The 144,179-nt window shown below is 42.8% G+C and overlaps 1 protein-coding gene and 1 long non-coding RNA gene across 4 annotated transcripts; one reads left to right on the forward strand and one right to left on the reverse strand.

The window, feature by feature from the left end:
- The first annotated feature begins 7,564 nt into the window (after positions 1–7,564).
- On the forward strand, positions 7,565–78,213 carry SNX10 (sorting nexin 10). 3 transcript variants are annotated; one of them, XM_080818423.1, is made up of 10 exons: positions 7,586–7,793; positions 15,098–15,262; positions 15,761–15,866; positions 27,190–27,253; positions 48,064–48,110; positions 64,143–64,229; positions 68,111–68,211; positions 68,636–68,734; positions 75,753–75,965; positions 76,421–78,213. In XM_080818423.1, exons 5-10 carry the CDS (start codon positions 48,087–48,089, stop codon positions 76,500–76,502), a joined length of 606 nt encoding a protein of 201 aa, XP_080674549.1. In that variant the 5' UTR covers positions 7,586–7,793; positions 15,098–15,262; positions 15,761–15,866; positions 27,190–27,253; positions 48,064–48,086; the 3' UTR covers positions 76,503–78,213. The 3 variants fall into 3 exon arrangements, with proteins under 3 accessions (XP_080674548.1, XP_080674550.1, XP_080674549.1); XM_080818422.1 differs by lacking the exons at positions 15,098–15,262; positions 15,761–15,866 and having other exon boundaries at positions 7,565–7,793; XM_080818424.1 differs by lacking the exons at positions 15,098–15,262; positions 15,761–15,866; positions 27,190–27,253 and having other exon boundaries at positions 7,567–7,793.
- Positions 78,214–89,872: 11,659 nt separating this feature from the next.
- Positions 89,873–102,157, reverse strand: LOC308352191. Its single transcript, XR_013967637.1, has 4 exons — positions 101,797–102,157; positions 99,903–99,965; positions 98,400–98,451; positions 89,873–91,350 (listed from the first exon to the last, which is right to left on the reverse strand). It is a non-coding gene; the product is annotated as an uncharacterized lncRNA (long non-coding RNA).
- Positions 102,158–144,179: the final 42,022 nt, after the last annotated feature.

The following is a 144,179-nucleotide window of genomic DNA, read 5'->3' on the forward strand; positions in this document are numbered from 1 at the left end:
GAGAGAGAGAGAGAGAATGTGTATGTGTGTGAGCACAAGCAAGGGGTACATCAGAGGAAAAGGGAGAAGCCAACTCCCTTCTGAGCAGGTAGCCCAACATGGGGGCTCGATCCCAGGACCCCAAGATCACGACCTAAGCTGAAGGCAGACACTTAACTGACTGGGCCACCCAGGTGTCCCGGAAACAGTAAGTCTCTGATAATGGCCATGACATAACCCACAGACCCCACCACATTGTCACTTAGCCACCTTCACACACTGAAATGTGTTACTTGCTAAATTTTAATGTATTGAACACTATCTGGTGTTCTTGATGTGGCCAAGGTTAATTGTTAACTTATGTTGTATAGAACTCAGAATAAAACTTGATTTCCTCTCACTGCAAAAAAAGTTCAGTTGTTACACATAAAGGGCATGTCCTCTAGGGCCTCAGAACAGGATTATACGGGTTGTGCCCTTGAACAACACTAGGGGGAGCTCTTCACGGGTTAGTAAATTTTCACATATTTTAAAGGATAGTGTTGCAGCAGGTGGCCGTAAAGTGTCCTGGTGAAAGAGAGCTTTTTAACAAATTCTAGCAAAGGGCTTGCAGCAGTGTTGGGGTTTTCTTTTCTCCAGAGGAAATCTCTATAAATGTTTAGTTCTTCTAGACAATCTATTCACACACACACACACACACACACACAACACAAACACACACAAACAGAACAGGTTTTACAAGCTTCAAACTTCTTTTATATAAATAGTAACATACTATATTATTTTCCACATTTCTTTTTTCACTTACTATGTTTGGAAAACCTTTCAATGTCAATGCATACAGACATTGCTATACGCATGTACCATCAATTATTTAAACATTCCCTTTTGGGAGACCTTGAACTTGCTTCCAGTTTTTTGCTGTCACCAACAATGCTGCAATGCCTATCCTCACAGGTACTCACTCAATCACATGAGTAAACCCTTACATGAGTAAGGTTTTCTGTAGCAGGGAGGCTGAGAAGTGGTCTACGGGGTATCCGCTACTTGATAGGACACGACCAAATTGCTCTTGGGAATTGTTTTTCCAATTTACACTCCATGCGTAGACTATCAAAGTATCTATGGTCAACGTGTAATACTCTCAATCACATTTTTTTTAAAAGATTTTATTTTTTTTGAGAGAGGGTGAGTGAGGGAGAGAGCCCGAGTGGGGTGAGGGGCAGAGGGAGAAGCAGACTCCCCGCTGAGTAGAGAGGCCACCTCAGGGCTCCATCCCGGGGGCTCCGGGACCATGACCTGAGCTGAAGGCAGCCGCTCAACCGGCTGAGCCACCCAGGCGCCCTTAATTACAAATTTTAAACTAAGCTAACTGTTGAAAATGGATTCTCCTTTTATGGTTTATTAGCTATTGGAACTTCTTTTATGGAGTTGTCTGTTCATGGCTTTAAGGCTTGCCTCTTTGTTTACCTATTTTTTAATGTGCTCTTTGATATTTGAAAGGTTCAGAAGGATATAGAGGGAAAAGTAATCTTCCTCCCACCTTTTGCTCCAGCTCCCTATTTCTCCTCACCAAAGTGTACCCTTTCAGAGATATTTCACACAGACACACAGACTGGTTATCTTTAAAAATGTAGGCGTGTGTATGTCCATTCACAAAAAACTGTATACATGAGTGTGAGCATATCCTCTTCTGTAGGAGTTATCACAATGAGCTTTAGATATTAGGCAACCATTTATTTAGGAAGGTTGAGGTGTGCATTCGAGGCAATATCTAAGGGGTGACTGGGTGGTTCAGTCCTTAAGCATCTACCTTTGGCTCAGCTCATGATCCTGGGGTCCTGAGACTGAGTCCCGCATCTAGCTCCCTGCTCGGCAGGAAACCTGCTTCTCCCTCTCCCACTCCCCCTGCTTGTGTTCCCTCTCTCACTATCTCTGTCTGCCAAATAAATAAATAAAATCTTAAAAACAAAAAAGAAGCAATATCTAAGTAATGCTTATGAAGCTCCTTTTTACTCTGTTGCAGTATCAGGTTAAGTTATTTATATGTATTATCTCTTAATTTCAACCCTTGGGTAGATACTAGTTTATAGATAAGAAAATTGAGACTTGGAGTGATTTGCCAGGTCACATGGCTACTAAGTAAAAGCTTTGGGATTAGAGCAGAGTTTTTGGCTCTGGAGCCGTAACCACTGCGATCTACTACCTCCATATGGCTATTGGCTGTAATGCACCCATAATCTAGAACTAGCACTGTGTGTACAAAATAGACGCTATAGCATTTGCAGAGCAGGAACCTCTCCGAGCTCCTCCATTCCGGAGGGTGGCTTCTCTGTTGTTCTTCCGCTCTTTGGTTGACTGTTGGTGCTAATTATACACACTGCTATTTGTATCAAAGTTCTGGATGTTAGGTGTCTCAGGACTGGATTTATGTTCAAGATATGCTCAGTAATGCTAAGTTTTGTTCCTTGTTTTTGGTCAGTTCTAACCAACCAATTTATTATTTTTAGTTTGTAAAAATCTGCTAGTAAAACCAATCCTTTTAAAAACGGAGTTCTTGGGGTGCATGCGTGGTGCAGTTGGCTAAGCCTTTGGCTCAAGTCATGATCCCAGGGTCCTAGGATCGAGCCCCACATCAGGCTTGCTGCTCAGCAGGGAGTCTGCTTCTCCCCCTCCCTCTGCCCCTCCCTGCTGCTTGTGCTCTTTTGCTTGCTTTCTCTCTCAAGTAAATAAATAAAATCTTTAAAAAATAAATAAAAAATAAAATAAAGTTCTTAATAATGCAACATTTCTTTGGTTCTTTCTTTTCTTTTTAGGGAATGAATCTGTTAGCTATTTTCATTGATCAGAATGACAGTACACCTCTGCAGCATACATCCATGGGTGGGTCTTGTGGAATACTAGACAAGGTACCCAACATCCAATTGGGTCCTATGCCAGGACCAAACCTGGTGTGCCTCTGTTGGTTGTTGTGAAATAATACTATATATATTAATAATACTATATATAGTATAAATCATATATCTGTATATCTATATGTCTATATATATGTATATATGTCCTAGGTTCCTGGCATAGGGCTCCCAAGATCCTTATAATTCCTAAGTGATAAGAGCTTTGGGAGATCTTTTGTTCTAATATTTGGTTTTGACTTTGGTTCATGACAGAGAGCTCCTAAATCCCTTGGAATTTCCAAGATCCTTGGGAGTGCCTTTTGTTCTAATGAAGTAACTCTGGGTGGGCTCCTGGATAGCTTCAAGATGGAGGCTGGTCACAAGAAAGACCAAACCCTGGTTAGCAGCTTGGAACTTTCCACTCCACTTCCTATCCTTTGGGAAGGGGAGAGGGACTGGTGTCACAAGAGATCTTACCACATATCACTAGCCCAGGAGAAGATCAAAAATAAAAATCTGATGTATAGTTTCTGTTGAAGCTATATCATTTTGCACCATCGTTAAGTCAAAAAATCTTAAATCAAACCATTGTAAGTCAGGAACCATCCGTACAGTGACAACTTGGAACTTGAACTGGCATCTTAAGTCTTAACGGGACTAAGGCAATCTCATGGGACAGAATGCTAGCTCTGGGGAGACAGCGTCAGAACTGAATTGAATCGTAGGACACCCATCTGGCGTTGCAGAATTGCTTGGAAAACTCGCACATCTGGAGTAAAGGAGAAAAGAGGGTTTTTTCTTATACAGTTCTGTAAAGACAAGTGACCCCATAGCCTGTGGTGTGGTGATAATTCCCATTATATATATGTTAGCACCCACTGTAAATACTGGTCTTCTGACCTGCATTTTCTTTTCTTTTTTTCCTTAAAGTTTATTTATTTATTTATTTTTAGTAATCTCTAAACCCAGTGTGGGGCTTGAACATACAACCCAGTGATCAAGAGTAGCATACTCTTCTGACCGAGCCAGCCAGGCGCCCCCTGACCTCCATTTTCTATTTGCAATAAGACACAAGAATGTGTTATACTTAGTGAGTCATCTTTGAGACAAAAATTTCAATTATCCCTCATTTAAATTTCTGAATAGTTTAGAATGAAGACGATCTTAAATTGTTCATAAACTGTGACTATTTACAAACATCTAAGTCAATTGCGATTTTTTGGATACGGAGCAATCAAATACAGAAATAAATTGGATGTTGATCCTGATAGGAGATTCCAATAATTGTTCACAAATCCTTGACTTCAAATGTTGGTGTTCAACAAAGCAGCTTCCAGTGGTCCTGGATTTCTTTACGATATACAAATGTTACAAAATCAAAGTTTTCAAATACATGCATAGCAATGCAATTCTGTTTTTCTCAGTTTTAAAAAGGGTGTTCTTTTTAAGAAAAAGGATCCCTTGCTAAAAACATTTGAAAATCAATAACTTGGACCACAGTAAAGAGGCTGTTGTAGGATTCTGCGAGAGTGAAGAACTGGATAGGAGAATGGAAAGCAGAAGGTGAAAAACACCAAGATCTGACCACAGTGAAATGCATGGGGCTTGGATCTGTGAGGACCGGGGAAGGGAGCAGCTCAAAGTTGGTAGGATTGTGGCCTTTAGCTGAGAGAAATATAGTCCACTAATAAAAATTAGGAAAGATGGAGTGGTGGGTAGATAGATGAGAAGTCTAAACCACTTTATCTTACAAATAGGTAATCAGGCTCAAAAGTTTTCTTTAGTCATTATTTGGCAGGGGTGCCTAAGAGAGGTATTTTGAAAAAAACATGTTAGATTAATGGTCAAGAGTATTATTTTTATTCGTGTTAATCTGTCCTCATACTATTCAAAAAAGATTATGATTGTAAGAAATCAAAATCCAAATTATTCGTGGTTTGTTTAATTTTTTTACTCATGTCCCTTATTGTTTGATGAATGATAAAAGCCATCTTCTGTACATTGTATCTACCATGACAATGTTTCTCAAGAAGGCAGGACCATTCACGTACATTTAAAAATAAAGAGTTTTTAATATAATGTTCTGTTCTTTATAGTATCAGCTAATTACAATTTCTGAGCACTGGGTCCAGGCAACTTCCATTTTTACTGTCTGTAGATTTTGCAATTTTCCCGGGGATGGAGGAAAAACTCAGTATCTATTTACTGACTTTTGAGCTAGAGGCAGTATACTGGAAGTGGCTTTCCTTAATATGGCTACTAAGGATAGCTTGGAGATGGAAGAGATTAGAGAAGAGCATCAAATTATAATAACAGTTATGATAAAATTATAATGATGTCACCACAATAAATATAACTATTGAGCACTTATTATGTACCTAGCACGGTTCCAAGAACTTTACCTGATTATTAAAAAAATTTTTTTGAAGTATTTTACCTTTTTTCTAAAGTAATCTCTATACCCAACAAGGGACTCAAACTCATGACCCCAAGTTCAAGAGTACATGCTCTACTGCCTGAGCCAGCCAGATGCCCCATACCTAGATTATTTCACCTAATCCCTACAACAACCCTATGTGGCTGGTACCATTTTTACCAGCCATCTTTTTTATATGGGAAAATGAGGCCCAGAAAGTTTAAGTTCTTTTCCTAAGCTCATAAAATGAAAGGTGGTAAAGCTAGCGTTTAAACTCAGTTAACAGGATCGTAGCAGCCACGGTTGAGGAAGGATTTGTCAGTTAAAACAATTTCTTCTTAAAAGCAATTTTATGATGATTTTCTCAGCTGGCTAGGATTTCTTAAGCACCAGAAAGTCCTGGTTTTTCACTTGCCCACCGATGGTATAACAAAGTCAGAACCTAAAAAGGTGGGGGTCACTTAGCTCCAGCCTCTGGATTCAGGCTGCACATTACAATTCTTAAACCCGTAACACCATCCACGGAGTGGATTAAAATATTCCATTATTGCTTCATTCTATTCTGAATTCTTTTTATACTCTCCCTCTCTTTTAGGATCATAATTCTAACGGATATTTAAATAACCTTCTATAGACTCTCCAAAGGTTTTTTTTGCCTCACTGTCTACAGTTGTAAGGTTGTGCTTTGACAATAATACATTCAGAAAGATTTTGATTTTCCAGAATCTCTTGGGATCTTAGACATATGCTGCATTTTGTTTTCCAGTCAATGCTTTTCTTTGTGGAGCAAAGGAACGAGACTTTGAAAATCACACTTTAATTTGATTTTCAAAAGCTATCAAGTTTACATTCACTTGTGTATTATGACTTGGGTGCAATTTTAAGAAATTAAATAGCAATGTTAAAAACAAGACAACAGGGCGCCTGGGTGGCTCAGTGGGTTAAAGCCTCCGCCTTCAGCTCAGGCCATGTTCCCAGGGTCCTGGGATTGAGCCCCACATCGGGCTCTCTGCTTAGCAGGAAGCCTGCTTCCTCCTCTCTCCCTCTCTGCCTGACTCTCTACTTGTGATCTCTGTCAAATACATAAATAAAATCTTAAAAACAAAAACAAAAACAAGACAACAGGCCCCAAATAGAGTCGGTTATGCAAATTCCCACATCGCCAGAGACTTCCTTACAGTTTTAGTGTCTCCCAGAAATGGAATCTTAAACCAGTCAGTCAGCAATAACCTGGTCAGCACTGGCTAGGGAACCTGCCTGATAGGTCCCAGCTGAACCCCAAAGAAAAATAACCTAGCTGCAACCAACCTGCTTTTTGTTCCTATAACTTGTCCTGTTCCCTTCTGCCTAAAAAATCTTCCCGGTTGTCTGCTCCTCAGAGCTCATCTCTGTCTGCAAGTTGGGATGCCGCCAGATTCGTGGTCAGTGAGTAAAGCCAGTAAGATCTTCAAATTTACTCTGTTAAATTTTGTTTGTTTGTTTTTCTCTTTTTTTTTTAACACCAGTGCTTCAAGCTTCCGAGCTGCAAGTTCCGGATCCAAGTTAAGCCACCACTTGGTAGATACAGAACTTTTGTTAGCAAAGTCCGTCTAGGTGTGGAGGTTAGACAGGCACATTTTCTGGTGGGCCTGGAATGGCTCTGAACGATAATCTGCAGCCGGCTGTCTAATGGGAAAATTCGTGCTTGAAAAATGAAGTATAAGGCTATTTTATTATTCTGGCCTTTAGGCATCCAGGAGCTGTTTAAGTGATTCTTGTGGTTTTCCATGCAAACAGGTGGGTCACACTCAGGGCAGGGTGCCGTTCAGGAAAAGGTTTCCCGATTCTGGCCCCTTGGCAGATCTCATTTCTTTCCCCTAGAGGTTTTATTATGAAAAAATTCCAATATACAGCAAAGTTTAAAGAACTTTACAGTAAACACCCCAAAAGTCCACCACCGAGACTACCGTTAACATTCAGTCTTTCTTTCTGATCGCACTTTCTATCCATCTCTCCCCCATTCAGGAATCCTCCTCCTCACTAAGGGGGCGGGGTTAACAAACTCCAGGTGGCTTTTAAGCGGTGATTCCAGAGGATGCCCCTTGCATACCTTCAGTTCTAGCGTCCCGGCAAGCGCCCGTATTCCCTCCCGGATTAGGCGGACGCGCAAAGCAGAATCAGGGCTCTGGGGCGCCCCCCGGCGGCTGCACCGCTCGCTGCAGCTCGGCGGGCCGAGGGTGCGCCTCATCTTCCTCGGGCGGGAGGGCGGGGCTCGCCGGCGGAGGGGGCCGCACCTGGGACTGGGCGGTGCGGTGGCGGCCCGGGCGGCGGAAGCGGGAGGCCCGGCTGCCCCACGAGGTCTGCGGGCGCTGAGCGCGGGCGCGGGGCCGCTACGTGCGCGGGGCGCGCGGGGCTGCGCTCGGGTGCGCTCCTGGGCGCTCGCCGCCGCCGCCGCCGTGCCTTTGAGTCAGCAAACTCCGCCGCCTGCGAGCCCGCCGGCTTGGCCCTGCCGGGAGGAGCCGTCCGTAAGTGACAGGAGCCCTACGGGGGAGGCCTCCCCGCGCCGCCCGGGTGGGGACCGCGGCCGAGGGCGAGCCTGCCGCCCTTTTCTCTCCAGAGGGCCCGCTGCCCCCAGGTGCCGCTGCCTGCGGCTGGGAAGAGCTTGGGTGCCCGGGATCGGAGCGGGGAGCTGCTGCCTTCGCAGCCGGGATGTGCAGGGGAGGGAGAAATGATCGGCCCGTTTGCCAGGGGAGGGCATGCGGGGTATTGCGTACCGGTCCAGGGGTTCGGGGCTAAAGACACCCCCCGGGGAGAGGGTGGGGCGGAGGGGGAATCCTGGATGCCAGAAAAAGTGCTGTGGCACCCTACACCAGGCCGGGTTTGGGTGGGTATTTTGTTATTGTTATTATTATTGAACCCATGAAATGGGTAGCTTTGAGTTTAGAAATTGGGAAGGGTAGGCATGGGTTTTCGTAGAATTGCGGGATTGAGGGAAGAGGCCCGAGAGAAAAATCCACGTTGAGATGATGATAAGCAGGTTTGGTGCCTCGGGAAAGCAACAGCCTGTTTTCCAGTTCTGATGCATCATACTTGTGTGAGGTCGCACGGGTTATTGAGGGGGATGGTCACGCGGACGTAGGGCAACCTGTCCTGCTGGAGAGGAAGGGCGTCTATTTCTGCAAGACCCGTTTACTTGTAAGAATGATGGAATTAGAAATTTAGAGCAGGAACGAGGCTTTCACGTGATCGCCTTCAAACCTTTCGTTTTAAGAACGGGGAAACTAAGGCCCGGGGAGGGGAGCCCTTTCAGCCAGATGGAAGCAGAAACAGGCCTAGATTCCAGTGGGCTTCTGACTCCCACCCTCGGGGCGGGAAGAGGGCTCGGGGGCGGGGGTCGGGGGTCGGGGGCGGGGTACGGGGGCGGGCTTGGAATGCCGGACTCACCGTCCTCCCCCAGGCTGAGCGCGGCCGCGGGGTAAGGTGGACGCCGGAGAGACCAGTGAGGACCGACCTCAGTCCGAAAAAGGAGGTACTAGGTAGGTGAGGTGAGGGCTCCTGCCCCTTTGGCAGTCGCTTCCAGGGGTGGCTATGCCCCAGGCCTCTTTTGTACTAAGCAATGGTAGATTTAAGATCGACTACTGGGGATGTCTGGGATAAAGGTACACAAATAAAATATATTTAGAAGTCAGTATATGAAGATGGGAAGCAACGTGATTAGCATCGACTTGTGTTTAACTGATCATCCTGTCTCTCCTGGCAGCCCGTTTCAGAAATTCTCAGTGCCGGCTGTACCTACCGTTTCAGTGGTGACGAAATTGGTGTCCAAAGAGTGGGGACCTGCCCAGGTGTCCCTGCTCCTCTCCAAGGGGTCTCTTGATTGGCACTCCACTTCTCTCCCCACCACTCTGGCTTGTGGTGGGAACTTCCTCTTATTTTACTTAGGGGAAGGCCTCCTGGAGTTTGATATCCAAAAAATAGATATAAACTGTCATTCCTTTCTAAATAAAAACCTGTTAATTAAAGACTGACGTTTGTGTTCTAACTGCAATTTTTTAGGCGGCTTCAGAGCCCTCTTGATAGCTTTTTTCAGCTTTAGGATCTCTACTTTCATTTTAAAGGGTTCACTTTGTTAGCAAAGCTGTTATGGGAAATGGCTTCTTTTTTCCTCTTTCGGTGTCATTGCTGTGGTTTAACAACCACTTGCAAAAGGCTTAGAAGTGGTTGAGACAGGGGTCCAGCCACTGTAGTCTTTCATTTCTAAGAGTGGCAAAGAGGGGCTTTTTGCCATTTAGACTGCTATCACCCACCTCTTTCTTTCTCTTGGTAACGTAGTAGGTATGAATCAGCATTTATGCTCTCTTAGCCCTGTTCAGATAAGAGATAGTACAGGGTAGTGGTTAAAAATTCTGGTTTCAGACTCCTCAGATTGAAGTCTTGAACACAGTCATTCGCTATCTGAGGTATGATCAGCAGGGCACACTAACTTATCTTTTATTCGGAAATTTTAAAAAAAGGTAGTGATAATCCTTCCCTCCCTGAATTGTTCATAGCAACAGCTGACGTTTATTGAGCACTTACTAGGTGCTAGGCATTGTGAGAGAGTTTTTATGTGACAGTCGCATTAATCCCCCCCTCAAACTGATGGAGCAGATCCTATTTACATCTGGAGAAACTAAAGCATCAAGGTATTTAAGACTTCCCTAAACTTCACAGCTCACAATTTTAACCACTCAGCAAATGTGTTCCACCTTTCTGTAATAGCTGATAATTATTTAGGGCTTACTGTAGGCCAGGCCCTGTTTCAAATACTGTATGTGTATTATTAACAGTCCTTGACATTGGTGCTATTTCTACCCCCTTACCCTCCTGTTTCTGTTATAGATGAAGAAACTGGTACAGAGCCCAGGGTAGACAACCAGTAAATAATGGAGCCAGAATTTGAACTGGGCAGCCTGGCTCTGGAAGGGAAGGTCTCACCTAGTCCCTTGTGAATGTAGGTAAAGGGGTAAGCCAGGCATCAATCAAGGGCAAGTCTCATTGGCACTTTCATTTATTTTTCCCCAAATAACTACTCCCCCCTCCTAGTATCTGCAGGGGAGATGCTCTTAGTTCTGCAAATAATTCAAATTGCTTAAGTTTTTGTGATTCTGTGTACATTTGTGTATTCTGTTATTTTTAATAGCTTGCGGTAGGTCTCAATGATCTTTTTTTTTTTTTTTAAGATTTTATTCATTTATTTGACAGACAGAGCTCACAAGTAGGCAGAGAGGCAGGCAGAGAGAGAGAGGAGGAAGCAGGCTCCCTGCTGAGCAGAGAGCCCGATGCGGGGCTCGATCCCAGGACCCCAAGATCATGACCCAAGCCGAAGGCAGTGGCTTAACCCACTGAGCCACCCAGGCGTCCCGGTCTCAATGATCTTGATCCTAGGAATACAGATAGGCTTTAGGGGATCTGTGAACCCTCTGAAAATGTCTGATTTTATACTTATGGACAAAGGTGCATTATTCTGGGAGAGAGAATCTGCAGCTTACTTCTGATTCTTAAAGGGTCACCTGTGGTGGAGAGCCAGGTTAGAAATGCCCATTCTCTTCCAATAATCTCGTTTTACAAATGAGGCAGCGGAGGCCCAGTGGAGAGGCAGAATAACTTAATCTGAACTACCCAGCTCATTCAAAGTAGAAAGGGAGCCATAACTCAGGTCCCCTGGTCTCATCTTTCCATCACACTCCCATATCTCCCTTTGGAATAAGTGGTGCCAGGTGAATAAATTATGAGATGCCAAAGACTCCCTGCTCTCCCTCGAGGCTGCCCCAGCGTAGTGAGGCCAGCAAAGCTTCCAGGAAGTGCGTCTTAAAATATAGCATCCTTTGGCATGTCACGTTATTAATCGAACCACTTTACTATGATTCACAGTGGGCATCGGCAACTCTGAAAGGTATAAACTGGGAGCCTAAAAATGGGGGAGAAGATGGGGAAAGATTCAGAACCTGCATTGGTTGAGTCACAAAGAGGCCATGTGGGCCTCTTGGCAGAAATGTAATGTTAGAATATTTTTGCTGAGAGGTTTGTAAATTCAAAATTCCATGAAGTCTGAGATTTCTGTGTAGTGTGTGAGTCACTAGGAAGTAGAGCCACCTCCTGGCCAAAGGCTGATGCTCCAATGACTAAGCAAGACTAAAAGGTCATGAGATTTTTTTTTTTTTAAGATTTTATTTATTTATTTGACAGTGAGCGGAAGAGAGAGAGAGGGATAAATCGAGAAAGGGAACATAAGCAGGGGGAGTGGGAGAGGGAGAAGCAGGCTTCCTGCTGAGCAGGGAGCTGGACACGGGGCTCAATCCCAGGACCCTGAGATGACCCAAGCTCAAGGCAGACGCTTAACGACTGAGCCACCCAGGTGCCCCAAGGTCATGAGATCTTTATGAGTTTAAGCCAGCTTCGTGACTTCATTTTAATTTTTACAAACTGATAAAGTTTACCTGGAAAAGTAGCTTTGTACTGATAAGCAGTACATTTTGAAATGTACTGTTCAGCCAGATTTCAAAATATATCCTGTAGGATGAGGAGTGGGGAGTCCAGAAATAGTTCTGTTGTGAAGACAGGAATTGAAAGTATGACAGAATCGACTTCGATAAAGTCTGTTCAGACGGTTGCCTCACACCATTCATAAAAACACATTCCATTTAGAGTAAAGATTAAATGTCAAAACCAAATTATAGGCATTAAAATATATACATAGATGAGATGGTTTTTAAAAATAACTTTGGAGTTATTTATTTATCAGAGTTTGACAACTTTAATAAAACTCAGAAACCATAAAGGAAATTATTGATTTAACTTTATGAAACATTACATTTCTGTAAGAAAAAAAGATGTCAGAAACAAAGTTAAAAGGCAGATGACAAATCAGTAAAGCAAATAGTTACAAAATATATAACAGACATGGAGTCTTAGAAATCAGTAGAAAAGGGACGCCTGGGTGGCTCAGTTGGTTGGGCAGCTGCCTTCGGCTCAGGTTATGGTCCCGGGGTCCTGGGATCGAGTCCCACATCGGGCTCCTTGCTCGGTGGGGAGCCTGCTTCTCCCTCTGCCTCTGCCTGCCTCTCTGTCTGTCTGTGCTCACTCTCTCTGACAAATTAAAAAAAAAAAAAAAAGAAATCAGTAGAAAAAAGAATAATCCAATAGAAATATGGGACATGGCTTTAATAGGTAATTCATATAAGTATATAAAAATGTTTGGGGCACCTGGGTGGCTCAGTGGGTTAAAGCCTCTGCCTTCAGCAGGGTCCTGGGATCGAGCCCCGCATCCGGCTCTCTGCTCAGCGGGGAGCCTGCTTCCCCCTCTCTCTCTGCCTGCCTCTCTGCCTACTTGTGATCTCTGTCTGTCAAATAAATAAATAAAATCTTAAAAAAAAAAAGTTTAACTTTATTAATGACCAGATAAGTGATCTGTTGCCTTGCATGTTCTTCCACGGCCCCGCTGAGCCCTCCAGGTGGCAGCTCCTCGGCCCATCCTGGGTCTTCTTCTTTCTCCACACTTTCTCCTGAGATCTGCGGTTTTCAGATGTTTTTGTGCATAAGAATTATCTGGGAAAACTTGTTAAAGCATATTTCTGGGCCTTACTTCCAAAGAGTCTAATTCAGTAGGTCTGAAATGGGACCTGGGAATCTGTATCTTGATTCCCACGTGATCCAGAGGCAATGAAAACACTGGACCACCTGGTTTTATTCATTTCCATGACTTTAAACCACTAATTCCTGGATGCTCAGGTCTGGCTCTCTTGTGAGGTCCAGATTACATGGTTCACATTGAATCTGAGTCCTTTGATGTGTCACAGACCTTTTCATTAACCTGCCCAACACTGCTGATCATCCCCTTCCCGGTTTTGTAGGGCCGAACACTTGGGCAGTTTAGGGGCCCTCTTTAAGAAAAAGAACAAGCCTTGTGAATGCAAAATATGGTACAGGGCCACGGAGGTGTCTGTGTAGATTGTGGCCTCAGAAACTGGAGTTTCTTTAACTTCTTGGTCCTTCCTCCTCTGCTCCCCACGCTCAACCAAGCCGTCTTCCTCCCTTGCCCACCTGAAGAAATTATTACTGCCCTCCGCCTGTTTGTCCAGGCTGGCACCTAGAGCCATTTCTCCATCCCACCCCCGCCTGAGCCCTCTCAAGGTCTTGGCTGATTTTCCCATCTGTCTGTGCTCCGCTTTCTGCCCCAGCACCCCCTTAATCAGCTTCTGATCCTGTCTCTCCTTGTCCACGACTGCTTGTTTGATTCTGTCCCAGTTTGCCACCTCTCACGGAGAGAACCTGGGTGCCACGTGAGACCCGTCGAGCACAAGTGAAATAGGGGTGGATGTCCCTTCATGCTCTGCTTTGGGATGTGTTCCTGTGGTGTTTCCATGTTAAGTAGGAAAATCAGACTGTTCAGTTAGTTTTGGGGAAGGAAGGCACGTTCTCTTTTAAGCTAGGTGGCATCTGGGGGCCTCCTGTTCCTTAGAGAACTAATAAACCTTGGTGAGAACCCACAAGCCCATGGCCTGGGGAATTCCAAAGTCCTCCCAGATTTTCTGCTAATTCCCTAGGGTGCGAGTGGGAGAGGACTCCCCTGTGCTCTCTGATTTACACTGCTGTGGGCCCTGACATGCTGGTGATGATCCACACCACCGTGTGCCTTGCTCATTCAGGAGACTTCACTAGGTTAGGGAGAAGGCAGCCCTTGGAGCTCCTCACCTGCCCTCCCTCTGTGTCTGAGCCCTGCCCCTCCCACCCTCCTCACTTTTGTCTGACCTCCAGGCTTTCCCCTCTATGACTGTGGCTACTCCCCAGTTCCTTCCTCAAACTTACAGATCCAAACAGCTCAAAGCGCAGGGCACAACAGGGCACTCTGTGTATTGGGGACGTGTGTTCCTTAGGACTTAGAAATACACGCAAGGAAGAGTTTTCGATTACTTGAAAGTTTTCTTCCCTTTTCTTATGACACAGCAGCTGTCCTTATTGTCAGGTGGCATTTGGAAGAGCTGGGGAGAAGGGAAGAAAGGGGGAAGGCAGGTGTCCTAGCAGCAACCCCAGGTTCCTGCTGGCTGGGGGGTGAAGGGGGGTAGAGATGGGGTGGGGGTGGGGAGGCGTGGGGTGTGGTGTTATCAGGGCTCTGGGTCCTGTATCTCAGAGCAGGAGACAGAGCCTTTTTATCAGCCACCTGTGGAGATCAGATCCTGAGAATCTGACCTCCTTCTGCTCGAACACACATGAAAGTTCCAGTGCCAGGAAAGCAATGCAATGATTTACAAGGAGGTGCAGACCGGATGCTGGTTTTTTCTGGTCAGTTCATTTCCCTGACAGTTGAGAAACCTTGACAACTGTGACCTCTGTTTTGAGAACTTTGCTAAACCAAGCCTGTAAACAAACCTGTGTCAAACGTCCCTTGGATTAATTACAGGCAGCCCTTTGGCAAATAATTTAAGGAGTAATAACTTTGCTATTTTACTCACCTTGTGTATTTATTTATTTATTAATCCATTCATTCCTTCCCGACTCGTTTATGTTTATTATTTTTAAATCATAAGAGATATTTTCACTTATTAGTGGTATTTCACCCACTTTAAAAAGGACTTTCTATCTGGCTTATCTTCACCTTCTTGGATCAAGGTCAGCCATTGGACATCCCCGGGGGCATGATTTGCGGCAGGCAATGGCCAGGGTATGTGTTGCCCCCATGTGGGGCTGAGTTTCAGAGCTGAGATATCTAAAATTTTCTGCTTCTGTAAATATTACTGTTGCATCTGACAAAACAGATACTTCAAGAGAACCGGTTTTTTTTTTTTTAAAGGAGCGGGTGCTCTGTGATCCCGAGGAAGAGACCTCAGCACTTTTTCTCCGAGGTCTTGGAAGAGTCTAGGATGGACGTCAGTGAATGGTGACGGTGGCGGACACAGCGAGCCCGAGGCACACACCTCCACATTTGCTCATTCGATCTTTGCCGCAGATCCACAAAGTAGGCAGGTGTCCCCCTTTTTACAGTTGAGGAAACCGAGGCACAGAAAGGTTAAATGCTTGCCGTTGGCCAAGGGCAGAGTGGGAACTCGGGGCCGGGCTGCTGGGTGCTGGCTTCTCTGCTTTCCCGTTCACCGGGCCTTCCTACTCTCTTAGCAGGAGACAGAGGTGAAAGCTCCCCTCTCGCTTGAACCTCACCTTACTGGCCAGTCCTTCCTATCGGGACTGACGTCACTTGGGGCGATTTGAACTTGACCAGTAGATCACAGTTCCCGATGTTGCTCTTCTCACACGTGACCAAACTTCTTACAAGTAACCAAACCCAAGCGGCACTTCTCTGTGACAGAGGCGGCCGGCTCGTTGGAACGCTTGTTATTTCCAGCAGGTTGCAATGCTTTCCCTTTCTGAAAGGGACTTTGTCATTCCATTTGAAAGAGGAACGTGTAATGCTCACTTTTGTCTCCGGTTTGCCTACCTGTACCCTGTTCTTTTTTCTCAGTCCCAGCTGTTCGTCAGACGCCTGAAGGTGGTTTTGTGTGGATGTCCTCCATCGTCTCAGCGCGTCCACACCTGGCCTCCTCTTTCCTGCTCAGCTCTGAAAACAGGTGCCCTCTTTCTGACTTCTTCTTTCTGCTGGTAACTGGCCTTTTTCCAGTCACCTGGCTGCTGAGTCATCCTTGACTCCCTTCTCCCCATCATGCTCTTGTCCAGGTTTTTCTCATTATGTACATATTTTTAAATAGATTTAAATTTTTAAAAAAATAATTACTATTTTTTAGAGCAGTTTTAGGTTCACAGCAGACGTGGGTAGAGCACAGAGAGAGCCTGTATACTGCCAGCCTTCTCTCCCCCATTATCACCCAAGGTCCACACTTTACATCAAGGTTCACTTGTGGTGCCGTTCACTCTATGAGTTTTGACAAAGGTCTGACGTGTGTCCACCATTCTAGTGTCCTGCAGAATAGTTTCACTGCCCCCAACACCCTCTGTGTTCTGCTTCTTGTTACTTTAAAGTGCTTTTCCACCCCCCGCCCCCCCACCCACCTTGGGTCCACGATCTCTCCTGCTGGCTGGAGCATCCAAGCAACTGCCTGTTGAAGCTCCCAGCCTATAAATTCTCTCCCTGTCAATCCCTCCTCCACCCCATCCCCAGATGAGTCATTGCCATCATGGCAGGGCAACTCACTCGTCTCTGCCTTCCAGCAGGATCAAAGTTCAAATTCCTCTTATCCTGCAGGGACTTTCCCATCCTAGATGCTCATGGGAACCCTTCTAGACTTACTTCCTTGCAATCTTCTACCAACACAGCTCCTCCATTCCTGGGGGCCTGGATTCTGGCCCTGTTTTCCTGTTTTCTGTGCTTGTTCTAATGCAAGCACTGAGACCTCATCAAGCCCCACCTTCTCCAGGGAGCCTCTCCATTCTTCCTGGTAGCCTTGTTACCAGTGCTATCTTTTTTTTTGCACCCCATGCAGTGAGTTTTGCATTACAAGTGAACTGTTCCATAGCTGTGTCTGGGGATCTTTAGGTCATAGAACTCAGAGAGTGTAATGTGACCATTAAAAAAATTTTTTTTTGACCTTAGCGGAAAAGCTTTCAGTTTTTCTCCATTGAGAATGATATTTGCAGTGGGTTTTTCATAGATGGCTTTGATAATATTGAGGTATGTGCCCTCTCTCCCTACACTTTGAAGAGTTTTAATCAGGAAGGGATGCTGCACTTTGTCAAATGCTTTTTCAGCATCTATTGAGAGTATCATATGGTTCTTATTCTTTCTTTTATTAATGTATTGTATCACATTGATTGATTTGCAGATGTTGAACCAACCTTGCAGCCTGGGGGGAGGCGGGACGGGAGAGGGTGGTGGGGATATGGACACTGGGGAGGGTATGTGCTATGATGAGTGCTGTGAAATGTGTAAACCTGGCGATTCACAGACCTGTACCCCTGGGGATAAAAATACATTATATGTTTATTAAAATAAATAAATTAATTAATTAAAAAAAATTTTTTTAAGACCAAGACCAGACCTAGAATATCACACAGTAGGTGCTCAGTGATTACTTATTGAACAGAGTTGTCATTGTCTTCTATGATTCTTAGAGGGTCCTTTATAGCCCTTGACACTAAAGAGGTCTCTCATGGGAATGTCCTACCCTTCTCTCAGTTTTATTCCTTTCTGAGGATGGGAAAGTCATGTCTAGATATTTGGCTGCTGGCTCTCTCAGGTACATATACAGACAGAACTGTGCCCCCGCTTCACCCACCTAAAGCATTAATAACTCAATTTATTGGTTGCTGTCTTTTAAACATTTATTTCTAAGGACGCAGCACGGATGCCATGATGGGCGTAGGGGGTCCTGTGCGGTGAGTGAGGCAGGGCTGGTTATCTGTGTTCGGATCCTGGCTCCTTCACTTACCAGCCACATGACCTTGGGCACCATCTCCTTACTTGTAAAACTGAAGTAATGATATTTGGCTATCTTGAGGGTTAGATGAGATAATTCATGTTACAAGCCCCTCACACTGTCTGGCACATAGTTAGCAATCTGCTGTTTTTACTTGGATTGCTATTTCTGATTATTAGTGATTATTATATATTCCTGATTATTCTGATTATTAGATAATGTTACTCCTCATTCTCATCCTTTACTGTCCAGTGGAGTTAGGTCAGGAGGAAAGATAGAAAACAGTAGAGGAAGATGTGTGGTCTTGAAGACATTCCCTGCTGGGCTGTTGCTGGCTAAAAGCTTTCTTTTCCCGAAAGGTGAATGATGAACCCCAGGTGTGAGGAGGAGGGCTGGCAGGGGAGGCAGGGCCCTTGTTCTCATGCCCCACCTCCCCACCCACATGGTTGGGCTGCTTCGAAACTTGATGGTGATGCAGATATGAAGAAAATTAGTTGGGACTATTTCAGTCAAATTTAATTGACTCGATATTTATTGGGCACTGACTATACGCCAGGCACTCTGCTAAGTGTTTGGGTTATAAAGCATGAATGATTTGGACAAGGTCTCTGTCCTCATGGGACCTTTGAGAGGACAGATAATAAACAATAAAATAGATTAATAGAAAGAATAATACAGACTGTGATAAATTCTCAGGAGAAAATAAAAAGGTAGAGAATTACTAGGGGGGGTTGCTCTCGTGCGTTGTCAGGGGAGGCTCCTCCAAGGAGATGGCATTTATTTATTTATTATTACTTTTTAAAAGATTTTATTTATTTATTTGGGAGAGAGAAAGAGAGAGAGTGTGAGAGCATGAGCAGGGGGAGGAGCAGAGGGAGAGGGAGAAGCAGACTGTCTCCCTGCTGCAGGGAGCCCGATGCAGGGCTCGATCCCAGGACTCCAGAATCAAGATCTGAGCTGAAGGCCGACACTTAGCCGACTGAGCCACCCAGGTGCCCGTCTTGGGAACTTTCACATCTCTTCTTTTTCTATTAAATTTGTGAGGTTATATAGGCTCACTCTAGAACATGGAATTCTGTCCTTGGTGAGAACATTGGCATGGGCATTTGAAGATGAGTCACTGTTTAATTGGATCACTGTGTGACCCACTTAAATAAATACTGTTTTTTAAATGGAAAAGTTATTATTCGCTTTCTTTTGAAATTATTTAGAAATGACTTTGGAGACGTCCTTTAAGATTTTAACGCATGTGGATGTGGTCCTTTTGTTAAGAGAGGCGATATAGGGAAGAGGCGAGCACAGTTTCTGGCATTTGGGAGCCCTCGGTTTGAGTCTGGACCACATGGCATGGCTTGTGGTGGTCATTTATCCTCTCTGGGTATTGGTATCCTCCTCTGTAAAATGAGACAGATAAGTTGCCTGCCTCACCAACTGTCACAGGACGGTGCTTTCTAAACTGCAGAACGTTAGAAAATAAAAGTTACTCTTAAAAACTTAAATTCCATGTGTGTGCGTTATGGCGAATAGCACTTACGGCTACGATGTAATTCATGACCATAGGAGATAACTTGTCCCTGCTTATGGATGTTTGGCTTCTGGAATAATCCAGAGGAGAATATTTTTATAACTTTGCAGTAGGAATGGACTTTCTAAGTATGGGGCAAAACTTAGAAGCCGTAAGGAAACAATCGATAAAATTCGTGACCTAAAAATAGTTGGCATAACAGAACCCCTGTGAGTAAAGTAAAAAACAGTTTACAAGTCAGAAAAATATATTTGCATTTCATGTTATGTATTAAGGATAATTTTCCTAATACACAAAATTCCTACAAGTCAGTAAGGAAAAGAACACACTTACTATAGGAAAATGGTCAAAGGATATGAACAAACAATCCATAGGAAATAATTTAGTGGCTCCTAACGCATTAAAAATGCTGACATCACATGTAGTTTTTAAAAATCAGATTAAATTGCACTGAAATATTACCACATTTCACCTATATGGGATTGATAAAGATAAAAACATTTTGAAAACCATCCATGTTAGGGATTCTATGGGAAAACAGAACTCATACATACACACTTGGTGACTGTGTCTCAGTTTCCTACAAGGGCCACCTTGTCAGAGTTAATAATTCACATGGTCTGGCTTGATTCAAAAATTCACTTTAAGAAATTTGCCCTTCAGAGAAATTCACAGTATTCACTGTGTTTATAACAGCAAGAGTGTCTATCACTGTGAGCTGGCGAACATGAGTTATAGTCCATTTGCACAAGGGAGTAGTACACAGCCACGGAAAGAGAACAGGGATGCTCTGTGGACAGCTGGGGAGCAGTCTACATTGTTAAGTAAAGAGTGAGGCATAGAAAGGGCATATGTGAGTCTTCCATTTACAGGAAAGGAAAGGAAGGGGGGAAATAAATATATGTATGTGCTTGCATATGCACAGAACAGCTCTGGAAGGATTCTAAGAAATGACTAAGAGGTAGGAGGAAGAGGGAGAGTTTTTGTTATTCTATACCTTTTTGTATTTTTTTTGTTGTGAAGTGTTATATTTTAAGAATTAATGTTCAACATGAAACCAAAAATGGACAATAAAACAGTATTCGAGATAGGGATCGAGCCTACCTATAGATTCATTAATGCTGTGTTTGATACCCAGATTATTAAACAACTTAAGGTATCCACTGCTATCACAGTTTGGGGCTATGAAAAGGGGAGATGTTCTTTCAAAGAGCTCTTGGCCATTTGGGGCACACTACAATCAGAGACCAGTGGAAGGACCATATAATCAAGCATTCAGAGCTGGTGTAGCTGAAGTCTGATGGGGATTCAGTTCCATATTGGTCAGGGGAACACTATGTTCAAGACATACCTACAAAGATTGTGGTAGAGTAATGGCCTCAAAGATGTCCATGTTCAAATCCCCAGAACCCGTGAATATTTCCTTGCATTCAAGGATGGATGTGATTAAGTTAAGGGTCTTGAGATGTGATTAGCCTGGGTTTTCTAGGGGGGCCCAGTCTAATCTCATGGGTCCTTAAAAGCAGAGAACCATTCCTGGCTGTGGTCAGAGGGAGATATGCCCACAAAAGAAGGGTCAGAGATATGATATGTGGCTGGCTTGGAAGATGAAGAAAGGGGCTGGGAGCCAGGAATGCCAGCAGCCTCTAGAAGCTGGAAAAGGCAAGGGAGCAGTCTCTCCTTTAGAGCCCCCAGCCTTGCAGATGCCTTGATTTTAGCCAAGAGAGGTTGGTGTTGGATTTCTGACCTACAGAGCCGTACGGTAATAAATCTGTGTTGTTTTAAGCCACAAAACTGATGACAATTTGTTACAACAGCTATAGGAAATGATCAGAGAGACAATGGAGAAAGAACCCTGAAGCCTTGCTCTCGTGCGCTTTCTAATTTAGGAGGGAAGTGATGACAAGAATCTAATCAATAGTCATGCCAAGCCAATGTGGAAAGTGGCAGAAGATTGCAAGGAGCTGTCCACAAAGGGGTCAGGAAAGGCTCGGGGAGGAGACGCTGGCTGGGTTTGTGCCCTGAGAGGCAGTGCAGCTTGCTGGTTGGGAAGAAGGACTCTGGTACTGACTGTGGGCTTGAATCTTGTCTCTCCCTCTTCCTAGCATGGGGCCTGGAGAAAGCCAATCTCTCTGTGCCTCAGTTTTCTAATCCGTAAAGTGGGGATACTAATAATGGCTCTTCAAAGGGCTGTTGTGCAGAGTCAGTAAATTAATGTGTGTCAAGTGCTTGGGGTAGTTCCTGGCCATCCCAAGGGCGTGGAAGTGTTGGCTGTTGATATTTTGCCCTAATGGATGGGCAAGGCAGAGGCAGACAGAATGGTGGAGCATATGAGGACAGCAAGCCCACGGCTCTCAGTTGAATGGTGGGAGCACTGATGGGGAGAAGGAGAAGAAAATAAGGCTGTTTAGGAGTACAGAGCCAGATGATGGTGACCTGGGGATCTGGACTGAAGAGCCTCCACCTAGTGCCCCAGAGGATTCAGCAGGTAGGGTGACTTGAGTAGGGTAAGGGTGCTGATCACATTTCTTTAAGTGGGGAGGCGGGTTTGGTTTCTGAGCCCTAACTCCAGAGTCGTCTTCCCACTTGCCTGTCTTTTCTGTCCCCGCACAATGAGCAGCATGACCTCTCACCAAGATGAGCATCTTCATCCCCCTCAGCGCTCCCTCCACCGCCCTGCAGGATTTGGGTGCGGTGCGGGGTCCCCCACCCAGGATCTCATCAGGGTTCAGGATCTCTAGAGAACACTCTGATATCGATCGTTGGTTTTCCTGTATGGATCCTCATAGTCACCTACTTTTTCAAAGCCAGCTCTCAGCCTCTTCTGTGTCCCCGTAGGTCGAGGAGGAGAAACCTGACCTCTGTGACTTCAATGGGTCCCTACAGGCTAATGGCTGAGCCTGAGCCTACCCCTGCTGTCTTTCAGAAGTCCAGTTCCTTTTGGCCTTTTGGGGTCTGTGTCCTCTCAACATGTTAGAGCTGGTTCTTGAGCAGATGAGCCACCAGAACTTTCGGAGTTCTTGGAGAAAATGATCTTGAGGAGGAGCGTCATAAGTAGAAATGGGAATCTGAATTTTCCAGACCAGCTGCCTGGTCCCTGCTTTTTTGGAAATCCTTTTCATCAGCTCAGATTCCTCTTGCTGACTCTGGGATACCCAGGGCCTCTCAGGGAGCTGTCCCTGAAATAGGGGATCCCCAGCGTGTCCTTCCTTCCCCTCCCCTGAGAATTCTGTGCTCTTAACTCATCTCCTCCTTCTGCCCCTTCTCTCACTTTTGTTTTGTTTACCCCCTAAAAATTTCGATGCTAGAGTGTCCGTCTTTCAAGGCCTCTTCTCTGCTACCTTATCTGGTAAGTGGACTTTTGCACAGGGACAGGTAGGTGCTAACAGGTGGATTTTTTATGATCATGTGAGGAAATGCCCAGGCCTGCTCGTCCTTGGACAAGTCATCACCTCCAGTAGGTGTCTCTTCTTCTCTGAGAAACAGGGACCATAGCACTTTCCCCGTCTCAGAGGATTGTGTGACTAGGATATTGCTCATTCATTTATTCGTTCACCGTTTTAGTCTGATCATTTGAGTCCCTATGCAGTGGTTGGTATAAAGTAGTGATAAAACAGGCACGATGCCCGCCCTGCTCTTGTGGAGACCGGTCACAAATAAGAGACGGTAGCATATGTGCTGACAGCTTACGGGTACAGGGCAATGTCCGAGACAGGAGCAAGTCATCATTGTACACGGTGGCCTTCGGGTTAGCCGGACAGAGGCCTTCTGGTAAAGCAGCGGTCTGGGCTCCAGGTCTCCTGGGTTTCTGGGTGGGGGTGGGGACACATCTGGGAGCGCTTTGTTCCTCCTTTCCCTCTGTCCCACAGTGGAGGCTCTCTTTTCCTCTGCCAGGGCTTTCAGCTCATGTCTGGCTGGTGTTTGGACGGGCACCTGGCGTTTCCCGTCACTGCCTTCTCAGAACCAGGCCAGGAGGAACGGTGAGCTCGCAGGTGGGCCCCCTCCTTCCCAGTCCTGTGTGCAGGAAAGGAGGGAGGAACTGGGCTTTTGCGGCAAATGATGGAAGCTTTGGCCCCTGTTGACTTTATTATAGTTGCCAGGAGGCACAGCTAGAGATTTAGGACCATCATGATAAAGCAGTTTCAGCCACTTACAGTGATCTTCTGAGGAGACTCAGGATGCTAGTGGTCGCACGTAGAGCTGGCTCTGGGCTGCTTCATTCAAAGTGGAGGCTACACGTAGGCTCGTGCAGGGCCTTGAAGCTTGGAGCAACTCTTTCCGCAGGTGGTAGCCGACTTGGGAAACAGAACCTTTTTTTTCTTTTTTACACGGTCCTGCCTCTTAGGGAAGGGCCAAGTGTTTATGTGAAGATGATCCATGAAGCCTGCATAGGAATCAAGATGTAGAAGTTAACTGGCAAAAGGGGGAAGACGCTAGTTGTGTGTGGGTGTGCATGTGCATGCGTGTGTGTGCGCGTTCACAGAAGAGGCATGAAGGGACATCCTTGTGTGCAACAGTTTGGGAATCCTGCAGTTTTTCTTTCTCAGTCCTTCCTGTGTGGCTAACTAGGAAACCACTTAGCAGGAATCTGATCATTAAAAAAAATTTTTTTTGTTGTTGTAGTAAGAATACTTAATATGAGATCTACCCTCTTAACAATTCCCCCCCCCCTTTTTTTTTAAGTAGGCTCCACAGCCAGCACGGAGCCCAACACGGGACTTGAACTCATAACCCTGAGCTCAAGACCTGAGCTGAGATCAAGAGTCGACACTTAACCGACTGAGCCACCTGGGCGCCCCTTATCAAGTTTTTAAGTATGCAGTGGGGGATTGTTACTGATGAGTACCGTATTGGACAGCAGCTCTCTAGATTGGTTCTTCTAGAAGATACGTGATTGCGTTAGAACCTGTAAACTGATGTCTCCTCCGCAAGGCTGTTGTTTAACTTACCTGCGGTACTTTTCTTGGCTAAGAGGTTGCATGGCTGGGTTCTCCAGGATTGTTCTGCCAGACCAGGGATACCTGCTATATCCATGATGCTCTGAAAAGAATATTCGGAAGGAATTCTATACCTATAAAGACTGCATGTTTTTAAAAAAGGGTTAGATTGTGTAGCACTTTCATGAATTTGGGGCTTTGCCAAGGCTGTGTGGCTAAGTCCCTCCTCCCTGCCCCATCTTTCCTGAGCATTTGTGTAACAAAACCGCCTGTGTGGAGTGTCTCCAGCTCCCCTCTCCTCTCAGAGCTCAGTGTTCACCTGCAGTATAAAAATAAAAAACACTGCAAAGTTGGAGCTGTCATTAGACTGATAATCAGACCCCAAGCCCTTTAAAAACCTAATTTTTTGACAGATAGCAAATGTAGTTTTCTTTTTAAAAGTTACTCCTTTTTTGTCTTGTTGGACTAAAATTGCTTACTGTGGATGTGTTTTCAAAAATATAGTCCTTTCTGAAATACTATCATTTTTTTTTTAAAGAAGGCTGCAAGTTTTGTTTTTTTTTAAAGGATTTTATTTATTTATTTGACAGACGGAGATCACAAGCAGGCAGAGAAGCAGGCAGAGAGAGAGGAGGAAGCAGGCAGAGAGAGAGAAGGAAGCAGGCAGAGAGAGAGAGGAGGAAGCAGACTCCCTGCTGAGCAGAGAACCTGTTGCAGGGCTCGATATTGGGACACTGGGATCATGACCTGAGCCGAAGATAGAGGCTTTAACCCACTGAGCCACCCAAGCGCCCCCCCCGCCTTTTTTTTTAAAAGAAGTCTCCATACCTAATGTGGGGCTTGAACTTATGACCTTGGGATCAAGAGTTGGATGAAGCTCTACTGACTGAGCCAGCCAGGCACCCCTAATATAGTCCATTCTCGTGAAGGACTCAGTCTACTGTTTCACATTTTGATATTATGAGTGATTATAACATGGGATGGTGCTAGGGCTTGCTTAAAAGATTTTGCTTAAGTAGCAAACCTACTGGCTCAGTAGATCAAGCATGTCTCTTGATGTTGGGGTTGTGAGTTCTAACCCCACATTGGGGGTAGAGATTACGTAAAATCTTAAAAAAATTTCCGGGGTGCTTGGCTTGCCCAGTTGGTGGAACATGTGACTCTTGACCTCGGGGTTGTGAGTTTGGGCCCCACATTGGGCGTCGCGCCTACTTAAAAAAAGACAAAAAGATTTTGCTCTGAAACCCTTGGGATTTTCCTTGTGACAGTGACTTGTGAAGAAATGCTGAGATTTAATAACTATTTTTTGTTGTGAATATAGTTTCCTTTATTTCCAGTTGCTTTCAGTTTCGTAGCTGAGTGTTAAGAAAATAACCTGTGAACACCATGTGATTCTGCTTCAAGTGTTTTGAGAAAACAGATATTCAGGGAAGGGACTTAGAAAGCAGATTAAAATAGCAGAAAAAAGAATCAAAACAGCAAGGCAGGGCGGGTGGGGGGCGCGCCTCTCTGGCTCAGACGGTGGAGCATGAGACTCTTGATCTCAGGGCTGTGAGTTCAAGCTACACACTGGGTGTAGAGATTACTTATAAACAAAATATTTAGAAAAAATTGTTTAATTAAAAAAAAAAGGAACCAAAACAGAAATAAGCCATATGTAGTGGAAAGAATGAATCAGAAACATGATTTATTATTCATGATGTATTGATTGTGTCGATGAAGAGTCCAGCTCTTGTACTACTCTCTTCCAAATGGGAAGATGGTACTGTGTCTCACCACTGGGAAGTTTTGTGTTTGCAGTCCTTTTCCAGCTCTGCCAAGATTGTTATCTTGCCCCTGAGAATGGGCAGGTAGCACTGTGGTGCCTACACATGGATGTCCACTGGGCTGCCTGTCCTTGGTGCAGTGCCCAAGTGGCTGGCTGATTTCTGAGTCCTGTTTTTCTCCATTATTCCTGCAATTGGTGCACATGTGTATGGAGAACCCATTGTGTGCCTGGTACTGTGGTAAGAGGTCAGATCCAAAGTAAACGAGCACAGTGAGGAGCTGTGCTGTCCCTGAGCTTCCAGTTTTGTGGGGAGACAGACATGGATTCACTATTGACACAAGTAAGGGTTAAAATATCAATGGGATCAGAACTGTAAAGGAAGGTGATAGTGCAAGGAAAGTGTGACTAGGGGATCTGTCTTTGCTGGAGGGAGTTAGGGAAGCTCCTCTGGGTTAGTGAGATGGGGACCAAGATTGGACCAGTGAGGAGAGGTTAACTAAACAGGTCTGAATTCCAGCATTGCCCTTGGACCAATTGGTGACCTTGTGATGACCTTGAGCAAGCTACTTCACCTCTCTAAGCCTTCAGTGTCTTCATCTATAAAATGGGTGGTTGTGGGAATTCAGCGAGGCAGTGTGCATACCATACTCCGCACGATGCCAGCACATAGCTGACACTCAGAAACAGGAGCTCTTCTGATTACTGCCGGTGTTTTCTGTTCATTTGGAAACTTTGAAAAGATACTTGTTTAAACCTTTTTTTTTTTTTTTCTTTTTTTCTGGTTAGCAAGAGCTACTATATACATGAGGATATCTAACTTGGAAAATGAAAGCCTAAAGGGAGATTTATCGATGGTCTTCAAGGAGGCCAAGTGTCCTTGGCATCTAAGACATGGGAAAGGCTCAGCCGACACCGGACTTGTGTGAAGTCACATTCAGAATGAGGCTGCTTTGGAAGCAGTTGTCGTGTACTAGGATTCTAAGACACAGTATTTTTAGATCACATCTCCTACATTTCTGTTTCTCATGGCAGTCATGAGTAGCTAGGCTAATGTGTACTTTCTGTACCAATACTGTATTCTATTTGCCCAGTGATTTTTGCTCCTGCGTTTTCAGTTTTGCATGGATATTTCTTACAGCTAAAGGGCTGGTGGTCCCTGTGCATCCTTGGAGAATGGCAAGTTTTGCTTTTCTTTCTGTGCTCTGGGACATATACATGCCCATGTATAGGTGTACAATCCAGCTTTTTACTGAAAGAATAATAATTTTTTGTATCTCTCATTGTTCTTAGATTTTGAAGAAAAAGGAACCAAGGATTCAGCCAGTGGTCACACTTAAGTTTTATTGCACACTTGGTAAGTGCTTTGAGTGCATTACTTGACTGATTTAATCCTCACCCTATGAAACAGGCACAATTAAGAATCCTATATTCCCCCCTGCAAGAAAATGGAGGACCAGAGAAGTTAGGTCACTTGTCCAAGTTCACACAGCCATGAGTGGCATAGTTGGAATTTGAAGCCAGATGTGAATTGCTCCAAATCTGAGCTCCCAACACTTCCATCCTGCCTTTTGGGCTAGTTATTGAAGATTTTCAAACCCCTGTGTCAGGAGGGTAATATATGTCAGAAGATTAATTAGACTTATACAGTCATGAGAAAGGCTTATGACAAATATCCGTGGCCTCTGAAGAGCATGGGGAAGCTTGTTGAATTTAGGTTTATTCACTGAGTCAGTGGAAGTGGATATTGTCGTGATGTTCTTCTGGATTAGTTTCCTGATTGTTATAAACCTTGGTTTTACAGAACGGGTCTTAAGGAGCACTAATGTATATCAACCAAAAATTAAAGATGCCTATGAGTATTAGGAGTTTATACTTAAAATAACATTTTTCCTTCTTCCGCATTCTTTCCTGTCTGTATCACAATTCCTATGTTAATAGCTTTAGTATCTTCAGGTCAACTATTGTTTGTTGCCTTAAAGCTCTTTGAGAACTGCTTCCCGTCCATTTGGAAGCAAGGGAAGGATGAATTAGAGATAATGTATTCAGAAATGGGTGTAGGCAATATGGGTGGAGTTGGAAAGGCATATTCCGGAGACCTCTGGCCACCGAAGCTGCTGGCTGTCAGCGCCTGATACCGGCACTGACTTCCATGGAGCCTGTCTGGGCCCAGCTGAACTGGCTTCCAAACCCGGCCGCATGTGCTCACGGTTCCTGTTTTATTTTTCTGCTAATGCGAATCCTGCCTCAGAAATTAAGCATTGTTTTTGACGGGTCAGAACCGGATACAAATACAGCCTGATGTGTCCACCAAGGGAGGGAGAAATATCAAACAGTGCTGGGCGGGGGTGGGGGGGAGGAAGTGGAGTGGTCTCTTCCCCAGGCCTTGTTTCCTTTCCTAGTATTGGTTTTTCCTGACTCTGCAGAGGAGGAATAAAGATGCCTGGGGGCTCCAGGTTATTTTACATATTTGTATAGCTCTATGCATTTAACACATCTGTTTCATCTGTGTTTTCAAATCACAAAAGTAATGTACTTTAAAAAGTAAGAGTTGTTGATGATCCAGGAGTGTATCAAGTAGAAAAAAGAATTGCTCAGTTGGATTCACTTTGGCACACATGCTCTGGAATGCTTTTCAGTGCATAAAGTCTACCCACATGTATATTGTTAAAGAACAAAAATTCAACCAGTCAGCATCCCAACTAGCAAGTAGAGAGATGCTCTCGGGAGCTGTACAAAGTGGAAGGTTTTTATAGGAAGAAGGATGGGGCAGGGAAGTTATTAGAAAAAAAAACCCAAAAAACCTCAGGCAAGGTCATTTTCCCTTGGGAAGAGTAGGGGTATGATCAGCAGATTACCTCACCCTCCTTTGGGTGGGGGGCATGGGGGAGTGGATGAAGAGGGTCCGTGTGACAGATTATTGTATTGGTGCTGGCCAGATAATTCCTGACTGACCCGTGGAGACTACATTTCTGGAGGAGCTTTAAACTGCATTTAGGTTAGGTATGAAGCCCTGGTTTGCTGGCATGGTCTGGCATATGTGACTCCATTTTGGGCCTTTCATTTTCTTTCGGACAATGGACACACCCCAGCAATGGAATCACACCACATGTTGATCTGCAAGTCGCCATTCCACTTTGTGCGTCACGGAGAGCACTTACAGATTCCGCTCTCCCTTTTTTGAACAACTATAAGGTATTCCACAAATATGTCTTACTTTATTTAATAGTTCCCTTACTAGCAGGCATTCAGGTTGTCTCGGCATCTCCAGTTATAAACATGGTCCCAGGTGAGCAGCCTCACAGGTGTGGCTTTGCACCTGGGTGCTTGTCTTTCTCTGGGATCCCTTCTTAGAAGTGGGGATGCTGGGTTGGAGGAGGTGTGAGTGCGAGACTTTGGAGTCAGTAAGCCTGTGTTCAGGTCAGAGCACTGCTCCAACTCACACGGAGTCATGTTTTATGTGCCCAGGGGGCAGGCGGAGCAGTGCCAGCCCGGAGCCACGGGACAGAGCTAGTTCGTGGACATGATGATTCTCCCAGCTAGCTTACCCTTTTCAAATGTGTGAAGGTAAAAATTTAGCCCTGTTGAAATCTTGACTTTTGCTTCAGTCCAGATGTATTCCCGGAGAACTTGAGTCTATCAAGTCTGCTCCTAGAACAAAGGCAGTTTGGGTTTTCTTTCCCACTCCCCAACCATCTGCATCTGTTTGCCCTTCTAGTATTTTGTTAATCTTTGGACTTGAAATAGCTGACAAGATCACAAGATCAGCATTGTCTGAAAAACACTCCCTCTGGCTTTAATTTGGTCAGTTTTGTGAGGCCTTGCCCCTGAGTCCTTTCCTAGCCAGACTCCCCAGGCCAAGGCTCCTTTCTAGGTGGACCTGAGCCCCATGGGGTCACGGATCCAACAGTGAGAGCTGGCCAGGTTATGCTGGAGCAGGACATGAACCACGTACTGGGAGTGAGCAAGGCCAGCTGACCGCTGGGCACTCTAGTGACTTTGCTGTCCTCTACCTCTCTGTGTTCAGCCACGGCTTACGTTAAGGGGCTGAACAAGTCACTTTGTTTTCTTGTAATTTACCAGGTTTTAACATGGGGCTCTGACAAGGCTTAGGGCAGGGGTTATTTCTGTCTGACGCATTGCTCACATCACTCTGCCTCTGCTTTATCTCCCATCTTCTCCCTGCTCGGCACCCCCATGGCAGAGGGCACTGGGTGATCTGATCCTGCCCCTTTCCCATGGAGCCAAACAAGCCCTTTTGAATATTTACTTTCAGAGATCAGAGAACATTTCTTTGGGATCTGTCACTTAGTCCTGAGGTCCCTCCCCTTGACCATGAGGAATGACTGTGTTGGTCTCCTATAATTTGGGAGGCCTTGAGACTGAAGTGATTATTGTTTAACCTTCTAGATTCCCACGAAGAAAGGAACTAGAGTAGCACTTACAGATTCCCCCAGATGATCTTTTCCAATGATTGATGAGAATAAGAATCCAAACCAGAATGACCTAAGGGCTTCTTCAGATGGCTTGCCAGTCCTGTTCTCCTTTTCTTCCTGAAGCCATGTTAGAGCGAAAGGTTTGTTTTGGGATCTGCCTTTTAATTTGTTTCTACAAAAGTTTTCCTAAGAAAAATTCAGATCTCATTGATTTGTGTGTAACTTCACAGTAGGGAGGCATAAAGATGGCAATTTATTGGTTCACATTTGATGTACTGTGAAAAAAAAATTGAGGTTTTTGAGTGGCTCAGTCAGTTCAACGTCCGACTTTTCATTTCGGCTCAGATCAGGATCTCAGGGTCGTGACACTGAGCCCCGTGTCTCATTTGCGCTGAACATGGAGCCTGCTTAAGATTCTCTTTCTCCCTCTGCCTCTGCCCTTTCCCACACATGCTCTCTCTCTCTCTCTCTCTCTTAAAAAAAAAAACAGAGATTTTAAGAATATGTGTAATCTTTTCAAACTAATACTGCATTGAAGATAAGTGCCAGTAGGTCGGGGTGCTGACACTTAACTCCATGGACAGTATGGCAGGTTGTGCCAGCAAGTTCACGGTAAGACCTTGAACACATTAGCTATTTCTGTGCCTTTTAGCTTTTCCACCTTCAGATTCAGGAGAACTAAATACGCTGGTTAAGAAAACGGAATGAACATATGCCTCTAACTGTTCACTGCCTTGTGGAAGACGGAGGCACTTTACCTATCAAACAAGGCAGGCGGGTGGCCCTGGACCAGGTAACAGGAAGCTGCGTGTCTGACCCCATCTTTGCTCTGGGGCCTTACTGTCTACCACTCCCTCTGTCCCAGCCACAGTGAACCACTTCCTGTTCCCACCTTTGGGCCTTGCGGCCTGTAATCACACGTTCCCTCCGCTTGGAACCACCCTCTGCCATCTTAACTTCCAGCATGAAGGCGGTGGGGCAGAAGGTTGAAGGGACAACCCACACAGACGCCGGAGCCACACTGTCTGGGTTCAGGTCCCAGTTCTGTCACTTAGTAGCTTTATGACCTTTGACAAATTACTTGTTAATTTCTTGGTGTCCCTGTTTTCTTAACTGTAAAGTGGGGATCACATTCTTGCTTACCTCATAGGATTTTTTTTTTGAAAATTTTATTTATTTATTAGAGAGAGAGAGCGGGAGCGAGGGGAGGGGCAGAGGGAGAGGGAAAAGCAAGCTCCCCGATGAGCAGGGAGCCCCAGGCCACCCAGAGCTCCATCTCGGGACTCCAGAATGATGATTGGAGCTGAAGAGAGATGCTTAATTGACTGAGCTGCCCAGGTGCCCCTCATAGGATTTCTTTGAGGATATATGCAAAGTTCTTAGAATGGTGACTCTGTCAGAAGCACTCTGTGTGTTGGCTATGATTATGATCATCTTTAGAGGTCCAGCCTATTCTGTAAGCCTGTGACCATTAACCATGATGGGATTTGGGGCCTGCAGACCTAGGTTTGAATCTGAACCCTGCCATATATGAGTTGGGTGACCTTAGATGGTTCTTTTAACTCCTTCGAATGTCGTTTTCCCCATCAGAAGCACAGTATATCATATAGTTGCCGGGTGAGCCACTTGTGAACTGTGTGTGAAGTGCCTGGTTTAGGACTTGAGGACTGGAAGACACACAAGGAGGGTTAGTCCCACCTCGCCTCACCACCCCTCCCAGCCCCACCTTGCCCCGCCCCACTCTGCCCTGCCCCACCACCCCAACACTCTGTTCATCTCCTGATGCCCTGTACTTGCTTGGTCACATCTCCCTCATTAAACTATATATTCCTTAGTTTTCTTTGTACATAACATGCATTTATTCTTTTATTTATTCAGTGATTTTCTCACTCATTGGTTCACTCAGTCAATTTGTTCATTCATACATATTCCTTCTCTTTTGTTTATTCAAAAGTCTACTAAGTGTGTTGGGCCCTGGGAATCTGTTATTCCAGCTCGAGTTCAGGAGAGAAATGACAAGATCCTGAACTAGTCCAGTGCCATTGGAGGCCCACAGAAGGGAGTGGACTCAAGAGACATTTAGAGAGAGGCTTGGCGGGGCTTTCCGACCAGTTGGATTTGGAAAGTAAGGAAAAGGAAGGAATCAAAGACAGTTTCTGGGATTTCCATCTGAGGCACTGTGTGGATATTGACACGATTAATTATTAAAATGGGCAATACATGAGGTGGGGGAATTGGCAGGGCCACAGACGTGCACAGGGAAAAGGTGTCACATTACAGCCGGCCTGGATTGGACACAGTAAGTGAGAACTGCCGACAGGAGGTCTGGATGGAAACGTCCCCTAGGAGGTGACCAGGCTGTCCTCAAAGACAGTTCTGACTCTGGACTTCTTTGCATGTAATATGAGAGCGGTAGCCAAAACAGAATGAGTGCAGAGTGGAAGAGAAGAGGGCTGCCATTGGCCCTTTTGGGGGAATTGTCCTGATTCAAAGTGGAAGGGGACAGTGAGTCTGTGTCTGCTGAGAAGCCATGTGCGGTGTCTCACCAGAGAACTACTCGTTCCCCGCCAGGAACACACTATCCACTGTGTACCTCAAGGCCAGCCCTGGGGGTGCCAGTGCAGAGGAAGGGAGAAGAAGACCCATCCCCTCATCGTGAGCCTCACCATGGAGTGCACTTTCCCAAGACTGTCTTTTCCCTGGCTCTCTCTTGCCTTTCAGGTTCCAGTTCAAGTGTCACTTGCTCAGAGACGCCTTCCCTGATCATCTGAACGTGAAGTAGTCCCCACCAAGTACCTGTAGTCACTCTCGATTACATCATCCTGTTGTTTTCTTCATTATGCTTGCTCGTTACCTTGTCCATTTATTTGCTTACGTGTGTGTTTCCTGTCTCTTCCCACTATGACGTCAGTGAAACCGGGGACCTGGTGTCTAGTTCAGTGCCCCATCTCTCATGTCTGTGGCAGGGCCTGGTCCTTAATAGGTTGAATGGATTAACCAGGGTTGCCCTTCTACACTGGGATGAGAGGAAGCTGAGCTTGTTTGTTGGGGAAGGAGGCAGTTGGAGTTAGTAAGGGTGAGGGGCAGTTGAACCAATGTCTCGAAGGAGGTAGGAGAAATAAGATCATGAAGACGGGAGAGTGTGATCCTTTTCTGTGAGACTGAGGGAAGTGAGTGAATATATGGGTAGAGTTCAAGGGGACAGAGAACCAAGATGAAGAGTGTAAATCTGGTGGTCTTACTGTTTTGATGAAGTAGGAAGTAAGAGTTATCTCGGATGACAGAGGGTAGCAGACCAGGAGGAGACGGGTGGCAGGAGCTGAGGGGTGAAGGTCTGAAGATGCTGGCATGACTGGAAGATTCCTGAACCCTGGAGGACTCTGCCGAAGCTGGAACTCATAACTTGGTGATGGAACCAGTCACAGAAATGAGAGGATTTTTCTTCAGTGGTAGGTGGGTAAGAAGAAATAGAGGTGACAGGGATGATGTTGATCTGTGTTTGGAGTTTGACAGAAGTGTGTCAGTGGAACAGGAAATGAGGGGTGCTGGAGGGAGAGTGTTTGAAAGGGTCAAGGAAATGAAGTCCAGAGGGAGAATAGGAAGGGTGGGATGAAAGTTCTGGTGGTTTTTCATTCAAGCAGAAGAGAAAATTGGGTGAGAATGAGGAAGTGAGAAAAGGAAGGGTGGGCTGTGGTAATCAGAGGAGACTTCTAGTTTTCCATTTTAAAGAGCAGTTCCTGGGTTGCGATCTGGTCACAGGGTGAGCATTGTTGGCAAGAGCTTAGGTCACAGGAACGAATAGCCTAAGGCAAGGCCAGGAGATGTCGGGTCATTACCCAAGAGAGATCAGGAAAAAGTGGGAAAGAACAGAGAGGAGGTTCCTAAAAGTGTAGAAAGGAGAAGCAGGAAACCGGAGAGAAGGAAGTCATTCCAGGAAGTGAGCAAGAGGGAGCTGGTCACGAATTCTTAGGTTCTAGGTACTTGTCAGTAGGTTATTGTCTGGAGACTGTAGCGACTGGGTGAATTTGGTTTTCTCCTGGTCCTTAGAAATGGGAGTTCTGAGGACCTGAGCAGCTTTGAACTTGTAAGGGTCACAAGAGAAGGGAAGAGTGGAGAAGCCAGGGTGCAGCCATGATAGAGCTGTTGAGAGGAGTGTGAGTGTGGGGCACTTGCTGGCTCCAGGAGGAGAGCTCCTGAGGCTAGTGGGAAGGAAGGGTTGCAAGAGGGAATGGCAGAGAAAGGCTGGGGTCACAGCCAAGTAGGGATGAGAGAACCCAGGATGATGCCTGGAGGGCTTTCAGCTTTGCAGACATTGTGATTTGCAGGATGAGGGACCCTGGGGGTATGAATAAAATGGGTCAAGCTCAGAGTTTCAGGTAACACTTAAAAAAAAAACAAACAAACCAGCTTTATTGAAATATCTGCATACAACGTAGCCAATTAAGTGTACTCTTCGCTGATTTTAGTGTATTTGCAGATATATACAACCATTACCGCGGTCAATTTTATTTTTTTTAATTTAAAAAAATTTTAGAAGATTTTATTTATTTTATCAGAGAGGGAGAGAGAGAGAAAGAGAAAGAGAACACAAGCTGGGAGAGCAGCAGGCAGAGGGAGAAGCAGGCTCCCCGCTGAGCAAAGGGGCCCTATGTGGGACTCGAGCCCAGGACCCTGGGATCATGACCTAAGCGGAAGGCAGACAACCCACTGAGCCACGCAGGTGTCTGTCCCAGCCATAGTCAATTTTAGAAAATTTTTATTAGCTGATTTCACTGCCCTTTAGCTATCACTTCCATGACTACCTGAACTCCACTCCTCTGCTCTCTACCCACCCAACCCAGTAACCCTAAGCAACCAGTAATCTATTTTCTCTTTTTATAAGAGTTCCTGATTCTGGACTTTCATATGAATGGACTTGTGTAATATGTGGACTTTTATGGATCATTTCTAACATGATGTTTTCAAGGTCCATCCAAGTTGTAGCAGGTATCACTACTTCATTCCTTTTTATTGTCAAATAACATTCCACTGTATGGACGTACCACGGTCTGTTTATCCATTCGTCCACTGATGGACATTTGGGTTATTTCCACCTTTTGGCTATTATGAACAATGCCAATATTTATATACTAGTTTCTCTGTGGACATTTTCCTTTCTTTTGGGTATATACTTAGGAGAATTGCTGGGTGAGTCTGTGTTTAATGGTTTGAGAAACTGCCGGAGTGTTCTATGAGGTGGCCGCACCTTTTCAAATCCCCCAGCAGTGTATGAGGGTACCGATTTCTCTGTATCCTTGCCCGAATTTGTTACTATTGGACTTTATGATTCTAGCCAGCCTAATGGGAGTGAAGTGGTGTTTCACTGTGGTTTTGATTTGCTTTCTTCTGATGACTAATGATATTGAGCATATTTTCATGTGCTTATTGGCCACTTCTCTGTTTTCCCTGGAGGAATGTCTATTGAGGATCCTTCGCTTGTTTTTGAAATAAGTTACCAGTTATCTGTTATCTTTATTAGCTATCAAAGATCATTTTATTATTATATTTATGTGTGTAATAAAATATATATTTATTTTATTATTTTCCCAGCTTTATTGAGGCATAATTAACAAATAAAATTGTAAGATATTTAAAATGTTAATGTGAAGATTTGATAATACCTTCTTGATGCATCCATCACCTTACTTTTTCCCCTTATTATTATTATTTTTTTTGGTGAGAATATTTTACTCCTTTAGAAAATTTCAATTGTACAAATGCAGTATTATTAATTGTAGTCACCATATTATATGTTAGGTCCTTAAGTTTTTGTTTGTTATTATTGAGTTGGATGAGCTCTTTGTATATTCTAGCTACATGTCCCTTATCAGATACGTGATTTGCAAATTATTTTCTCCCATTCTGTGCATTGTCTTTTCACTTTCAAGATGGTGTCCTTTGAAGCACAGAAAGTTTTAATTTTCATGAAGTCTAGTTGGTCTGTTTTTTCTTTTGTTGCTCATGCTTTTGGTATGTCTAAGAATCCTTTGCTAAATCCCTGGTCATGAAGATTTACCTCTGTGTTTTTTTCTAAGAGTTTCGCAGTTTTTGCTCTTATATTTAGGTCTTTGATCCATTCCAAGTTAATTTCTTTTTTCTTTTTTCTTTTTTTAAAAGATTTTATTTATCCATTTGAGTGAGAGAGAGGGAGCACAAGCAGGGGGAGAGAGAAAAGCAGACTCCCTGCTGAGCAGGGAATGGGATGCGGAACTCTATCCTGGGATTTTGGGCTCATGACCTGAGCTGAAGGCGGATGCTTAACCATCTGAGCCACCCAGTCACCCCATTTCAAATTAATTTCTATAAATGGTATAAAGTAGGTAAACCTCTAGCTTTTATCTTTTGCTTGTGGCTATCCCCTGGTCCCAGAATCATTTGTTGAAAAGACTTTTTTCCCCATTGAATTGTTTTGGCACCCTGTTGAAAATGAGTCAACCATAAAGGTATGGATTTACTTCCGGACTGTTAATTCTTTGCTGTTTATCTGTTTGTTTACCCTTGTGCCACTTGCACACTGTCTTAAGTACTATTGCTTTATAGTAAGTTTTGAAATCAGGAAGTGGGAATCTTTCTACTATGTTCTTCTTTTTCAGGGTTGTTTTGACTAATCTGGGTCCCTTGCAATTAAAGAGGAATTTTAGAATCAGCTTGTCAGTTTGTACAGAGAAGTCAGCTGAGATTCTAATAAAGACTGCATTGAATCTATAGATCAGTTTGAGCAGAATTGTTGTCCTAACAATGTTGTCTTCCAGTCCATGAACACAGGATGTTTTTTCCATTTATTTAGACCTTCTCTAATATAGATCTTCTCTAATTTCTTTCAGTGTCCTTGGTAATTTTAAGAATATACACTTTGTATTTATTTTGTTAATTGAATCCTTGGTATTTTATCCTTTTGATGCTATTGTTCAGGTAGTATTTTGATGGGAAGTTGTGGTAATAGTTCTGCAAAGCCCCCTTACTAGGTGAAGGGCTAGAGAAAAAAATGTCTTCCCAATCGTTGGCAGGAAAGAAGAGCAGGGCATTTTCTGCTGTTCTTCAAGGGGCTGTGTTCTCAGGTCTTTCATGATTCTGTGACATGGCACTGGGGGACATATCAACTTCCGAAGAACTCTACACCCCCAAGTACCAATGGTTTCCCCTCTTTAACATCCTAATCCAAACTGCGTGGTGGTGGGGTGGGGGAGGGAAGTGAATAGCTATAGACAGCTTTTGGTTAATAGGAATGCAGGCTGATTGGATGAATTCACACTAATATTTAAATTACTGACCCCTCCTCCTCCATTTCAAATTTATCTGCTTTTCTAGAAGAGGAAAAGGAGTAGCCCAGACATATTACTATGTAGAAGAACCTTAATAGCATAGAAAAAAGAGGAGACCATTTGGAAAATGTGAAAAATATTCCTGGGTTTGATCTGGGAGGGTAGGGTTGTTTTGGGGAGAGAGGATGTTACAAGTTAGGAAGTCTAGTATTACCTGTGTGTCTGCTCTAGTGTCAGCTTCTCTCCTACATCTGCTTTTAATGGCTTCTTTTCTTCAATTCTGTTTCTTCTGGTCATGTTCTCCGTGCTTCCCCCACCCCCAGCTGTCCCTCAGATGGCTGTCCTGAGTGTGTATATGATGGGAAGTAGAGGTCAGGTCTACCACATGCATGTCTATGTGTCCAGAGTGGCTAAGTCTAATGTAGTACTTTTCCTAAATAACACCAAAATAGTTGTGAGGCTAAAATTCGATGTGTTGTTTCTTGTTCCTGAATTCTAAACCCCCAATTTGGCCTAGCATCATCTTCACAACCATCAAAGGAACCCATATGTTGTCGAGAATAGCAAGTTAGTGGTTTCATTGTTTTTCATACGATGAATCAGTATTTTTTGACTGCTAATAAACCTTAAGAAGCAATGTCTTATCTTCTTTAATTTTTTTCTTTTGTGATAAATGGCAGAAAACTTAAATGGCAATTTTATTTATGCATCCAACTTTAACTGAACCTCAGATTTCTGCTTGTTTTTCCATTTTGTTTTTTTAAATTTTATTTATTATTTTCTTTTTCCAGTGTTCCAAAATTCATTGTTTATGTATCACACTCCATGCAATACGTGCCTTTCTTAATACCCACCAGTAGCCTCCATTCCCAGCCTGGGGCCCAGTATGGGGCTTGAACTCATGACCCTGAGATCAAGACCTGAGCTGAGACCAAGAGTTGGATGCTTAACCGACTGAGCCACCAGGTGCCCCTCAGTTTGTCTTTCTTAAGTTCTAAGTTCAGACTGAGAAGACCTTGGTGGGCTTTATAGGGGGTTCTGCACAAACTGTACCAAAATGGGAACTGGACCGCGGTGGAGCAGCTGTGTTCTCTCAAGGAGGATACGCTTGTTTTTCCTTTTCATTTTGGCTGTGCTCTTTTGATTGTCCATGTTGGGATTTCCCCCAGGCTACCTTGAGTAAAGGGGTACGTGGAAACCCAGGAGATGTGGAGCCTTGAGCCACTGGGCACTCAAGGCGCTGGTTCCAGGCAGCTCTGCAGATGTCAGCAGCTGAAGCCAGCACCGTATTTCAGCTTTTCTGGTGGCCCATTTCTTTAATATCTCATGAGAACTTTTATCTTCCTCATGGCTTCTGTTTAAGTGCAAGCTCTGGTCCCCAGAACTCCAGCTGTGACGTCATTACCCCTCCCTTTCTCTTTCGTCATTTCCCGCCTTCAGGTCCCAGGGAACTGCCAAGTCTGCCAGTGCTTCCTGGGCCAAATATGGGAGGGAGTGGGTGCCCAGCCCTTCTTTCGGTGCCAGGCTGCGCCTCGGGCACCTCACTAACCTGTGGACTGGGCTCACTGGAGTCCGAATTCCCCCTCCCCTGCGTTGATACCTGTAGAGCTGCCTCTCCAGCAGGACCTTGGCTGACAGCTTCCCCCTCCAGGAGCTTTGGGGGGCCACAGCCCCCCTCCCAGACCTGCCCAATGCAGCATGAGGACATAGGTGGTCCTGAGAACAAGTATGAGAAAAACTGGTACGGAGTTAAACTTTGACTCTAGAACCACCTCAAGGAGGCATATCTTTATGAGATGAAAGTAAGAGGTCAGTAAGTTTTCATTTATATAGAAAAGTTGCTGAACATCATAGGAGGAAGTAAAACACAGTGAAATTAATGTAGTTGTTTGTTTTCTTGGAAATGGGAATGTAAAGGTAACTGAGCACATAAAGTTTTACTTTTTAAAAAAGTGACATAGCTTTTTCAGACTTTGAAAGTAACAAATGCATTGTAAACTTTTGGAAAAATACAGAAAAAAGTGATTAGAATTCCAGCCATTCAGAAATGACTACTGTTGGGGCTCCTGGGGGGCTCAGTCATTAAGCCTCTTGCCTTCGGCTCAGGTCATGGTCCGGGGGTCCTGGGACAGAGCCCCTCCTCAGACTCTCTGCTCAGCGGGGAGCCCACTTCTGCCTCTCCCACTCCCCCTGCTTTGTTCCCTCTCTAGCTGTCTCCTCTCTCTCTGTCAAATAAATAAATTAAAAAAAAAAAAAAGAAAGAAATTACCACTGTTAACTTGTTCTGTGTAGGCTCCAGTTCTCAAGTAAGTAAAGAAATAGAAACATACTGGGACACCTGGGTGGCTCAGTCGATTAAGCATTGCCTTCAGCTGGGGTTGTGATCCCAGGGTCCTGGTATGGAGTTCCGCATCGGGCTCCCTGTTCAGCAGGGAGTCTGCTTCTCCCTCTGCCTGCTGCTTCCCCTGCTTATGTGCACTCTGGAGCTCTCTGACAAACAAATAAAATCTTAAAACAATAACAACAAAGATACATACTTAGAAAAATCACTTGACAATACTTCTTGAACAGACCCTATCATTTAATAATCTTCTATAATGTAATTTGTAGTGGTACAAGCTGGTCTGTTACTCAGCTCTACCATCATTCACTTTTTCTAATTTACTGATGGACATTTAGGTTTCCATTTTATTTGATCTTTTTTTTTTTTTTTAACAACACTGCATTGGAAACATTCTTTCATACAGAACTTTTTTTGCACATGTCTGATTAATTTTTTTAGGTTGAGTTCCCAGATGTGGAATAATTGAGTCAAAGAACATGAGCAATTTAAAAATTCTTTTGAAACATATGGCCAAATTGTCTTTCTGGAATATCGAAATAGCTCTCATTCCTATCAGCAGCAATCAGTCCTATTTCTTATGATCTTTGCCAATGTGGATATTATCATCAAAAAACCATTCTAATTCAATAGACACAAATATGGTATCTTATTTTTTATTTGCATTTCTGTTTATAGCAAGGTTAAACATTTTAAACAGATCATTGACCTTTTTTCCAAAACTTTTTAATTGTGCTAAGAATATATAAAATTTACCGGCTTGCCCATTTTACGTGTACAGTTCACTAGTAATATGTGTATTCACGTTGTTGTGTGACATCTCCAGATTGGTTTCATCTGGCCAAACTGAAACTCTGCACCCATTTACAAGAGCTCTCCATTTCCCCCTGGCAACCACCATTCTACCTTCTGTTTCTATGAATTTGGCTAGTTTAGAAACCTTAGGTAAGTAAGTAGAATCATAAAGTATCCAGTTTTTGTGTATGTGACTGATCATTTCATTTCATCCATATTGTAGAATGTGTGAGAATTTCCTTCCTTTTAAAAGCTGACTGAGGGGTGCCTGGGTGGCTTAGTGGGTTAAGCCTCTGCCTTCGGCTCAGGTCATGATCTCAGGGTCCTGGGATCGAGCCCCCACATTGGGCTCTCTGCTCAGCAGGGAGCCTGTTTCCCTCCCCCACCCCCTGCCTCTCTGCCTGCTTGTGACCTCTCTCTGTCAAATAAATAAATGAATAAAATCTTCAAAAAAAAAAAAAAAGGCTGACTGATACTCCATTGTGTGTACATACCACATCTTGCTCATTTGTTTGTCAGTGAACAATTGGATTGCTCACCCTTCTTGGCTTTCGAAATAATGCTTCTATGGACACAGGTGTACAAATATCTCCTCGAGATCCTGCTTTCAATTCTTTTGGATGTAAACCCAGAAGTAGAATTGTGGACTATAGAGTAGTTCTCTTTTTAATTTTTTTAAAATTTACTTATTTAAGTCATCTCTACCCCCAGTGTAGGATTCATACTCAATGACCCCGAGATCAAGAGTCTCATGCCCCTCCAACTGAGCCAGTCAGGCACCCCATTTTTAATTTTTTAAGGAACCTCCATACTGTTTTCTAAGGAGCGACATGGTTTTACATTCCCATGGGCACAAAGGTTCCAGTTTCCCCATATCCTCACCAGTACTTGTTTTCTGTTTCTTTGATAGTAGCCTTCCTAACTGGATGTGAGATAATAACTCATTGTGGTTTTGATTTGTAGTTCCCTACTGATTAGTGATACTGTCTTTTCATGTGCTTTTGGGCTATTTGTATATCATCTTTGGAGAAATGTCTATTCAGATCCTTTGTCAAGTTTTTAATCAGGTTGTTTGTTTTTTGTTGTTGAGTTTGGCCTTTATTATTTTTGTTTTGAGAATTGGTTATTGATAACTTTGCTTATTTTTCTTTTTTTTTTTTAAGATTTTATTTATTTATTTGACAGGGAGAGATACAGTGAGAGAGGGAACACAAGCAGGGTGAGTGGGAGAGGGAGAAGCAGGCTTCCCCCCCAGCAGGGAGCCTGATGTGGGGCTCCATCCCAGGGCTCTGGGATCATGACCTGAACGGAAGGCAAAGGCTTAACAACTGAGCCACCCAGGCGCCCCTAACTTTGCTTATTTTTCTACAGAAATATTCTTTGGTATGGATTTATAAGAGCTTTTCATAAATTAAATATTAATCCTTTGTCATGTATTATAAATAGTACTATATAATATTTGTCTTTGTATCCCTTTGAAACATATAACAGGCTTAAATTTTCATATGGTCATGTCTGTCACTGTTTTCTCAAGTTTTTTTCAATTTTTTGTGTATATGAGGGTGGGGAGGTGTTTTACTAACCATTATACTAGGGGTTCCAGGGGCCTCTCTGGGGCTTTCAGTGCCCTAGGGCATTTCCCAGGCCAGCACAATGGCCACAGCATCAATCCCCCTGCCATGGTGAGCCTTTCCCCTGCTGGACAGTGAGCTGGTGAGGCACAGGTATAGACAGAACCCTGCCCCGTCCGTCCTCCTGCACACTGCAGGGGGCATGTAGGTAGGAAGAGAGTCTCCACTTGAAGGATGGGCAGTAAGGTTTTTGGAACCACAGATCAACACGTTCCTGGATACTCCTAAAAGCAGCCATCCTTCCGTGTCCTCTCACCTTCTTGGATACCTTTGAACCTGACCTAGGCTCTTCAGGCAGCTCCTCCTGTGGTCCTTCTCCAGTACTCACTGGGATTCCTACCTCACACCCTTTCAATACCAGGGCTTTTGTCTAACTTTCTTATAAAAGTCCTCTCTGGAGGCAGAATCCTAACAGGAAAGGAAGTGGGGATGGAGCACCTGGGTGGCTCAGTGGGTTAAGCCTCTGCCATCAGCTCAGGTCATGATCCCGGGGTCCTGGGATCGAGCCCTGCATCGGGCTTCTTGCTCGGTGGGGAGTCTGCTTCTCCTTCTCCCTCTGCCCCTGCTCCTGCTTGTGTTCTCTTTCTCGCTCAATCTCTCTCTCAAATAAACAAATAAAAAAAAAAAAGGAAAGGAAATGGGGACTGATGCCTTTCCTAAAACACAGTTGACCCAGAGAAGAGTCTCTTCAACATTACAGTGGTAGCGCATTGTTGTGAATGCCCTAAGATGAAGGTGAAAATGCGTCCCAAGAAGCCAGGTATCCAGTTGAGATGGTGACACATGGTGACATCTAACGGAAGGGTGTTATCTTTCGTACTTACTTGCTCCTCCACATACGGCTTGCCGGCTGGTCTCCAGGCTCCAGCCCCAGCTCCTGGAATCCGGCCATATCTCCAGAAGGGAGAAGAGGTTAAGTGTATTTTGTTTGAGGGTTGATTACTTCTCCTCACATAGTAAAACAAACAAACAAACAAAAAACCAAGAAAGCTATAGCCGTGGTTTCCTGATGAAACCTGTCCCCTTACTATCACAAAGCTCTGCCCACTGTGAGGTCAGTTAAAAATTGCCTGCACGTTCTTCTAGGAGCACATGGCATCTCTCTTCGCTTTTGTGTGGGAAATATAGAGAAGCATCTGTTCGGTTTATGAAGTTGTGTATTGTTACGGTGAATCAATAACTCTGTAGATCTTCGATAAAACCAGTTTTGTTCTGTTTAGGATTTCCTTGTGGCTTTGGTATAAATTCCAATCTAGTTCACAATTAACAAGTCTCCTTAATCAGCCTTTGACATGGGATGGTAGGGAAACCCAAAACTATGCTGCTGAAAGCTCACCCCCCACCCTCATTTTCACTTTAGAGAATGATGTAAACTGCACTTGTGTTCCTTATTTGCCGCTGGGAGAAGTACATGATCCCTTCTCTTTCCATCCCCCTTGTATGGTCCACAGACTCAGGCAGTACTTTGCTTGTCGGGGTGGAGATCGCCTTCAGGTAGACAGACCAAGCTTAACACTGTGAAAATTTTTTCCTGTTGATCTAAGAGCTTTATTAAGGTAGAGACTTGAAAACACAATACTTGATTGCTCCTTAGGTAGGATCTGCAAACGACTGCCGCCTGTTTTTGTAGATAAAGTTTTGCTGGAACACAGCCGTCTGCATTAGATTACTGAGCATCTGTGTGCTTTCTCACTACAAATTGCAGACTTGGATAGTTGTAACAGAGACCATTTGGCCTGCAAAACCTCAAATATATTCTATCTGACCCATTAGAGAAGAAAATTTGCCAAGCCCCACTCTATAGAATTCCGTCTTTGTTTCACAGTCATTTTCTATTTTATAGAAGAAATATTCCAAGAAGGAAAACGAAGGCAGTTTCTTCCTGATGTTTCTGATTTGGGTACATCATATTCTCAAGGCAGTGACGGAGTTGTGAAGATACATTGAGTCTGTGAGATGAGTCTCCGTGGCCACCATGTTTCCCAGCACGGGACAACCCCCATATCTGCCATCACTCTGTACACAGTTCTAACCTGAACAACATTCCTGTGGTTTGGAGTGGTGGTGAAATTTAATATATATTTTTTAAGATTTTATTTATTTATTTATCGGGGGGGCATGAGTTGGGGGTAGGAGCAGAGGGAGGAGGATAAGCAGGCTCTGCACTGAGTGTGGAACCTGATTCAGGGCTCATGACCCTGAGATCATGACCTGAACTAAAATCAAAAGTTGGATGACCAACCAATTGAGCCACCTAGGCACCCTGAGATTTAATAATTCTTTCTAGGAGGGTAAGTAGGAAGAATAATGGGTCTCAGTAGGTGACTATCCAGGTGTGCCGTGGTTCCCCATTGGCAGAGGGGAGATAATGTGCTCTCTCCAAAGAAAGCCTTGTTGATGGGCACCTAGAGGCAGGGTTCCATAGTTGTTGGGAAGGAGATCTTCCAGGGAGGCAAGAGTTCCCCATATATAGTATAATGACAGACACATGGGCTAGTTTGGGGAATTTGGAAATCTAAACAAATCTAATATAACAACCCACCAAGAGGGTATTGTTTTTTCAGAGGGCAGTTTCTGGTGAGCAGCTTTGGTTTGCGTGATTATACACAACTGACCTTTAATCTCAAATCATACTATGTGCGATCATTTAATTTCCTTATCTCATTAGTAAATGCCATGGCAAGGTGTCGTACCAAATGACATTTTGTGTTATAAAGGTAGCGTCTCTTTGTAATTCGAATCTGCTATTTATTTTGCATGAAATAAAAATCTTCCTTAATTTATGTTAGAATCACTATTTCTAATTGAATTATGGTATTTAATTTTCTTTAAACAGTTGTTACTTCAAAAATTATAAAATGAATTTGTGTTAACTAGAAAAATGCAAACAATATGGAAGTCTGTAAACAATGAAAGTCCTCCCCCTTCTACCTCTCTCCCTGTGATTTCAGATAGTAAAGGTCGACTCTGTGGTTCTCTGTGATGTTTTGGAACTGGTTTAAACTTTCTGTTTCCTACTTCCATGCTACTTGGTCTGTAACATCTCAGGGTGGCCAGCACCCTACTGGGATTGCAGCCTCCTTCCACCTATGTGGGAAAAGCTCAAGCTCTTTAAGGAGGATTAAGACCCAAACTTTGACCCATTGGTTCATATGACACGGTCATGGACGCAGCCTCAGGCAATGGAAAGAATAGCCTTGGGAAGTAGACTGGCTTGAGTTGATGAACTTGGACTGGAGTTCTCTCATGAACTGTGTGATTTTGGGCAACTTAGTCTGTCTGTTTTCTTACCCGTAAAGTGAGGAGGCTCACATCTCCCTCACAGGATGGTTTCAAAGTTTAATGACACGGGAAAATACAGAAATGCTGTGTTGGAGAAATTGAATCAGTTGGGGAGACAGAATATACAAATATTGTGATGCAAGCAAGGTTGATGATGGCAGGGGACCTGTGATGGGGCTGGGAGCGGGGTCAGGAGAGGGGAAGTGATTTCTGAGCAGAATCACGGAAGAGCAGTGGGAGTTTGCAGGGGGATCTGGAAGGGGTGAAGGCAGCGGCTCAGGTGTGTGGAGCAGAACAGTGTGTGTAGGAAACATGACCAGCCCTGAGATGAACATAGCCCTCGGTCTGAGGTTTATGCACTACAGGAATTCCTTCAAGAACCCATCTCTCGAGCTGCTCTTCTTTCCAGCCTTTGCACACGCCAGTCCCTCTGCTGAGAACACGTTTCTCTCTTTGCATTCCTGGCTAAATCATACCCTCCTTTGGGCCTCAGCTCAAGTGCCATTTGCTCAGCAAAGCCTTCCCAGCATCCCCCATCCCATTTTGTCCCTCCATTCTTGCAACAGCCGACCTTCCCCTTCCCGTCCCTTCCACATTATCGTTCTGAAGTCATCTCACAAGCTCCGGGTGTGGGCCATGCTCCGCTGCACGCCCGTTCCTAGCCCAGCACATGGCACCTGCTAGGAGCACCATATTTGTTGAGTGCTGCATGAATGCATGAATTCCCACCCCCTCCACGGTTATGGTGCCAGCCTAGCTCTCCTGTTGGATCCCCGCAGACCCGTTATGCATGAGCTTGCTGTGGCTGCCCAAGGAAGTTACCACAAACTTGGTGGCTTAAAACAAGAGAAATGGGTTCTTTCACAGTTCTGCAGGCCAGATGTCTGAAATCAAGGTGTTGGCAGCACCGTGCTCCCTCTGGAGGCTCTACGGGAAGGTTCTTCCTTGCCTCTGGTGACTCTAGGTGTCCTTGACTTGTGTCTGCAGCTTAGCAACCCTGCCTCTGTCTTCACAAGGCCTTTTCCTCTGTGTGCGGATTTTCTCCTCTTCTTTCTCTCGTAAGAACATTTGTCATCACATTCCAGGCCCACACCCATAACTTAGGGTGATCACATCTGAGATTCTTATTTATATCTCCAAAGACCCTTTTCCCAAATAGGTTCTGGAGGTTAGGATGCAGACATATCTTTCTGGCAGCAACAATTCAACGCAGTCCCTCCTCCACCATCCGTTTCCCTCAGTAGAACTGACCCACCCACTGCCTCATGACTCTCCATCATGCTTTTCTCCATCCATTGTGTATGCGATTGCCCCCTCTGTTCCCTTGGAACTCCCTCTTCCTTCCACGAACACTGACATTCCTGCATTCCCTGTGGGTCCTCCCCTGCCCTCCAGGTGACAAGAACCATCTTCCCCTTGGAAATCGTGCAGCCTGTCCCTATAGTCCACTCTCTCCCTGCAGGAGGTCCTTTCCTCTGTCTGCTGTGGGACATCTTAGCAGTACCATCATGTGGGTCTGGAAGCTGAAGCTCACATTCTTGCTTCCTCATATTCCCTACAGTGCCAAGGACATTAGTAGACTCAGGAAGTATTTGTGGATGGTAAAAAGTGTCCTGAAAATGGAGTCAGACTTATATTCTCAAAATAAAGACAGACAGTGACCATACTGTCACAGCCACCTTTCAGTTTGTGAGAATCCATACACATGGATATAGTCAGGGGATTTTGATTTTCTTGGACATGGACCAGGTATCCTCTCCAACGAGCTCATGTAATAAGTGGCGTTTAAAATACAGTGGACAACCCCAGGGATGGTCAAGGCCTGAGATCGACCTTCAGGTTGGTGGTACTGACTGCAATCAAGGTACTGACCTGCACCCCTCTTGGGGCCACATCATTTCTTGTCTGAACTCTGGAGTGGTTTAAGTTTCACAGGAATGACCTCTTTCTTGAAGGTCTGGTTGCTGGTAAAGCCATCAGCGCTGTTCTCCATGGTGGATCTCTCTGGGCATCTCTGTTCTCTCTATCTTGCCAACCAGCCGCTCATGGCCACTCTGCCCACCCCCCCACCCTGGCCAGCCTCTGGCTCACCAGAGCTCCAACTCTAGCCAGACTCTGCCTGGCCTCCCGGTCTGAGTGCCTGTCATCATCCAACTGCCGTGGATTTGCCACGTCTCGGACTCCCAGTCCCCAGGCAGCCTGAGGTTCACCTTGGTCTGGTCAGCAGTGGACAGGAGGGAAGAAGGAGCAGAGGTTCATCTTCTAGAGACTGTGGGTAGCCAGAGAGATTTGCTCTCAGGATTTGGTGGGAGGCCATGAGCGACATACCTGCTCCAGTATGGAACTTTTAAATCACTGAGTGTTGGTATCTTATTTTTCAGATTGATTGTGTCCTGTGCTGAAGATGTTTCCAGAACAACAGAAAGAGGTATGTCATCGCAAATCTGAAAATAGTCCATGCATTTTGACTCATTGCAGGTTAGTTCTTCATTCACTAACCATCAGTCTGTGGTGGGGAGTCAAGACACTTCAGGGCCTCCTAGAGGAGGGCTAATGAAAAAATAAAACACCTGCCTGCCTCCCCCAGTGCCCCCGCTCCCCACATTCCCCAGCTGTGGTGTGTCCTCAGCCCTCATTCCTTGGTTCTAGTGACTGAGCTGGCTCTTCGCTCACTCCCACCCGCTGCTTATAAAAGTATCTTGTTACGTGACTCACATTTCTCCCAGGCTCTGACTCCCTCCCTCTGACTTTCTTGGTTTTCTCCTCTGTTTCCTCATGCGTGAATCCCCCTACCTCTGGTAATAACCCAGGGGAACTGTCTGCCATTCGTTTCACTTTTACCTTGCTTATTGCCTCTTTGATCTGTTGGCTTGGTTCCACACAGTTCAGAGAACACTGTCCCTTCCTGAACCCAACCTGATGGTTCTCCCAGGCCTCCTGTCCCAGCTTCCGGAGCTTCAGCTACCTGGGCGGAGGGCAGGACAACCACCACACCAACACTTTGCTGAGTAGCCCCCTCCCTTGAAAGTTTTGTTTGTTTGTTGGCTTGTTTTTAAGGGAGAGAGAGGTAGGGGGAGGGACAGAGGGAGAGAGAGAATCTTAGGCCGGCTAAACAGGCTCCATGCCCACCTGACGTGGGGCTCGATCTCACATCCTGAGATCATGACCTGAACAGAAGTCAAGAGTCTGACACTTAACTGACTGAGTTACCCAGGTGCTCCTTGGAAGTGCTCATTTGTCCTACCCTGCCTACTACTGTACCACACACATTGTCACTAGGTGAGACTAATGAAACTGAATAGAGGCAGAGGAACTTTTAGGGAGTAAACACACATACACACACACGCACACACACACAGCCACATGGTCCTTTGTTTGCCTTGCCCAGGTTTAAAGCACTGTACAACTCAAAAAATCCATTTCAGAGAAAACTTCCAGAAGCTTCTTTGCTAGATCCCACATCCTGTCTTTCAGCCCTGACTCTGGGTTCAGATTCTCCTCATTAATCTAGCCCACTTCTGCTGTTTAATTCTAGGTTGGGCTCTCCCATTTTCTTTTTCTATTTTTCTTTTTACTATTTTTTGGGGCTCCCCATTTTCAAAGACAGTGTTTTGGTTTGTTTGTTTTTTAACTTTGTGGGTATAACATATATATGGTAAATGCATCAGATGTCCTAATCTTGTGTGTATAGCTCAGCAGATTATCTTTTATGTGTACACCTGTGTAACCCCACTTGGATCGAGGTACAGATGTTCCCAGCACCCCAGAAGGCACTGTGCATCCTTTTCCAGTCAGTCCCCCAATCTTCCCTATAGAGCTAACCCCATACAATACCAAGACTTTTTTCCTGTCTCTGTATTAAATAAAACTGGGATCAGGCTGTTTCTTTCAGGAAATCCCTTCTCTGTGAAGTTGGCCCCACTGTAGGTCCCCACATGACTTCTCTCACTTCTGACACTAATTACAATTTCAGGGGTTCCCCGAACCATCTTGTTTTACTAATTCACAAGAAGATGCACAGAACTTGCGAAGACAGCTGTTATACTCACAGTTATGCCTTATTATAGGGAAAGGGCACAAATTAGAATGAGCCAAGGGCGGGGATGCAGAGGACAGAGTTGGGGAGGGGTCCAGGTCCAAATGTGGAACCCCAGCTCGTCCTCTCCTTACGGAGTTGCTGGAGTCACACTGCCGCCATTGTGTGTGATGATTTGCACAGGGGAGCTCGGCAGGGCCTTTGGTGTCCAGTTCTTACTGGGGTTCGGTTACAAACTGCCTGTGTGGCTGACTTTTAGTCTCCATTCCTCCTGGGGTCAAGCTAATATTGTTAGTCTCTGGTTCCTCCAAAGGTTGAAGTAGGTACAGTGTGGTCCTAAACCCCCATCATATTTGCATTGTTGGACTGTCCAGCGGCCAAAGCCCAGGCTAGCAAAGGTACTTTTGTCAGGCAAGGCATTCCAGGGGCCTGGAGATCACCTCCTAGGGGCCAAGGGCAGAGGCCAGACCTCCCTCTGGGTGAGTGAATTCTTTACTACACATCTACATTGGCCTGGCCGCTGGGCAGGCTGTGCCAAGGGAGTGGGGGTGTGTGAGTACTGGCACATTCCAAAGGCACATTTTTTTTTTCTAAGACTTTGTTTATTTATTTGAGAGTCAGAGAGAGAGAAACAGACTCCCCACTGAGCAGGGAGCACGATGTGGGGCTCCATCCGAGGACTCTGAGATCATGGCCTGAGCTGAAGGCAGACCCTTAACCGACTGAGCCACCCAGGCACCCCATCCAAAGGCACATTTTGAAAGTTGTTCTCTTACGGGGAAAAAACTGCTGATGAAAGCAACAAAGACTTTTTTCCCCAATTAGAAGAAGGTTTACTTTAAATTTTTTTAATTTTTAATTTTTTACATTTTTTGCTCAGTTGGATTAATCACTTCATTTTTATTACAAGCTCACTTTAATTAATAAAAACTACACAAATTTTAACCAACTACATAAAGTATTTTATTGATCTTGCAAAAGTCATTTAAAGGCTTTATTTATTTCTTTGGTCGGGGGAGCCCAAGTGGGGGGAGGGGCAGAGGGAAAGGAGAGAATCTTAAGCAGCCTCTGTGCTCAGTGTGGAGCCCGACCCGGGGCCTCATCTCAACGACCCTGACATCATGACCTGAGCCAAAATCAAGATTTGGATGCTAAACTGACTGGAGCCACCCAAGTGCCCCCAAAAGTCCTTTATTATAAATAATTATATTATATGAATTCCTTAATAACATTAAGGAATTTTAAACTAGGAAGTCCTTCAACTGAAAAGGAAAACAATAGTAAGAAGAAAGAGATTAAATGTTTAGAAATTTATCCTCTGTCAGCAAGAGCTTAGCGTAGTCAGGCTAGGTTCTGGATGTATTATTGTTGGTTTTTTTTTTGTTGTTGTTGTTGTGGTTTTTTTTAAAATTTTTATTTATTTATGTATTTGACAGAAAGAGGGACAGCGAGAGAGTGAACACAGGCAGGGGGAATAGGAGAGGGAGAAGCAGGCTTCCCTCTGAGCAGGGAGCCCGATGCCGGACTCCGTCCCAGGCCCCTGGGATCATGACCTGAGCTGAAGACAGACACTTAACCGACTGAGCCACTCACGTGCCCCTGGTTGTATTGTAATATAGTGCTTTTCATCACATATCAGTCCATTGTCTGCCTGTGGCCAGAATGATCTCCTGGCGTCTAATGCGTTGCTCTTAGAACAAAGTCAAAACTCCTAAATGTGGTTTCTAAGGCCCTGTGTGACCGGACTCTGTTTCTTTCCCCAGACTCATCCTCTGCCTTCCCCTCTCCCCTGATGCACTTCTCACTTCTTATTCTGGACCTTGTTCGGCAGACTTGAACGCCCTGTGTACCCGGGGCCCCTGGGCTTTCACAGATGTTTCTCCCACTGCTTAGAATAATCTTTTCCCCCCCAGACTTCTTTCCCTGTTGACTGGCTAACTCCTGCTTATCCTCAGGCCTCTGCTTAGAAGTCAAGAAGAGGCCTTTCTAAAGCCTCAATTACAAAAGGTATTTTTATCTCACCACCTACCCTGTAGTCGCTGCAGTTAGAAGTGGAGAAGGTTTTGGCTGAGACTTTAAATATCCTAGTGCCTGGTTATTGTTTAGTGGAAATAACTCCAGTCCCACCTGACTGCATATGTAAGGGCAGAATGCGACATCACCAATTGTCCTAGCATCTAGACCAAGGAGGTAGTGTGTGTAAACCCCTTTCCACTCGGTGCCCATAGCAGACTTTACTAATTAATCTTGAAATTGGCACATGAATTGAGACCTATTTACCATCCTTGTTCAAGATTCAGACAGCCTAGGAAAGACACAGTTCCACCTAACTGGTAGTTCCAGCCTAGAAGTTTGGTTAAGTTTTTTTTTTTTCTTAATAGATGTGGGGGGTGGGTAACCAAATGGAGTCTCTCTTGTTAAAATAGCTTTATTATTGTAATAAATCTAGAGAGAGCAGAACAGGGAGCGAGAGTCTCCCTTGTTAGTTAAACATGTTCCATTTGCACATTGGTCTGGATTCCCAGGAGAGCAGTATCCAAGCTGATGGATCTTTCCCCATAAAAAGGCCTTGGCATTAGGCCATTGTAAAATTAAAATGAATTCAGATTCATTCATGCATGCAACTTTAATTTACAATTAAAATATTATGGTTACATATTTTAATAAGAATAATTAGATGGACCCAACTGAATCAACCCTTCTGTTTAATGAGACAGAACCCAGAATCCTAATGGAAAGGCAGGTGGCTGTGTCAGGATACACGTTTCAGGCTGTCTTTCGTGGAGTCAGGCATTTTTTATTCTCTTTATGTTCCAATGTCCAGAGCAAGCAGTCTGGTTTTTCTGCATTGCTGAAGACCCTCGCTTCCTGCCACATTGAACTCCTCTTCTGTGATGGGTAAATAAACAGTTCGCTCCTGCTGGACAGTGTTTCACAAGGTCCCACACTCTGGTCCCTCCAAGGCACTGGGTTTGTTCGTCTGCTCCAGGCTCCCATGGTGTCAGTGGGATGGCCCTGCCTATGTGATAGGACCGGAAGGGTAGGCTGAAACCCCTTCTGTGTGTGTGGGTGTTGGGGGCGGGGTGTATATCTCCCCTGCTGTCCTGGGTCATGATGGCCGAATTCTGCCTCCAAAAATCTAGGCCATTAGGATAAGGGTTTTTCTTCAAAGTGTGCATACTTCACACTGGACAGCAGCGACCAGTTACTGACACTTTAGGGGCAGTAAATCCTTCAGCTCTGTGGCAGCGGGTATCCTGACTGGAGCAGACCCAGGTGCGCCCAGGGGAATTCCAGGCACCACAAGGACCCTGCCACCAAGGGAGGAGATGGGACCCTGCAGGGACAGACATGAGGGAAACTTAACATTGACATGTTTGGGATATGCCTGTGCTGACTGATGGGAACCTCTTGGGCTTGCTCTAGGAAAGCCTGATTTTGTTATTGGGAAACTGATTGGAAACTGACTGGGCTGGAACCAATGAATATCATTAAAGACTATCCCATAAGCAAGCCTTCCCCCTGGGTCCTCTGATGTGGGGGACTTTGAAGGGAGGTGACAAGACAGAGCACTCTCCTACTCGCTACAATGAATTGTTTTGTTATTCCTTCCTCCTTCCTTCCTTGCCTGTGTGATGTGATATTATAATAGGGGAAACTAGATGTAGGATGTATGGAGATTTTTCTGTATATCTAAAGCTGTTCTAAAACGAGCACTCTTAAAACCAACCACACTGAATTATATATGCTCACATACAGAGGTTTGGTTTTTGTTTTTTAATGATTTTATTTATTTATTTGCTGGAAAGAGAGAGTGAGAGAGAGAACAGAAGCACGGGGAGAGGGAGAGGGAGAAGCAGGCTTCCAGCAGAGCAGGGAGCCCAACTCGGGGCTCGATCCTAGGACCCTGGGATCATGACCTGAGCTGAAGGGAGGCACTTAACTGACTGAGCCACCCAGGCGCCCCTCATTTAGAGGTTTTTTAAAAGATTGTGCAGTAAATAAAGCAAGGTATAAAACAGTATTTATATTATGCTCCTATTTGTGTTAGAAAGTATATATATAATATATAATATAATAATGTATATAATAATATAGGTATAATGTAACAATATATAATATGTAATATATAATATAATAATATACAACATATATAATAATGTAGATATAATATAAAATATATATTATATATGTATAATATAAAAAATATATAGAAGTCCTGCCTTAGGTGGGCAAAAAACTGGGAGTCCAGTAGGTAGGGGGCTTTATTTTCATGGTGTACTCATCTGTTTTTGAAATTTTATATATATCTCTCTTTCTTTAATTGCATAGATGTTTTATTTTTCTAATAATGAAAAAATCTTATTTTTTAAGCTTGGCAAGTATTGGGCTATCGTTACATTAATGGTGTCAATAAATGTCGAACAAATGGTTAGCATTTCAGATCAGATCTATGTTTCTGACTTGCTTTCACTTTCGAGTGCCGCATTTGTTCCCTTTCATAAAGGGAACCGTCTACGTGGGAGGACCCCCCCCTGCCCTTCTTCCCTCCCTTCTTTCCTTTCACTTTCTCTAGTTTTAACTTTTCATTTATAAAATTTTAAACATAAAGCAGAGAGAATAATATAAGGAACCCTTATGTACCTAGGGATTCAACAATTAGCACATTATTAATTCATGACCAAACTCTCCCCCCACCACTATCCATTTTCTCCTGCTATCAGACAGTGAATTATTTTGAAACAAATTCTAGACATTGTGTATTTTTATCTGTAAATATTTCAGTACACATGTCTAACTAATGGCCCTTCTTAGGAATAAGCCATATTATCACACCTTAAATAATTAGAGTTAATTCTTTCATACCATCAAAGAGTCAGGGTTCAAGTTTTTCTGATTCTATTGGTGGGAGGGATACACACACACACACACACACACACACACACACACACACGTGTGTGTATATATATATATATATTTATATTTATATTTATGTTTATGTTTGTTTTGTTGTTCTAATCATGATCCAAATAGAGACCACATGTTGCACTTAGTTAATACATTGTTTAACGTCTGTTATTCTGTTATTTTCCCCTTTTGCAACTTATTTGTTGAAGAAACTGCATTTTTTGTTTATAGAGGTCTTCACAAACTGGAGTTTGCTGATTGTGTCCTTGTGGTATATTTCAACACAGGTTGGCATTTACTTCTTAGTGCACAAGACGACTCTCTCCCCATACTTTTCCTAAGGTATTATGAGATACAAAGTTAACTCCTTAATTTGGGATGCTACTTGTGTAAAGACGCTTGCAACAGCATTAACTGTTGTAAGTCACATAAAAGGCAGGTCTAAGTGAATCTCATCCACTGTTATTTCTCCCGCAGTAATAAAAAGCTTTCCTAAAAATCATCACTCAAAGCTGCCAGAGCATGGCATTTAAGTACCCTCCACGCTATAAAGTGGCAAGTAATATCCCTTGTAGTGTGTCTTTTAGGTGATTTGTCATAACTATTATTAGGAAACAGGAAGCTTACTTAATACATTCCTTCTGCCTTTCAGGCTTGTTATTTGCAAAGAATGTAGTGTGTAAAATGGGCTATATTTTAGTTTTAAGATTGTTACGTGGGAGTCCTGAACAGAACCCTGGTGAATAAGACATGGGTTAAACGCTCCAGTTTAGAACAGTGCCGACAGAGTCAGCGCTCTTCCATTGAGTGAATGAATGAACAAGTCCCTAGTTTAGATACATAAGCATGTAAAATGTACTTTGGAATAGGGGAAAAAGAAATATCCTGAGAAAACGAACACAAAATGAAACAAGTCTTCATTTTTATGATAGAAAGTTCTCATCAAGGCTCTGAACAGTTAATACTCATTAACACCTAGAGGTTCTGATTGCTTAGCCCTTGTCCCCCCTGCTCATCTTTATGTAATCTGAGTAAATATTCTTTTTAAAAAAAGATTTTATTTATTTATTTGACAGAGAGAGATCACAAGTAGGCAGAGAGGCAGGCCGAGGGTGGGGGGAAGCAGGCTCCCCCCTGAGCAGAGAGCCCGATTCGGGACTCGATCCCAGGACCCTGAGTTCATGACCCGAGCCGAAGGCAGAGGCTTTAACCCACTGAGCCACCCATGCGCCCTGTAATCTGAGTAAATATTCTTATGAGGAACACGTGGTTAGGTTTATGGTACTATAAAGCTGGGCTACAGTGAAAAGTAGAGAAAAACACACACCTGTCAAAGTGGCTAACATGCTAGAGCAGAACTGCCAGCAGCCCCTGTGCTGGGCACGGTGGTATCACACGGTGGTGGCCAGCCGAGTTTCCCTGATGGCTGATGACGTGGCACCACTTTTCACGCGCTTGCTTGCCATCTGTGTGTTCTCCTTGGTAATATGGCTCTTTGGGTGTTCTGCCTCTTTTATAATTGAATTCATTTTTTTCTTAAATGTTGAGTTTTGAGGGGAGCATGGGTGGCTCAGTTGGTTAAGCGTCTGCCTTCGGCTCAGGTCATGATCCCCGGGTCCTGGAGATAGAGCCCTGCCTGGGGCTCCTTGCTCAGTGGGGAGTCTGCTCCTCCTCCTCCCTCAATCCCCCACCCCTGCTTGTGTTTTCTGTCTCTCTCTCTCTGCCTCTCTCAAATAAATAAATAAAATCTTTTAAAAAATGTTGAGGGTTTTTTTTTTAAGATTTTATTTATTTATTTGACAGACAAAGATCACAAGTAGGCAGAGAGGCAGGCCGAGGGTGGGGGGGGGAAGCAGGCTCCCCGCTGAGCAGAGAGCCCGATGTGGGGCTCGATCCCAGAACCCTGAGATCATGACCTGAGCTGAAGGCAGAGGCTTAACCCACTGAGCCACCCAGGTGCCCCAAAAATGTTGAGTTTTGAGAGTTCTTTATAGGGTCTAGGTACAAGTCCTTTGAGGGATGTGTGATTTGTAAATATTTTCTTCTTGTCTATCATTTGTCTTTTCAGCTTCTTTGCAAGGGTCTTTTTCAGGGGCAACTTTTAGTTTTGGTGAGGTCCCGTATATCACCATTTCCTTATGTGGAGTATCTTCTTGGCATCAAATCTTAGAACTCTTTGTCTAGGCCCAGGCCCCAAACATTTTCTCTTATGTTTTTTCCTAACAGTTTTATGTGTGCATTTAAGTCTATGATCTGTTTTGGATTAATTTTTGTAGAAGATACAAGGGTCAGGTTGAAGGTCATCTTGGGCCTGCATATGTCATTGCTGCAGAACCACTTATTGAAAGGCTGTCTGTCCTTCATTGAATTGGTTTTACATGTTTGTCAGTAATCAGTTGGGCATTACTATATGGGTCTATTTTTTTTTTTTTTTTAAGATTTTATTTATTTATTTATTTTACAGAAAGAGAGAGAGAGCACGCAGGTGCACAAGCAGGGGGAGGGGCAGGCAGAGGGAGAGGGAGGAGCACACTAGCTGCCCGAACAGGGAGCCGGATGTGGGGCTTGATCCCAGGACCCTGGGATCCTGGGCAGGATCCAGCCAAAGGCAGATGCTTAACCGACTGAGCCACCCAGGCGCCCCAGTGTAGGGGTCTATTTCTGGGTTTTCTGTTCTGTTCCATGGATCTGTGTACCTCTTCCAGTATCATATGGTCTTGATTACTGTAGCTATCTAGTGAGCCTTGACATCAGGGAGAGGGATTATTCTCACTTAGTTCTTTTCAAAGTTGTTTTGGCTATTCTAGGGTCCCTTTCCATGTAAATTTTAGAATAAGCTCATCTGTGTCTTCAGAACTCTAACTGGGATTTATAAAGAATTGCACTAAACCTATCGATCAAATTGGGGAGAATTGATCTCTTTACTCTGTTGAGTCTTTCAATTCATGAACACGGTATAGACATATACTCACATAGATATAGACAAAGGGAGTATATGCTTCTTTGATTTCTTTCAGCTGCATCTTGTAATTTTCAGGATACAATATCTGCACATCCTTCGTTTTTGAAACATCCTTATAATCAATTGGTTGGTTAATTCTTAAACATTTCATGAGGACTTACTATGTGCTAACACTGTGCTTGGAGCTATAACTGTAAGGATGGGATAGAAAGCCTTCGAGAAATCCATGTTTTTTGAACTGGTATTTTAGCTAATAGCGAAGATGGTAATTTTTCTCCTCCAAAATAATATAATTGCAATGAAAATGGAAATTATCTAGGATTTGTCATTGCTAAAAGAACTGCTAGATAGATATGTTAGAGCACAGGTTTGGAGCAAGGTGGGAGTTTGAAACCTAGCTCAGCCTATTGGCCATTTGGCTTTGAGCCAGTTGTTTCAGTTTTAGAAGCCTTACTTTCCTTATCTGTATAATGGGATGATAATATTATTGACCCTTTATGATTGTTGTAAAGATTAAAGAGGAACATGTGTAAAACTCTTGTCACAGTGCCCTACACAATACAGCTATGTTTATGGTTAATTTCATCTCATATCCAGGCTAAGGAAAAGAAAGAAGACAAGGTAGATGGATAAATGGACAAAGGTTGAACCTGGGGTGGTGGTGTGGGAGGTGGGGGAACAGGGTGCACCGAAATCAAAGAGCGATGATTATGAGAGAACACAGGAATTAGATTTTTCAAAGAGTCTAGCAGTCTCTTTCTTCAGAAGCCTTTTCCCACATGGAGAACAGTAGGGATCTGTTAGTTTAAATTTTTAATTCTACTCTGCCTAGCTTCTTCCTTCATACTAGATATAGTCATTAGGCCCAAGAAGTCATTAAAGTGTTTAATAAGGTTATTAAATTGACTAACTGCTGCTGCTGAAGCAATTTTCATAGGAAATCCATATGATTCTAGGTGTGGAACTCGGAGCTGTCCTCTGTGGCTGACAGGCTGTCAACATTCCTTTGAAGGATGGTGGGCAGCTTCGTGAGGGATGCGTCTAATTAAGAGATTATAGGTGAACCTTGGCTTCCTGGGTGTGCTATTCATAGCTGGAAGCGCCGAGAAACTTCACTAATTCCTACTAATTGCGGGGTGGGGGAGGGGAGGCCCATCTGAATTATAGAATATTTTAAAATAAATGTACTTTTATTACTTTCAAGTACATATTTTAACTCCAACTAGGCAAACAAATTGTTGTCTGGTACAAGTCTTAGGGGACCCACGTTATTGAAGCTATCAGAATGATTTTCAATTATTTCTATGTAAATAGGTGCTTCTGGAGTTCTTCAGGGTGCTCGGAAACAGTGTGTTCTCATAGATCTTAAACATTGCTCTTGGAGCCATATGCTGTTAATTGGCACACCCTTAGAGGAAGGGGTTTGTTAAATTAAGATAAACTTTAGACCAGCTGCTAAATAACTTATCGTTAATTCACGGAGTCCAAGAACCCAAGTGGATAAGGATTTTATTTCAATTGAAGTTTGATCTCATTTTTTTTTTCCTGAAGGCAGTTCATTCATTCCTGCAGTCATTCATTTCTTCATTAAATGATATTAATGGGACGCACTGACCGTGCCAGGCAGCTCCCGTCCTATGCTCCCCTGAAGGAGCTCAGCATCTGGTAGAGGAGGCCTGCGGGCCTCAGGCAGCCCATGGAGCTGTGCTGAGTAGGGACAGTGCTGACGGTGGGCCTAGAGGCGTTAGGGGTCTGGAGGACGATCAGGTTAATCAGAGTGGGTGAATGAGAGGATTTTCAGAGACTGAGCTTCATTTTGAAAAAGGAATTGGAGTTAACAGAAAATGAAGGCAAGAGGAAGGTGAGGTCAACAAGAAAGCGCGAAGGGGATTAGGGACAGCAATCCAGGCAGAGGAAACAGTATGTTCAAAGGCACGGAGGCGCGAACTGGCATGTCATAGAGGGGGACCTCTGGAGATGAGTAGCCTGAAAAACCTGAAAGACTGTTGTGCTCGCTAAGGAGTCTGAACTTGATCTTGAAGGTTATGGGACAGGCTTTGAAGGACTTTGAGCAGGAAAATGACATCACCAGATGTGTGCCTTGGGGCCATTCTTGTCTTAGTGTGGGGGATGAACTGGAGACAGGCCCAGAGATCCATCAGCAGCCCATGCATTAGTGTTGGATGAGTGGTCCTTGAACCAAAGCAGTAGCAGGGGGGATAGAGTTGTGGGGGTTCAAAAGAGGGTGAATCTTGAGAACTTGGTCAGTGTGGATTTGGGAGGTGAGTCAGAGAGAGAAGTCTGGGGTAACTGGGTTTCTGGCAGGTTTGCTGGAAAGGAGATGGGGAGCAAGATGGTGTGTACTCTGTGCTCCTGGGACTTGGAGGCAAGAGGTTGGGTAGGTATGTGGAGAGATGCCTGGACTGAGACCGGGAGGAGATCCTCAGTTCATGCTGGGTGCTTGAAGCCATATGCTTGGATGCCGTCATCCCGGAAGTGCAACAGGGTGTGAAGAAGAGGAGCCGGGGGTGGCCATCCGGGCCACGGCAATGGTTAAGAGAGCGAGAAAGGAAAAGCTCACCACCCACAAAAGAAGAGTGACGTTTAGCTCTCCTACCAGGTGAAACGTTCTCAAGATTGAAAAAAATATTTGTAGTCTTAGCACCGTAGTTAACTTGGAGTGCGCATTTGAAGTGCATTGCTGTTCGTAGAAGACTGTCTCCTTCCCCAGCATGGTTTTAGAATATGTATTCCACAGACCCCTACCCTATGTAAAGATTAGACCTAATGAATAATAATAATAGTAGAGTCTGAGAATTCCAACCAACTGAGATGAAGAAAAGACTTTTACTGTAATTGGCCATTACGCTGTCCATTCCTTCTACAAATATTAGGAGGGGCTTGCTCTGAGCAAGTGCTGTGAAATTTTTAGGTCAGTCTATGTTTCAGTGAAAAATTAACAGAGTTAAAGTGTCTGCTGCTGGGTTCTTAATAGTTTGTACTTTAAAAAATACATACAGTTGGTTAGCTTAATTGCTTATTGCCAGTGTCTGTGGGAGGGTCTCAATGCTTTGGGTTTATAAGCATTTTCCTTTCTTTGTGATAGTATTTTATGTTCATGTAGCACTTAAACTTTTTTTTTTTTTTTTTTAGGGAGAGCATAAGCAAGGAGTGGGGGTGAAGGGTGTCGGTGGGGAGGAGAGGCAGACGGAGAGAGAGAATCTATGCAGGTTAAGCAGGCTCCACGCCCAGCGAGGAGGTTGACACGGGGTTCAATCCCACAACTTTGAGATCATGACCTGAGCGAAAATCAAGAGTCTGACGCTTAAGCGACGAGCCCCCCAGGCACCCCTCCATTCACATAGCACTAAATAAACCATTTCCCAGCATTTTCAGCAGTGTTTTATGATTTGATACTCCTAACAAACAGCTGAGAGAGGTTGGAACAGGCATTATTCCCATTTTCCAGTTGTGGAAACAGAGGTTCAATGAATAAGTTCATAATTTAGAAAGTGGGTAAACGATCCCTAGTCTTGTGACCATAAGTCAGCGCTCTTTCCGTGAACAGGGACATGTTACTCAAAGCTTCCAAGTTCACACTTGGTCAGTTGCAACCAAACGGGGGGGGAAAAAGCCCTGATTTTTTTTTTCAGAACTATTTGTCATTGCCACCATCGTCAATGAATAGTGTGTCAAGTGGTCAGGGGGTCTGTAACACTGTAGTAACTGTGGGTTTTGTAGTTTTAGTTCAGAATCTTTCTTGTTTTTTTTAAAATCACAATTTTGTGGCATGGTGACAAGTGGGTTTCCTTTTCTTTCCACTTTTGTCTCGTCTGTGTAAAGCCCCACTGTTTTGGTAACAGGTACATGTCTTCTGCTGTTCATGTAGAACATTCAGCCGTCGGAAATACTTAATTTCCCTTTTGGTTTATTCAAGCACTCCTGCCTCTCCAGTGGAAAAATGGAGCTGCCCGCACCCTGTGAGGGCACATGGTTCCCTGTGACCCGATGACTGGGTGCCTCTGGCTGGCGGGGCAGGAAGGGGTGGCACAGGATAACCTTGGTCGCTCTTACCAGCCTTCTGCCTTGCTCAGTGTGGGCTCCACTGACTCTCCACAGGCACAGTGGTGACCAGGGCCCACTCTGCTTTTAGGGGCCCAGGAAAATATTTTAATTTCCTTTAAAAATCGGAAAAATAACATGCACTTTTAGATCAAACTGAAGGTTTTATTATATAACATTAATATAGTCATCTTCATGTCAGTATAGTCATAAAGTATGATTTTTAATCTTTTTTTTTTTTTGTGGCAGATAGGGCCCATGAAAGCAAAAGTACCCAGGGCCCAGGAAGTCAGAAGGCAGCCCTGAGTGTATGCCTGGGGGGTAGATTTGGGAAGATAAGTGTGGTCTCCTCTGGACTCTGGTCTTCTCTTCCTAACCTGTTTGACCTTCTGTTTATTCATTCGTTGATGACAGGTTCTTTCCTTCTAAGAACTCTAGGTGTGTGCACAGTACTCGGGGAAGTGAGTTAAACATGCACGCGGACAGGAGACGGAGATGAAATGTGCACAGACAAAGGCATCGTGCCCCGATTTTGTTCCAGTTTCTCTGGGCGGCTTCTCCTAGACTTTCATGTGCTTTTGAGAAATAATGGCCAAAAATGTTTAGAGCATCACTATATTATTATCTCGTTTTTATTATCTGTCTTCTAAATGACTTTAAAAATACAGAGTGAAAAGATTTTAAAGTAAGACTTTGGGGGAGATTAATTTATAATCCCTGTAGACTGAGGGCGGGCAGTGGGGCAGAAGTCTCAAATTCAAGAACAAAGTGTATGTTGCCTTAGAAGGTGACAGTTGATAGGTGGCAAAAGGGAATGTGAACTATTTTTTTGCCTTTTAAAAAAAAAAACCCTCTGTACTGGAAAATTCCCATTTTATGATCTGTGTGACAGAATGGAGGTGCTCTGCCTAGAAAACACCATAATCTCCCTTCTGCTTCTGCTCTGTAATGTTCATAGCCTGACTCTCAGATGTGCTAAAACAGGGCAGTAACAAATGTCTAGAATTTCAGCTTCGATGCCCCGTTTTTAGATGAAAAGTTAAAATGGTTAAAATTAAATTCAATTAGGGGCTCCTGGCCGGCTCAGTCGGAACAGCACGCAATTCTCAATCTTGGGGTATTGGGTTTGAGCCCCATGCTGGGTGTAAAGGTTACTTAAAAATAAAATCTTTAGGGGTGCCTGGGTGGCTCAGTTGATTGCCTGACTCTTGATTTTGGTTCAGGTCATGATCTCAGGGCTGAGTGGGGGAGGATAGGGCCCCATGGGATTGGGAGGGTTGGGAGGGTTGGGAGACTCTGAGCTCAGCAGGGAGTCTGCTTCTCCCTCTCCCTCTGTTCCTCCCCCCACTACCCCTGCTCATGCTCACTTTCTCTCATTCAGTCTCTCTCTGAAATAAATAAAATCTTTAAATAAAATAAAATAATTTGGTTCATTTAGCAAATTTATGATCACCCAGTGAATAAATTATACTTTAAAATTTATTATGCCATACATGATCATTTGTTGTACATGCTTTCATATTTTTAAACTAAGCTTATTTAGTAAAGAGCACTTTTTGGAAAGTGTTGTGTTTTAAACTTTATCCTGTATTTCCAAATCTTAATTTCTTTAAAAAGGAACGAGATTATCTGCCATGAATTTTTTTTTTAATATCGCTAATTTTTACCTATAACAGGAAGTTATTATGAAGATGAAATGATTTACTGTGTGGAAAAATATATTTTTAAAAATAGAAAAGCACGGGGTAAAACGTGTTCATCCTTCTCTTAATAAGTTATCGCTGCTTATTCTCATGAAGCTTGGCTGCCTACACAGTCATTTTCATCTCCCATTCCTTGCTTTTCATATGACTTTCGCTACCCTTTTATATTTCATTCGAGGGAGTGATTTCATTTTCTTTCTTTCTTTCTTTTTTTTTTTTTTTAAAGATTTTATTTATTTATTTGACAGAGATCACAAGTAGGCAGAGAGGCAGGCAGAGAGAGAGAGAGGAAGGGAAGCAGGCTCCCCGCTAAGCAGAGAGCCCGATGCGGGGCTTGATCCCAGGACCCTGGGATCATGACCTGAGCTGAAGGCAGAGGCTTTAACCCACTGAGCCACCCAGGTGCCCAGTGATTTCATTTTCATGTAGAGAGATGAAGAAAGTAAGAAATGGCTGCTTTTAAGATTTGAGAAAAACCTGAACGTATTTTTCATGATTAAAAATGACAGCCTAATTTCTGAGTGCACTTTCTTACCATCCCATAACCTGTAAGACTACTGAGCAGGGCACCTGGCTTGGTTTTGCATTATTTTAAAAATTCCATTTGTGGCAAAAGTGCCTTTGGACTTCCTGTGGTGCCTGATTCATTAGCTCTACTTCTTGTTTTTTTTAAAGAATTCATGACCGCGGCTCATTTCAGTTTTGTTTTTGTGCCATCACTTCCCTCTGCTCTTTCCAGCCTTGCTCGCAATTCTGATAAACATCTCTTTGTTTATGATGCCCTTACAGGAGTTTGTAAGCGTCTGGGTTCGAGATCCTCGGATCCAGAAAGAGGACTTTTGGCATTCCTATATTGACTATGAGATATGTATTCATGTAAGTATGCAGTCAATGTTGACAGAGATCATAGCAATTTTTAGGTGGCATGCATCTGACGGGACACTCTCTTATACTTAAAATTGAAATTTGTACTGATTTTCCTAACTCAACTGAATTTGAATGATTACAAGTAATGCCTGTATCTCAAACAAAGTAGTCATAGGGCTCCTAAAGCTGGAAAATTCCTCATTTGAGTTCCTTCTTGTACCTTCGCTAATATTAATATTTTAATGTTTATTGCCCTCGTATATGAATATGTGAATACATCTAAAATTCACAGTTAAAGAGTATTTATAGCTCATTAATGGTATTTCTTTATGATCTGTTATAGCATATTTCTGGGTAATATATTGCCTGATAAATCTTAGGTTTTGAAAGGATGTAGAGCTCTCTGGAAAACTGATGTGTGGTGGTTTTATATGGAGAATAGGAAAGTAGGAAATGAACATGTACAATTATTTTGCCTTAGTCTAGATTCCGAGTAATTAATGTCAGTAAATAACTAGAAATGATGTACTTTATTTGGAAATAATACTTTATTATAATCTTGCGAGTAACGTTGTGTGGTGTGTGGCCTTCTGTGATCATCTTGAACAAGGGTCAGCAGACTGTTTTTATAAAGATCCAGATAGTAAATGTCTTCAGCTCTGTGGGCCATATATTTGCTCTTAAAACATCTCAGTTCCTCTGCTGCAGGGTGACAGCAACTGTACACGATACATAAAGGAATACGTGTAATTGTGTTCTAGAAAAACTTTATTTGCAAAGACAAATGGCAGGCTGGTTATAGTTTATTGGCTGCTGATCATGAAGATAGTCACTTTTCCCATCTGATTTAGTGCAGAATTCTCTTGGGAGCATGGAAATAGACTCGGATTTTATCTGTGACTATATAGTTCAAGTGAAGTAAAATTTAACCACCTTTAATTTCCCATTGTGAATAGTTAAATTGGTCTGCTGGAACCCGAGCGTCAGCCATAAAACTCACCCCCCCCCTTTTTTTTAAGAACTGCTTTTTGTTGATTGCATGGAAGGCTGCTGCCAGGGTATACCTTGTCTTTTGATTTTGCTTTGGTTTTTTACTCAAAGTCATACCAGATATGCATTCTGTGTGGAAAACTGTAACATGAGTATGTAAGTAAGACTAAGCATTTGAAAATGAAATGAAATTCTTTAGTTACCTTTTTAACTTCCTCTAAAAAACGTGTCGGTCCTTATCACACTTTATGGTAGATGTGAAATTTAATTATCCTCAGGGAGTTAATGAAAGCATAGACTTTTCTCTGCTACGTAAATAGTGTAAGGTGATTCCAGAAATGTCTGTCTTGTGCCAGAAATGATAGGTTCCTCGAATATTATTTGGTGGTGTTGCGGCATTTTTCTGAAATGCTAATAAATTACCAATGTCTAGATCTTCTGGGCTTGGTAGATAGCAGAAATAAGCAAATACATTTAGAGGAGCTTAATAAATGAGTGATCTCAGCGTAGTCTGGTCCTAAACTGTCCATACCTGTTTCTGATTAGAAGTGGATGGGGGAGGGGCCTGGAGAGCTCCCGTGAGCCTCACTCAGATGCCAGACCCATAGAGCTTTGCAGGTAGAGAAGCTGGGGGTTAACCCATTTCAACTAACCTTAAGGGAGAATGATACCAGGTGACTGAAATCTTAGCGTTATTGGGAATTTTAAACTCGTGGACAGTATATTCTCTCCTGACCTTGTCCTGCTGATGAAGGACTTACAGATGGACCTTTGTCTGGTGGAGGTACCAGATGGCTCTCCAGTTGGCTTCCATGTTATTGACATGAAATGAAAGGGAGTTGAAATGGACCGAGTCCATACCCGAGGTGTCAGGATTCCCTGCAGTGGCCTGGTCTTCTCTGGGGCAGGAGCACCGAGGAGATGTCTGCCCAGGCCTTGTTAGGGCACCGTTCTGGTGTCAACGGCCTGCAGTCTTAGTCCCCGAGGGTCTCGTTAGAGTGAGGCCCTGGTGCGCTTTGAAATCCACACACACAACATTACTAAGCTGCAAACTCCATCTGGTGCGTTTGCTGCCATATTGTCAAAGGTGTTGGGGTTCAGACCAGAAGCTGCTTTGGAGGCAGATGTCTTAACCTCTCTGCCTTCTGGGGTTTTCTAACTTTATCAAGCTCAGGAGTAGCAGGAACTGTGCCATACATTTCACGGGAACAGTTGAAGAACTCTGGCCTGAAGTCACTTACATTTGCCAATGAAAACAACTGCTGGGTGCTTATTAAGTGGTAGAATAATAACGATTTTGAAAGAATATAAATCTTGGAGGCAAGCAGTTTTCTCATTTGGCAATGCAAAGGTTATGAAATAGAATTTTGAAATAAATATAGAGGATAGAGATCTCCTTGAAAAACCAGTAGACAGGTTCTTGCCACTCTCTTGTTTGCACAAAGGAGAAAGGAGAAACCTATTTCCCAGTCTTGGGTTTACTGCTGTTTTGCTTAGGATGGGGACTCTGTCGTAGGTGGCTTTTTCGAAACCTGCTGTAAGGTAGTTGGAAGGAAACCAACATCTCCTATCTGATAATAATATATTAATAGATAATATTTGCCAGGTGCTTATGAAATAGGTATGTCCTCCTCCATTCCCATTTTACCATTCAGCAAACTGGAGTTTGAGTGTCTTGCTCTACGTCAGAGCCGGGCCTGGCATGTGGGTTCCCCACACAGATGCTTGTCCCTCTGCCCCATGCCTCACTCTGCCTTGCACATCCCATAGAAAAGGAGGACGCATTCTCTTGTTTAAAAGTGATTTCAGGACACCGTGGTGACCCTCTACACCTGGAGATCACAGGACGAAGAGCTCCCCAGCATACAGACAGGTGGCCCAGCCCCCACTTACTCCTGGGCTGTGTGGGGCCCCCTGTGGGGGCCAGAGCGGCTCTGTGGTAGACATAGCCTCTCCTCCCCGTGGTCAGCCCCCAGCACCCACTCCCCCCAGACATCCTGATCACAGCGTCAGACAATCATGATTACACAGAGAGAATCCCATCCGGATGGGCCTGTCTGCCTTGATCCTGGTGGTTCTGGGGGGGTGGGGGGCTGCTGCTTCCAGCTCGGCAGAGTCAGAGGGGACCCTCCCAAGATGCAGACAAAAGATAAATATAGAGAGAAGATCCACCATTCAGCAAGTTAGAACATTGGAAATAAGATCGATGACACCGATAGGTTCTAGAAGAAAATCTGGGCATAGGTTGGGGAAGCAGTGTGCTGAGTGTTCAGGGTATAAACATGGTTTGGGTGCAGGAAAATGTCTGGGTTGGTGCTGTGGCAGCTCTTGTGGTAATTTCATTCCTCCCTACCAACCCCCCACCCCCAAAAGTGATTTCAGGATGCCTGATGATTTGTGTGATCTGTACTGATAGCCGTATCAAGGATATGATGGCTTCTTGTGGTATCATGTCAAGGGCTGTAAGAAGGGCTCTCTAATTCCTGAAGGCTTCTGCAGATCCACGGACGGACGGAATGATGGTGTTAAAATGGAAGGGACAACCCTGAGTTTTTATTGGTCATTTAAACTTCAGGATTTGTTTAATTTTTATGATTCATCTTTGATAGCACTAATAGGTGAGCAGGAGGCTACCTCAGGACTCAGGGAATGACGAGGTCCTGCCTTGTCTCAGGACAATACTGCTCATTGATGTCACCCCACTGGTCTTCAGAGGTGTGTTTTGTACAAGATGGGATGTACAAAAAAAAAAAGTACAAAAATACATACAGATTTATTTTTGGTTTTTAAAAATCCCATTAAAAAGGAATATGGGTGTATATATAGTGAGTTAGAAATGTAAGAAAAAACTTTTTTTTTTTCCTTAAGTGAGGCTTAAATGTTTCTTTTTCTTTAAACAGACCAATAGCATGTGTTTTACCATGAAAACATCCTGTGTGCGAAGAAGATACCGAGAATTTGTGTGGCTGAGGCAGAGACTCCAAAGTAATGCATTGCTGGTGTAAGTGATTTAAATAAGGGATACTGAGGAGACTTTATTATTACAGCCAACATTAAAAACATTAAAAAAATTGTCGGGCATTAAGATACATAATATATGAAGGATTTTGTAGGCTTTCTTCTTGATTGTAATATATAACTTGAGTTGGTTTTGTAGCTACTACATCTGAATTCAAAATTTACCACTTGAATTTCCCCAGCTTGATGTGTATTGACCGTGAAAGGCCTAAAAAATGTTTAAAAATGGGTTTTTCTTTAAGTTAATTGATTTTCTTATATCCTTATTATGTAACTATATGTGCCATATTGTACATACACAACTGATAGTTAAACGATAATTCTCACACATAATTTGCTTTCACTTTGGTTTCACTAAACCACCTTGATTTGATGATTTAAAAAAATTTTTTTTTCTTTCTCATAAGACAACTACCAGAACTTCCATCTAAAAACCTGTTTTTCAACATGAATAATCGCCAGCATGTAGATCAGCGTCGTCAGGGTTTGGAAGATTTCCTCAGAAAGTAAGTGCACAGAAACTCTTATGGCCAGACAGCAGTTGTGAGCAAAGTGCTTTGCTCGAGTGAAGTGTCCTCTAATTATGTGGGGGAGAAGATCACTGTTCGGAAATGCTAATGATGATAATCTAGAGTCGGCTCCGTAGTTCATTTCCTATATTAGAGCGCCATCTTGTGGCTTACCTCAAACGGTGCACATCCGGGACCGCATCTTCTAGAAGGAAAACAATGAGCTAATTGAGTTTGGTAATAAATGTGCGTACAGTCCCTGAAGCTGCAAATAAGAGCCAAATTACTTGGAAGTTTAGCTGACAAAAGTAAGATTTGCCAGGAGGCAAACGTGCCTTATTAAGAAGGTACTTCTTAAAAACTGTCTGTATTTACCACATTTGGGACTGACGGACCAAAAATCAGCTCCATGCTGGGCTGCTAGTGAGTACTTTCCTGGGCTCTTCTAAAGAAAAAGTTTAACTGTGCTTTTTGGAGGGAGTGTTTTATAAGGGAGTAGTTACTGGTGTTTGAGTAGTCTGGGTTATTAACTCTGGATTGCTTGCTGATGGTAGGTACTGCGGTTAAAGTAACTCGAATTTGCACTACTGTAATTTCTCTTTTTTCCCACTCTGGAGTGCTAGAATACCCATCCCATGAAACAGCACATTGTTTGCACTCAGACGCTCAGGCCAGACTTCCTGGGTTCAAATCTTGGCTCTGCTGCTTATTGGCTGGGCTTGGGCAAGTCTTTCACCTGCTCTGTGCTTGAGTTTTGCCATCCATAAAATGGGGTTAATAATAGTAGGTGCTTTGTAAGTTGTTGAGAGGAGTAAGTGAGTTGATGACGGTAAAGCACACACATCGCTTTGGCATGTAATGTGTGGTTTTGACCATTATTATTTTAATCCACTTAGACATGAAATAGCTTTGAGCTGATTTTTCGAACTTCTTATTTTATAGATTAGAAAATGGGCTGAGTCATATGACTACTGGTTAGAGGCAGGGCCCAGTTTCCTAAGCTCCCTTTCTTTTTCTACTGACTTCAGGATCTGAAGTAATGTCCTTTGGCATTCACTGCATGGTCCCTTAGAGCTAACCTGAAATAATATACTGCCTTCTCCCCATATGGCCCACTCATAAAGGATTTGGATATTAAGTATGCACATGAATATTAATATTTATTTCCATTAGGTTGATATAGTGTCTTTCTTTGGAAGGGGTCATGGAGACATACAGAAACATCCAAGATTATAAATTGAGGAAGGGCCAGAAAAGAAAAAGAAGCCAGAGGAATAAAAATGACAAGAGACCAGAAGAACCCATTAAGTGAGCCAAGTCCTCAGGATCCATTATAGTGGTATTCTCTTGGATATCACAGGCATGACAGAACAATGGCCTGGTCAAGTTTTTTCTGCCCATTCCCTTCAGAGACAGCTCTGATTTTAATTGTTGTCTCTTCGAGACCCAGGTGGCTGATGGCGTCTCCCTTAAGATGTGGCCCACGAGTCCAAGTTTGCCAACTGACCTGTCAGTGCAGATGCTGCTCGGGGGAGCCACAGACTGGCCATTGGCAGCGAGGCCTGGACGGGGACAGCCCCATCCTGCAGTCGCTGTCGGCACTGGGAAGCTGCTTGTCTTCTGTAGAGAAGTCTCCTTACTGGAGGTCAAAGGACAGCATGTGTCTCTGTATTTATACTGTGAGTTAAGCACGGGGCGTGTGTTTTTTGACCAGGAATCACTTCACTGTTTTTTGTTTTTAAAGATTTTATTTATTTATTTGACAGACAGAGATCACAAGTAGGCAGAGAGGCAGGCAAAGAGAGAGAGAGGAGGAAGCAGGCTCCCTGCAGAGGAGAGAGCCCGATGTAGGCCTCGATCCCAGGACCCTGGGATCATGACCTGAGCTGAAGGCAGAGGCTTTAACCCACTGAGCCACCCAGGTGCCCCTACTTCACTGTTTTGAAAACAATCTTTCCTTCTACAGCTGATCTACCAAATTAACGGCTGAGTGAGGCCACACAGCTGCAGAGCGAGTAGGCTTGGGCTTGGTTATTTTTGCAAACTGTGCCACTTGGCTGCTTGCGGACTGCATTCGTTCGATGTGGACATCCCAGCAGAAGGGATCCTGGATCAGGAGTTTGAGGGGCTGGGTTCCAGGGCTCCCGTGAATCACAGCTCCTAAGTTTGTTCTGGCTATCCGACCTCAGAAAAGCCCTTTGATTCTTGTGTCCTGCCTCAGGTTGCTGTAAAGAGTGCGATCATGAAACACAGGCGCCGCTTGACCTCGTGGGTTGTGTCATTAAGATGATACTTGGAAAGGATGCTGGAAACCTATTTATTGTCTACTCAGGGCCAGGTTGGGTCCTAGGGAAATAGGACCCCACACAGTGGACCCAGATCCTTACTCTCTTGAAGCATCCATTCTGGTGGGAAAGTACTGTATCCATGTCAGGGGAAAATTGGGTCTGGATGGTCGCCCAGAAATGCAGTCATGGAGCAGACACTGAGTTCCCTGGTGTCGTTATTTGTTCCACTACAGTGTGTGAACACTAGTCTCCAAGCTGATGAGGTTCACATTGAAGATAAAAGCTGGTCCTTCTACATGGTTGGAACTTGAAGGAAGCAAGGAGTCTACTACCACCGTGTGGATTGAAGCCTGACCTAAATGGTGTAGACAACTGTGGCCGCTCCGGGTCCTCCTGACACTCCATTCTATGCCCCCCGCATTCTGACGCCTGGCGGTCCTGTTCTCTGTCCAGTTTGTGTAGAGGTAGCAACCTTGCAGGTCTTCGCCCCCCCGGGACCCCCTCAGCCCCAGCCCACTTGAGGAAATCGGATACGGCATGCAGCTCGGCCTTCTTGGCGCTGGGTCCTGACCCCAGCGTAACATCCCCCCGAGGCCCCATTTGCTGCCCATTAAGGAAGGTCACTATCAATAGCCCACACTTCGATTTTTTTGTAACTTTAGGAACTTGAGAGGGAAGACACCCTAACATTAAAATGGGAAATATGCTTGTGCTGTAGATTTTTAACATGTATTTTTCATATCTGGTTTTTATGGAGGTTTTGAAGTTATGAACTGAGAACAGTATGTATGTTCAAACCCTTTGAAACAAAATGCTGCTGTCTCTGCCCATATGTGTGTTTATAAGTATATATTTGTTTTTTCACCTTAAGGTGAAATTATATATCTTTAATAACAAAGTACATATCCAGGCCAGTCTTTATAAAGGAGTTGGGAAGTTGTTTCTTTGACTAGGCACCAAATAATAAGTCATACCATTTATTGAACACTTGCTCTGTGTTTAGCTTTTTACATGTTTTATCTCCATTCCTACAATAATATTAGGAATTGGGTATCATCTTGATTTTATAGACAAGGAAATTATAGGAAAGTTGGAGGCATCTATTAATTCCAGGAACTGGCAAGTTTATAATTAGTGGACCTCTTAAATGCTAGCTAAATTTGGTCAGGATGATGGTGACATTTTTCAAATACAATCATTTTCTCTCAATCTTGGCTATAATTGCCCTTTTGGATTTTTCCCCCGGCCAATTGTAAATTGTAAGTCTCTTCTATGAATAGTTATGGAAAAAGAAAGTTATAGACTAAAATTACAAAGTGTTGGTAAGTCACCAACTATAAACATGGCAGTCCTACTAATTTATGTTTGATTCATATCACGATGGGAGACAGCTTTCCTTCTTTACTGAATTCATCCTGTTAATATAACTATATAAACCTTACAGTGTAGACTTCTGTGTTACAGTTTTCTATTTCTTAAAAATGTAAGGAATATTATAGTTTTTTTTAAAGGATGGAAACCATGGAAACACTAGTTTCTCTCTTTCTCTCTCTCTCTCTCTCACACACATACACACACATACATCTTTATAAGTCTTTGTGTTCAATAGAGGGCACCATAGCACAGATCATGAATGTCTTCAGTGAAGATTTGTAGGTTTTATTTATTTATTTATTTTTCTCATGGTAAGAGGTAAACAGGCTGAATTAATTTTTTTTCCCTACATCCCAGTGCTAACCTGCACACTCTATACACATGTGTATATATCATTATATTGGGTTCAGTAGACAGGGCATCCTTAGTTAGGATTAAGTGGTTTTGCATAGCTATATATTGTTCCCAACTGAACTAGTATATAATACACCTAATAAAATCATGGTGAGGAAAACCAGATTATCAACTGTGTCCAGTTCAAGTGAAAAACAGGATTTGCTTTGTTTAGTTTAAAGTTGTCTTGGGGGAAAGGAATAACTTTTGACTCATGTTGTAAATGTCTTTTCAGACATTTCTTTAAAATTCTAGAGGCTGTTTTGTGCTCTTTTTTCTAAAGCCTTGAAAATTACATACATTTACTTTTATGGAAGCTTATAAAGATGACATTTTATTGACTGTTTTACAAAGTACTCTTTATATTAAGCTTGAAGTTGATTTTCTGCTATTAGATTTGTTGGTGGAAAATGTGGCACAAATATGACTAAGGTAAAAATAGAATTTAATATTATGACGCTGGCAGTCACAACATTCTGTGAAATACAGTAAACCAGATATTCCTTAAAACAAACTAGCTATGCTTACTGAACCAGATGGAAAAATACTTTCAAAATTTGGTATTTTTAACTGCGAGATGAAATACCCGAGAGTAAAAATTACGAATATGTTAAAAATTTACTATGCTCATTTAAAACCCATCCCCATGGAGCACAGTAGCATAAATTTAGTCAGCCAGTCAGAGAGCCTTCCAGTAACCAAAACCGTGCATAGCAGGGGTCCTATTTTTGCACTCCAGGCCCCTGTGGTTGTTCAGATCTGGCCTCCCTGGGCCACAGGCCACTGGGCCACGGCCACATCCTCCCACGTCAGAATTGTGAGCTGGGTGTGTGCTGGCTGGGCTCCCTCTTGCTTTTCACCATCATGACCTCCAGATGGCAGCAGTAAGCAGAAAAGAAAACACTGGGAAATAATGAGTCTAATGTACAGTAAAATTGGAAATTGAATTATCGCTCAAGAAAAAGGACAGTAGCCTTGAGGTCCCGATCAGCCTGGACTCTGATCACTTTTGTTTGCTGTACCCATGTGTTAGGTTACTAGCAAGTTAATAACCGCGCGTGAGCAGTTCAAGGCTCGGTAGAATTGCTTTAGACATGAAATAAAGCTAAAATGAATTTGTGTCCAATATCATTGGCATTAGTGCTCATTACTTTTGTGGTGTAATGCCTCGAACCATCTAAAATCAATTTTAAAGATTACCTATTATTTTATAAAGAAAATAAAACACATTTCCAACAGAAATAAAGCAGTGAGCGTAATCCTGTGAGCAGTTACTTGTGCTGACAGGAAAACCACTGACAGGACATGGGAAACTCCGTGCAAACTTCACAGCGAACGCAAGTTAATATTAATGGGCTGTTGCCCTATAAATCTTCTCTTGATTTGAAGTATTTAAAACAAGAGTGGTAAACATTTGTAAATGTAGAAAATAAATCTCAAAGAGCAGTAAAAGGGATTTACTACTTTACTACCTGTACTTGGTAAATTAATCTCTACCATGTGATTTGGTCATCTTCTGGGAGAAGCCAGGGCAGAGGACATGGAGGGGAGGGGAAGTATTTAGCTGCTTTGCTAGAGATTTTGCCCTTTTAAAAGGCACAAAAGTTTTTTTCCTTTTAGTAGGCCAGTAAAACTATTTTCCCAAGCTACACTTGGGAAGCCTGTTGAGGCTAGATTTTTGGTTGTGATCCTATACACCTGTAGACTTTTGCCTTCTTGAGGAAACAACTCTGGCTTATTTTGGAGAAAAGGAAATCTTTTAGTGACCTTGGCTTTTAAGTAAATTGACATGAATGGCCAAAAAAGATTTACTTTTCTAATTATTTGTGTAAAAATGCAGAATATAAGGGAAGGTTCATTTGGTCTGAAATATATAATCTGTTTCATAGAGTTCTCTGTGCAAAATCCCACGTTGGACAACATTATTCTCAGGTTTTCGTGTTTTAGTTTTGTCCCCTCTGTCTGGTCTGAGTGCCTCGTAATAGATCATTATTGAACTATTCATAGAGATGAAATGATCATACATCAAGATTTTTCCTAAAAAGGTAAAACCAGTTTTTATTTAAAAATAAGGGTGTACTTTGACTTAATTTCCTGTTCTGAGACATGCACTTCAGGGGGAAAAAAAAAGCCCACGTTTGGTGGTAATATAAATTTGAGCAGGTACCCATTTGCTGGAGTCGTTTTTTAGTTTTCCATATAGTTCTGATGCACTGGTTGAAATCTGTACTCTCTTCGTAAACTTTGACCTTGAATGTGGGAAGGCTAGTATGTACTTAGCACAAAATTATCGTATTTTAAGTGGATATATGGTAAAATCTGTTGGAGCAATTTTATTTGGTGGCTTATTTTAACAACATAGACACACGGTGCCACAGAAGATTATGGAGAGATTTCTAGTCCATGTTAGGTTTTCAAAAAAAGCCACCTCTCAACTCAGCCCTTGTAAACATGTACATAAGCACACTTGTAAAGTTTTAAAATGTAAAACATGCTGAGAAACATACTGGCTTTTTAATACAGTTTTTAATAGTCGTTGGAAGTTTTGATGTTTCATGACAGCATCGCCAATAAAGATCACAGAGCAGAGACCTACTGGTTGGCAGTAAAAAAAATTTTTTTTAAGTAGCATACATTTCTATGACTATAAGCAAAATCTTTCCGTAATTAATCCACATGGTCATAACAGATGGTTAAATTGAAGAAATGCCCTTGAAGTTATTCTTTTAACAGATGTTCTTAACTATTAGCTTCGTGTTTTTACTCACCTAAATTTCCAAATAATTGAATAAAACTTAACATATGTTTCATCCTTTTAATAAGCAGAGTCTGTAATTGACGCAAAGTTTGCCACAGTGGAGGGACGACTTCGGTGGCACCTTTCTAACGTTTTGCTCTTTCCTACCCTCTAATTGTCCGTCCCCGGCCACCTCTCATTGCTCCTCTCTCCTTTCGCCCAGGGTCCTCCAGAACGCACTCCTGCTCTCCGACAGCTGCCTCCACCTCTTCCTGCAGAGTCATCTGAGTTCCGAAGACATCGAGGCGTGCGTTTCCGGGCAGACTAAGTACTCTGTGGAAGACGCCATTCACAAGTTTGCCTTGATGAACAGACGTTTCCCTGAAGAAGACGAAGAAGGAAAAAAAGAGAACGATATAGATTATGATTCGGAAAGGTATTTCCTTGCATTTCGATGTGATGCGTATGTGTTTGTGTAACACAGAGTGCACGTACACGTGTGTCTAGAGATAGACACACACTTCACTTTTTTGTTGATGTAATACTAAGATAATGAAAAAATTAATTGACTGAGATTTTATTGAGCTGTGACAGCTCATCATAGCAGTCTTCACACACACCTCCACACTGAATTAATGAATGCAGTAGAAATTCAATTATCTGCATTCTGATTATGTGACTTTCATTTAGTCAGACTTGAATTATTCGCGTTTAAATTATCTAGCTAAAAAAATATCCAACTGCACTCCAAATGGCTAATTAAAAGTCCAAATTTCCTGTCTCTCTTTGTGACTGGAGATAATTAAAGTTCTCCTCTGTTACTCAGGCTTTGAGTGTGTTGTGAAAACCAATTTCCTCTTTTTATTATTTTCCCCCTCTCTTCTTTTCCAGTTCATCCTCTGGGTTTGGACACAGTAGTGATGACAGCAGTTCACACGGATGTAAAATGAGCACCGCTCCGCAGGAATCCTGAAAAATAATTCCAATGTTACCATCTTAGGAAGAGCAAATGGGGTCTACTCATGGAGAAGAAAGCTTGCTAATAATATATCCTTACCTAAAGCTCATTGTCATGACATTAGGCATTTAAATTCTTGAAGACGTCAGGTTGTTTATTAGTGGCATTTTTATGTTGTCTTATTTAGACTAAGCTTTTGTAAAAAGCTAAAAGGCCTGTGAATGCAAGTCCCCCCTTAGAGGCAAACATTGTGGGTTAAAAACAAGATCCTGCCCTGGAATGAAATGATAACTACATTTAGAAAAACCTACTTGGTTTGACTCAATTTTAAAAGACAGGTATATAGGTAGCCTGCATTTAAAAATTCAGATAGCACATTCCTTGTTGTATCAGTGGGACAGTGTTTGTAGAAATGCAGCCTGTATGATCTTAACTGCTGTGAAGCCTGACGGCATAGACCAGGCCACCTCTCTCAGACATGTGGCTGACATCTTGTGGGCACCTCCCCTGCCCTGGGAAAGACACTTGGCTTTTGGATGTTTGAAATATTCTAAGACGTTTCACCTTTCCAGTACTTTATGTCACACTTAGATGGAAAGTGCATCTTATGAATAGAGACATGTTAAAATAATGTTGATGTCTTATACAAAAACAGAAGTAGCGCTAGTCATGTTGCTTATATTTGCAATCTAGAGACGCAGAAATACATTTTCATGGTCCAGATTCACACATGGTTTCTGGAAACAAATAGTTTTCATTATCGTTGTGTGATTAGAATTTACGGGTTAACTATTTTCTGACTGAATGTGCAATTTCTTATCACTAGATAATTTCCAGTGTCAGTGGTGGTCACTTGTCACTTATTTTTAAGTTAGAAGTGGGATCTTCTAAAAATTAGTAAGTTCATCAATAAATATTCCCATAATTTTGAAAAGAATGTCAACTTGCTAATTTAAGAATTCTTCATTTTTAAAAAGCCCTTTCTTTTAAGGCATCTGCCTGAGAATTGGTCATTTAATAAAATGTCTTCTTTTTTAGTGGCCCAAAGATAAAAGGTCTTAGATAAACTACACTGAACTTCAAATTTCAGATGAGGCAGCATTTTCTTGAGATAATTATCCAAGTTTCTTCTTTGTTGAATGGTACGAAATATCTCTGAAACCACTGGGAAGATACTTTTACGTAACTGGAATAACTTGTTGCTTTAATTAAATGTTACCTCGCCTCGTTTTATTTTAACGGGGAGTTTAAAAGTTACCATATTATTAAAAAGTCTTTGAAACACTCATAACTAAGAACAAAAAAAATTCAATTTAGAATAAGAATGATCTTACTTTTTCCTCCTTTTTGTTTGGTCCAGAACATTATTGAGCTTTTGTAAATATTTTGATTTAGTGTATCTTGGATCTTGTTACTTTATCATTGAAGACTCATTGTTTTAATACAGGGGAAAAAAAGAGTTAGCAATTTCTTTTTCTCTTGCTAACATGTAAAGTGTGCCATCCAGTCATTTAAGAGCGATCCCTAGCTTGCTGGCAATATGTATTTGAATTCACATTATTTCTGTTTTACAGCAGTTTTTGAAAAGCATGTAATGTGCCACCGATTGTCATATTATTTTTAGATGATGTAACATAGCCATCAAAATTGATATTAAGTATGCCTAATACTGTGGTATGTAAACTTCACAAGATCATCGTTTTCACATTAAATGTGAAAAAACCAAGTTCAGTGTTGGATCACTTATTTTATACGAGGATGTATTTCTTCTGACACCTAAATTCAGTGTGTTTTTGAACAAGCCGTAAATTTTAATGAGAAGCTTTGGTAGGATTTGGTTTAAGAGTCACTATAGTTGTGTACATTTGAGGCTTTTAGCTTTGGTTTGGTGGTTGTGATATCTAACCACTGGCTTCTTAAAACTGATTTTCTGGAGCTGAGATACTTAGGTGAACTTCAGCCCCCAGTGGCTTTTTGGCTTTGTTCTAGTCCCTTATATTTCTCTGGTGTATTTTTCTAAAGCTTTCTTTAGGAAAAGAACATAATTCCCAAGTAACTAAATTAAATAGATGTTTATTTAAAACTATCTTTAATGGAACTTAAATGTAAAGAATTCTAATCTTGGATGCTTTATGATTTCACATACAGCAAAACTATATTTCCGTGGCTAATTCTGAAAGGGTAAATGATTCACCTGTAAAGCCATTTTATGTGTTTTGTTTGAGAACTGATCTTATACATAACCCAGAGGTGTCAACAATGAAAGTCAACAACCTGTTACTTAGGGCTTTTTTAAAGTCTCACTTGGAAGAAAGTGATTTAGATGGCCAGTTGAAATTTCAAGTTTTAAAAATTACTGAGGAAAAACAGAAATGTTTATCTTTAAGTAGTTGTGACCCTTAAGATATTAAGTATTTTGCAGGAGCTTTTCAAGTCTAATGCACATTTTATTGAATAATTAAATACAAACAAGTGATATGCCATAACCTGACTATAGTAAGGTAAAAGAATAAAATTTCTTTTATGGCTATTAAGAACATAACCAAATTCATTTAGCCTAGTCACAATTACCATTATATCCAACAGCAAATATAATGCTCTTTCGAACTCAGTATGTTTTTTTGGTGCCTTAAGGATTCATCATTATTGAGCTACTGTGGTACAAATTCGGTTTTCAGTATTTCAGCTATAAAGGAGAAGATCCTTTTCCATGAAAGGCCTCTACAGTTTTAAGACAAAAACAACAAAACAAAAGCTTATTCTGTTTCTAAATAGTTTTCTTCTTAATATTTAAATTGTTTGGTCCTATGAATTCAATGTAGCATCTTTTCAATGGAGAAAACCATTTATTTCAACATAATTTTCTCTTTTTGTTTGGAATATAGACCTTTTCTTACTTTATTATATATAAACACAGTTTCAAAAAGAAATGCCATCTGAAATTAATTACCCCAGTTTGACATTCAAAGCATAGATACAATTTTCTTTGCAAATAAAGGTCATAAGACATTAATACACTGTAATAGAGGGATTTCAAAAATTGTAGAAGAATGTAAGTAAGCAACCATTTCTTCAAAATTTGAAATATTTACAAAAGATTTTGCCTCTGTTCTTTGCCAGATGCATCTCACAAACGAGTCACCATTGTCTCTTCAGGTCAGACACAATTGCTCTTCACTCTTGTTGGAAACTTTTCTAGATCATTCTTATGAACACCGCATTGGACACTAATTTATTTTAGCTGAGCAAACTCTGGTAGTGAATGATCCTTCTCTCTTTCTCTAAAACTCCTAAGACTTCTTTTACAAAGATACCGAAGAGAAGAGGAAAAAAAATTAAGCTAAGGTTTTCTGCTGAATGTCAACTCTAGTCTAACGACACTATGCAAATGACTTATTATGCTAAAGAGGAAAATACCCTTTCTCTCCCACACAGAAGTGTAGATGCATCCCAAACCCCACACCGCTTGTCTCGGCTGCTGTGGGGGCACAGCACGGGCATAACTTGTGGTTGTGTTTTTGTTAGTTTCTTACCTCCGAATCTTCTTTATAGCTTTGCCCCCACCCCACTGGCGGTGGCGCTCCCGCCGCTGCACCCTCGGCCGCCCGTTGGCTGCGGCGCCTCGGCGGCTCGCGCACACTCCCCCGCTCCGCGTCCCGCACACGCGCGCTCCCGCCTCCTCCCGCCCCGGAGCTCCGCCGGCGGCGGCGGCGGCGGCTGCGGCGGCGACTGGGTGGCAGGTAGCGAGCCAGCCGGCCTCGGTCCGGTAACCCATGGCAACCGCCCTGGTAACCCATAGCAACTGCGCTGCGGAAAGAAAGGGGGAAAAAAAAAAGAAAGAAAGAACACCCGGTGGAGGGGGGCGGTGGGTGGCGAGTGGGAACAACAACCGCAAAAAGACAGCGATTTACAGCGGAGACCTGCAGCGCCCGCTCCCCTGCCCCACCTGCCGCCAACGTGGGCACCGCGAGGCCCCCTTCCCAATGTGAAAATGACAACTCGGCTGCCTGAGAAATAATAAGAAAATGAGAATGCAGAGGGACCTCGCGGTGGCGGGTGGGGGGCGGTTGGTGTGGCAGGGATCTTTGAATGGCAATGCCCCCCCCTCCACGCCTCGCCCCGGGGCTCCGGGCTCAGTGGTCTCCTGGGGCCCCTGGGGTTTGTGAGCGCGCGTGGAGCCGCCACCCCGCCGCTCCGGTGGGTTTCGGGGCGGCTGGGTCGGGGTCGGCCGCGCCGGAGCCGGAGCCGAGGGAGGCGGCGGCGGCGCGTAGTTGCGCGGTCTAGACCCGAGTCTTTGTTCTGCAGATGGTCGGCGCTGCGGCGCCCCCCTCCCCCGCCCCGCCCCGGCCCAGCCGGCCAGCGCAAGAGGGGACGACTACATGCTGCCCGGGCCTGCAGACGGCGAGGCCTGGCGGGGCCGCGAGCGCCCCGGGATCGCGGCGAGGGTGGGGGACAACCCGCGCGCTCCGTGTGTGTTATCTGCGGCCGCACCGCACCCAGCAGTTAACCTCTTTCTTCTCCAGTCTCGCCAGGACCTTAAAGCCTGCCGGGCGGACGCGCCGTCGCCTGAACTCGCGCCCCCCGTTTGGAGAGGGAGGGGACCGTCGAGCTTGGTGGCGGGACTGGGCCTCGGGGTAGAAGCGCGTGCCTCCGGGTCCAGAAACGGCCCTGGGTCGGAGTTTAATGTCTGTGTGTGCGGGGGAAAGGGGGGGGTGAGGAACAGGCGGGGAGACACCAGTGGGCCGCCTCTTTAGGCTGCGGTCGCAGAAGCGGGGCTGTTCTTCGCCTGGGGGAAAAAAAAGAAAGAAAAAAAAAAAGGAGGCGCGCGGCCGTTGACATAACACGGTGCAGGACCGCCAAAGGACAGAGGGGGGCGCTGCCGGGCCAGCGCCGCGGCGGCGACTGACCACCTAAGAACGCGCCGCCTGGGGTCTGGCTAGTTGTCCGCGTGGTGGAGTGGTGGTAGGGGTTCCCGGTGGAAGGAACCTACGCCCCACATAGATTTCAGTCCGTGTTTAGGAGTATCGTCTACTTGCTCGTGTATTCGCAGAACCTCCTGGCCCTCAACGAGATGACGACGCAGGAAGCATGGGGACTGGTTCCATCCAATACAGAGCACCAAGGCCCATGCGAGTCCATTCCACAAGAAAATGTACTGGGGTGTAGACCCGCCGCCCTAGGAAGGTGAAGTCCACAGTTCTAGGTCTAGTTCAAATGAGCTGTGACTCCAGACTCATTTTGATGTTTTGAAAAGAAAAACGTTTGACCCGGATGATTTTTGAACTCCTTGGAGTTCTTAATCCTCAATGATTTTCCCTCTGTAGATGTGTACCAGTTACAAATCCAAATAGCAAAGCCATCAGCAACATCTTTTCTGGAGGCGAAGACCTACACAAGTGTAGCACACACTCCCTTGTACAACGTATCTTCCTGAACAGGTGATTAGATCACCAGTGTCTTACCTAATTTTGCTAGTAGACAAAAGGGAATCTGGCTATGTAAAGAATCCTATCTTAATCTTTTATAAAGAAAAGAATCTTCTAAATGTATATTTTTGCTGCTACAGATCCTAGGGAAACGTGGTTTATTTTCACAAATATGCATGTTCTGAGTTCCACGGCCAGCGAAGCTCCTGGCACAGAGACCGTGTGAACCTTTGGAGGTAAAAGGTGGCTACTTGCGTGCCTGGGGATTCATTCAGTACCATCCCAGCCCTCTGCATCGTGGTGTACTGGGAGCCCTCTGGTTTAATTTAATTTTTTTTAACAAAAGCAATTACAGAAAAGTGCAAATTTAACGTGTGACATTTAACATTTTGCCGTGGCAGGCAGCCTCCACTTAAATGGGGCCTTTCTGCAGAACAACAGGAGCCAAAAGGCCTTGTGTCATGGAGTAATGTAAGACACAATCTGGCCTGCAAACGCACAATGAATCGGGAAGGATTTATGTAATTAATTGACCAGTCTTAACCTGTTATCGTGATGTAAGGAATTTGGAACTCATTAATTTGGGCTCTGACAGATTTCATATTAGAGCTGGCAAATATGGATTGAACCTCTTATTCTTGTAGCAGCTGGAATTTCCATGACAGTGAGGATTAGTGAAGAAGACCTATTGCTGGAGTCAAACTGCCTCTTTGTAATCAGTAGCCCTGTTCTGCATTAAAGGGATAATGAAAAAAAAAAAGAAAGAAAGAAAAAAAAAAAAGAGGTGTATTACCTGGCTGAAGAAGCCGAAGGGGCTTGTGTTCACTCTGCTGGTATGTGTGTTGGGCTCCAGCATTTGCAGTCGAATGAAAACATTAATTTCAATCATAAAGTTAGGTGGTTTCCTAAGCACCTTGAGAGAATGAGAAGGTAGAGGGGTCTCAGGGTCGGGTTTGGTATTGTTGTCAAAGTTAAAAGGGATGAAAAGACAGAGCCTTTGAATTTCCTCTATGTGAACACAGAGACTGTATGAAGAAGGATAGAGAAGTCCTCCGAGGGGCAAACGGTATTTCTTGTAATGTCATATCCACGAATGAGCAATTCAGAGCCTTGAAGGAGAGCCTGGCTTTCTCAGGAGCCACTCACTGTCTTCTGCTCAGAGCTTTTTCATCGGCCTCACAAAACCCAGGATTCACATAATGAGCCTTTCATTGATCATCTAATCTCTCTCCTCTTCACAGTATGTGATGTCTAGTGAATCACCCCTTTGGAAATATCTAATTTCTTTTTTGAGATTTCAAGAAAACCCAGTAGAAGCCCAACTTCCATTTTTCCCCCTTGACAATCAGAAAATTGCGAGGTTGAAAAAAGGGTCTCCAGTTTTAACTAAATGTCTTTTCTTTTCCTTCCTTTCACAATACTTTTCCCCTATTGCTGGGCTATGTGATAAGGTTAATGCAACAACGGCTGTAGGGATCATTAATACAGGAAGATAAGCAAAGTTGCACATTTAAAACATTTTCAAGGTATCATTTGCCTCCTCCTACCGATAAAGAAGCTGTTGGTAACAAATACAGAAGCAAACACTGAATATTTAACTTTTAGACAGAAAGCCCAATTGATCTTTCCTAACACATTATTCTTCATAAATACTCTCCAAAGTTGGGCACTGCCTGCATTCTTTCACTTGTATATTGCCTCTAAAATTTTTTCATTCAAGCAAAACTTAAATTTTTATATAACGAATATTGTTATAATATAAATCTTTGCAAAACAAAAAGATTTCCAGTCCTCCCTTTTTGTGCTGCCAGGATTCCAACTGAATTGCTAAGTAAAGCATTTACTCTTTAGTCAGTAATAATGGGATTTGATCTAGCAACAGAGTACTGGGCACAAAGATTTGTTTTCTGATTATCTTGTTAATGACTGGTTTCTTCAGCCTTGGTTCCATTTAAATGAATGCATAAAGATAAACACTAGAAATTGGCATCAATATATTAATGTTATCCTTCTCATTGAGAGAGCAAGTAGTTGTTGTTGGTATTATTATTTCAGTGGGAAGGCTGTGAAGATAAACAGTTGATATCAGCAAGACTTGGATAACTAATATAAACCATGACAAGAGCGATTAATAGTGTATATAAACACACTTCAAACTTGTATATATGATCTCAGCTCTCACCTACAGATTTCTTTGTATTTTTTTCCAAGGGTAATTTGTAAGTTGACAATTACAAGGTTATCAACTCATGTGCTGTGTGTACTGTTTATGTATTGAAAGTATGGAATGGACATATTGAAGCATGATTTGTTAGGGAGAGTGTTGACTGGAAGGAAGTCTAGTGAATTGAGTTCTGGCTCTGCCACTAGTACATACTCAAAGGTGGCCCCCAAGCCCTCTGGACAGCTGTTTCATCATCACCGCTATGAGAAGACTGAATACAGAATGCAGAATGTATTTAAAGATGTTCATAAGTGTTGTTTTTTTTAAAAAAGGAAGTAGGTTGAAGGTTTCCACAGTCAGTTACATTTTAGGCACATTGTGTCAAAATTTAACATTAATTTTTCTGCAGGATTTGTTAGTTCCTTTCATATATTAATATACACTGTGAATCTCTTAGATATTTGTGTGTAAGGGGGACTGGGAGTGGGGGTGGGGTCTTCTGTATGCAGTTTCCTTAAACTGGTTTGAAGAAGAGAATCTAAAATTCTATGATTTTTGAGTCTGTAACACTTTGGACCTCTTCCCAGAATGAATAAGGGGCACCTGCTTTCACTCTAGGTGCTCCTGAGATAGGGTGTGAGAAATGTGTGACTATAACTAACTAAGAAGGATTCCCCTTCAGAGAGCCAGTTCTAGAAAGATGCAGGGAGTGTGGTACTAAGTTTAAATCTTAGTTTCACTGCTTACAAGATAAGTGACCGGGGAATAGGTCACTTAATTTTATGGAATTTGTTTCTTCATTTATAGCATGATACAACGTGAGACCAGGTGTGAAGTGCTGATGAAGTCATTGCGTGTTCCCTCTGCTTAGAAGGGTCTTCCTTTTCCCCTTCCCATGCCTTTTTGCTTGGCTCCTTCCTACTACTTATTCAGGACTGGTCTTCTGTCTCCTAGGCGCGGATGACTGATGTTGACTCTGGCCACACCCACTACACATCAGGTGCCCTTTCTGCAGCAAGAACCCCGACCAACCTCATTTCCCCACGTGCCTTTCTGGCAGCACTTCTCCCCCTACTCTGCATGGTGGGTCACCCGTCTGTCTGTCCCTCTGGTCAGGCAGAAGCTCCTAGAAGGTGAAGACTACCTTTCATCTCTGCCGCCTACTCCCTACCACCCAGCACCAGACTACGGTTTAATATGAAGCACATTCTAGAGGCAAAGTTGAATTACTGCCATGGGGTGGACAAAAGGCCTGCAGACCCTCTTGAAGCCCCTTTCCTTTGGCAGAACCAGCAAAAGAAGAAGAAGAGCTTGGGGAGCGGGAGCAGGTAATTCAGAGATGTTTACCTCCTTGAACTTGGGAACTTTGGTCATCCTGAGAACCCACTGGTACAGCGCCTCTGTTTCTCAGTGGGCCTTGAGATGGTACATAATTGTCCATTTGTGATGTCTGTAGGGCAGTCAAGAAATGCTTTGCTCAAGATGACTTTTTTCATTTATCAACGAGACCGTTCAATGGAACGTTTTGATAAAATATTTCTTTTGGCCAACTTGTTTCTGATAAGACAACTGTGCCCAGTGCAGGGTGTATATAGTAGAGAGACATCCGAAAACTGGTAGGTGATTTCAGGTGGAAAGATTGGACTATGTGGACAGGTTAGCATTTTCTCCAAATGTCTGCTGCTTGGTCATACAGCCCTATATAAAGCTGAAGCCCAGACTGACTTTTAAAGAGGAACTAAAAAGTAATTTAAAGTTTTACTGAAGTCTCCTAAAAAAGCACCAAAGAAATCTAATTTAAACCCCCAAACTTTCTGTCTCCGTCTCTCTACACACGCGCGCACACACACATACATACACACACACTCACACGCCCCTCACATTCCTTGTCAGTTTTTTTTAAACTTCTGACAACTTCAATGACTGTCCAGACTTCCCAGTTCCAACCCACGCTGGCTCTTATCTTTCTCCCCCTCTTCTCTATCCTGTCATATCCGTCCTTTGCTCTTCTGTCGTGTAAATTGGTGACGACAATCTCTGATCCTCTTGGTTCCTGCCCACGCGAATTCCAACCTGCACAGCCAGAGCTCATGTAGTCTGGCAAAGACAGACTTCTTCTGCGGAGCAGGGGCAGGGGGGGTGCGGGTTCGGGGGGCGTCGTGGTGGTGTGGATGTGGGTATGCTGGGGATGAAGGTGGGGGCCGTCTGCTCTACTCACAAAGTATTTTTCTCCCATTGCAGAAGTGAGCAGAGGAACTCTGTAGTCTACCCCTGCTGATAGAGCTTCCTGAAACTCCTAATTTTTTAGGTTCAGTAATAACAAACCGTAGTTTGCATCCCCTTTTTACTTTCTTCTTTTTTAAGAATGTATTTTTTTAAATTTTATTTATTTATTCTTGAGAGAGAGAGAGGCAGAGGCAGAGGGAGAAGCAGGCTCCCTGAGGAGCAGGGAGCCTGACATGGGACTCGATCCCAGGAACCCGGGATCATGACCTGAGCCAAAGGCTGACGCTCAACCATCTGAGCCACCCAGGCGCCCCTCACCCCTTTTTTACTTTCTATCTACCAATTCCATCCTCTGACCTTCATGGGAATTCACCTAAAGCCACAATGTGAAAATTAACCTTATTTCTAAGAACCACTGGAGAAAGAGTCCTTTGGTAATCCACCGCAAGGATTAACAACTCCTTTTAGAAAATTATTTTATTTTATTTTTAAAAGTTTTTATCTATTTTTTAAATTTATTTGACCAGAGAGAGAGAGAGAGAGATTTAGATTGAGATTGAGCACAAGCAGGGGGAGCGGGAGACAGAGAGAGAAGGAGAAGCAGACTCCTCACTAAGCAGGGAGCCAGATGCAGGGCTGGATCCCAGGACCCTGAGATTATGACCTGAGTTGAAGGCAGACGCTTAACCAACTGAGTCACCCATGCACCCCATAGAATACAACCATATTTTATGTGAAAAGAAAACCAAAAAACCTTTCATGTTCTAGTTGAAATGTTCTCAACATGACTATTTCATCCTAAGTTTTGCTGTCATAATTTATGGTCCTTTTCTGAATCAAGTTTGTCCATAACTGTGGTAAATAGTAGACCTCTAAATGCAAACATGACATTTTTGTAAGAGTTTCAACAGTGAGGTGGATTGTGAGCAGTTTAATGTAAGGTTGTCTTAGTGCCATTAAGGAGCTCGTGCAGCCGGCCCCCCAGAGGAACAAAGACTGTGGCCATGGTAAACATGTATTGAGTTGTGCCACTCTTCTGACCCCGAAGAGAACCAGAAAAAGGTAAAAGAATGGTGAAGGCAGGTGAATTATACTGTCTGTTAGCGGAAAGGAGACTGTTTTGAAATAGAATGTAAGTAAACCAGGAGCTGGAGTTACATAGAGAACACTGTCGTCATAAAGAAAGCCCAAGGAGAAGTGGCTCCCATGAGCAAGAAATCGATGTCTCTTTCAGGAACTCTCCACCACAGGTAGGCAAGCCTTGCCCCAGGAAATCACTGAGGGACCTGGGCTGGTGGCGCGACCCTGCCATCTTCCACAAGTGCTTTCCAGCATTGCCCATTCACTCCTAGGTCTAGCTCGTAAGATGGAAAGGTGAGAATAACTGGGGCAAAGCACCTTTTAATTAATTAAGTAAATTAATGTATTGCATTTTAATTTATTTCGATTATTTGTCAATAGAAACTCTCAAGCATATACACGTGTAAAGATAATGGAGTAAAATGTACTCCCGTGTGGCCATCACTCCAAGTCACCTTCCATTGATAGAACTTACACACCATCATACCATTTATGTCCTCCAAATGCACCTTCCCCCTTTGCTGGACTATTTTAAATCAAATCTCAAACCCCTTTAAGAAGCTATCTGAAAGTTGTAGACGTTGCTGCATTGCTTGGTGGGAATTCAGTCACCTGGTCGCATCTAGCTGCAAGCAAGGCTGGGCAGGGTGTCCAGGGGGCAGCTGTGTGCCCTGGACAGAGGAGAAAATGCCACACTTGAGATCACAGGATTTTGGGGGCGGGGGGATCCTTGAGAGAGGCCACAAAGATTGACGTGAAATCGCTCAAGGGAAGACTAAAGACATTTCTAGACTGCAATAAAATCCGAATGATGACATTGCACACTGATACCCTGTGAAAGGCTACCGTGGGTCTTAAAGCTCTTGAATTTTTAGCAAATGCAACATTTGCTGAACAAAAACAGAACAGCAAAATGAAGTCGTTTAGAAAGGCATCACAGAATCTTGCTTTTTTCTCACCTGTGTAAAATTAGCTGAGATAATGATTTTGGAAGAGAGTCAATATATATGTAAATTATGAAGATGGCTTATTTGCTTCTGCTGTTGGAATCTTGTCTTGTAAGGTGTTAAAAGGTATATGTGTGTTTAAGACCTGATGTAACTTCAGGTGATAAAAAGAACGAGACGCCACAGAATTTAAAATGAGCAAAAGAACTAGTTTAAACTAGTTTAATGAATCAAATCATGCCAAGAAACATTTATTGAGCTTGTACTATATTCAAGGATTGTCCTGGGTCTCAGGGATACAATGAGGCAAACAGATAGTCCTTGTTCTCAGGGGTCTCCATCTGAAGGCAGATGCACATGGGAGCATCTAACCATAATGTAAGACAGAACGTCTTGTCTGCTTTTCCACAGGAGCTGCCCCTCTCTGCTCTCAGTTCAGAGCAGAGCCCATTCAACCTCCAAGCCTGGCGGGCCAATCAGAGCAATGGTATTTCCCTGGCCCAAGTGATTGGCTCAGTAATGGGTACGTGACTCTATCAGAACCAATGATTTTTGTGCAGTCATGGGTAAAAGAAACTCTCTTTCATGCTCTGGAGTGACTGGGCCAGGATGCAAGCCGGGAACCCCGGAATGCCATCTTGCCCCTGTAAGGGGAGCCTGCCTGAGAATGAGGCTGCACGAGAGAGACCCAGAGCTGAGAGATAAGAGAGTGGCCTTGATGCCGTCATGGTAAATCTCTTAAATACTTCCCACCTCAAGCATGGCCGGAAGCACACCACTCACCGATGCAGTCATTCATTCACTCACTGGCTCACTTTCCCGGCGCTGTGGCATTTCATCCCTGGAACATTAATAGGAGTAGGTACCATTATCCCAGTCTAGAGATGAACCTACTGCTAATTAATGGGAGAGCTGGAATTGAACACAGGCCTGTTTATAAATCCCAAGTCATTTCCCTGTATGATTTCCCTAGACAGCACTCCTAAGAAGGAAGTGGCTCATATTGATCAATCTGTTCTCTTAGCTCCTAGAAGAGTGCACTTGCCTTGAAGGTGTCCCTTACACATTTATCGACTGTGTATTTGTGATGTAAGCGGGGGTGGTGCTCTTAGTCAGAGTTGGGAGCACACAGGTGCAGGAGGAAGAGGAGGGGAGTGTGCATTCAAGAGCGGAGGTGATGACTTGGGGGTGGGGCTACAGGAAGAGATGGTGTTTGGAAGTGCCAGTTGCGGGGGGGGGGTGTTGGAATAAGCAGAGAGGTCAAGGATGGAAATTCGGAAATCATCTGCGAGGTGATCAACAGAGGTCATCTCTGCACACATGCGTAGTCAGTGAGGCCTGCCTTGACCCCAAAAGTGCAGTCTCCTCGGACTCCCTCACCGTCCCTCCCACCCCTCTTCTCTGCTTTATATCCCTCCCACCACTCACCACCGGTATCCATGTTACGTATCTATTTGTTTCTATCTGTCTCCTCCGCACCCACCCAACAATATAAACTGTATTTGGGCAGGGAGATGGCTCTCAATCACTGTGCTACCCTGTGTGGCCAGACGAGTGCTTCGCACAGAGGAGGTGCCTCCAAGGTACTTGTTGAATGAATAAATGAAAGAACAGAAGTGGGTGAGATTGCTCACTGATGGTGGAAAATAAGAGAAGGGGACAGAAGGCCAAGGAAGGGGAAATCTTGGAGAAAACTGAGAAAGTCTATGAGGTAGAAGGCAAATCAATAACGAGCAATTCCCAAGAATAAAGGAAGCAGAGGGTTTCAAGAAGGCAGGGGTGGGCCACAGGGTCAGATGTGGCTGAGAGGTTAAAAAAAAAATGGCAGCTTCTGTTACCTTTGGAATGAATTCTCTTTGGTAATGTAGCTCAGCAGCAGAGTGTGGTAGCACCTGGGTCTCAGCAGATCATGAGAATTTGAGTTCCAGTCCTGTCATTTATTAGTGATGAAAATCTCTGAACACCTGAGCCTTGCTTTCTTTATCTGTACAATGAGTATAATACCGGCCTTACCTCAGAGCATGATTGTGAAGCTGAGCTGAATTACTGCATGTGAAATGAATATGCATGTGTGAGTTATTACTCTTATTACTGATTTGCAGTGAATAGAATAAACATATAAGAATAAAGAAAGTCATGGAAACTTCTACACCGATTATTATAATTGATTTCAAGACAAAACAATATACATGATGAGTCTTGCTGTCATTTTTCAATCACCATGCATTCTCATTTGAAAGGGAGTATTTATGAATTTGAATTTGGGGCATTTTCTTCATCATGCCTGATTTCAGTTTTTCCATGCCCCTTCTTGCTCAGGCTGCGTATGCAAATACACAGAACAAGCCAAGAAGCAACATTTCAGTTCTCTGTCAACTGGAGAGCTGCATACAACCTTTCCCTTCCCCTACCCCCTTCCAAGGCATATTGTTTCCCACCCCCTGTAGCCAGGAGGATACTTATCTCATGTCTTTCTAGAAAATCTCTGATTATATTTACGCATTTTATATTTAGCCTTTTATGTGAGGCTTTGAGTTAGATTTAGCACTGGTGGCTGAAAGTTCAACGTTTTCTCGATATTTTCCTCCAAAACCGCAACCATAGTTGGCAGCAAAGAAGATGAGGGATGAATAGGCTTCCATGTTGCTTGGTTATAGATATGGAGATGCTGGCAGAAATTTGCAAGCATTTGCATATATACAATTGTCTGTCTGATGTTTGCTTCCATGCTTGCTCTCCTCCTCTGCCCCCTGTTCTCTTTGTGCAGTGAATTACTAATACAAATACAGATAATGAAATTTCTGATCTCAGACTGCAAAGCAGACACACATTTTGGAAGGTATCTGGGGAAAATGGATAGGCTCTCTTGATCTTGTTGCTTTATCCAGACAAGGAAACGAAGAGGAGAAAGTAATTACAGGGACTTGTCTTTGAAGGTAGAATGAGTGGCATTGACAGGATTTCTTTTCAGAGAAGCTTGTAGAGATGCTATTTTCTTGTTAATACCAATAGGTATTTCCCTGGAAATAGAGTTTACTTATTAAAATGTGTGTTCAGCAGATGGGACGCTGTCCACAGGAAGCAGAATGAGTTCTGTCCTTGGGGCTTCAGAACAGAGTGGGTCTAGGGGCAGTGAAGTTTGGCCTCAGGATAGGGCAAATCCTGGAAGCAGGAGGAAAGTAAATTTACCCCTGAAAGCATCTTCTGGTCAGTCTCTGCTCCTGCATACTCAGGAGCTGCCAGTTTCATAAAGCAAGAGAGTGACTTGGTTGGGTAACCAGAGGTGGTGTGCCTCGGGGGGCCCTGATTAGGTGGCAATAGTATCAGGAATGCTCAGCTTGCCTGACTTCAGAAAATGTTCCCATTAGCTATTAGAAAGTCCCCTGGAGGAAAGGGCTGAAAGCAACTTTAACTGGAAATAATTTAAGGTAACAAACACCATATTCTTATACCTATCCCTGAGAGTAGACCCAAAGTTGATACTCCGCTAAGAGAACAACTAAAATTAAACCCATGTTTTCTTAAACAATCAAATGAACGCACAACGAAGTTCTCATTGTCAATGGGCTATATAATTTACAGCATAACACCATCACCTTCTGTTCCAAAAATGTGTGTCAACTCTTGACTTTTTAAATAATCTTTGATTTTACCTATCGCTGACCTTTTGTCATAGGTCATGTATTAAACACCAATTCTGTGTGTGTGAACAAGTTTCTAAACAACCCAAGTTTGTGCTGACAGCTGTAGGAAAAGAACAAACATTTGCTTTTTATTTCGTGTAAATATGTGCTTGTTGTCAAATAAGACAGGGTTAAAGACACTAAGATTTTGTCTTTCAGAGCTCACTAAGGGACAGCTAATCTATATCAGAAATAATTTTAGATGTAGAACTGCAGTGTGGAAAATATAGACCTCCCACTGGTTGAAATTACATTAGTAGGAAAAAAAATTGGCTGAAAACAGTTATGTTATGTTTCTTTTGTCATACAACTTAAGATATGTTGGGAATAGAATTTTAAAAAGAGAAATGGTTTAGAGAACTGTTCTAATAGCTATTACTCTACTGGAAATTAGTTCAGTGGTATTATAACACTTTAAATAGACACATGTGAAATAATATCACTTTATCGTAGGACAGGGTTAAGTAAAAAACATTGATAGCATTATTTTAGATCAGGCAGATTCATTCCTTGAAATTGCTGGTCTTAAAGATCTCACTGGGCACTAGCTGGGAGCTTTGCTTTCTTCCTGTCCTTTGATGACACGGACTTCATAGCCCATAATGAGATAAGTAGAGGTACACTCTTACCATTGTGGTTTTCTGATGGAAAGGAAAGAAAATTTCTCTTAAAAATGAAAACGGTGTTCATCCTAATGGTGCTGTTGGACTATAAACAGTGGAAATTTAAGCTAGGATGTGGAATTCATGTGCAGATATAATGGCTACCGATCTAAGTATGAAATATTAATTTTGTACCATATTGCTTCTGTTTGGATTCGTGCTCTCCACCGTTTTAGGTGGTGCTGTGGACTGATTTTCCCCCTGACTCATTTCCCGTTTCATGATGCCTCCCATGCAGTTTGGTGGGATATGTCAGCTAAGGAGCTCCCTTACTGGGATGACTGTTGTGCCCACTTTCCTTTACACAACGAAGAATTAACTCTTCAGCTACACCCATCTGCCTTATACAATGTATAGTATAACACAGAAGGAGAATTTTAATAAGACCTCCAAGGGGTCTGCTGACATTTTTAGAGGGAAGGTCTCCTGCAAAGGAAGTGCATGGAAAGTCTCAAGAGAAAGCAGCTGAAAACACCCCCCGTGAGAGGAACGGGTGTCATCCCATTTTATTGTCTACCTGTCACCATAGCCCTTGCATGATTCTGACAGGCTGCTCTTTTCTCTTGTAGCCAGTGCTGCTTAATGTCATTTTCTTGGTTGAACATCTTTATTTCTGACTTGTTACAAACCATTAACTAGTTTCCAGGTTTCAGTGTCCTGGATACTTTTGACTAGTAAGTCATTTGGCATAACAAGGTTTCCCTTTATCTTCTTGCGAAGGAAAATCTCTACATGAAATGATCAATGTTCCAATTTTTATGAATCCTAGCAGATAGGAAGTGCCTGTCATCGGATGCAAGGCATCTTTTCTGAAAGCATATTCTACTTCATATAATGGAACTTGACAGACACACTAGGTAACCATTACACTGTTTGTAGAAAGCTTCAAACAATTTAGAGGGAAAGCAGAAAATTCTACAAATATACTTATCTTGTGATGGTTTCAAATAAATGTAACAATACTGTTTTTTAATTAGAATTTGTGGATGAAATGTTTTAAAATCCTTTGGATATATTTTAAAAAAGTATTCAGGGGGCACCTGGGTGGCTCAGTGGGTTAAAGCCTCTGCCTTTGGCTTGGGTCATGATCTCAGGGTCCTGGGATCGAGTTCCGCATCGGGCTCTCTGCTCAGCGGGGAGTCTGCTTCCTCCTCTCTCTGTCTGCCTCTTTGCCTACTTGTGATCGCTCTCTCTGTCAAATAAATAAATAAAATCTTTGAAAAAAAAAGTATTCAGTAGTTTAACAGTTGTCAGTCTCCATAAACACACTTTAAAAGTGTTCGTTATATGTAACATTGCTAAAATGAAGACTGGCTGATTTGGGAGTTGATATTAAAAATAATACAGACAGACATGGGGCTTGATGACATATTGCTAAAACACGAGGAACAACTTAGACTTTAGTTTGCTTTTGCATAAAGCTACTCACACAAACTTTAGATGATCTTTTCTTAAATTACCTCATATTATTCCAGTTTTAAAACCATAGGGGCACCTGGGTGGCTCAGTGGGTTAAAGCCTCTGCCCTCAGCTCAGGTCATGATCCCAGGGTCCTGGGATCAAGCCCCACATTGGGCTCTCTGCTCAGCAGGGAGCCTGCTTCCCTTCCTCTCTCTCTGCCTGCCTCTCTGCCTACTTGTGATCTCTGTCAAATAAATAAATAAATAAAACCTTAAAAAAAAAAAAAACTATACTTGTCAGAAAACATACTTAAATGTTATGTGCAAACCTATTAATGCAATGTTGTTATACCTAAACCCTAAAGAGGAATAGTTATGTATCCTTGCCTAATTAAGGAGATTTTAGTTTAGTTTAGTTTAGTTTTTTTTTTAAGTAAGCTCTACACCCACCGTAAGGCTTGAACGCATGACCTTGACATCAAGAGTCACATGCCCACTGACTGAGCTGGCCAGGCACTTTGGATCAAGGAGATTGTAAAAATCAGTTACTGACCCAGCGAATGGCTAGGCACTTTTGGTGCTCTCTCTTGGTGAAATAGTTGAGCAAGTGCATAAATGTGTATGTTCAGTGTATGTGGCACTGTTTTTTAATTGTGAAAAATTGGAGACAGTTTAACAATCTGTTAATGAAGGAAGGGATGAATGGACTATGTCAGTCTCTAGAAAATGGAGCAGTATACTGTTGTTTAAAATATGAGCTACAAATGTATGTGTTGATACAGGGCATGTCTTCGATAGATGGTTGAGTGAAAAAAAGCAAATCGCAACACTGTATGTAGAGTGTGATGTCATTTTTGAGGGTACGTGAACGAACTCTCCATTGCCTCTATCTTTACATGAACATAGAACAGTCTGGAAGGATACTCGTCAGACAACCCCGGATGTGAAAGCATGGGGGAAATAAGAAGAAAGTCCTGATCTTTTTGCTTTATATACCTCCATATTCCTTGAATTTAGATTCTGTAATGTTTTTAGATGCTATGAGCTCACTTGACAATCTAATTAAATAATTTAAAGAGGAAATCTAATGTCATAGAAAGGGCAGGATGAAATGAGATAAATGTAGCTACTTGAAGTTTCTAACAAAGAAGCATGGCTCCCTTCCATTCAGTTAGCTCTGGCACTTAGAGCATTTGTGTCTCTTTGTGTACTTTAACAGAACCTCAAAATCCGGGTGCACATGCTGTCAACCTCGGGTGTATGTCATTCCAGGCAGTGGCAGTGGTTCTCGGTCGGTTTCTTGGTGCTGTATTTCAAATCAGCTCATAAATTATTAATAGTACATGTGTAGGTCAGAGACACACTAACCCTGACAATCATCCCATAATATTCTCTCTTTAGCATCAGAAGAGAAGAGAAGGGAGTAATCAATATGCAACATCAGAGGTACATTTCACATAGATATGGTATATGCACTTAGAAAAAAAGAGTCAGATCTTTACAAAAACCTGTCAGCCTGGCATTAATCTTGTATTATGAATAATGTGGCTATCTATGAATCTTTAATATTTTTTAAATGATGAAATTGTATGGTATGCTCTACCAAAGCAAATTTGATAAAATGTGAGAATAGTTTGATCAATGAAGATGTTGATATACTTGAATAAAAGAAATTTAAACCTAGCTCATTAAAGCAGAAAAAGCAACAGCTATACTGTGACCTCAGGGTAAATCTTCAGCCCCAGTAAATTTACTTCTATCATTATCCAGAATGGCTAGATATTATTCTTTAAACAAGTTATAAAATTATTGTGTGGTTAAAACCATCACCTAACTAGACAAGCAGCTCTGGTAATATACTATTAGCAACCAATATGGTGCTGTCTCCTGGCTTATAATAAACCCCATATTTGAAAATTCCTAACAAACACACAGATTAATGTTTTATATATAAGATACAGCCATGCTTGAGAAAGATTATGAATCCAATGTCTTGCTAGAAGTACCGTTATGTTCATTTTTTTCCCCCATGAAGTGATCCTGGAATAATTTGTTCCAGGTTTAATTTTCAGTGAAAGTAAGAAAAGTAGATCAAGAACTTTGCTTATGAAATTTGCCTAATGAAGAAATTTTAATCAGTGCTTGTTGAACTGAAGATAAAAATATAGTTTGTTTCCACAGATTTGAGGAGAATTAACATGTATCTGATTGTTAATATTTGATTCTTGTTTAATTATTTATGATATCAAGGAATGAATCTGTCAAGTAAATAATGAAATGCGTACATGCAGCATATGTAATTAGGTTAGGTGCATAAATCCAAAGTGTTCACTTTATAGTTGTCAGTGTAAAATTTATTAATAATGAGAAATGTTAAGTGAAGAAAATTCTTAACACAGTCTACCTCATTAGTGTGGATTATAGCAATTGTTGGTCAAAGAAGAAGAGGAGGCAAGGGCTATGGAGGAGAAATTAGGCTTCATTTTCTTAGCTGTCCTTTAATTGTTTCAAAATATCAGTGAATTGGAGCACATTTTCTTTTCTGGTGTTTAGAAATGTACGATTTGAACAAACGAGTTGTGGGTTTGAGTGAATGCTACAAATGGAATAATTCTATACTGAAAAAATACAGGTCCAGGGTTTCTAAATCCAGTTACTGGAGGCAGGAAAATACAACTAACATTAAGAAATAAAAACCCACTTTTATGATTGAGCTGAAAGATTCTATTCTTCAAATTCGGCTTTAAATTCAGTGTGATGGTACTATGATGGTGAGCAACGCATTACAGCTGTGCTCCTCTGTGTGTCCCTTTCTTCTCTTGGTGAGAGGGAGTGGAAGAGAGAAGCACCTTGTCAAGGACATTCCTTGAACCCTGGGTTTGCTGGGCTGCTGGGACACATAATGAAACAGGGACCTGAGGAGACCTTAGGTACCTTGGGTTCGGATGTAGGTAGTACTGGGCTAGGGGTTAAGAGTACAAGTGGAGAATATAACCAGACCCTGCCCCGGCTGGGACCTGGCTGAGTAGGTGCCACCGACTCTCCCACTAAAGATTTATGTATTTATTTATTTATTGGGGGGAGTGGAGTGAGTGAGGGGGGGTGCAAAAGGAGAGGGGAAAGAGAGGGGAGAAGCAGACTTCCCACTGAGTGTGGAGCCCCATGTGGAACTTGATCTCTTGATCCTGAGATCAGATCATGACCTGAACTGAGCTCAAGAGTCAGATGCTTAATCCATAGAGCTGCCCAGGAGCCCCAGAGCCTACTCTTATACTGGAATTTGACCTGATAACCTGGTTAGAGTTAGTTCTGTCCTTAAGGTTAATCATTAATACCATGGTGTGACACAGAGGACGGTCAACCAGAAAACAAAATGAGATCCTACTCTGCCACTGACTGGCCTGGTGATTTCCAGAAAGTTCTCTGAACTCTAGGGCCTTACTTTCTTTGCTTATCAGATTAGAGGGCTGTGATTCCGACTCTCATGGTCTACAATTCACAGAGATGATGCTGAAATACATCTGATTTTGTGCAAGCCGTTCCATGAGCTTCTTGAAAAAAAAAATGGGGGAGAGAAGTAGTATTATTATACGAACATTCATCATCTGACTGGGTATTGTTATAGAGGCAGTTATACATTTATTAGAAGATGGAAGATATCATCACAAAAGGGAGTCCATGTATTATTTTAGTAAATGATAGGAATCTAACTATAGCTGCCATTAAAGAATTTCTTGCCTCACACATATGAAAGTTAAAAGAGAATTAGAAGGCCTATTTAGGGCAAAGAAGTGACTTTACAAAACAAAGAATGTTATGTTGTGATTTCCTATGTGCCCTGATTAAAAGGGGGGAATGCTTATTTAATAATTTTATCCTCATAAGCTTCTGTGATCTCCACATTTTCAAAAGGGTAACATTCTGATGGTGAATTATCAAATTATTGGAAAAATTAAAAGAATTATTTGCTATCCTTCTGATCTTAATTCTCAGATGTCTACAGCCTAAAGAATTTAGGGCAGAAATGGCTTAATACAGCAAGCATTAATGTTATTAATGGCAAACCCTTATGTGGAGTCCATAACATGGCTCATTATTTAGGGAAAAACAAAGCAAAAGAGCTAACATGATTTTACCACCCACTAAGAATATTATCAGTTGAATTAGCCAACCAATTTGTTATTGACCAAATTAATATATGCCATTTTGAACACATATTTTGTAGAAAGAACAACCAAAAGAATAATATAAATGTGACTACATCTGACTTTCAAGTAAACCATCAAAAGTTGCATGAGAGAGATACTTTCAGTTGCCTACTCACCAATCCTCCCTTCTTCTGTGGGAATCACCTCTCTCCTCACATAGTCCAGAACCTTGAGAAAAAAAGTTTTTGTAAGCCAATAAGCTTTCAGAGGATTTGTATGCATCATAGATGACTGGGAGACTAGCTAAATTTACCCTTTGTTCTGATATTGCCTGTGCTATCCCCTGCCTCTCCCCACTCTCTGGTATAACTCAGGGATAAATCCTGGTTAGTTATCAGTGATGATAATCCTATCTCCCTTGCCAGTAAAAGTTTAGAGATAGGCATGGGATCCAATTCTGGCTTGGATGACATATGACAATGACATATGAGAAAAGATCTTCTGAGATAATTTTCTGGTATAATTTTCCTACTCTTCCGAAGAAATTAAAGGTAAGAACAGTCCCACTTTTTCAGTTGCTCTTTGGCATGTCTTGAGGTGATGCCTGGAACTACAGTAGCCATTTTGAGACCCTGAGGAGAACTAGCTAAGGATAAGGTCAGCAAGCCCAGGATGGCTTGGGTCCCTGACAACACTAACATTATGAAGCCACTGAATTAATCAGCCTTCAGCACCTGGCCACCTTGAGACCTCTTTCATGAGAAACTACATTTTCCTTGTTGCTTTAACTAGTAGGGACAGGTGTTCTATTACTTACATCCAAGTTATCCTAACGAAAACAAGAGGTACAAGAAACTATTCAATCACCTGGTGTCAATACACTCAAAACATATGCAAAATATTACTCAGAACAAACACTAGGTAACAAAACTTTGTGTCACTAAATACAAGGAATTGGAAAGGAATTTTGGAAGAGGTGGTACTTGATCTGGATCTGGAAAGAGCAGTGGTATTTGAATAGTTGGAGATGGGGTTCAAGAGCATTTTAGACAGTGTGAGCAATGAATATACTGAAGTGCATGTCATGAAAGAAGAAATGCAAGAACATGATTTGGGAGTATATGATGGTAAACAGATAAGCCTAGAGCTGGTTAGGTACACATTGCGGCCGGTCTTGAATGTCTTGCTAATGAGTCAGGGTTTCTTTTCCTCAGCAAAGGGAACTATGAGAGCTGTTGGAGCTGGTCACCATATTGATTCTGGATGGATTGTTAAAGCATACTCTATGTATTTTGTATAGGTTGGTTTGTTTTTGTTTTTTGTTTTTTGTTTTTTTTTTGCATATTTTAGTGGAAAGTGTGCCTGGTTTTAATGAAACAGAAACAATAAAAATCAACTTTCCATTCTAATTTAGATTCTGTGTCTTAGGGCAGTTGCCAAAGGAAACTACTAAGTGACGGGTTAAGTAGCCATTGTTTTTGAAAATGGCCAGATCCGGATACAAATTCTCTAAAGAGACTGCCTGAAGGCCAGGGGATAACATTTGGAAGCTCAGATACCTGCAAGTGTGCTTGCAAGACAGTTAGATGGAGAGTCTAGGGAGAGAAGAGATGTCTTGCCTGCGTAGGCAAAGGACCGTCTTAAAGGCAAAGAGAGTTGGGGAAAAGCTGCTTAGGGACCAGACGAGGTTGGAGGTAAGTGCTCAGGAAGATGTTCCATTTTAAGTGTCTGGAGCAGACCGTCTTCAGTCATTTTGCCAACGAAGAAAGAGAAAGAGAACAGGGAAGAGACATGACCGAATTTCTGGGCTTTTTCATTTGTTGACTTCTTCATATTGTGTCTCCTTCCAAAAAGGAATTAATTTAAATAGAGCCCTGGATAAACCTGAGGCAGCATGATTTCACTGCCGGTAGAGATGGGAATAGAATGAGACTTTCCTAAACTTTAGCTCTCTTACTGAGTGGACTGAGGAGGTCAGGAAGCTGAAGGGACTCCATTTTAGAAACGCTTTTTCTCTGCTGGTTTTCTGCTAGGCCCTACTTACTCATGTTTTATATTTTGTTTCTGAATAAGCCAAGGAAGCTATGTTCCCACTTCCAGGGGGAAGCAAGACCATTAATCATTCTCTGAGTTTTGTCCTAGGCTTCCAAACATGGAAGAAGAGCCAGATCCCTAACATGCTCCCGGACATTAGCTTCAAACAAACCTCAGTTGACACTGGCATCAACATCCCTACCTTCAGTAATTTATGGAATAACACCTATTGTTCACATGACACTAGCCTTTCATTGGACCCTGTCCTCAGTTCCTGAAGAAACACATACCCTAGACCCCTTCCCTTTCCAGTATAAACTCCTCACCCCAAGTGATGACGAGACTCACTCTCCTTTCCTTCCTGAGTCTCCCAGACACCCTGTCTGCTACCCTCTTTCACTAACGCTATTCAATAAACTGCTTTCACTTTTTCTGGCTTGCATTTGATTTCTATCATGTAAGAAGCAAGGGACCCTCTTGTCTGATCCTGTGGGACCCATCCTCTGGGTCCTTGGACTCAGCCTGCCTGCATCACCAAATCTGGCAAATCTATCACCACAAAAGGTAGTTTTGCTGCCTGGCTATTCCGTGGTTACCAGGTGGTAGACACCATCAAACTATACACAGCACCCAGATATCATCCAGCAGAAGAAATGGGAATCACTTCTGTGTGTCCCTTTTTTGGAGCAAGGAAGCACTCCCCAGAACTGCCCCCAGCAGATGTCCCCTCCCATGACACTGGCCAGGACTGGTCACATGTTCTTCTCTCAGCCAAGCCCACAACAAAAGAAGGGGTAGATTGTAACAGATTTGGGGTTTATTCCTGGGCCACAAGGGAGAGGACCGTCTTGGATGGGCTAGGGAGTTGAAAGAAGGGGGTGCAGAACAGCAGTGAAAGCTGCAAGAAAGGCACCTAAAATAAATACTGCAGAATGGTTGAGAACACAGGCTCTGGCGGGGGGGGGGGTGGGGTGGGGGGGGCGGGGAGCAGGCCTACTTTTTAAAGGAGTGGGCATAATGTTTTATGCATAATAAATCCTCAGCCGATGTTTACTATTGTTGATGTTATCAATAAAAATGACCTAGCTCCTGCCCTTGAGCCCACGAGGAGTCCACATGTAATAACTGGAGCTGTCACAAGGCAGGAGGTGACTTCTTGCTAGGGAGTGAGTTCTCTCCTTCTATATGCCAAAGGAGGGAGGTAGGCTCTGGACGGACTGTTCTTCCTTCTGTCCAAGACTTGCCTCTATTCCCACTTGGACTGGGAGAGAGGTTCCGCCCATTGATACGGTGGTAGGTGCAGGCAGGTGCACCGTAAGGCCTGGGAGCAGAGAGCCCCACACTCCCTTCCCTGCTTGTTCAGGAGGCGCAAATGGGGGCATTAGGGATGCTTTCGTCCAAGTTAATCACCAGGCAGGGCGGTCGGGAACCCATCAGGGTTCAAGGTTACGAATCCCATCCGCGGAGTCCTGTTTCCCCGGCATCGCCATACATTAATTAGACGGCAGTTGAGAGGCAGGGCCCTTGCTTAACACTCACGGGCACATCTTAGTAGATCAGCAATTCTCAGTCGCCCTCTCCCCCATTTCTCTTCCCAAACCGGCCTCCCCCGCGGCCCTCGGAGCGGGCGTGGGGCTGGGGTCCCGGGTCCCGGCGGCGCGGGAGCGCGGGAGGAGGAGCGGGCCCTGCCTCGGGCCGTCGGTCAGGTCTGGCGGCAGCGGCGGCGACTCCCGGGGCCTCCGCCCGCAGCCCCCGTCAGAGCGGAGGCAGGCGGCTGAGACCGGCGGGCCATTTGCATTCGCCGGCAGTCATTTTTATACGCGGAGGTAATGAAGTTGTCAGCTGCGCCCGGAGTGTGGCAGAGCCTGATATTCAAATAGACCTGCCCGCCTCGCCCAGCCCCCCGCCCCCGCCGCAGGCCGGCTAGCGAATTCCCGGATGAACGCGCGCCGCCCGCCCCCTCCCGACGGCCGCGGCCGCTTTGTCTGGCTGGTCGCCGCCGCCCCCGCCCCGCGCCCCGCAGCGCTGCGCCTAGCGCGCCCCCCGGCCCCCGGCCGCGCCCCGGGCCCGGCTCCCCGCCCTCGCCCTCTTCCCTTTCTTTCCCCGCGCCTTTGTCTCCGCCTCCAAACCCCCTTTGTGTCTCTGGGAAGACTCAGCCTCAGACACCAGCGACCCCATCCGGCCGGCTGTCGGGGACCCCACAGACCCCGAGACGCACGTTTGGGGCAGAAGTTAGTGGCAGTGAGGACGCCACCCTCACACTTGGCATCTTTCCTGCTCCCTTTTCCCTCCCCCAGCGCTCCCCCTTCCTCTTCATCTCCTTCTCCAAGAAGGAGGACCTGCTGCTGACATTACCACTTTGGCTAAAGTAGTTCTCTCCCCTTTCTGAATGCATATTTGCGGTCATTTTCATGATTACAAAACCCAAACCTATCCACCCGCTCAGGCTGCTAAGAAAAGGCTCTTCAGCAGGTGCGGCAGCACTGGTAAGGAAAGGAGGGGGAACCTAGACACACGCCTGCTCTAAGATATGTCCTTGTGGGCGAACACTGAAGCTACTGGGGAGCATTCATCTTCCTGGGCCTCTAGGTGTGCTGTCCACTGGGGCAGCCACTGGCCACATGTGGCCACTGAGCACTTGAAATGTGGCTAGTCTAAATCTAGATGTGCTGTCAGTGCAAAATATAGTCTCTGTAAAAAAAAAATAAAGAATGTAAACTCCCAATCATTTAAAAGTACTGGATATTGAAAAGACAGTATTTGGGGTATTTTGTGTGAAGTAAAATATATTATTAAATCTGTTAAACCTGTTTCTTTTTACCTTTTTAAAAAAAGTGTTATTACAAAGACCATGTAAAATGACATTTGGGGCTCACATTGTATTTCTTTTGGGCAGTGCTGGTTGAGAGCCTTAAGCCCCAAGGAGCTTTCCTCCAGCCACATCCTCTCACCTGACTCTGCAGGTGCTTTGGATCAGGGCAGGGAGAGATGGAAGGTTCTGGGATCTTAAGAATCAGACACCCAGGAAAATAATTAGAAAATCGTTGGGATTATTATTGAAACACTGAATAGAAGCAGAGGCTTAGATTAGCGTGAACTAGCTGTCCCTTTCCTTTTGTTCACGTTAAAGGGAGCCCCATACTCCCGCCCCAGTCATGCCACAATTCCATGGACCAGCCGTCCATGTGTCAAGTTGGGCCTCTAGGAGTGTTTTGTGCCTTTTAGTAGTTATTTGTTGCGCACTAAACTTGCTGACATGCCATTTAGAAGAGTGAATACTGTGTATGCACTGTAACTACTATTTCATAAGGATTTTTGGTGTACATTGTTCCTCAGCATGCATAGGCTGCGAGGTAAGGGCTCCCCGAGTGTGCATTGACACGATGCGCTGCAAATGATCCAGGCATGGGGGGCATCCCCGAGTGTGCACTGACTCCACACTTGGCCATGGTTCCTACAGGGCCTTTATGGTGCAGCTTGCCAATGATCCATGCATTAAAGACTCCCCAAATACACATTGACACAATAGACTGGAGTTGTTTGGGTCTACCATGGCAATGATCCGGGGATAATGGCGGTGTCTTAATGCACTTTCACTGAGATTGGAGAGCTCCTCGTCCTAGCAGCAGAGGCAGAACCAGAACTGCCCCAGTTAGGTCCCACTGTGACTCCTGGTGCAGAGTGCATGGGTCTTTGACCTCCTGCATCATGACTCTGTGGCATTGCTAACATTTGTTGATGTTTGCACTGATGTTTCGGCCCCCCCCCCCCCAATGTACTTTGCAGTTCAATATCTGGATGGGGGGGCGGGGTCCGTGTACTGTTGGTTTCATCTGGTTAATAATAAGCTAAAGACCTTGGAAAGGTCGTATTTAAAGTGAAAAAGTGGTTTAGAGAGAGTAAATTTGGGAGATGCATATGAATTTCGAGTAAATATGGAATAAATAACTTCAGTCCTGAGAAAATCTAGTTGGCTAAACCGAAATAGATAAAACAAGAAGGTGGTAAGAAGATGGAAGACTCTTCTAGAAATCATAAAAGTCATATATTTTATAGTAAAATAATTCAAACACTGCCAGAGTATGAACTAAAAAATAAAACTCTCGAGACGCCTGGGTGGCTCAGTGGGTTAAGCTGCTGCCTTTGGCTCGGGTCATGATCCCAGGGTCCTGGGATCGAATCCCCACATCAGGCTCCTTGCTCGGCAGGGAGCCTGCTTCTGCCTCTGCCTACCTCTCTGCCTGCTTGTGTGCTCTCTCTCTCTCTCTTTCTCTCTGATAAATAAAATCTTAAAAAAAAAATAAAAAAAAATAAAAAATAAAACTCTCTTGTTTCTTTCTGACTTCTTTACCATCCATTGTTATAACCGCTGTTAATATTTTGGGTATATCTTTTTAGTAATATATATATATATACACACACACACACAACTATATGTATCTATTGTTTGTTTGCACAAATGGGATAATACTAAACAATACCCTTCAATGCTTTGAATTTTGAATTAATAATACATCTAAAGTCTCTTTTTAACACATTTAATCTCTTGCATTCTTTGTAATGATTGCATGGAATTCCAGGGTATGGATGTGACCATTTAAAAATTTATGTTATTTCAACCAATGCTGCAATGAATATACTTACACATTTGCAGATTTGTGCAAATATGTTCATAGGGTAAATTTTTAGCAGTGGAAATGCTGGGAAAAAGAGATGTATATTTAAAATGTTGACGCATATTTCAAGTTGGCTACTAGAATGATTGTACTTTTTTTTTTTTTTTTTTAAGTAGGTTCCATGCCTGGAGCCCAACACGGAGCTTGAACTTACTACCCTGAGATCAAGACTTGAGCTGAGATCAAGAGTTGGATGCTTAACTGACTGAGCCACCCAGGTATCCTATAGAACAATTATACTGCCTTATACTCCAGCTAATAGTACGTGTGCCTATTTTCCCACACCAGGCCAATACAACGGTTTATCATGGGGGACACCTGTGTGTGAGTGAATTTTCCCATCATGTTTTCTGCACAGCCATATGGTGAGAACCCAGCCCTGGGGGCTGTGATAAATGCAGTGAAGTGCAGAAGTCAGACCACAAGGCAGGAAGTCCTGTTAGTCAAGATAAAAAGTGATTGTTCCACAAAACACACCAAGATCAGTTGAATTTTATAATAACCTATCAATATGGGGAAATTGGAATTAAATCACATTAATTCATCATTCAGGAAATATTTGCTGAGAAGTTGTAAGTGACTTTTCCATTGGACTTTAAGCCCCTTGAGAACAAAAGCTTTGTCTTGTTATCTTTGTGGCTTCTACAGATTTATGGGGTGAGGCCTGGCCTAAGGTTGTTTTAATTGTCGTTACTGTTTATTTACTTGCTCTAATTTGGCCATTTATTATCCACTACATACTTGGCTATATACATGGCTCTGTCTGAGGCTGGGGATTCAAGATGGCGGACACTTAATTCTTCTCTCAGCAGCTCACAGGAGGAGAGACAGGGAGATGTAAACCAGTCTGAAAATTCACACAGTATGGGCAAAATGAACAATGAGCAACTAACTCTGATGGAGTAAATAGTTTCCTTAAAGTTTATTTGAGCTGGGTCTTAGATGATTAGGGAACTGTTTCCATAGCAACAGGGTAGGCCTTCTAGACAGAGGAAACCACAAAAGGAGGGTGAAGCTTTGTGGGAATGCTGGTGTGAATGGCTCACAGGGAGAAGGGAGGCAGAGAGGAAAGCAATGCCTACTTACGAGGAGGCATTGAGTCAATCATTCTGGAGCATAAAGGGAGGGAGGTATAAGGAAGAAGTGGGGTTCTCACTCAGGTTCTAAGTCTGAATTGCAGTGGGGCATTCAAAAGTCAGGGAAATCCTGTAGCTTTAAAGTGCCTCATTTGTAAAATGGAACATATAGGCTACATAGTCTCTAATATATTTCTAAAATTCTGTGGCCTTAGAGCTATAAGATTTGAACTTGTCTGCAAGGACTTTGTTTATCTTTTGTTCTGTGGGCCGAAGAGTGCTGTGTGATATTTCAGGGTGTTCCTTTAAGATGGTAGCAAGTGGCTCGTTATAAATTGGGCTGGAACTAACTATCAGGGCCACTTACTGTGATCTCGAGACTGCATACACTTTTTAGTAGTCCCCCCCCCCCAAAGATACTAATGAGAATGAAGAAGAAAACAAAACAATAGCAGGCAGTATAAATCTTTTGATAATTACTCTTCAGATGCAACTAAATCCTATCTTTACGGGAAGTTGCACAGACAACTGCTTAAATTGTTTCTCTGAAGTATATTGCAGAGTTGGATGTCAAGTGTTCTGTTTCTTGGATTCATACGCTGGAAAAATTTCGTAGGATTTGTTAAGTATGCCATCTATGGCCTCGTCTGTGGCAGGGGGAAACATTTGGACTGAGGCAACATCTAAAGACAGAGAGAGCCCTGTGACCTTTTGATTAGAGACCTCCCTCCAAGCTGACACCAGTGCTCTTTGAGAATTATTAGCCAGCTCATCTTGCCCAAAAGAATGAGAGACTTGGTTTAAGTCTGTGCTGACTTCCAGATGAACTTTACGTAATTCCCCTAATTTTTAGGCTCAGGATTTTCCACGTTGTATCTGAGGCCATCTAGAAGAAAACAAAATAAACACAGGCAGACTTCCCCTAGAATCAAATATGTGGCACAATAACATCTCTTGTGACCAGGGACTAGCCCAAGATTAGGGAGTAGGATGAAATGATTGAATTATTGAAGAAGGATGTTCTGTCAGCCCTACTGGTCCCTGTTCAATGTCTTGAATTTTGCAAATGAAAGCGAGAGGTCTGAGAGGCTCTGCTGAAACCTCACAGTGTTGAGCTGTCTGCTCCACATGTTGATGTTGGGGATTTCCAACATAGTTTCCCATGAGATCACCTCCTATGTGGAATCCTCTGCAATGACCTCCAAGAGGGACTCCTGACAAAACCAAATTTGCTATTGTCATTGACAGGGAAAAATGCCTGGGCGATGAGAATAAATTTCTAATTTTCTCAGATATCAAACAGAAGCACAAGGTTATTGAGAGTATGAAGAGAGAGAATTCTTGCTGTATAGGGGTGTAGGTGGCAATGACTAATCATTGTTGGGACTTTGGGGACATGAAATCTTCGTTCAGACAACAGCCTTTCATAATGATTTATTCTCAGATTCAAGGAGGAGAGTAAACATTGTTTTGAAGGAATGTCATTGTGGACAAATGTGTCCCTTAACCAGTATGAGACAGAGCAACTGGCGGAGCCCGGCATATGATCAACAGGTGTCTGGAGCTCATGTATTTGTATAGCAGCAAAGATCAGAAGGGCCAAAGGATGCATCTGGGAGCCATGAGCACAGATAAATGCTAGTTGTGAGGGCCTGACTGCTAAGACATCACTCTGGAATTTTTTTATGGCCATGATTTACCAAGATTATTGATATTAACTTTCCAGTATTTGCATAGTTGATATTTCTGAAGCTCTGTCGTGATTGTGGAGTTTGATTCCTTTTTGGAGAGGCTTAGGAAAGAACAAAATTATATTGCCTAGAATTGATGTCGCAAAATTTGTATGTGCTTATGATCTAGCAAAGTAACTACCATATCTGGGTGGTCAGTAGGAACTAATCAAATGATGAATGAAGAAGGAAGGAAGGACTCAGTGTTAGATAAAATATAAAACGGTAACTGAACTGTTTTTAACCTCGTATGACAGTACCTGCGTATGAAGAGAGAAAGGACTGCAAGGTTAAATATGTAGGTGGTAGGACCTAACTTCTTGTCACTAAAAGTTGAAAAAAGAGAAAAAAAAATGACCAATTTCTAAGGCCCATCACATCCTTCAAAAGACCTAATTATAGGAAGATCTCTCAGAGTAGAGATTTATCTCATTTAAATCCAGACATGTCATCAATTGACTTGCAATCTTAAGTTTCTATTCTGACAAAATAGATTTGAATAAATCACACATGCCTTGTGAACTGTACTAGTGTCTCAGCACTTAAAGCCCGTGAAGCTCCTAACACTGAAGTTAAAACTGAGGAGGGAGGGGCGCCTGGGTGGCTCAGTGGGTTAAAGCCTCTGCCTTCGGCTCAGGTCATGATCTCAGGGTCTTGGGATGGAGCCCTGCATCGGGCTCTCTGCTCAGCGGGGAGCCTGCTTCCCTTCCTCTCTCTGCCTTTCTCTCTGCCTGCTTGGGATCTCTGTCAAATAAATAAAATCTTTAGAAAAAAAAAAAAAACTGAGGAGGGTACGAAGAGCCAACAGAAACTTGCAAAAGTCATTCCAAATTTGTGTGTGTGTGGGGGTGGGGGGTGGGGGGTGGGGGTTGGGGAGGAACACAGATTGTCAAAATAAAGCAGGAAAGTTCCAATAAGGAATCCAAAATTTTTTTTTCACCGTAGTAGACATATAGCATCTTCAGTAAATGAAATTCGAATTATATACAGAAGATTGAATTCTTACGAAGGTCATTTAACTGAAGAAGACAGAGCCCATACTTCACATCATAGAGCTATGGAGAATACAGTGTCATACCCAGAATTGGTTTCCTGGCATAAAATGTAAGAGAGTTTGAGGATAAAACCTAGATAATAAGTTTTATTTGGCACCAACATTTTAACATCAGATCTTAAGAGGCCACCCAAACCAGGAGACAGAAAAAGCAATTCTTCAATGGCCAATGGAGCTGCTTTAAGAAGCACCCGATCTTTCTTCATCTCCTGCTGAATTCAAGACAGTCTCTCAGTGTACTTTTTTGCAGGGTAAAAGGTTCTGTGATTGGAGATGCTACTATGATAGTTTTCAAAGTGAGATGAACAGGTGAGACACATCAAGATGCTTGTTAAATTTTAAGGGCAAATCCCTTTACCCCTGAAATCAGCAGTAAAATCTTCCCACGTGATTCTTAAGCACATCCAACTTTGAGACCGCCCGTGCTTAGGGTTCCCAGGGTGTGATTTAAAGTGATTGCTCGGTTCCTTTAAATATTGGAAGTTATATCCTGGAGGAAATCGGCATGGTTAAAGAAATACTTCATTTAAAAAATAAAAACTGCTTTATTATTTTTCTTGGTAGAAAAATGGTATATGTTCATTGTAAAAATACAAACGATTTTTTTGGGAAAATATAAAGAAAGGATTTTATACACTCTTTAGATTAGTGATATTAACTCTTTGTAAATCATGTTTGTTGCAAATATTTTTGTTTGTCATTTGCTTTATTTTTATTACGGGATTTTACTTTTTTTTGATGAAATAAAATGTATCAGGTTTTCCCTTTTCATTTCTGGCTTTGACTCATGATAAGAAAGACTGCCATTTTTCCTGGCAATAAAAACCTTTATTCTTTTTTCCTCTCTTACTTTTACAGTTCCAATTTTTACATTTAAATTGTTGATCCCTCCGGAATTTAACTCAGTATAAAGAATGAGACTGGGATCCGGCTCTATTTATTTTTTCCAAATGGCTAGCTAGTTTTTCCAAGATCATTTCTTGAATAATTTATCTTATTCCCACTGATATAAAATGCTGCTTTTATTATGTACTAAATGTCCATATATACTTTCTGGGCTCTACCATGGTCATTTGATGGCTCCGTGCATTTCTGTGCCAGGACCACACATTTTAATATCTCATAACTATTCACTTTTAGAATTTTCCTGGCTATTTGAGCGCTTATTCTTCTAGATAGATTTTAGAATCATTTTTTAAAGGTTCAGAGATGATTCTTTTGGGATTTTCATTAGAATTGCATTTTATATATAGATTAATTTGGGGGGAGAATTGGTTTTTTCACAATTCTGTGTCTTAGGTGAGAATATTCCTCTGTGGGTGTGTATCATAGATTTTTACCTGTGTCTCATTATGTTTGTTTCTGGGTGTTTCTGTGGGTTTTGTTAGTGTTATGATTAATCATATGGTTTTTTGGTATGTGCCACCCTCTGTCGTTGACTGTAACCTCGGAGCTAGATTGTGGTGTTTCAGGGTGTCAGTATGCAATAGAAGCCTACCAAGGGGATCTTTCATGTAACTTCCAGGTTGCGATGAGGCTTTGGGCAGATTCTCCACTCTAAGCTTCTTTTCCCCATCTGTGAAACAGGAAACCTGGCAAGAATCTGTAAGCATCAGTGATGATACCTGGATCATCTTACATAGGGCTTAGCCCTTGGTGAGTCCTCAGATATGGGAACTATTTGAGGGCCAGGTTAAGCAATTCATTTCAAAATTCCTCACAAGGTTGAGATACCTTGAAGCTTTCAAAAACACATCCACAGCCAGCAGATTTTTAAAAACTGCTCTTCATGGGGTGCCTAGGTGCCTCAGTCGATTGAGTGGTTAAGCGTCTGCCTTCCGCTTAGGTCATGATCCCAGGCCTGGGATCCAGCCCTGGGTCAGGTTTCTTGCTTAGTATGGAGTCTGCTTCTCCTTCTGCCCCTCCTGCTGCTCATGCTCTCTCTCCCTCTCTCTCTCAAATAAATAAATAAACTCTTTTTTAAAAAGCTCTTAATAAAAGCACCGTTTTAACACCCTTCTCTCCCAATACCCCTCCTTCTCATGATAGCATATTTCATGTGAATAAGAGATCTCATCCAGTGACTGTTTAGTTCTGAGCAAGATCATTGCTGAAAGGTTTGGTCCCAGCCGGATTGCAACAGGCCTGATTCTTTTTCTTACACTGTTAATTAATGGTCGCTTGGGGGATTGGGGGAGGGGGCTTCAATGTGTTAATGGCTTAGAAAAATACATCTGTGGTACATAGACCATTTGGAGTACCCAGTTAAGAATGATTTGCCACCTATAGGAGAGCTTAAAGAAGGCTTTCACAAACATGGGCATTCAGCTAAACCAACAGTTAGCCCCACATTCTTAATGGCACAATCACCAGCATAACCAATTCAGTATAATGGCCTGTGAATACTGAAACAATTACTTTGGATAATAAAATAACACTTTTAATTTGCTTGACACCAAATTTGACCTATGTGGATCATCTGATGGTGAGGTGAGGGGAAAGGGAGTCTGTTGAGTTCTAAATACATTTTAAAGCGATAACACTTAATGCACATAATGTACTTCAGGTCTGAGATGCTTTAAATGGCTAAGTGGAAAAATGAAACAATTATCAGAATATACTATTGCTTTGGAATTTACCAAATACTTCATAATTTATGTACTGATTGCCATAAGTTTCTTAGGAAGAAATGGCTAAACCTTGAAGTTGATGCACTTTGATTAAATTTGCTCATTTTAAACACCTACTGTGGGAAGTGCAATGAGAGATAAAATCAGTCAATTTTTGTTGAGTAAAAAATAATACTGTGTTCTAGGAGGAAAATGTAAACTGAATTCATTGCTTCACTATCCTTATATCTGTTTTCAGACACTACAAACTGTTTTTATTCTGTGTTTTAAAAAAATTGATTGTTTACATCTTTTTTGAAGTTTTATTTATTTAAGTAATTTCTACTCTCAACGTGGGGCTCTAACTCACAACCCCAAGTTCAAGAGTTGCCCACTCTTGCGACTGAGCCAGCCCCTAATTGAATTGTTTAAATTTTCACCCAGTGTTTTCAAATTCTTCTGGGAAGTAGGTGAGCTTTAAATCCTAAATAATTCAAAAGCCTCCTTATATATACCTCCTAAGCGGGTGACCAAGACAGCCATCTGTATTTTGGTCTCATAGTTTGCTGGTGTAGGCAAGGACCCTTGCTTTTTCATTTGGATGGAGAAGAGCTGGGCCCACGCTTTTGAGACACATACCATATATATACCAGGGATTCCAGTTGGCCTCTTCAGTTGCCTGATTTCAAAGTAATATTCCTAATGCATTGCTGATTGAAATTTGACAATTAATGACTTTTTGCCAACTATGTCTCCCATTAAAAGACAAGTGCTCTCTGGAAAATACTATGAGTTATTAGTCATTTACATCTTAGAATGAACTTATAACTATTTTCTTAAAATAAGTAAAGGAGATATTAGAAAGTATGTTAAGGGAAAAAAATTGATGCTAGCTAAAGTCATCTACCAAATTATAATTAAAAGCCAGATAGTTTATAGAGTTCTTTAAAAAAAAAAAAAATATTTATTTATTTATTTATTTACTGAGTGGGGAGAGAGAGAGAGAGTGCGCATGTGTGTGCCAGCTTAGGTGCACAGGGGAGAGGGGCAGAGGGAGAGAGAATTCCGAGCAGACTCTGTGCCAAGTGCAGAGCATGACATGGGGCTTGATCCCATGACCCTGAGATCACAACCTGAGGCAAAAGCAAGAGTCGGATGCTTAACCAACTGTGTCACCTAGGCGCCCCTAGTGTCCTTTTGTGATAGCAGATTTTGATGCGTTAGAGATAGTGTTATACTGTATATATCTTACTCTTGTTTTCTACTTAGTGTTTTATCTGTTCCTCCAATGACTGTATACTATTCCAGTGAATGACTTCACCAGAATTATTGTTCTGTTCTTCTACTGTTCGACAATTGCATCTTAATGACTTATAATATAAAAAGTCTGCAAACTACCTTTTTTTTTTTAAGATTTTGTTTATTTATTTATTTGACAGAGAGAGAGAGATCACAAGTAGGCAGAGCAGCAGGCAGAGAGGGAGGGGGAAGCAGGCTCCCTGCTGAGCAGAAAGCCCGATGCGGGGCTTGATCCCAGGACCCTGAGATCATGACCTGAGCCAAAGGCAGAGGCTTTAACCCAAGAGCCACCCAGGCGCCCCTGCAAACTACTTTTTTATAAATGTATTTGCTTCCTTTTTTCCCCCTTTTTATTTGGATTTTTTGATGTTGGGCTTTTCTTCTCTGAGATGTACCTGTACATACAAACACTAATCATTGTTAAGTGGCCCTCTTGCCTTTTCAGGATTAGGGGGCTACACGTAAAGTGTCCTACTTCACTGCTGTTCAAAGTGTGGTCAGTGGACCAGTGCATGTCTGTGAACTGTTTGTTACTGGTCCACAATGAGAAAAATACAAAAATTGAGAGGAAGTGTTTAGATCTCAAAATTTCATAGTGATTTGACATTGCTGCCCCATCCAAGAAGTGGTCAGAGGATTATTTTATAGGATATTGAACAGATTGGGTTCTGAGTCTTGTGTGGTGGGAATCTGTAGGCATATGGAACTCTGTATTGACCCATGGCAGATTGCACAAAATAAATAAGCCAACAAACCAGTTCTTCACTTTGCACAGGCTGAGAAGCACTCTCGTAGATCAGAGTGGAGAACGCAATTACCTAGGGTCTCAAAAGCTTGATAAATTCTCACAGCGGGGAGGATAGGACAATACTCAGAAGATAGGCTTGGTTCACATCCCAGTTCTAACTCCTATTTAGCAATTACTAAAATTACTGAAATGCTCTGTGCCTTGGTTTCCTCATCTGTAAAAATAAGAGTAGAATTAACTTCATAAAATGATCCTACAAAGAAACAACTTCGCACATTGCCTGGCGTGTATTAAAGGCTTAATAAATGGAAGCTACTGTCATTATGTCACAAAACAGCACCACAAGCAGAAGTTTGGGAAGGATTCCTTTATGCATTATTAATTGCAAAACATACAGCTCTTGAGTGAACTCCCCCTTTCTGATGCCTAACTGTGATCCCAGGGCTGTTTGTGTTTATCTTCTACAGAGGATGGGGCCACATCCCCTGCCGGGCAGCCTGGCTCAGAGCTGACAGGCCAGGAAATCTCAGACTCTTCAGAACCCTCATCTCCTCTCCTTCCTGCACTGCCACCAACTCATCAAAAGCTCTGAGTGCTTATCTCACAATTGCCAGATGTCTATCTGTTTGGGATTGTCCTGAATTTTACTACCTTGTCCTGTTTATAATCCACATGGGCACACAATGGCCCTGTGTCTGTCTGAGACCATATAGGAGACATGTATCCATACCAGTACACCAGGATCTGGTGGGTGTCTAGTCCTGTCCTTGCTGTTGACCCACTCGCTACCCTGCAGGCTTAATGTAGCACAAGAGCCAGAAGAGTGTCAGGGTTGATGTTGAAGATCTGGATTTTTATCCTGACTCTGCCAGTTATGATCTCTGAGCCTCAGCATCCTCATCTGCAAAATGGGACCGTAACACTAACTCCACTGTACAGCTCAGGCGACTAAATGAGATAAGCCTTTGAGAAGTGCTCTGTTGAATAATAAAAGCAACTTTCCTCCCATCCTTCCAGGGTTAGTTAGATGCCTTCTCTTTTCCCGCTTTGTACTGTGCTAAGTGCGCAATGCCTCACACAATGTGAATTTCCCACTAAAGCATATGTTTATAAAGGCAGGAAATTGTCTATTTTATTTATTGTTCTATCCCCAAGTTTTAGAACAGCGCCTAGGGCTAGTGGATGTTCAGTTAGTACATGTTGAACAAATTAATTAAAGTGAATTATATAGTCATGTTTTCTGCTGTCTCCTTTAGGAGACTTTCAGCTCTGAGCAGCAGAAAACCCTGACTCAACTTGCGAAATCAGTGAGGACATCTATTATTTCATACAACTAGAAGTTAGAAAGTAGAGAGTTTTAGTGGTTGATTAATTTGATGGCTCACTAACATCATGCCTGGCCCAGCTTCTTCTCTTTCTGTTCTGTCATTTTCAGGCTAGCTGATCTCATAGTCATAAATGGCTGCTACCGTTCCAGGTACCACACCTGGACACAGTAATATCCAATGGAAATGGAGAGAGCCTCTTGGATATCCTTTCATGCAGAAGCCCCGAAAGCCTTCAGCTGACATTTGCTCACTTACACACCTAAACCAGTCACTGGCCTGGATCAGTTAGGATTAATCCTGAGTTATGCGTGGGAGGGGCAGATGTCTGAACTGATTCTGGCCTTTGCCGAAGAGGAAGAACAGAGGGTAGACAACTGTGTTGGATATACTTGGTCTTTGGAGGCTTAAGGGAAAAAAAAAAAAGAATGATTAAGCAAAAATTAATTAAACAAGTGCACAAACAAGTAGCTGTTCATGTTATGTGCAAATTAAGGCTGGGATAATAAGTGAAGAGAGAATTGCATTTTGAGAGTTGGAGGACCGCACCCTGCCCAGCTTCCTGATTCAAGTACAAATATGTTTAGCATTGCCAACTGGTTATATCAAAGCAGGTGCTTAAATGCAAGATGAAGTAGAGTAAGATACATTCTGCAGTGTTGCAGTGTCTCATGGATTAGGCTAGAAATTAGGACCCAACTGTTCTTGCTGCAGTATAATCTCACTAATGCTTCCTCAATGAATTCGAAGCACACACTAATCCACTTGGCCAGGCTAGGCTAGTGTTGACTCTGGTATTTTCAAGGGAAAAATGGTTTGCAAAGGAAATGAATAGTTCAGTAGGAGTATAGGGACGTGTTAAATTATTCTTAATATTCTAGCATATGAAACATTGTATGTAAATAATTTATTTTTAAAAGATTTTATTTATTTATTTATCTGTCAGAGAGAGCGAGCGAGAGAGAGCACGCATGCACAAGCAGGCAGAGTGGCAGGCAGAGGTGGAGAGAGAAGCAGGCTCCCCGCCGAGCAAGGAGCCCGATGTGGGACTTGATTCCAGGATCCTGGGATCATGACCTGAGCTGAAGGCTGCGGCTTAACTGACTGAGCCATCCAGGTGTCCCTGTATGTAAATAATATTTATTGGCTTATTTAAGCAGGTCCCTGGGACCTATACTTGACACATTTAATGGCTTGTGGTTGTGGGTACTATATGTATTTGGAATTAACCAAACCAATACATTCTAAAATACTTTGTAATGCAAATGCTCTTAATTTGGCCATTGCCATCCCTGCAGTTAGGTTAGATTTGTAGGTTTTTCTTGTATCTTAAAACCTCAGATACTTAGTGGTAATTAGACTACAGGAAGTTAGCTCCTGCTTCTGGTGCTGCTATTGTGAAAGTTGCTTAGGGTCAGCTGTAGGTCCACATTTAGTGGAAGCTGTTTAGGGCACAGAAGCCAAGTGTAAAAGGCTGGGCAGCCAAACCATCCGTATACAAATGCAAGTTTGGCTACTTATCTGTGTGACCACACAGTGAGTTCTACTAACTCTCCTTGTCTTGGTTTCCCCATCTGTAAAATGGGAATAATAGTACACATAGTGCTGTGATGATGAATATGTGAATTAGTATATAAAGTTCTTATAGCAATGCTTGGTTTACAGAAAGTATTATAAAAATATTTTCTATTTATTATCAATTTGAATATATGAACTCAATATGAATAGATTAAATCATATCTATTATGATTTAAAGGACAATGTTTGACCAATTACAAGTCACTTTCTTCCTAGGTCCCTTGAAATGCAACATTTTCCTCAGTGCATGTGCAAATTTTGTCTAGCATGTCTCAGATAGGGCAGTCATATTATAGCTGGGTGGCATTGGATGCAACAGACTTAAATAAAATTAACTACTCAGTTACTTCTCAAGCAGTTTTCAATGATTTTATTCCAATGTATAGTGATGGGCATTCTCACTTTTGCCTCCCTCTGAGTTAAACATAGTAAACATTTAATATATACTTACAGCACTGAACTAAGATAAAAATTACTGTTTAGGCTTGAACCAAGTTGACTTACTTTTGTCATCTGTTTAGAAATTATCATTACTTTGCCAGAGAGCCAGAAAAAAATTGAATAACAACCTATTTTAAAGTAAAATTCTTCTACATGAATTATCCTGATTAACCCCTGGGGGTTAGGATGTGTCTGAATTTACCAATGAATTGAGTGATCCTCTGATTGCCTTCGTGGATCTGGGACTTTAATACTCTGTTAAGGGTGTTGGTCTAATGTGGGCATGTAAGTCACGTGCTCTTATCCATATAGTTCTTAGTAGCCTGAAGCTTACAGGTATTGGAGAGATGCTTTGTATCCTATATTCGAGCTGGGAGTAAAGGGAAAGCAATTGACTCCTTGTCAGTTTCTGGAATTCTTTCTATCCATCCACACAGCAAAACATTGTCTCATCTTATGTTCTAGCTTAGTCTGCGAGAGGAAATCAGACATACTCAGAACACCATTTATGGCGTTCCCACATGGAGCTTTCTAAGAAAAGTCAGGAGCTTATTAAGGCCTTAGGAAGATACGGACATGGCGGTTCATCTCTAGCTCCACATGACTCTCTGGATGTCTATGACCCAGTCCTTTCATTGATCCTTTCCAAAGTGAATTTGAAAGTGGAATCTCCTCTAAGTTCTGCCCCCAAGTTATAGTGCCCCCAAATTCTGATTCAGCATTCCCATCTGTTATAGACCTTCCATGTTTTCCTGTGGTACTTATCACAAAATTAGTTGTCCTTTCTATTTCTTTTCCTGAGTGTTTGCAGGAATGAGTCAGAGCCTTCTTGTAATACGTGAGCAGCCCAGAGGAAAATGCCATTATTTTAAGAGCTAGTCAGGAATTCCTTTCAGGGAGGAGACTGTCTACACCTTAACGGGAGCATTTGGCTGAGAAGATGAGGCCTCCAGAGATAGCCTCAACAGTCTGGAGCTACAGGAGGAGAGAGCAAGTTGCTGCGCGAAAGAAATTTACGGGGATTGTGAATGTGGGAGAGCAGAGGTGAGACACTAAATAAGGCAGAAATCAAGATGGTGGCACGCGATGGACCTGATGATAGACTTTTAAGGACATAAAGAGTCTGTTCCACATGAATACTTTTTCTGTGTGGTGTTTTGGCAGAAATCAAGTAAAAGGGGTTACCTTTAAAATCTTGGTTGGCATGGGGCAGCCATAGGACGTGGGAGACAGTGAGGTCAAGAATGCAGCCCAGAGAAGTCACTGGAGAGAGAAGTGACTATGTCAATATAATTTCTCCAGAATCTTCAGGAATCTAGGGGAGAGCATCAGACTTCTCACAGGATGTGGGGTGAACATTTGGGCCAGTTTTTTATTTAAATCTCAAAGGAGGCAGTGACCTCCCCTGACACTTTTGTACCAGGGACAAAAGTGGTTTTTAGTTAAAAGAATTTTTGCAATACTGTTACAGAGATGAATGAAACCTTAAAGTAAATTGTATGACTTATGTGTCTCATAAGAAGAAAAGCATATCAATAGCATTTCAAAAAGTTATTTTAAAGGATTTCCTTATTCTAATGGATAGAGATTGCTTTTGGATAATATAAATATTCCAAATATTTAAACAAGTTATCCGAAGCCATGTAGACATTAATTAGAGTTCTGTAATTAGAATTATAGTTATAGAAGCTTCCTACTGCAAAATAGAGGGCAATATTTCAATATTTCAGGTTTACTGTGCTGTTAGAACACAGTACCTGATGCATTTTCATATACCATGGCTTTAATAATTCTTTCTAACTAACCATTTTGATAGATATTTAATAGTTTCTTAATTAATGTTGGAGTAAAACCCATTTATATTCGTGTTCATTCCAGTCCTTCTTCTCTCCAGGCAAAGTCTGTCTGCCTCCTGCACACACAACTACCCAAACCAGTAATGACACAGAATCCAATCAGAAAAGCAGCATAAAGATGAAAGGTCTTACCAATGAGAAGTGAACTTGCTAAAGTACACCTTTCAATGAATTTGGACAAAACTGAAAAATGTTGTTGATATCAGGTCCTTAGGCTGATTACTGAAGTGTTCGATTTTTCAGTATGTCAATTCATCACTGTCTACCTGGTTATATTTAACACTTTCTCCTGTTTCCAGTGTGTCTGCTGAGATAGGCAATCGCCGTCACATGATATCTACCTCTCAGGAAGGTCAGCAGACCATTTGGGGGGCCGTGGTTTCAGCTGCCTCAATTCTTTCTCAGGTAGTGCTGACAGCAGATGGAGCCTCAATGTCTTGCAGGATCTAAAATATTAATAAGATTAGGGCTTTTATCCTTCAAACAGGTTAGCCTTTCCTTTTAGAAGCTCTGCAAAAATGTCTAATCTGCTAATTTATAACACTGGCTCTTCAGGAAGACCTGCCACTGTTCAGACATACCAAAACACCGCTTTGCACCAGAGTCCTGCCTTTTCGTTTTGCGCAAGTGCTGGTTCACATATTAAATCACTCTCATTTTTCAGAGACACTTGGATGAGTTCAATTCCATTTTGAGATGAGAGGTCTTGGGGTGCGTTTTAATAAATAGTTGATGGAAATGTTAGCCTTGGGGGTCATTCTTATTTACAAAATTAGGGATGGCGTCTCTGAGGCAGGCTTAACTTTCTGGACGAATCGGGGTTTACAAATGTGGGCAGTACTCTCATGAGCCAGGTTCGCTGTATTTTCCAGAACATGGTGATCCATGGTTTTATTTTTAGAAGTACTGATTAAATTGCAGTGCACTGCTGTGTGATACCAATTAAAATAACCATTGTCTATTCAATAGTTTGTGTGTGTGTGTGTGTGTGTGTGTGTAAAGCAAAATTCACCTTTCTGCATATATCCTGCAAAAAATACATATATCATATGGTGTGCAATTCAGATATTTTTAAAACACAGTAATGGCATTAGTTTAGCTAACCCATTCTAGTTGGGCAATGAGCATCAATTTTGTTAATTAAGAATTTTAGGCTCTGTAAATTTATAGTACAATTACAATTTACTTCATATGGAAGAGGGTCTTTGCCCCATGCCACCATTAGCAAAATGCCCACTTTTATTATTTGCTGACCATTTCAAAGGCAGATGAATTTTAGAGGAAGAATCACTGTTTCTTCTTTTGCTTTGAAATTTTTCATTATATGTTAATTTTTGGTCAGCAGAATGCAACCATGAAGACTTTTGACTTAAATCAACTTTCTCTTCTTTTCTCTTCTCCTCCCTCCGTCCCTCCCTTCCTTCCTTCCTGCCTCTCCTTTCCTCTCCTTTCTTTCTAAGAAAAAGCCAATTCATCAGGTAGGGAAGGACTGCTTTTTGCAGTCTCAGGCCCTGCCAGAGACAAATGACTGTAAAAATTTAAAATCAATCATTAACAGATTAGCTGTTGGTCCAAAGTAAATAGCAATCAGCTTATTAGGCATCAGGCAGAGTGAGATAAAGGGGAAGAAGTATTGAAAATGAGGATGTTGTCTGGAGCTCTGCTTGGGGGCAGCACACAAGGAAGCTGCTTCTCTTTGAGACTTTAATTACAAATGGAAAACAAGGTAGTTGGCTGAGTAAGTTGAATCCCTGGTTGTGTTAAATAGAGTCCTGTGGTTTTCTGTTCTATGTCATGGCTTTATTCACCTTGATTAGCATGGAAGTTGGCTGTGCTCCCTGGTTGTTCTCCTCTTTGCCTTCTGAGCAAGATCTGTCAACTGCTGTTCAGTCGACTCTGCAAAGAAATTGTGGCTGAGAGTCCTTAGTTTCAGGAACTGGACCTTTCCTACCCCTTTGCACATTTAGTTCGATCTCATTATTGGTTGGGTTGAGGTTGGGAAGCGAAGGGGCGGTTCATTAGCTGCTTCCCTTCCAGCTTTAGGTGGATGAGCTGCCATTTGGCAAATGCCACAGTAATAATAATGTAACATAATGTAATGATATTACAATATATGTAATGTAATAATGTTGCAAGCAAGCTCCACCAACGGACACTAAAATCAGAGGTGAAGGTTTGAGGAGAAGCAGGATAATTGTATAGTCTTAAAGTACCATTCTCAAGACTTTATTAATTACAAAGGAAAAACAGTAACTTTACAGTGGTGAAACCCAGCAGACACTCCCTTTACCAAGTGATCAAGTAATCAGTTCCCTCCATTCCCCTAACCCCATGATGCACTGAGAGGGAGCCAACATTGTTTTTGTGGTATTCTTACTAAAAAACGCATAACCTCACTCCAATTATGAGAAAACATCAGACAAATCCATTCTGAAAAATAACTGACTGGCAACTTTCAAAAGTGTCAAAGACATGAAATGTCAAGAAAGACTAATGAATTGTCATTGATTTGAACGGACTAAGGAGACAAAACATGGTGGGATTCTGGATTGGATCCTAGAACAGAAAAAGTACATTAGTAGAAAAACTGATGAAATAAAAATTATTGATGAAATAAATGTTAGCACTGAGTATAGGCAATATGGGAACTGTCTGTATTCTTCTTGCAACTTTTCTGTAAGTCTAAAGTTATTTCAAAATAAAAAGTAAAGAAAAAAAGAAATGATGCATTGAATGAAAAAAGAATGGTGTGAGTTCTGGGGTACCTAGGTGGCTCCTCAGTTAAGCGTCTGACTCTTGGTTTCAACTCAGGTCATGATCTCAGGGTTGTGAGATCGAGCCCTGCATCAGGCTCTGCACTTAGCGCCAGGTCTGCTTGAGATTCTCTCTCTCTCCCTCTGCCCCCACCCCCAGTCTCTAAAAATAAATAAATATGTAAATAAATTAATAAATAAAATCTTAAAAAAAAAAAAAGATGTGTGAGTTCCAAAAGCTGCCACTGTAAATCCTAGCCTGGGCAGGTTTTAGGTTTTGTTCACATTTGGGCCTTATTTTAGCCATAGCTGGAGTAAACCACTGTTTTCAATGGGAAAAAAATAAAGAATAACACTCTTTGTGGGGGCCCCTTCTTCACAGTTCCTTACTGTAAATAGTGCAATAACATTATTGTTTATTGAAAGGTGTATTCGCTAAGGTAGGCAAGGACAGTCCCGGTTTGTGGAATGTTGTATTTTGAAATTTGTGTGATTTGGATTTCTAGTTTGTGTGAATTGTATTATGCCGTTTATTCTCAAGGACATGCAGGCTGGCTGGGGTTGGCTCTGCTTCATCCTGTGGGTCTGGGTCTGCCCCAACTTGGATCAAGGGATTAATTGGGACACAGTCTTCTCAGAGTGGCGGCAGAAGGGTAAGAGTGCAAGGCCCACCACACAAGCACATTTTAAGCTTCAGCTTGTGTCCCATCTAACACTACTTTGTCAAAGCTATTCACTTGGCCATGCCCAGAGTCAAGGAGTGGGGAGCCACACTCTTTGCATGGAGGTTGGGGGGATAAAGTACATTAGTACATTTTTGGTAATGTATCTGTCCAACCATAATATTTGTGGTCTTTGCTGCCTCCCCACATGGCTACTTCTGGCCTGCTCCATGGAGCCTTCTTCCTTTGCTTAAGTGCAGATATAGAAAGATTGACCTGCCCCTACTGATATCATTAGGTTCCATGGGTGCTATGACTGGTTGGTGGTATCTTGGAAGTGAAAATGCTTCTTTCATTACTTTACAGTAAGAGAGGGGTCCCAGAGCATTGTTGCTTGAGCGCTGAGGTGTTAAAGGAACATCTTGAGGTCCCCCTCTCAGTTCCTATAGAAGTACAGAGACACCATCAGGTCAGCTGGGGCAGGTGGCTGCAGGTACCAGACCCCATTGGTTGTCCAGGATCACCACTTGTATGTGGCTCTCTGGCCCTCTTCACAGACTGGCTTGCCCTGCCAGACTCCAGCCCACATAGTAAGTTCTCTCTTGCCATCTCTCCACTGTCCCCCTCAGCCTGGCTTCTGAATGCCCTCCCCTCTCCAGATAGGTGCAAAGTTGTCTGACCAACAGTTATAAAAACAGTTCAAGTTTATTGATTTGTTTGTGTTTCCCCAGGAGGTTCCTTGCCTCCCCCAGATCAGTGGGTGCAAAGAGTCATTTTTCAGGAGACCTAGCTCTCTGTCCCAGAATTCTAGTGTCTTGTACCAGAGAGACCACCTTATTTGTCTTCTACCCATTGCAATGAGTTACATGTGACCCCACATAACTTAAATTATCAAAAGGCATTTGTTCAAAGATGCTAAACTTCTGAATCTTTCGTAATCTGATCCAAACTTATTTCCTTTGATTCGCAAATGTTTTCTGTCCACTCAGTGTGGCCACTTTTCTCATTGCTCCAAGGTCACAGGGCTGCTTATAAGTACTGTCTGGACTTCTCAGTGCCTGGGATACCTTCCCTCTCCCATCCTCCAAGCAAACCCTGCCTGCCCCTCAGGGCTCACACAGAACCGCCCTACAGCATCAAACTTTCCCCTGCTGCTCTGTCTTAGGTGAGTTCTCCATTGTTTTATGCTCTGAAGCACATGTAATTTCAACTACAACGTGACCTTTAGTAATTCTTTAATTATGTTTTTGTAACTGCATACAAATGTAACAAAATAAATTAGCTCAAGTAACTAATTAGGTTATAATGTCTTTGTGGTCAGAACTCCCCCCCCCCCAAATACTGCTTCTGTATCCTCCCTGGCCAGGAAGATGACTTTAAGCATACAATAGGATTTCAAGAAGTTCAACACTAGTTTAAAAATTAAAATCACAAAATAAATCCTTTGCTTTCTCCTAAATTAACAGACAAAAGCTAAGAAGGAAAGTGAATCAAAGAAGATCAGAAAAAATAACTTAAGTATGGATATAAACTATTTTGAAAGAAATGGTAACTTTCAATTAGAAGGAAAATTGTTCCTTTGAGGAGAGAAAGGACATTATTCATGAAGAAAAAGTTATCCTGGATTTATTTTTGTCAGAGGATGAATCAATACTAACTATTCCAAATTCTTATCTAAATATGATAATAGGTTCTGTCTCCCCAGTATTTTGTAGCTGAGTGAGGGCAGACATCACTCATTGCCTCCACTTTATAGGAAGATAAGGAGCCGAGGGTCATAGCCTGTATATGCTTTGCTAGTGTCCCAGCTGCTACAGGACAGAACCAGGGGTGAGTTGTTTCCGACTTCGGGGCTGGGATTCTGCCCACCACCCTTGCTGCTTCTGGAGATTGAATCCTTTCTTTCACTCTCCTGGGGTCACTATATAGCTGCTGTAAATGATCTAGGATGCTGAGGATGAACTGAGCTAACAGGTAAACATTTGAGGACAGGAGATGAGCTAGGTTGGAATGTGAGTGGATTCTGGTGTTGGTGGCCCCTGGCATTATAACTGATGACAGAATGACTTCCCATCACACGGAGCACCAATCACAGGGTGAGTGTCAGGGACAGAGGCTCCTAAGCAGTTACAAGTATGGATAAAGTGACCATCCCTCATTAACGAGGGCACAGCAGTTATAAGCACCGATAAAGTGACCACCCTTCATTGATGAAGGCAGGTGCTGGAGTCTGCACCTCACTGGGAGCAGGATGGGGTTAGGGTAGCCAGTTTTTGGCCCAGTCTAACATTCAGGTCCTCTGCCACATCTGTGATCTGGCTTTCTGATGCTTTCTTCTCCCAATTCCCTTTACTTAGCTCACCAGCCAGCTTAACTGAGATACCCAGGGTTCTCCGAACATAGTCCCTCTCTTTTCCCCTGTCACCCTGAGTTTGCACACCTCCAGTCACTTTCCGCTCTAAGATCCAGCTCAAAGGCCACTTCTTCCAGGAAGCTGCCTTGTTTCCCCAGCAGGAAGTGGGCTCCTCTGCTTCTAAAACCCCAAGCCCTCTCTCTCCCACACTTCTCTGATGGCCATTGTCATGTACTGTCTTTATTTTTGTGTTTGTTTCCCTCTCCTTTGTGAGTCCAAAATCTTAAATCAGACCCTAGCATAGTGTCAGGCACATGGCAAACCTAAGTGTAAATACTGGTTGGGAAAATGACTGCACAAGCAAAGGCCCTAATGTCTTATCTAGCCTGCTAAGTATTTTAATGCAACATTTTCATATTATCATCAGAATCACTATTCTCTTTTTAGAGTAGGAAACAATGGGGTGCTTGGGTGGCTCAGTTGGCTAAGCATCTGCTTTGAGCCCCAGGATTGAGCCCTATGTTTTTGGGCTCCCTGCTCAGCACGGAGTCTGCTTCTCCCTCTCCCTCTGCCCCTCTCCCTGCTTGCACTCTCTGTCTCTCTCTCGCTCCCTCAAATAAATAAATAAAATCTTAAAAAAAAAAAAAGAATAGGAAAAAAAATCATTTCACCCAAGACATGTGCTTTTCCCTCTCTCCCAAAACTGTCTTATTAAGAACATCATATGGAAGAGGGAAATTAAACAAGCTGAGGGATGACTTTACTAAGCACCTGAAAACATCCTGCTATTATATCTTAGGGCTCATTTGGGTAGAAGGACGATTTTTAAAACACTGGGTGTTGTACTTGTGTCTCATGGATACTTCACTTATTTAAACAGTTGTACCAAATATAGAAGTGATTTAGGGTTGGAGATCCTATTCCTTCCCTTTGGAAAAGCTTCCCCCCGTGTAGTGAGTGTTATCTATCAGTCTTCCATAGTGTGCTGACATTAGAACAGCCTTGTCCAATAGAAATTTCTAAGATGATGGAAATGTCTTATGTCTGCACTGTCCAGTATAGATGGTCCCACTAGCCACATGTGGCCACTGAGCACTCGAAATGTGCCCATGTGAGTCAGGAACTGAATTTTAAATTTTATTTAAATTATTTAAAGTTGATTAGTATAATAGTCATATGTGGCTAGTGGCTAGTGGCTACTATATTGGGGAAGTCAGATTTAGGGCCTCGTGGCCTTTGTCACTGGTCCTGAGAAAGGTATCAGAGAGAAGGGATCCACTTCTACTCCCAGTGTATTGGGCAGCCTGGGAAAACTCAGGCTCCAAATGTCACTTGCCTCCACTCCAGAAGGATTTCCCTACCAGCTTCAGAGCAGTGCGTGAGAGCAAGGCAAGGATTCTGTCTACATGTTTATGAGTTCAGTTACCTTTGCACAGCTTTTTATTTAAAGGCCACATGCCACATAGCAATAATCAGTTGGGATCATCACAGTCTTGTCTATGATGTTTTCAAAATTATTGTTTATAGCTTAATTCTCCACGAAGATGATGAGTCCACAGAGAATAAGTATAAGTATTATTAAGTATTATAATAAGTATAGAGATTTCCCTGTAAATTACTGGTGTCCTCATAAGATGCCTTCCACCACACTGTCCCTATCTTATACTGCTCACATGCACAGTTTTGTTAGGAGAGACTTTTTTGGGGGCGAGTGATGGGTTGCTACCACTTTTTTCTGTGGGGTCGAGAATGTTATTTTCATATTGTAACGAATGCCATCTCTGCCTGAACTTTTTTGATGTTCTGAAGCAAAACAACTACTTTCTCTTTGCCTAAAAATTCTTATCAGTGAGGCTCACACAGGTGAGCAAGGTCTTTACATGAAGAAATAAACTCACAAAATAAAAATTCTATGAAGAGGTGAGGCTGGGAGAAAAGACATACTTTTTTTTGAGGGGGTCTGCCATGTAGCCTCTCATAGAAGCTTTAGTCTCATGCAGAAAGATGGAAATTAGAATGAAAAAGAAGAATTTTGTTTAGAGCAGGTCGTTTAAATGTGTTGTGCTGTTTCCAGACACACTGTTTCCTTAGCAGAAAGCCAGCCATTTCCCTGGAAGCACAGAGACATCATTTCATGGCCCTTCTGCTCAGCAGTAACAACATATGAATTGCTTTTCTTCACTCAATATTATATTTGTGAGATTTGTCTAAGTTGATACATGTAACATACTTTATTCATACTCCTGCCCTCACCTCCAGACGTGCCCCTTTTCGGCCCACATCCGGGCCTCAACTTGCCACCTGCAGGGACACCATGAATGGCCCCTGCAACATCCAGGGGGACCACATTGCAACAATCCTTCGTTTTTGGGGTGGGGTGGTAATTACCAGCACATGATTATTTTATTTTGTCTGAATTATTTACCAGGGAAGGAAGCAGTTTGGAGGGGAGGGGATGTTAAGGAGAGTGTTCAACTCCACTCGCTCGCATTGATTCTACCCAGAGCGCGAAGAGCAAACCTATTAAGAAGAAAAATCACTTCCTTTTCTTCTCTTTCCTCTCCCACCCCCAGGTCTTAGAAATAAATAAATAATGCAAAGAGAAACCCTGGCTGCTGGGAGGGGCTGGCGACTGGGGACCCGTCCCCATTAGTGCAGGTGAGCGCCGGCCGGAGCTGTCCATGGTTCTGTTCTCTCTCCCGCTCCCATCCTGCCTGGTGGTGCATAATGAGCACCACGTTATGTATGGATTGAAATCCCATTTAGAGGATGCTCCCTTGCGGAACCTGTAATCAGGAAAGTTGGGTTTTAACCCCAGAGGTGCCATTCCCTTGTTGTTTTTACATTTAAGAGTTAGAGCTTCTGACTTCCAAAAGAACTTGTGGATAATACAGAAGCAAACAGTTCGTGAGGCCCCTTCAGGGATAAAACAGAATGGAAGCCGCGGGAAGGAAGAGAGTGACGCTAACAGTTGCCCAGTAGACTGCCGTGGTTTTGTGCTTCCATTCTTTCTTTGCAAAACAGGGAAAGCAAACCCACCTCTTGCCTTGTGAAGTGCTAGGTACAGTACTCTCTGGGAAAAGAGATGTTATATCATTTTGGCAGGCTACTGCATTCTTCTATTGCAGAAACAAACAACTACATAAAGAGAGGCAGAGTGCCCTTCTGACCTGACTCTACTGCATATCCTTAACTAGGAATATCTGCAGAACAGTGCCCTGGTGCGCTGAAGAGGGGGAACTGGGGTCTTCTCAGTATGTGCTGCCATGAATGTGTGTGGGTGAGCCAGCTGAGAGAAATGGGATGGGACCCTGAGCAAGGTAGTGGCTATGTTTATTTTTCCTTCATTGAAGAACTTTTGAATAAAATGTTAAAATTCTTACAAATTCATAATATATACGCATTAGAAGACTTTGCAATAAAATGAATGTCTATGCACCTACCCACCCAAATTAAGAAATATAGTTCATTATTACCAACAGTGAGACTCCAGTAATGCCCTTCTAACTCCCAGAGGTAATCCCTATCCTGATTTTATGCATGTTATGCTCCTGATATGCATCATTTGTATGTTGATGATGTGATTTTTTTTTCTATTATGGCTTCATTTTCAGGTCCTGATTATTTAAACTCCTCTCATGCTCCTGCTTTTTAAAAACAAATTTTCCATGTTTGAGCCATATGTAAAAGGAATCATACTGTTATCTTCTATGAATCGCCTTTCTTCATTCAATATTATATTTGTGAGATTTGTCTAAGTTGATACATGTAACATACTTTATTCATACTCACTACTGTTTGTTATTCCATTGTGTAAATACTCTAAGACTTATTTATCCGTCCTTTTCTTGATGACCATCTGGATGTCTCCATTTTTTTGTTATTACAAACCATATTTCCATGAATATTCTAATCCAATCTAGTCTCTTGGTCTAAAATTTCTCCATTGTATATGCCTGAGAGTAGCATTGCTAGCTCATAGGGAATGAGCATCTTCAACTTTATTAGATCATACCAAGATCGGAGTGGTTATCCAAGTTGCACTCCCAATAGCACTGTTTAAGAAGGAACTTAAGAATGTGAATCAATTATGGGCTGATTCAACTATTGTCAAATATCTGAGTTAAGAAGAAAGAGAACCAGCATGACTAAGAAGAATCCCCTTATAATGAGGATAGTGACATGGTGCTGGCCAGACGCTGTTCTCAACACCTTATATATGTGGACTCATTTCATTTTTATAATTACTCTAAGAAGTATGTACTATTATCTTCACCTGCAGGTAAAAAACAAAAAACAAAACAAAACTGAGCACAGAAAGGTTAAGTAATTTGGCTGGTAAATGTAAGATCTGGAATTTGAACTGCTGCTCTGAACCCCATGACTCATTTTAGCCATTAACCTATGAGTTCACTCTAGATGAGCCGATAATAAGGACAGCTTCACAACTGATGAATGATTGGCTACTCTGCTATTCAGGGTGGAGCTTACCTTTCCAATCATATTCCTTATCACACACTGTCTTTTGCAGTTCTCCTCACTGAGAGTTTTGACTGTACTTAGACTTCATCAGAATTTGATTGTTAATAAGTAAAGAAAAGCCTTCTTCCTTGGGTAGCATGGAATTTGGATGACCTCTTTGGCTAATGTAAGAAAAAAAATGTGAGAAGGAACTCTCGAACCCAACACTCCAAATCCTAACCTAGCTTACCTGAAGTTGATGTCATGGTATTGACACTTGGCTGGACAAAAAGAGAAATAATTGTTGTTAAGTGCCCACCCTCATGTAGTTTGATGCTAGGTACTGTAGTTTGCATGGCAAAGGCCTTTCAAAGGGTGCTCAAAATGGCTAAAATATGGCAATATAATGTTGTCACAAGGCATATAGGCGTTGCTATTTTTTGTCATGAAAAATCAGCAAAAATGAAGAACTATACATAAATTCATACCTTAAGATCAATAAAGCTGTATTTTTTGGTCCAAATTATTCAGATTAGTCTCTTACATGATATCTCCACTTCCCGTTGTCTGCACACAGATATTTGAGCAGGGTAGAAAGTGTTGTTACTGAAATTTAATACCTGGAATCTTTTTTTATGATCCATCTTTAAAAGTAAACATTATTTCACATATGATTAACAGCAATGTTCTCAAGACAATAATTTCTCTTTTTGTTTGTTCGTTTAAAATAAGAACGTTCATATGAAAACCTTGTACAAGGGCCAAACCATTAAGCTCCTCCGAAGTCAAAGTAGGCATATTTCATGCTGAAATATGCCATTTTAATGTCAAAAGATAAAAAAGAAACTCTTTAAAGATTTGGCCTATAGAGTAAATTTCAAAATGGGAAACAACACTGGTCCTGTAATGAGATGTAAATCATAACACTGACATTTATCTTCTCCTGGTGAGTTCAATTCCCTGTAGCAGCATAGAGAGGAAAAGAAAATATTGAAACTGAGAGTAATAAAGTGAATACAGCAGGCTCCACATGTATGAATGACGCTTCTTTCACAGAATGAGAGTAACTAGAAGGCCTAAGACATATTCCCCTTTTCTGAAAATATCCCAGACCTTTTGACTTTTACTGATGTATTTACTGTCTTGAATCTCACCAATGGGAGAATCACTGCGCTTTGGGACAGGCCCCTTTAAAAAGTCAAATATCTTGGGGACTGTTAGGAAACATTCATTTGTGACTATGAAGTAGATCAGTCAGATGGTTTTCCTTTTGGCAACCAGTTGGGAGGGGTCTACAATGTGGGGTTCAGAGATCTGAAACTAGGGGCTGAAATAATTGGGAGTGGGGACATGAAGTGTGAGTGAGGCACAGAGGTGAGGGGTTTAGGGCAGCCATGAGGATTCTAAGCACACGGGGAGAAATGGGAACAATGTTAAGAAGATAAAGGAAGTGATACAGGAAGACAAATTTGGCTTACTTAAAAAATGTGACTGTAGGGGCACCTGGGTGGCTCAGTTGGTTAAGCATTTATTTTGGCTCAGGTCATGATCTCAGGGTCCTGGGTTGAGCCCCACATCAAGTTCTAACCTCAATGGGGAGGCTCCTTGAGATTCTCTCTCTCCCTATCTCTCTGCCCTCCCCCCCCCACCCCATGCTCTCACTCTCTCAAAATATATTTTAAAATCTTAAAAAAAAAAGTGACTGTATCATAGAACTACCTGATTCTAGGCCACTGATGATATTCCTCTTAACATTAAATCAGTTTTGGTGAGCTAATATGATAAACTATAATATGCAATTTTATTTTTAAGGAAAAATGCATTCAGAAGCTAATAGATTGAATGATTGGCTCCAATTCTTTACTCCTTGCTTTAGGCTCATGTAGGAGGAGTGTATTTTATTATCCCTTGACTTTGAAGTCATCCATGGAACTTGATTTTGGCCAACTGCATGTGGGCAAAGTGCTAGTTCTGACTCTTGGGCTTTAGGGCTTTGTCTCTTTCTGCTTGCCCTCTTGTGCCTTATGCACCTCTGCTGCTCTCTGTATGAGATGAGCTTTCCGTGGATAGGTGCTACCCATTTAGCTGAGTGACAACTTGAAGCAAAGCCATGGAACTGAGCACCAGCTTAAATTACCTGATCTCTAAGTGGTCTGCAGATTATGTGAGAATAAATGCTAGCTGTTTTAAGTCACTGAGTTTTGGGATGGTTTGTTACACAGGATCTTTGTGGCAAGAGCTAGCTGATACCTAGAATTCTAAAGAACCCTCTTACAAGTGAATTCTTGGACTATAACCCATTAATAAATTGGAATTTTCCTGTGCTGCGATAAGATCTTAGTGAGAATTTTAAAAATCCAGTTATAGGTCACTGACTGGTCTCTTAGTTCATTCATTGTTAGGAAATCCAGCGGCCATTTTATGAGAACACTCAAGCAGCCTGACAGAGAGATCCAGTAAGACGAACTGAGGCCTCCTGCCAACAGCCATGTGAGTGATCTTGATCACAACCTAATGAGATACCTTGAGCTAGCTCTCAGCCTCTTGGCTCAGAAATTGTGAGGAAAAAAAAAAGTTGGCTTTAAGCTACTATGTTTTGGGGTAATTCGTTATGCAGCAGTGTAGGTGTCCCTTGCTTTCTGAAAGTTTTTCATTTCACTTTTATGAAAGGTTATTAGTACACTGACAGCTTTCTTCATAAAAGTGAAAATCCTCTTCAGATTTCTTTAGGTTAGTGAAAAGTACTAATTTTGGTTAGTGAAAACAGGTACTTATGTGGGTCTTTTTATAAAAGCTATTCTTCTGAAATTCCTGAGTAAGTGTTAATATTTTTCCTTTTTCTCATAGCATTCAGTGTACACCTGATTTGCAGATTTTATCCCAATGCATGATCTATTTACATATCCGTCTTCCCCATTAAGCATTAGATACTTCTCTTCTCAGATGCCTGGCATGGTTCTTGGCATCTTATATATTAGATGAAAGATTTAGAAAATATAGCTTCAGCCCAAATCTGAAAGAAATCACTCAAGAATGAGACAAAGGACCAAAAAGAATTATCTCTATTTCCACCACAGTCATTCTCAGTTTGGGCCAGAGACGATAAAAAAGCAGAAAACCCTCAAATGAAGTCAATACTGTATTTTTTTTTTATATAGCTTGCAAGGATATGAAACAGTTTCCCTGTATTGGCAAATGATAGACATTTCTGCTCAGATGGTGTGTCTAAAATCACAGGGTCTGTAAAAGACTAGGATTGGTGTTTTAGGTTTATAGGTGAACAAGTTGGAAATCTATCACCATCCAAAACAAGCTCTGGATTTATGGCTTTGATCAAGTGTAAATAGAAGGTATATAATTTACTAAGCTATAGAGGATGTTTGATGTTTTTTAGAAGGCAGCACTATGAAGTCAAATCAAAATGGTGGAGCTGGTATCTGGTTAATTCCAAGTAGACCCAGTGATTTGGGATGAGAGTTCTCTGGGTATGCCAGACTACACAGCCCCAGAATACTGAGTATTTAAAATTGAGATTCGATGATGGTGATTTGTGTTTTTATTTTAATGATCATCTAGATAGTAGTAGAAAAGTTCCCTGGGTCATCTGGAGGTCAGTCTAACAACTTAGAACTGCCGTATAATTTCAGGTCTCAGGTTCATGACTCAACATGCCTCGAATGGTGCCTCAGGTGACAGGGTTTAACTTCTAATGCAATGTTTCTCAGAGGTCTGTGGGCTTATAATTTTAAGGATCCACGAGTTCTTACATTTGGAAAACTGTGATAGAGACAATAAATGCTTCCTTGGAGGAGGGATTATTGATTTTTCATCTGGGTAGTCAAGGGAAGGTTTTATGAGGGAGCTGGTATTGGAACTGGCCCTCAAGGACAGACCCTGTATTATTTCTCTTAACAAATGACATCAAGTGTCCATTTAAACCATTTGCTTGAGAAAACACCCCACTTCCAGGGGCCATTCGTTACTTCCCGGTTTTCTTTGAGAGCCTCAATGTGATAGTTATATTTAATTATGGTGTGGCCCAGAGAGAAGATGGAAGGGAAGCAGTATGTTCAGGGAGCCATGGAGGAAAGGAGAGTGTGGGGCTAGAAGAGGGAACAGAAAACAGCTCAGGTTAGTTGGATTCCTGGGCATATGCAGGCTACAGTGGACAGAGGATGCAAAGCTGGCAAAGTCTGTCATGAAGGCCAAGGCTCAAGAGTGTATTTTTTTTTTTTTTCTGTAATTAGGCAAGGGAGGAGGAGAGGTGTGTGTGTGTGTATTTTCCAGTGTTGGTCATTTTATACTGATGGGGATGACTCTGACAACATTACAACTAATATAAATTCATGGTCCTATTGCTGAATAACCATGTCAGCATCATTTTGTTTTAGAACTCTTGCTCATTAGTAAAGCTATTGGGGATGTGAGGAATTTTCAATGTATATGTCACCTCGAGCCCTTGAAAAAGACATAGGAGATGTATTTGGAGCATGTGCCTTGCCCTTGCTGATGGAGTGGACCTGGACAGTCATGTCTAAACTGCGTCACCCTGCCCTCTCTTACCCCAGCAGCTGCAATCCAGCTCAGCACCTAACTGTGGGGGATCCGATCCATTGCCTGGGCTGAGCTAATCAGGCTCTGTCTTATGGGGATTTGAAATTTGGACACTGAGAAACTCCATCAGTAAGGTAAGGGTGCTGCCAGAACTGGAAGTTTCTTCCAAGTAAATTGTGTTAAAGGCAGAGGAAGTCTTGTGAAAGCAGGTGAAGAGAGAAAAGCGTGACAGAGATGAAATCCATGTAGAGAGAATAACCCTGGCTTCTGGTTTTCAGTTTCATTCTAATTCTAACTCTGCCTGTATCTCATTTGTTTCCTGTCTTTGCTTCCCATTCTTCGTAGGATAGCCTGTTGCCTCTTTACAATAAAATTCTCTGTGCATAAGCTAATTTGAGTGGGTTACTCTTTTGTGCATCCATACGTAACCCTTCTAAAATAATGCTGAATTTTCCAGTGAAACCATTAATTCTCAGGAGACCATCAGGCTGCGGGGAGTGTCATCAGCTTACCAGTGTAGGAGCTAAATCACCTTTCACCATGAAGACATGAACGGCTTTGGTGTATTAGCAAGGACTCTGGGAGACAATTTGGCAATTGTGGCTTGACCACTTGCTGGATGATATTCTACCTCTTGATATGCCAAGGATTGACCAAAGACCTAAGCAGTCATGAATAAGGTCTACACCAATTGTAACCATGGATATTTTGACAAAAATCTGATACAAGTAACCATAGTGACTATATATATATGTGTGTGTGTATATATATGTATATATATATTTTTTTACCCTTAATTTTCTATTCTTCATTGTGAGTAACAAAATCTCACAGTTGAAGAGAAGTCATTGCCATTCTTTCAGACGTCTGATGAAATCTGAAGATCTCTTTATACTAACTGCAGGATTTAATCAGCAGTGGGTAATGTGAATGTGTGTACTATAATGAATTTCAAGTATTGCAACCTGCAGAGGTTGTCAGTGACTGAATTTCTAGGCTATGCAACTTGTAATTGAAAATCTTTACATTTTAGTTCCACCTGTCATTTTTCTAATTCTATTCGAAGAATGTCTATTATAATAATACTTTTTCTCTATCAAAAGTTATGCTTTAGTAGAAAGGTATATCGTTAGAAATTATTAATTCCAACTTGTTGGTAATTTGGAAATCTTGATATTTTGGGGGGTCACTAAAACTGTAGAAAAGACTTTCATCTTGATAAATAAAAAATATGGTAAATATGAGGTAGCAATTATAAATATTGTTTTAAAGTTGATTTCCTTTAAGATGCTGGGAATCTTCTTCAGGCATCCATGCAGCAGGCAATATCAGAGGACTATACCAACAGGGGACGGAGACCCAGGGGATCCTCTTTGCACTTTTGTCTTCAAGAAATGTTGTCCTCCTGCTGCTACTCGTCTGTCCATTTGTGGGAATCCTATTCTTCAAATACAGAGGCTAACGGCAGCATAATGAAGCTTTGCATACCTTGCTCTTGCTAGATTTCTTTGAGCATGGACATTTTACAAGGAACAACCAAACTGCACCACAAAATGATATTGATATTATGGGATTGCATCAATAGCATTGGCTGTTTCATTTCCATTCACTTATCAGACATATTTACTTCTCAGATATTTCCTTAACCGGAATTGACTGTACTATAATTGCCTATTTCTTTGGTCCATTGGCTGTTAACCTTGAAGTGACTGGGGTAGAGCTGGCGAGGCCTTCCCTGTCAGGCCTGACCTCTCACTATGCTGGAGAGAGCGCTACCATGACAACGGCGACAGATGTCAGCTAAGCAATGTGCACCCTAGAAAGACTCCTGTATTGAGAAAATCGATCTTGTAATGGTGCCACGGAGCACATTCGCTGAACTGCCAAGTGTTCTAGGCTTAATCATTTATTTCATCTAGCAGAGAGAAGAAAACATAAAAGAAATGAAATGAATTTGACCTCTGTCTTTTGAGTGACTTTAGTGCTACACTGAATTCTAGCAAGTGCCTCTTATGAATTTTAAAAAATTACATTAGGAATAACATTTTGAAGTGAAATGACTCTTGTAATGCCAACCCTCCAGAAACATGTTATTTCAAATGTCAGACACATAATAGTCATTTGCTACTTTCTGTGTATGTCCAGGGGTTAGCTCTGTCTTGGGTATGTTTCAGGCAAATTATTATAAAGGGACCAGGAATGAAGCAGACCAGAGCCTGCTGCCCCGGCTTTCTCTCTTTCTCTTAGCATAAGGGACTTCCTTTGTCCTGATGATCACGGGGCTTATTGAATAGCATAAACAGTGTTTCGTATTGACAGCCTCGCGCCCCCTCTCAATTTTACAGTCTTCCCATAGCATGCTCGTGTCTCTGTCTCCAGAGTGGAGTTTGTCTCCGTGACAGTTAATCCTGGGACAGCCTTCCATCGTCTTGATAGGCTTGTCATTCAAGCCTTGACACCTCTCATTCATTTGAGTCTGGCCTGCTGGATATGCAAATGATCGGAGGACTGAAAACCATAATCCCTCAGCCGTGATGGCCAGTATGTCAATGTCACTATTTTTGGAACGACCATTCAGTCAGTAGTCGGGGAGCGGTGGAAGGCTAAGCCAGGGGACACAGAATGCACTTATGACCTTTCTTTGGCCCAGGTTAGAACTACATTTTTTGAAAAGCAAATCCTCAAACCAAGACAAACCCCGAAAGCTTAAGGATTGTAGACAAATCTCTCTGATAACCTTGCCCATATAAATAAATATCATTGAGAGTGATTATAGTGAAAAGGATCTCTTAAGATTTTCAATGCGATATGTCTGTCTCTTGTGCTGTGGGATATTTTATTGCATTTTTGCCCTCAAGTGGAGCTGACGGGAGCCAAGCTTGTAATTTAAATCAATAAGAACCCTTTACCATGGCCATAAAATACTTGGCTAAACCTTTGAAGTGGCCACAGTTGAATGCACAGTGAACACAGTATAAATGTTCCTTAAGATGTATTGTATGAGACCACTACTAAAACAGCATTCAAAGGAACCGGCCTTAAGCATCTTTTGTGACTGATGGGAGAGGGTCCCGCCTGCTTTTGATCATTTACATGCACTGTTCGCCTTGCCACTCGAAGTGGCTCCAAACAAGCCCTCTTAATCGGCACATCACCCAGACCACAGGCATCCGCTTTCTCTTCAGACCTTTTCACCATCTCTTTGGCGGGGTTTCTGGGATCCGGGTCCCCTTCGAAACCAATAATCCACATCTGATATGCTGTTGTGTTGACTGCCCCTGTTCATTTGCTCTGTAGCCAGGGAAAACAGAACAAAGGCGGGTTGTTCATCCCCGTCCAGAGAGCGGGGAGCGCGGCACGGGGGCTCCGCAAAGCCAGCAGGGCAGTGGGCTCTGCAGGAAACCGAAGGCCCAGACCGCTGCTTACCTGTTTTGTTCCTTTTGCAGTTTTTGGAGCACAGATTTTCAGCAAACTGTCAGACCTAAAGATATGGTGTTTGCTTCCCTCTGTTCCTCTCTCTGCCTCACACCTGTCCTTGCCTCTCCCTTTCTCGGCTCCTTCTTGCTGCCTTTGCCTCTCCTACGGATGGGTAGATGGGTGGGTGGGTGGATGAATGGATGGATGCTTCCTCACTCTTGTCCTCTGTGTCTCTGTCTCCATTGGTCTCTCACTCTGTCTCTCTGTCTCTCTCCTTCTCTCTCTCTCAGATTCTAAAATCCTCTCTGATTCTGTAATAAGAGTAGACCGTAATCATCTGAGTTTGGAAGTTGGCCATGATGCCTTTGGGTCATACCCGCTCTCCTAGTTGGTAGTGTTGCAGGTACTATGCTGAAGGTGCAGGCTCAAACCTGGGTTGACCGTCTCTTCTTTCCAGAATTGTTAGTTGGCCACCTTTCTTGGCCACTGCCTCACAGGAGTCATTTATTTTTGATGAAAAGCCGAAGATAGGGACTAGAGTCACAGCCATTTTCCACTTCGATAAAATACAACCTTTCCCACAGTTGCCCCAGTCTTAGAATGGGGCCTCTGTGTATTCCAGTGCTGAAGGAGATGGATGCACACTCCGTGTGGCCTTTCTGCTTGTGGTAGGCACTTTCTGAAGGACCCTTCTGGGTCACATGTCGTGTGTGTTTGACGTATGTGGTCTGGTCACACATGTTGTTGTCTGGCCTCTGCAAACCCAACATGATTATGTGGCCTATGACATTTCAGCTGATGTTTACCGATTTATTTCTTTATTATTTTTTTGGTCGTATGTGACAGCAGAGTAGGCAGGGCCTTGAAAACGTACTGCTTCATATTGATGAAGTCGATATGTATAAATGGCACTTAAAAATGTGTGCAATGGTAAAGCTATCAGGGCTGAAAGCTGGCTTTAAAAACATACCAATGAGATGTAGTGTTTGGAACTGGTCTGAGTCCTGATTTGAACAAATTAATTAAAAATGTTTTTTGTTGAGACAAATGGGGACTTTCGACTCCGGACTGGTTATTAGATCATTTAAAAAATACTACAGGGGGAAAAATAGTACTTGGCAAGAAACATACAGAATAGACAAATTTGCACCATAGATTATAATGATTCAAATCAGGTGATGATCAAAGAAGGGCTTATGGCACTATTCTCTCTATTTTTCTGTATGTTTTAAAATATCCTGTACTACAAAGCTAGAAGGACTCAGCATGCCCCTTCGGGATTGCAGGATCACCACATTTACACCTACTGTTGAACGGAATTTTATCTCTTAGGTCTTTAACTATTTCTTGTCAGCCTTTTACTTCACATGGACAAATCATGCTTCTGTTAGGGGGCTCTTTGAATGAGAACAATATCTGCTTGCCATCTCTGTGGCCTGAGCTTTAATGTTTGACATGGGAATATTTGCCTGCCTGCTCTCCCAATTTGGACTGTGAGCCGCTTGAAGGTAGGCCCGTTTCAGGGACACCTGGGTGGCTCAGTTGGTTAAACTTCCAACTCTTGGTCATGAGGTTGAGCCCTGCACTGTGTTCCGTACTCAGCCGGGGGTCTGCTTGAGGTTCTGCTTCTCCCTCTGCCCCTCTCCACACTGGCATGTGCGTGCTCACTCTCTCTCTCCCAAAAAGAAAAGAAAAAAAAAAAAAAAAGAAAAAGAAAGCAGGCCTGTTTCTTACCTTTCAAGGCTTCCTACCTCAAATCTTGCAGTGTAAGGCCCAGAACAGGCTGGACCATGCTGTGGTAACACATAAACCATGAAATCTAAGCAACTGAATGCAACAAAAGTCCATTTCCTGTTGTGTATCAGGCATCCCTGTTTTGTCTTACAGCCGTGCTCTCAGGAGCAGGTGGCCTTCCATGAGACTCCAGCAGGGCAAGAGAGACAGACATGGAGGCAGCTGGCTGGTTGGACTGCTTCGTCCTTGGAAGGAACCACAGAATTTTCCCCACACTCCATAGGCTGGAACTAGTCACATGGCCCCACAACAGCGAGGGAGGCTGGGATACGGAGTGGAGCATGTGGATATTTGGTGAGTTCGAATCCCCTCTGTCACACAGAGCTAAATGATGTCTGGTGAAGCTGCTTCTCACCCCATATGCATATGCCTCCTGAATTTCAACATGAGAGAATGCCAGGGAAGGATGCTTTGTGTTATTTGTATAGAATAAGAAAATGACAACCAGACTGTTTACTCCTCCTCTTCCTCCTCCTCCTCTTCCTCCTCCTCCTCCTTCCTTTTTTCCCCCCCCTCATGCACTGGATTCTCTTCTATGCAGCTGGAACCCTCTCTCCAGTTAATGGCAGGACCACAGTGGTCTGAGTGGCCACTGTTCAAGTATTTGGCTCTGTGGCTATGACAGTTGGAATTGGAGGCACAGGGAATCATCTTGTGTTCTGTGCCTAAAGATGTTATAGCTCTGCCCTGTCTCGGGACCAGCTCTGGCTGCCACAAGCTGAGGGTGCTCACACAATGGCGTGGGGCACTGACCGAGGCCTACACAGTTAATACAGTAACAACAGAAAAATAACGGTGGTATATCAGACCATTGCAATCATACATTATAGTGGGAAGTTTTATCTAAGGAACAGACACCTCTAAGCAGAGAAAATGTAGACTCTCACATTGCTCTGTATGTGCTCATGCTACTGTCTTCACTCAGATTTAGTGATTGAAAGGTGCCTGTAAATATTTGCTTATAGGTGAACAGTCTGTATGAATGCATGCTACAGACCTCTCTACCAGCCCTGTTCGGCCTCCCTTCCAGCCTCTTCCTCCATGAGGAAGAGGCTTTTTGTTCCAGGCTCACTACTGTGAAAATGCCATTTCTTATCCATTGTGCAGAATGTGCCTGTTAAACTGAATGAGAAAACCAATCTCCAGTTACCACACCAGCCATTGTTTTGGATGTAAATTTCATTCACTTAATTCTTTCCCAGCATGTACATACCAAGCCTGTGTAAGTCCTGTGTGCCAAGGCTGAGGCCAAAGAGCTAGAGGTTGTGACCTAGCTGAGTAGCTGTCTGCTTGGATCCTGTGGATGTATCCCTCAGCGTCGTTGGAGCAGGGAAGAATCCAATGGCAGATTCACCTGGGGTGACAATGGAAAAAGGGATCTCAGGGCCAGCTTGGGCCACAATGAGGAGACAGGAGCCGTCCAGAGCCAAGGCACCCAGGTCAGGGAATCCCTATTTCTCGGGGGGTGGGGGTGTCAAAAGATCTGTCTTTCATTACATCTCTGCTTCTCTCTGGGCCTTTGCTCCATTCTCTCCCTCTGCGGACTGGCTTCTGCTACATCTTGGCATTTGTCCCCATCTATGGGACATTGGCTTTGGCTTGACATGGCCCTCCCTGAGTCTCATGGCCCCTTTCAACTTCTGGTCACTCTTGTGGAATTCCTAAGCTCAAACTCCTGACCAAGACATTCTGATCGATCCAGTTCTCCTTCTCTCCACTATGTTTTAGGTTCCATGCCAGGGGACATTGGGAAGCTTTTAGTTTGGTGAACATGCCTGGTTTAGTCGGCCATGATGGATTGGGGGGGTGGGGGCCTGTTGTGTTGTACAGTGCTGGACACATGGATGACAAGAGCTGTGGGTGGAGCAGGTTCCTCAGAAGAGGCTGTGTTATTGCATCCCTACTGGGGCTAAGAGGTGAAGGGACTCAGCCAGCCAGACACCTTATGGATGCTGATATGAGTCTCCTGGAAACAATGGGCAACCATTCAGGGCATTAAGAGGACGGTGATCTGAATATTTGTCTCTTTAAATGACCCCTGTGACTGTGTCCTGGAGAGTGAGCTGGAGGGACACAGACAGAAGGGGAGGGGTGGTAAGTTCCTTAATCTCCCTTGGGTCATTTCCTCCTCAGGGTCTTTGCACCCACTCCTTATGTACCCTTTGTTGGAACATTCCAGCTCCACCTAATTATCGTTCCATCTCAGCTCCAATGTTACTTCCTCAGAAAGCCTTCTCTGACACCCTTCCACACACAGAATAGGTTAAGACCCCCTAGTTCACAATTAGTTATATAATGTCTGTTCTTCCATTAGAATGCAAGTCATTTTAGTTCAAGGATTATGTTAACCACATTAAAAGAAGAATCCCCTATCCCAATATGTTGCCTGTTAGATAGTGGGACCTTAACAGATATTTTTTGAATGAAGTATGCTGGCTTTTCTCATACTATGTTGTTCAGTCCTCCTTACAGTTTTACAACCACATTTTTACGATTGTACAAACCAAGGCTTAGAGAACATGAGGCAAGAAAGCAGCAGACCCAGGATTTGAAGCTAAGACTGTTTAACACCAAAGCCTTCACTCTTCATATCACAGCAGGAATAAGGTGAGGTTTTTTTATTCAAGCAACCTAATTCAGATTAGGTCAGAACACTACGAATTCATTTTGGTCCCTTGCTCTATCCTACTGAGATCAATTTAATTCACTTAGTATTTATGGAGTGCCACGAACTCAATTCACTATGTTAAGTGGGAGGGCAAGAAGGAACAAACTGGGCTTCAAGGGAATGCTTGTAGTAAGCTGGACGTAGAGGGCCTCGGGTGGAGGAGGAGCTTGATGCCTCCCAGAGGAGCAGGCTGGCCAAAGGCCCGGGGCATTGAGTCATTAGGAATGGCTTTTGGGGTTGGCAAGGTCCTGCTGTCTCCAATCCCTGCTGAGATGGGTAAAACATGGAGACTGGCTGCTTCACGGAAAGCACTTGGCTTTGGAGTCCCCCTCTACTACTTTCTAGCCGAGTAACAGTGGACAAGGTACTTACAGTTTCCAAATTTGCAGGGTTGTGGTGAAGATTTTATGAGAAAATGTAGATAAAGCACCAGGCTCATTATCTAGCATATGGTATTACTGGGTATATGTGAACTTCTGTTTCCACTGAGCCACTGGGCAAGCATCTGGTCTGCTCCTCTGGATAGACCAACCTGGGAGGAGGGCACAGAGAAGCATTTCATAGTGGGGGATCCAGAGAGTTGGTGACCAAGAATATCAGAAACAGTGAAAAGAGGACACCCCCACTTTCCCCCTTTTTTATTGTTGCAATGACATTTATATAACATGAATTAACCATTTTGAAATGTACAACTCTGTGGCATTTAGTACATTCACAGTGTTGTGCAACTATAACTTGTATCAAGTTCCAAAGAATTTTCATCACCCCAAGAAAAACCCTGTACCTGATCAGCAGTCACTCCCCCATTCCTTCCACCTCTCAGCCCCTGGCAACCATCGATTTGAGTTCTGTCTCTATGGATTTACCTATTCTTGATATTTCATACAAATACAATCATATAATATATGTGACCTTTGGGGGGTTCATCCATGTTGTTGCATGTGTCAAAATTTCCTTCCTTTTTATGACTGAGTAATATTCCTTTGTATGTACATATCACTTTTTTTTCTCCATCCATCTGCGGATGGATATTTGGATTGTTTCTACCTCTTGCTATTGAGAATAATGCTGCTGGGAACATTGGCGGACAAGTGTTTGAATACCTGTTTTCAGTCCTTTGAAGCTTATAGACCTAGAAGTAGAATTGCTGAATCATAAAGTACACTTCTGCTTAATTTTTGGAGAAACCACCAAACTGTTTTCCACCGTGGCTGCACTGTTTCGCGTTTCCACCAGCAGTGCACAAAGAGTTCAGAATTCTCTGCAGCCACCTCTTACTGTTTGGTGTCTTAGATCATAACCATCCTAGTGGGGGAGACGTGGTCTCCATTTGTGTTTCCTCCCACCTTTATTTTCTCAATATGGAGGAGGAGTTGGGTCTTCCAGGCTTCTCTGACTTCTCAGACCATCTCTCAGGGCTAACAGGTCATGAGGCTGCCACGGGGAAAGAGGTCCAGTAAGACACTTCAAGTTGAATTTTAAATCAGGACAAACTGTGGAAGGCCATTTGGCAACACTCCTCCCTACAAACGCACATACACTGACCCAGAGTTCCAAGTCCAGGAATCTGTTTTACAGATATACTCCCAAGTGAACAAAATGATGTATATGTAAGTTTATTCACTGTAGCATTATTTATAACAGCAGCAGATGGGAAACAAACTCAGTGCTCGTCACTGGGAGACTGGTTAAATAAATTTTGGGACAGGCCTACCATGGGAGACTGTACAGTTTTAAAGAAGATGGAAGCACCTCTTTGTGTGTTGATACAGAAGGAATTCCAAGCCAAATTATCGAGTGAAAAACAGAGCGAGATGTAGAACAGAGTTTTAGTAGGTTGCCCATCATATAAAAATGGGAGGAAAAAAAAATGGAAGAAAAAAATTGTGTGTGTATTTATGTGTGTGTCTGTGTGTGTGTGTATTTTCTTGCATATTCATGAAATACCTCTGGCAGAGGAATTTGGTGATGAGGGACAAGAATGGGAAGGACAATATTTACACCCTACTTTCTTGTGCCTTTGAAATTTTAAACTGTCCAAATATATTTTGGTTCAAAAAATAAATGAATGAAATTAAAATTAAGAGAATCCACAACCCATAAGTATCTCATTGATTTAGGCTCTGTTATTTCTCATTTTATGGTTAGTTTGATAGGCCATGGATTCTAATGTAAGATTTTTTGTTTTTATGCAAACCAATGCCAAGGATAGGATTGTAGGAGAAGTAATTCAAACTCCCATCCTCCCCTCTCCCACTGCAGGCCTGGCTGTAGCCTCAGCTTGCTGACTTGACCACAATTTGAGCTTGAGTCAGCAGCCCGAGGGCAACCCAAGTAACCTCCTGCAGCATGCCTTCCCTTAGTCCTTCCCTCGGGGGAGCCCCTAGAGGGCTCAGACCACAACTGAAGGACCAAAGGAGCAGAGGAGCAGATGTGGGTGGCCCTAGGCTCTGGACGGAGGTTGTGTCCTAAGTACATCTTCCAACCTGAGACCTGGAGCTCAGTGCCACTCCCCTACCACGCAGCCCAGAGGGCTTGGAGCAGACCAGAATGCCCCAGCCATGGCTGAGCTCTGGCACTTTCTTGCTGAGTGACCTTGCACAGATCATCACAAGTTTCTGAACCTCTGTCTTCACATCTCCAAATGGGGCTAATCAATGCAAGATTGTTGTGTGTCGAGGAGGAAAACTGTTAAGAGGGCTTTTAAAATGTAAGCTCTTTGAAATGCATGGAAGAACGTGAAGGGTTATCTTGAAAGTCACTGAAAAGTCCGCAATGGCTAAACATCTCCCGTGTGCTGAGGTGTCTGAGAGCTGAGGAGACAACAGATGAGAGTAACACATTTTCCACCCTTCAAGGGTTTTGAGG

Source organism: Martes martes (genome assembly GCF_963455335.1).
Source record: "Martes martes genome assembly, chromosome: 11".
NCBI lineage: Eukaryota > Metazoa > Chordata > Mammalia > Carnivora > Mustelidae > Martes > Martes martes.

Coding starts and splice junctions, on each gene's coding strand:
- SNX10 (XM_080818422.1), top strand. CDS start 48,087: ATGTTTCCAGAACAACAGAAAGAG. Junction 64,230..68,110: donor ACTATGAGATATGTATTCAT/GTAAGTATGCAG, acceptor TTCTTTAAACAG/ACCAATAGCATGTGTTTTAC. Junction 68,212..68,635: donor CAAAGTAATGCATTGCTGGT/GTAAGTGATTTA, acceptor CTTTCTCATAAG/ACAACTACCAGAACTTCCAT.